The 144,179-nt window shown below is 44.1% G+C and overlaps 1 non-coding gene and 1 pseudogene across 1 annotated transcript; one reads left to right on the top strand and one right to left on the bottom strand.

Moving 5' to 3' along the window:
- Positions 1-29,853: 29,853 nt before the first annotated feature.
- Positions 29,854-92,652, top strand: LOC129553012 (ribose-phosphate pyrophosphokinase 1-like; annotated as a pseudogene).
- Positions 32,063-32,135, bottom strand: TRNAE-CUC (transfer RNA glutamic acid (anticodon CUC)). The gene has a single exon. It is a non-coding gene; the product is annotated as a tRNA-Glu (tRNA).
- Positions 92,653-144,179: the final 51,527 nt, after the last annotated feature.

Raw genomic sequence — 144,179 nt, forward strand, 5'->3', positions numbered from 1 at the left:
GATCAAATTGCCAACATCCGCTGGATCATGGAGAAAGCAAGAGAGTTCCAGAAAACCATCTATTTCTGCTTCATTGACTATGCCAAAGCCTTTGACTGTGTGGGTCACAATAAACTGTGGAAAATTCTGAAAGAGATGGGAATCCCAGACCACCTGACCTGCCTCTTGAGAAACCTGTATGCAGGTCAGGAAGCAACAGTTAGAACTGGACATGGAACAACAGATTGGTTCCAAATAGGTAAAAGAGTACGTCAAGGCTGTATATTGTCACCTTGCTTATTTAACTTCTATGCAGAGTACATCATGAGGAACGCTGGGCTGGAAGAAGCACAAGCTGGAATCAAGTTGCCGGGAGACATATCAGTAACCTCAGATATGCAGATGACCCCACCCTTATGGCAGAAAGTGAAGAGGAACTCAAAGGCCTCTTGATGAAAGTAAAAGAGGAGAGTGAAAAGGTTGGCTTAAAGCTCAACATTCAGAAAACAAAGATCATGGCATCTGGTCCCATCACTTCATGGGAAATAGATGGAAAAACAGTGGAAACAGTGTCAGACTTTATTTTTTTGGGCTCCAAAATCACTGCAGATGCTGCTTGCAGCCATGAAATTAAAAGACGCTTACTCCTTGGAAGGAAAGTTATGACCAACCTAGATAGTATATTAAAAAGCAGAGACATTACTTTGCCAACAAAGGTCTGTCTAGTCAAGGCTATGGTTTTTCCCGTGGTCATGTATGGATGTGAGAGTTGGACTGTGAAGAAAGCTGATCGCCGAAGAATTGATGCTTTTGAACTGTGGTGTTGGAGAAGACTCTTGAGTGTCCCTTGGACTGCAAGGAGATCCAACCAGTCCATTCTAAAGGAGATCAATCCTGGGTGTTCATTGGAAGGACTGATGCTAAAGCTGAAACTGCAATACTTTGGCCACCTCATGCGACGAGTTGACTCACTGGAAAAGACTCTGATGCTGGGAGGGATTGGGGGTGGGAGGAGACGGGGACAACAGAGAATGAGGTGGCTGGATGGCATCACCGACTCAATGGCCATGAGTTTGAGTGTACTCCGGGAGTTGGTGATGGACAGGGAGGCCTGGCGTGCTGTAATTCATGGGGTCGCAAAGAGTCGGACACGACTGAGTAACTGAACTGAACTGAGCAATGGCAATCTTACTGAATGACATTGTCTAGAAGATGTCTGCTGGTCAAGCTCAATGGTGAGAACCTTACTCACTTGCTTACTTGCAATGACTTTGGGCAATTGCATTACTTTAGGTTATTTACTGACCAAACAAGGTAGCTTTTTGCACTGGCTAACACCTCTTGTGGTATTTGGAGTAAAGTTTCAGAATAAGTCAGGTGGTTCCTATATAAAATTCAAGAACAAGGAATTCCTTCTCCAAAGTGGGATGAACTGACCAATGGAATCTCTCCCCAGGACTAGTCTACTTAAGGGCCTGATTAAGGGGCATTTTAGTGTTAATTATACTTACTGTTAATTGTAGCTGTTGTCAAGTGTATTGTTAACAAGGTCTTAAATGCTGTTGCACAGCTACCTTCTTGTTGGTTCATACATCAGATGATTCTATTTCCAAGGAGACTTAAGTAAGTGACATATATAAGCACAATGGGGTCTGTGACAATGGCACTGCAACAAGACCGCGGTGTGGTCCTGAACACCTGACACGCATCTGTGTCTTATGCTCTCCTTCATCACTCTGAGGAGAAGGAGAACCAATCTGTGGGGAATTTCCAATTACAGTACCATTTGTCTGCTGCTGTTGCTAAGTCACTTCAGACATGTGCAACTCTGTGCGACCCCATAGATGGCAGCCCACCAGGCTCCTCCGTCCAGGTAAGAGTTCTGGAGTGGGGTGCCATTGCCTTCTCCAACCATTTGTCTAGGCGATAACAAAACTGAATGTTTGTCATTACAATGGCTGTAAACAGTTAAAGCGGATGAATTTTGAATAGCTTGAACCTCAGATTCTCAGACGACATCACTGAAGATGTTCCTGACCAATAACAGCAGGACTTGCTTTAACCAGCTGTGTTCAGACCTGTGGCCTAGGTCTGTTCTGTCCAGAGGACCAGCCTTCGATGCTAAGTTAGACCAACCACCAGGAGCTCCCCTCTTCCAGGACTGAGATTTTTCTGCCACACAGAACTGCTCAGCGAATTTCTCCACTGGTGCATGATCCTTGTCTGGCAGGGATATGTGCATAGTTTTGTAACTTTCTTCTCTACCTCTGCTATTTCTGCCTTCTTTTTGACCCAGTAGTAACACATATAGTTTCTGAATTGAACAGATCAATCTGGTTGCAGATTCTGCTTCCTCACAAAAAAGAAAAAAAAAATTTAAAGACAGGTTAACCTTGGGACAATTAAGGTTAAAATTTCCCCAAACTTATATACCTGGGTAACCAAGGTTGAAGTGGGAAAGTTTCATCTTCATTTATCCATGTTGAACTCAAGTGTTTTGCTTAGTAATAACAGTGCTAGGCAGTGTTTAAAAGATTGTTATTTTTAATATAATATTTATGACTTTTGCCATATTTATTTCAGATTTTTTTCTTTAAATTAACTCATTTCTCCTCATAAATAGATAGGAATATCACAGCATAAATATAAAGATAAAAACAAAGTACTTTTTAAAATAAAGATTTTCTTTGTGCTGTCTTCGCTGTTGTTTAGTCACTAAGTCACGTCCAACTCTTTTGTGACCCGTGGACTATAGCCTGCCAGACTCCTCTGTTCATGGGATTTCTTAGGCAAGAAAACTGGAGTGGGTTGCCATTTCCTCCTCCAGGGCATCTTCTCAACCCAGGGATAGAACCTGGGTCTCCTGCATTGGTAGGCAGATTCTTTGCCAACTGAGCCACCAGGGAAGCCCTTTATACCACCAGTGGTGTGGTTATCATAATTTGTAGATAACCATTGTGATCTAATAGGCAAGGCCTTAGGACTGCTTTAAACCATACCAACCCATTGCAACCCCATAAGATCAGAAGTCAATAAAAACCAAGCATCCGGCAATCCAGACTACTTCCTCTTTCCTAAAGTCTCTTTCTCCACCAGCACTTGCTTTTTACATCTTTACGAATTTGAACCCTCTGCCTTGTCCCTCTCTCTTTGACCTGTGACCCCCACGGTCTTGAGTTTAGAATCTGATTTCCCAGTTTTAATCTTTCATACTCAGTATATTCACTGTAACAGTTAAGATCCTGTGATGGCAAGCAACAGAAATCCAATTCTGGCTATTTAAACGACAAAAAAGAGAGTTAGCAGAAGGATTGGGGAAGTTTGTGAAAGTGAATGAGAAGCTGAAAAAATAAATTCAGTGTAAGGAGAGAACCAGGGTACTTCTGAAGAGCAAGGACACAGCAATTAGTGGGCAATCTGTTTAGGAGATACTAACTCTCTCACTCTTTGACCCTTCTTTTGTTTGGGGTCAACATCAAGGCAGATTCATCTTTGGTGTCTGGAACACCATGCCCAGCTCTTCTGGTGGGAATATTGCAGAATTCCAGCCTCAGCATTCAAGGACTTGAGTCACTTTGGGCAACTCTCTTCACCTCTTTTAGTCTCAGTTTCCTCATATGTGAAATGGGAGACCACATAGGATTTGGGGAAAACAGCTGTGAAATGCAAAAGCGTTATAATGCAGTGAATACAAGCAAAGCCAATAAAGCTACACAAATCTGGGTTAAAATCCTAATTAAAATGTAAACACTAGCTATGTGTCTGTGCACAATTTATTATACTTCCATTCCTCATCCGTGAAGTGGGAACAATAATAATATTTACTTTATTGTAACCAACCTTGTATCTAGCATATAATAGATGCACAGTAATGTAAGCCATACAAGGAAAAGAGGCAGTAGATGTGATAATAACGTCGTGAAGTTATTATCAATCATTCCTTTTTGAAGGTGAGTGGTGAAACCATACCTCCTCCCACATATTATTAATTGAACAGTTATGAGAAATTTCTGTCTTACAGTAAGCTTTTCACATAGGAGAATGGAAGCCCATGGAAAGAAGGATGGTACTAGATTTGCCTCTGTGTAATCAACAAGGATTTGCCTGCTCCAGTCTCATGTCTCTTCTGGAGCCTGAGGTGTTCTTGGCACATCTTTTATAAAAGTCAGCCTTGCTTTCTTCCTGTTGCAAATTGCATGCACATTTCTGCTCCCTGTGACCAGTCTCCATTTCTCAACCATCCTTCTCCAGTCTCCCCTCCCCCTTTCCTAATGAGAACGAGTTGACTTATAATTAAGGTCATATTTTATCTGCAGGGAAAAGCAGTGACTGGCGTGGCTGGGGCTCCACAGCTCCACTCAGCGTTCCTCTAGTGGATTACTCGTGGGTCGATGACCATCAGTTGTTTCAGGCTAGAGATAGAAGAATAGTTTTGATGGCTTGAAATTAACATCTGGGTTTATAGCTTGTAAAAGGTCCTTGTGGCGAGATTTTCCTTCTCTTCTCTAATCTCCTCTTCCCATTTAGACCTTATTTAGGAACCCCATGCCAGGAGCATGCAGACTCTTTCCAGCATTCCAAGTAGCTTCTGCTGAGAAGTCCATAGGGACTTCCATGGCTCTTTGCACCAAATCTCCCCTTCTGGGATGGGAACAGTCCCACTGTCCACTGCAGCCTACCTGCCCAGGTCCCCTGAAGATTGTGATCACTCACCTCTCATTCTTTCTCTTCTTGGCTCAGAGCGAGAGAATTTCTGATCCCTTCCTATTATTTTTAACTTATCTCTTAACATAATGGTTCCTGCAAAAAGACAGGCAGTTTTCCCAGATACCCTGGCTGTTATGGTGATGGAGGAGCTGGTTTGGAAAAATGTGAATTTCATCCAAACCGCTAAAGTCAATCTAGTGCCGCTTGAGGGATACTGAGAAGCCTGGCTGGCTTTGCCTGTTTGCAAGTTGCACTTGCTTCTCTGGCTCAGACAGCTCTGCAATGAGAACTAAGCAGAAGTTGCTGGAGAGATCCCCTCTGGGAAAGGAAGTTTCACATTAGAAGCGAAAGAAAGAACAATCCACGTCCAGACAGCTTTCTGGTCCACTGGTTCTGAGACTGGCGGATGGGCCAGTGCTCATAAGCAAACTGGACCAACTTGGACAGGAGGGACCCAGAGCTGGCTTTGTCCGAGTCACACAGCTGCAGTGCAGTTGGCGGAGTGACTCACCCCTAAACAGAGGTCCCAAGAGTCAAGCATGGGGGACATTTAGTCCCTGCTTACTCGTTATCATTGGGAACATAAGAGTCCCCCACCTCCTGCCCTCCCCCCAACCCCAATGTCAAACCAGAATGTTTTAGATTAACATCAGGGCTTTAAATGTGAACAGCATGTCAGCAAGCCCCCTAGACAACATTATTTAGTCTCCCGACGTCAGACGTTTGTAGTGACTGTACATTGTACCAGCACCTTCTTCAGAGTGACATTGACATCACTCTGCTCGAATAAGTTAATTTTCCCATCATGGACTGATTCATTGGGCAGAAACCGCAAGTTCACATGCCGACGCATGGGCTGAACTCCATGACCCCTCTACTGCAAAACTGAAAGTATATCATTGTGTTTTCATGTAAGCAAGCACTGGGAAGCAGTTCTCTTTTACTTAGTTAGATTTTTATTTATCCTTTTCGTGGCAACATGACCTTTCATGAAAGTTAGCTCTTTTTGCAGCATTCTCATGTTGGAATTTGCCAATTACAGCCAGTATTTATCGAGCTCATTAACCTGTTGGATTGTGCTGGGCAACTTCTAAATGCTATTTTATGTCGTTGTTAGATAGACTTATCAGAATGGGTGGCATGGTCCTCTTTGAACCAAAGAAGAAATGGATGTTCAGAGAGATTAGAGAACTGTCAAACTCATGGATGAGCTCAAAAACTATGGCTATAAATGTCAAACTCTAGCAAATCATTTGATCAATACAGGTGAATCAAATGTTGTTACTATGCTTCTATTTCTACTCTTCTCCCCTGCATCAAGGTCCCACTTCATTTCCCTTCTGGAAAAATCTCTGAGCAGAGTGCTCAGGAGAAAGTACCCCAAAGCTTGAGATATCCAGACAGAACAGAGGCCACACTGATTCTTCAGGGTAGATTCTGCCAGCTGCGACTCAGGCTTCAACCCAGCAGGCTTGCTACTAGCCCTTTATCTTTTGACTTTAGTTCAAAAGAAAGAGATGGTTAAGTGTACCCGACACCAGGGAGGAATGAACTAGCTTCAGCAAACGTGAGCCCACCCACCAGGCCCTCCCCTGATTGTTTAAGCCCGGCCCAAACCCAATGCTGCTCTTTGAAGCCTGCAAACTTTTCCTCATTACTCATCCCTTCTGATTCCCAGCCAACTTTCCACCATGGAAGTGCCGAAGGCCCAGAAGAAAAGTGCCTTCTTATCCTCGGGGAGGAAGTATCCTGGAGAGCTGTGAAAGCGCCTCTCAGGAGATTCCCCCTGCTGGCTTTTCAGATCCACCAGCTTGAATCCTTGGGGAAACATCCAAAAATTCTAGGCTCTCCTCCAAATGGAAACTGAATCCTGAATCTTTGCAACTGTGTCCATAAGCATTTCAGACCACTCACTGTGAACTCAGTTGTACCGTGGTGTGAAGTTTTGGTCTGATGGCCCATCATAATACTTTGGTAAAATATGAAATTTCATGCTTTCTGATTACAGTTTCCACATAGCTTCTACTCCCAGATGCCCCTGTCTTTCGACAAGTGTTTTTTAAAATTGTTCCGCAGAATCAGCAAAATTAGATTACTGGTTCAACTGTCTGATTCCATTATGTACTTCTGTGTCCAAATCCCACTCAAAAATGGCTTTAAAAACAAAGAGGGATTATTGGTTCAGGAAGGTGAAAGGTTCAGAAGTAGCTGTCATCAGGTGAAGCTTGGTCAAGGTGCTCAGAGAGTATCATCAAGGCTCAGTTTAGCTTCATTTCTTTCCTCTGTCTTTCAAGATGTCAGCTTCATCTTTAAGTCCCACATGCTAGCTTCCAGCAGTTGCAGGCTCTTGACAGCTACAACTCCTAATGCAGGAGGGGAGTTACATACCACACCATTCAAGAGAAAAAGGAGAGATTCTTCTATCAGTTCCCATGGAAGAGAGGACCTCTTATCCTGGAAGTTCAAGGCCAGTGTCTCCTCTCACCTCCTTTGACTGTGTTTGTGACCATCATCAAACCATTTCTCACCATCAAAGGGAGGATATGTATTCGCTGGCTGAGAATAAGGGACCTCTAGGAAGTTCCTGCACGGTCTGCCCCTCTAGTCACCAGCCATGATGACCTTCCCAGTTCCTTGAATTTGCCAGTCTCCTGCCTGTCACCTGAACTTCCCATGGACTGTTTCCTCTGTCTTCTCACTCTTCCTCAAGAATTCTTGCTCAGCTCTCATCCCCAAGGCCTTGTCCCTAAGGCCTACTAACCAACGCAGCATCCTCTTGTGTTCTTAGCTTTCCCTCCCCTTTTACTTCACCAGTTAAGTAGGTGCCCCCCACTGGGGAGTCCATTCATTTGTTTTTTCTAGTGGATGTTAAGTGAGCACCTCCTGGTTGTCAGGTCTCATCCTGGGTGCTTGGGGATGGCGCTATCAATAGGAAAGACTTTATGGAGCAGATCCCTCATTACCCAGCTCCAACAGGGAAGCATGGATAACAAGAGCACCTTAAATCACAGGCACTAGACAATGACTGATGGACAATTACATTTCAACCCTCTGATAGAGATTCTGGGTGCCATTACTAGCCTTAGAAGCTGTCTTATTCTGGGCTTGTATTAAAAATGCACAATCCTGAAGTCAGGCCTTCTGTGTAGTAGGAAAATTAAATTCCTGAATTCATTTCTGTGGGTCCAGCCTGTGCTGAAGCCTCCCCCGCTCTTTCCTGTGAATTTGGAATGGTCTTGGAGATCCTGGAGAGCAGGAGCTTAGTCCCCTTCACCTCAGAGTCCCAGCATGTCTTCTGCCTCATAAGTATCAGTTCTATCAGTCAGCAGCCTGCCTGCCTCCATCTCCTTCTGCATCTGGTCTAGTCCCCCACCTGGTCTTCGAGTGATCTTGTTCTCATGGATGGGGCCACCTGGCCAAGGAGGTGTTACTGCCCATTTGACAGTAAAGGGAACTCAGACTCCAGGAAACGAGGCTAAGTTCACAGATGTAAAATCATGCCAAGGAAGGGCCAGGACATGATTGTGTCTGTCTGGGGTCACATCCAGTCTCTTTTCTTATGACACGCATTGGCCTATAGCGTGTCATAAACCGGGCAGGGGGCTCCTCCATGGAGTGTCAGAAACCCAGTGAACATTCAAGATTCTGTGCCAAATATGGGCATGTGAGCACATGTCTGCAGAAGGATCACAGCTTTCATCAGATTTTCAAAGCTTTCCGGAACTCAAAACCATTAAGAGTAACTGGCTTGGGGATATTTTCTTTCCTGCTTTTCCTTTTGACTGAGACAGATGCTGGTACATCACTGCGTCACACCAAATTGTCTTAATGGTGGGTTTCACACGAAGCTGGGGTCCCTCTCTTCCTGGGCACCACTTGGCTGACCGCCATGGACATCTCTGTCAGTCCAAACAGTGTTGACTGCCTCTGTCCCATTCCTGAAGACTCTAAATATTAGAAGGAATGGAGGATACAATGAGGTAAATTTCCAGACAAGATAAATACAGACAGTAATATAATCCTGACTTGAAGAATAAGGCTACTGTTGGAATTGCCTTGCTAAGAAAATGTACCAAATTACAGAGGCACACCCAGTTGGAATTTTGGTTTTCACAGTCTCTTTGCTTGTCAAACTTAATATCAAGGAAAATAAGCTAATTTGATTTGGCAAAGGCTCATGCAATATGGAATTGATATCTGTGGCAGCGACCTTTGATGTTTTGTATAAACAGGGTTTTCCCTGCTGGGGAAGTGAGAGTTGAATAATAAACAGTGTCCTTCCCACTCAAGGCCTTCCTTCCCATCAGTACCAAAAGAAAAAAGAAGAAGAAGAAGAAAGAAAGAAAATAAGAAAATAAGTCTTTTCTGTGGCTCACAGAACTCCAAGAACAAGATGGTATCAGTTCAGTTCAGTTCAGTTCAGTCACTCAGTCGTGTCCGACTCTTTGCGACCCCATGAATCACAGCACACCAGGCCTCCCTGTCCATCACCAACTCCCGGAGTTCACTCAAATTCATGTCCATAGAGTCAGTGATGCCATCCAGCCATCTCATTCTCCGTTGTCCCCTTCTCCTCCTGCCCCCAACATTTCCCAGCATCAGAGTCTTTTCCAGTGAGTCAACCCATCGCATGAGGTGGCCAAAGTACTGGAGTTTCAGCTTTAGCATCAGTCCTTCCAATGAACACCCAGGATTGATCTCCTTTAGAATGGACTGGTTGGATCTCCTTGCAGTCCAAGGGACTCTCAAGAGTCTTCTACAGCACCACAGTTCAAAAGCATCAATTCTTCAGCGATCAGCTTTCTGGTATAGCCATCATCAATTAGACAATAATGTTGGCTAATTTCTCAACCTGATATTTGGGATCAGATAGTTCTTCCCTGGCAAGTGATGGGTGCTATGTTTACATTGTAGGGTGTTTAGCGGCACATCTGGCTTCTACCCACTGGGTGTCAGCCACACTACCTTCCTCCTCCAGTTGGGACAACCAGAATGTCTCCAGACATTGACAAATGTCTGTGCTCCCACCCCCACCAAGTTGAGAACCACTGGCATACAGGTGTGTGTGTGCTTAGTCGCTCAGTCACGTCCAACTATTTGTGACCCTATGGACTGTAGCCCGCCAGGCTCTTCTGTCCATGGGGATTCTCCAGGCAAGAATATTGGAGTGGATTGCCATGCCCTCCTCTAAGGGGATCTTCCCAACCCAAGGATCAAACCCAGGTCTCCCACATTGCAGGCAGATTTTTTTACCATCTGAGCTACCAGGGCATACAGGTAGGAAAGAAGATTAGTAAAGAAAACTTATTCTTTTCTCTCAGTTTCAGGCACCGGTTTCCTTAATCAAGCCTTCTACCTGAAGTCTCTGGAGGCCCAGCGACACAGCAGTTCCTTAAGAGCACCCAGTTTTTCTTCAGTGTGACTTCCCCACCCCCACCCCCTGCCGTGCTCCCAGAGGCTTCAGGTCTGAGTGTCACCTATCTGCCTGGAAAGGGGCAGCTCTCATTCTCTCTTGCTGCTTAACTACTTAGTGCATCTGAGCTTGGTAGGGATGCTTTTCCTCAGCAGATTTCCAAAGTTTGAGAATTGCATGGTTGCTGGGGCACACACTTTATGTCCCTTCTCTGTGTAACTCTAGGGAAGCGTGGTACAGAGTGCTTACCCTGGAGACGGGCAAGTTCAAGTCCATGATGTTCTGGAGTTGGCTAGCACCAGCTCATGAGAGCTGATTGCTAAATCTTCAGGAAATCTGTGAACTGCGTGCAGTCATTTTTGTAGCTTGACGTGACCCATTATGGAAGGATTTACACCACAGAAATTGGCAAATGCTACGCATCAGAGCTCTCCTGTCCCCTCATGTATGCCTCCAACCAGTTAAATGTTTGCTCGTTCACCACCAGTTCACGTTCAGGCTTCAAAGTAAGCTAGCAGATGGGCTCACTGCTGACCCAAAACCCCTTCTGTCCTTTGTTTCTTATTTCAGGAATTCTAGTTTTGTTTAGCCTGGCAATGAGTGCATTTATATAACTGCATTTCCTGCCTCTCTTGCGGTTAAGAATACTCAAATGACATAACTCTAGGCAATGGCATGTGGATGGAGTTTATGGTTGGGCTATCTACAAACTCTTGAAAAGGGGGCAGACTAACTGGCCTGTGTCTTTCACTCTCTGCTCTTTCCCTACTCCCCGTTTAGACTGCAGATGCTGGACCAGATGTGGATCCAAAATCTCACAACCACAAGGTGACTACCTGAAGGACGAAGTTCACACTCTGAGAGTGGCTGAGAGGAAAGACAGGAGGCACCTGGTCCCTGATGGCTTCCAGGTGGCAGTGCTCCAGCCCTGGACTCCCTGCCACAGGCTGCTTGTTGAGGGGCTTCAGTAATATACCACTGGGTGCAATCCCCGACTAGGACATTATACAAGTCAGCGTAGCTCCCTTATCTATGAAAGAGAAATAGGAAGAACTGAATTCATGGGATTGCTCTGAGGGTTGAGTGATATTATGCATGTGAAGAGCCCAGCGCAGTCCTAGCACGGGGAAAGTGCTTCGTGGGTGCAGGCTGTCGTTCCTACTATTCCTCGGGTGCACTCGTCACCCTGGCAGTTATGTGCTGGGGGTTTGCCTCTCCCTGCAGGCTTTGTCTCTTCAAGCGTGATGGCCCTGTCTCATTCACTCTCTGTTCTTACAGCTTCCAGCCTTGGTCCTGGAGGCACAAACTGAGTTCAGTTGTTACTACAGGGCAGGCTAGAGATAGGAGCTATACTCAAACAAAGGATAACTAATTTTTTATTGTTTGAGTGTAACCCATACGTCTAGGCTACCCTTTAGCACCGATTGAATTCGAGTCATGCTTATTGAACACAGACTGTATTATTAAAACAATGAACAACACAAAAAAATAAATGAAGCTTTGCTATCTCTGTCCCACTCTAAGGAACTTGGTACTCGAGTTGGAAACATAAGAAGGCCCCCTATGTAAATGTGATGCACAGGAGCATAAGGGTTCTCAGACAAAGATGAAGCCAAGTGCTGCATGTAACCAATGGAAATGATGAGGGGGAAAGAGACAGCTACATGGAGGAGGAGGAGGAGGAGGAGGCCTTTATAAACAGGCTTTGGGGGATGGTGTGCTGAGGTGTCCATGAAGAAGGCACCATGGATATCACAGATCATTAAAGATAAAAGTAGTGTGGCAGGAAACCCTGGCTCTTGTCTTTGTGAATGGGGTAGGTGGAAGGCTGGTTTGGAGGCTTCTCATGGAAGATTTGATTGCCAGGCTGAGGCATTTACATTTCTGCTCACTCTCTGGGCAGTGGGGAGCCCCCGAGGCTTTGAAAGCTGGGAGTGACATCAGAATTGGGATGTAGTTAGATTAATCCAGTGGTCACGTGGAGACTAGTTGGAAAGGAAGACAGAGGTAGGAATGAGTAGTCTGTCAAATGGATGAAAGAGGCATATACTCTACCAGCTCTGTGAGCTATTCCTTCACAGTCCATGAAATAGTTCTAACTATGTATTTCTTTAGGTAATCCTTTGATTAATGTCTGCCTTCACTTCTAGATCAGAAATCCATGATAGAAGGGCCTTGGTCTGTGAATCTCAGCACCTAGATGGCAGGTGCTCCATGAATAGCTGTTGAATGATAAGATCAGAGGGGACTGGAGGGAGACTTGTGTCTTCCAAAGCACTGAGAGTAGTCTATTAACCTTGGGACATGTAGCCAGATACCACCAAGAAGGCTAGTGGGTGTCCTGTCCTGGAGGGATGGTGGAGAACATCCAGTTGGAGCCAGGAACTGAACCCAAAGTGCCAACTTCACTGCAACTTGCTGCAAGACCCTGGGAAGTCCCTTAACCCTATCTAGGAACCTCAATAAAATGCAGAAGTGGAGACCACGAACTTCAAAGTCTCCTCTAGCCCTGTTCAGTGTGAAGGGAGGGGGGAATTGATTGAATACATGCTGCAGAGCAAGGCACTGAGCCCTGGACTTTCTCTCGTTGAATCTTCAGAAGATCCTTGAGATTGATAAGCATATTGGCTGACTCAAAAGACAACCAGGTTCTCCTGCCTCCTGTGTTCTGAGTCACTCAGGCCAAGGGAACAGTTTAGGTTCCACATTTTCATGTCTGTGTATTCTTGGGAAAATTAGTTAGCCTTTCCGTGCTTCAGTTTCCTCATTTCTAAAACAGATCCCCCAGAGTATCATGTATCTCACAAAGGAATTGGAAAAACTTCATGAAATAATGCATTTAATTTATATCTGGTCCTTCTGGTTGGTCCTTGGAGATGAGTAATGTCAGTCCTTCATATAATAATAGACCCAGTGGAGAATCCAAAGCCATTTCCAAGAGTTGCATGAGTCGGTAGGGGACTCAACATCTCATGATCCTCTCCCTGTAACTAGGTGTTATGATTGCCTCACTATAATTTAAAAAATCACTTCACTTTTAAAAAGACAGCTAAATCTACTCCAAAAGCCTAAAGATGGCTACTCAATGGGCATGCAGTGACACTTGGGATATGAACAAGGTAATTAGAAAAATAAATACCACAAACCAAAGTCACTTAGTCATGTCCAACTCTTTGCAACCCCATGAACCTGCCAGGTTCGTCTATCCATGTAATTCTCCAGGCAAGAATACTGGAGTGGGTAGCCATTCCCTTCTCCAGGGGATCTTCCTGACCCAGGGGTTGAGCCTGGGTCTCCTGCATTGCAGGCAGATTCCTTACCATCTGAACCACCCAGGAAGCTCACAAAGATGATATAAAAGTCTGACATTCCAACTGGCTCTGGCTGCCTGCAGAAGGCTGTGAACTTGTGTCCTCTTGTCAATGAGCAACAGCTGCAGGGTCAAGAAAGTGGTCAAGGGCAGTAGCACCGCCAGACTGAGACAGAACTGAGAAAGGACCATGTTTCCATTTGGTGTTCCTGAGTCACGGAATCAGTCCCACCTGAAATCACCCACCATCACCCGACCCTTGCAGTCTGGAAAACGCTACACCATGCTTTCCTGCTTGTGGCAGCTTCTCAGATATAAGGCCATTTCCCCAGGTGGTATTTACAGCTGCTTGCAGCCAAGCAAAATACCCATGGCACACTTCTTTCCTCTGCTCCTCTTCTCTTTTATTTAATCTGGAGCATTATTGTGGTTGCAAGCAAAGTAGTATATTTCTTTTATCTGTTGCATCATGGAGGAAATTTTTTTAATCCTATAGTTTTCTTTTCATCTCTATTACCAGTATTAGCTGCTTAATTTGTCAGGTTCCTGCTAGCTGCCTATTGATAATTGATAGATTGTTCCTTCCTTCCCAATTTCCTCTATTAGTCAGCCCAGGAAGTTTATTTGTGCTTTGCATGTAACCCAATAGGATGAGAGCGCCTGGCCTGTTTGTGGGCCTGTGTAAATTAATACTGTCCAGCCCTCTGACCAGGAAGCTCTCCGGTTGCACCCTGGCAGGTTCCTCTTCATTGAAACGACCTGTAGCAAAAACAGAAGGACTGCCCTCGCTCTAATGGCTTTGAGTCGGCCATCGGCCATCTGGGGAGATCACTGATGCCAGGCCTGATCCTCCCTCTAAACCTCAGCCCCAGTACCTCAAACCTGGGGGTTTTACAAGGTGGGGGTGGGGAGGTCCTGCTAAGAACATGATGTTCAAAAGAACTCAGTTTCTCAGCCTTCTCCAGTTCCTCCTGTTTTTTTTTTTTTTTTCCCTGTTAGTTTTTTTCCTTTTTCCCTCTGAGTTTATTCAGGCAAGAAGCATTAACTGCAAAGAAGTTTCTTTGAGTGGAACTTTGATTTGGGGGTGAAAGTTGCAAGTGATTGTCTATAGGCTATTGTGGTCTGGCTCTTTAAAACGGCTGTGCAGTGAGAGTCTGGAGGTTGGATTGGAGCCAAAGATTTGGAAAATTTTTGCAAATTTTTGGCTTCTGTTAAGAAATTGGAAGAGACATGGTCCACATTTCTACAGGAAAAGAAATAAAGTAGCTGAGAAAGGGAGTTTCATGTCAACCGGGATCCACTCTCCTGCTGAGCACAGCCTCCAAAAATGGGCAGTATAGGACCATGATCTTGTACCTGAAACAAGTTGCATGTGCGTATGACTTTCTGGGGCCCCGTAAGTGACTTGAGTTTCAGACCCCTAGTCTATGCAGCCCAAACCAGAGGCTTCACTCCTTCAGGGAACTTTGGATTTGGTCAGACAGTTGTCAGATTTCTACTTCTGTTCATTTCATTCTCTATTAACATAACTGTAGCCCCCTCCCCTGTAGTCCTCTCCTGAGAGAAAAATTCCTGACCGTCTCATTCATTCACTTTATGGACTTAACAAGGAACCACTTGTCATCAGGGCCTCTGCTAGAGTTTGGGGATCTGAAGATGAGTTACTTTTGCCTGTCTTCCCCGTGGAACGAGGGCTGTGAGGACAGGATGAGCGCTAGTCTGCAAAGAACCACCGCAAACCCGAGCATCGAGCGCATGCCCGGCTCCTCAAAGAACGAAGAGAGGGAAGAACAAGAAGGTGAATGAAGGGCATGACCTCTGCCCTCAGGGAGCTCACTGTCCATAAACACATCACCTTAACACCCTGCATGCAATAAAGACTATGTAAAGGGAAGAACAAGGGACTCTGGACATTAAGCGAAGTGTTACCAGTTGGTGGGGGAGACGTCAGAAGCGGCTTTGAGGAGGAAACAGTGATAAATGAGCATGTGCTTGAAGGGTGAGTATAGTTCCGCCAAAAACAAGGGGAGGTGGAGGGTACCATATGTACATATGGAAGAACAGCACCTTCATGCAGCTCAAATATGAACTCCCTCACTTGCCTGTGGGCTGTGGGTTCCATTTTGTGCACCCCGTATCCCCAGAATCTAGAGATTGGCACAGAGTAGACCTGGAGTAACTGTCTGTTAATTGAATTCATGAAGTAATGACACTTTACCCATAACTGAGATGTGGCGTTGAATCAAGCTTGAATGCGTTTGCACGCTGAAGCTGAGGACAGAGAAGAACAGATGGTTCTAAGGGTGGTTTGGAATTTCAGTGATAGTAAAGAATTGTTGCATTTGAACTGTGGTGTTTTAGAAGACTCTTGAGAGTCCCTTGGACTGCAAGGAGATCAAACCAGTCAATCCTAAAGGAAATCAGTCTTGAATATTCATTGAAAGGATGCTGGAGCTGAAACTCCAATACTTTGACTATCTGATGTGAAGAACTGACTCATTGGAAAAGACCCTGATCCTGGGAAAGATTGAAGGCAGGAGGAGAAGGGGATGACAGAGGATAAGATGGTTGGATGGCATCAACGAAATGATGGACATGAGTTTGAGCAAGCTCCAGGAGTTGGTGATGGACAGGGAAGTCTGGTGTGCTGCAGTCCATGAGGTCACAAAGAGCTGGACACTACTGAGTGACTGAACTGAACTGAAAGATGGGTTGGCTGAATGAGCACATTCATAGACTCATCATGAGGATCCCAAAGGCTCCCAGACCCAGAACTTGGGATCTTCCAGATCAATCTCAGAAATACCCCACCTCCTGAGGCATTTTGTAGTTGGGCAATAGATTCTGGGCCGTAGTCAAAAGTCTGATTTCAGACTTTCCCTGACTGGAGCCCATCAGCCCAACTTTAGGTGTTGGAGGCAAAAGAGGTCAGTTAGCATCTGTTAATATTACGTTATTTTGTCCAACTTAATGGTAATGTTTTAACGATTCTGCTCAATACTTAAGATTAAGATGGGAAGGGGAGGGGAAGGAAACACTGTTTCCTTCACTGAAATTCCTGAATGCCCCTTCCATTTACCCAGTGAGTTCTATGGGGCAGTGTTCATCCTTGTCACGTTTATCGCATCTCTGTGAGGCGAGTGCCCTGTGCACTCTTCACTCCAAGAACTGAGATCTGAGCCTGGAGTCTGCCTCCACCCTTGGTGATGACCCTCCTGGACTGCACTCACCTTGTCACCATCCATAGGGCCCCTACTACTTCTGTGCCCTATCTGGGGCAGAGAGAAGAGGTTTTTCCCGAGAAGCAAACTTACCTTCGCCCATGACTGAGAAACTTTGTCTTAGGTTGGTGCCTTCGAAGCAGAGCTGGAGAGGGGGCTCCTTGCGCAGGTGATGGACTGAGGATGTGATCTCTCCCGAAACCTGGGCAGGAGCAAGGGCAGCAGGATGGGTGGGGAAAGATCAGCAAAGATGTGACTTCCAGAAAAGTCTAGTTGGGTCCAATGAAGAAGACTGGAATGTGAATTACAGCGCGGAGGTTACCCTGCTCAAAGGCAAAGGGACAGGGCTGTAAGTCCCAGCCACGGGCAGAAACAGGCCCACGGGGGAGAGGGAGGGTGAGCCTCTGAGGCAGTTCTGAACAGCACCGGGTGCATTTGGCTGGGACACTGACAGTATCTGCTGCACACGTTCCAATCAATGGAGACAAATATCTTCAAGGTTACATATCAGCAAACGTGTGCTGTGCGCGCCAAGTTACTTCAGTCACGTCCAACTCTGCGACTCTATGGACTGTAGCGTGCCAGATTCCTCTGCCCATTGGATTCTTCAGGCAAGAATGTTGGGGTGGGTTGCCATGCCCTTCTCCATGGGATCTTCCTGACTCAGCGATTGAACCCAGCCAGGTTTTTAACCTAGCCAGTTTTCGAACCCAGTCAGGTTTCTTACATTTCCTGCATTGGGAGGTGAGTTTTTAAAAAAATAATTTTATTTATTGATTGATTTTGGCTGTGCTGGGTCCTTGTTGCTGCATGGGCTCTTCTCTGGTTGCAGCAAGCAGGGGCTACTCTTCATTGCATTGCGCAGGCTTCTTATTGCAGTGGCTTCTTTTGTTGCAGAGCACAGGGTCAAGGGCACCAAGTTTCAATAACTGTTGCGTGTGGGATCAATAGTTGTGGTTCCCGGGCTCTAGAGCACAGGCTCAACAGTTGTGGCAATGGGCTGAATTACTCTAACGTGCGTGGGATCTTCCTGGATCAGGGATCACATTCCTGCAATGGTGGGCGGATTCTTTACCACTGAGCCGCCAGGGAAGCCCATCAGCAAATGGACCCAGCTTTAAAATCCAGCTTCTCCACACACAGTAGGGGACTTCAGACAGGTCACTTCAATTCACAGAGCTTTGTTTTCTCCTCTGCAAGACATTGATAATCCTTGATTTCATCTTCTAGGATCATTGTAAGACTTAACAACACAGTGCAAGTAAAAGGGCTCAGCAGAACGCCTGCTCATAAGTCCTCACATTGGCTCTTATTACAGTTACTGCTATTCATAGGCCCAAAGTTAGAAAATGTTCTGCCCAATTGGCGCTCTTATCTTTTGGTGAAGAATTGCTTATTCCTCTGAAGCACAGAGGGATGTTTCCTTACAGGGAACACTGAGAGATACAGAAGTCTAAGGACAGTGTGCATCTTCCAACCCCCCCAACTTATTTATTTTTAATTGAAGGAAAATTGCTTCACAATGTTGTGTTGGCCTCTAATATGCATCAGCATGAGTCAGTCACAGGTACACATGTATCCCTTCTCTCTTTAACCTCCCTCCCACCTCCCACCCTTTCCCACCCCTCTAGGTTGTCAGTGAGTACTTTTATAAGGGGAACCTAGTTACAAATCCAGTGGGCACATGGCAGAGTGTGACTCATCTTTGGGGTCTGAAGGCTCCTGAGAAGTGCTTGGAAAGGACTGAGTTCAAACAGCCTTCTCCAAGGAAGTGTGTCAACCATCAATACCTTATTTTTTCCCTGTGAGCATCATGCAAATATACAGTCTTAAATTGCCTGCAAATTACTCTGCTGCCAGTTGCCAGAGTAATTTTAGGATAAGCCTCCCTCCCTAAATTCTTAGTGAGCTTTTGAAATGAGAAGCAAGGGTGATTATTGTTAAATTAAAAATGGACCTAGGAAAGGCCCATTCTAGAAGTGTCGATTCCACTTCATCTTTATTAGACATTCATCTATATGGAGCACCTTCTTTCATTCCTTCAAGTCAATCTGTGTGTTAGCTAGTTGCTCAGTAGTGTCCGACTCTTTGCAACCCCATGGACTATGGCCCGTTAGGCTCCTCTGTCCATGATATTCTCCAGGCAAGAATACTGGAATGGGTTGCCATTCCCTTCTCCAGGGGATTTTCCTGACCGAGGGAGTGAACCTGGGTCTCCTGCATTGTGGGCAGATTCTTTACTGTCTGAGTGACCAACCTAGGATTTGAAAATAAATCAAACTCAGAATTTTCTAAGTAACTGTGGTGCCCTTTTGGACAAAGGAGAGTTCATTGAGTCCAGTGTCTGGCTTAACTTCTTGGGTCCCTATTTTCTGAGGGATTACTTGCTCACAGAAATCAGTACAATTCCCTTGGCTGGCCCTCTCCGTCCCCCCACTCCCCTTCCTCTGCATACTGGGCTTCAGTACCCTCAGGAGAAGCCAGTGGGTTACCTTATTATTGCCCAAAGAAGGAATACTTCAGGCTACCCTTGCTGCTTTCTACCACACTTTAATTTTTTTGGCAATTATAGGACAGAAAGAGAAGTTCTATAAAATACTAACTAAAAAATTGCAATAAAAGTGCAAACTAATATATGGTGGCAAAAAGCAGAGCAGTGATTGTGTGTGGAGGAGGAAGGGAAGGGATGGATTAAAAAAGAATATGAAGAAATTTCGGGGGAGGTGGATGTATTCATTATCTTGATATTTGCAGTTTCACAGATGCATACCTGTGTCAAAACTTGTCACGCTGTACTTTTAAAATATGTAGTTTATTAGCTATCAGTTACACCTCAGTAAAATTGTAAAAACAAAGTGAATTGCTTCCTTTGTTTTTTAATAGTATATATATATTTTTACAATGAATTAGTTATAGTGTTTCCAGCTTAAAGGATAAGAGAAAGATTTTCAGCCAAGAAGCCAGTTAGACATGTAGTTAAAACCTATGTGCCTCTGAAAGCAACTGAGATATCCCTGAGTAGGTGAGTAGGGAAATAAACTGTGGCATATCCAGACAAAAGAATATTGTTCAACACTAAAAACAAATGAGCTATCAATCTATGAAAAGGTCTGGAGGATCCCTGGATGCAAATTACTAAGCAAAATAACAAAAAACAAAAAACCAGCCAATCTGAAAAAAGCTACATACCATAGGGTTCCAGCTATGTGACATTCTGGAAAAGGCAAAACCATGGAGGCAGTAAAAAAGATCAGGGATTGCCAGGGGTTTAGAGGATGGAAAGAGGGATGAATAGGTGAAGCACAGAGAAATTTGGGGCAGTGAAACTACTCTGTATGGCAATATAATGATGGATATGTGTCATTGTACATTTGTCAAAGCCCATAAGATGTACAACAGCAAGAGTGAACCCTAAGGCAAATGCTGGACTTAGGATGATAACAGCATATCCATGTAGGTTCATTGATTTAAACAAATACATTGCCCTAATAGGGGATGTTGATGACAGGGGGATTGTGCAGGAGGCATGTGAGACTTCTCTGAACTTGCCTCTCAGTTTTTCTATGAAACTAAACTTGTCTAGAAAGTAAAGTCTTCAAACAATCAATCAATTAACCAAACAAAAGTTCTTATATGCTTAAACATAAGCCCAAGGGTTATCTGTCTGCCCATCCCTGGACAGTGGGTAGGTGAACTACGTTCTGGGAAGTTGGTAACTTTCCAACCTAGCCTGAGTTGAAGGGAAGCATCTTGAGGTTCTCCCAAAACCTACTCAACTCTCATTAGGTGGTTGGTCAGAGGAACTGGATTAGATGTGGATTCCAAAATGCAGGACTTGGATGCAATTTCAAAAATGACAGAATGATCTCTGTTCTTTTGCAAGGCAAACCATTCAATATCACAGTAACCCAAGTCTATGCCTCAACCAGTAATGCTGAAGAAGCTGAAGTTGAACGGTTCTATGAAGAACTACAAGACCTTCTAGAACTAACACCCAAAAGAGATGTCATTTTCATTATAGGGGACTGGAATGCAAAAGTAGGAAGTCAAGAAACACCTGGAGTAACAGGCAAATTTGGCCTTGGAGCACGAAATGAAGCAGGACAAAGGCTAATAGAGTTTTGCCAAGAGAACGCACTGGTCATAGTAAGCACCCTCTTCCAACAACACAAGAGAAGACTCTATACATGGACATCACCAGATGGTCAATACCAAAATCAGACTGATTATATTCTCTGCAGTCAAAGATGGAGAAACTCTATATAGTCAGCAAAAACAAGACTGGGAGCTGACTGTGGCTCAGATCATGAACTCCTTATTGCCAAATTCAGACTGAAATTGAAGAAAGTAGGGAAAACTACTAGACCATTCAGATATGACCTAAATCAAATCCCTTATGATTATACAGTGGAAGTGAGAAATAGATTTAAGGGACTAGATCTGATAGATAGAGTGCCTGATGAGCTATGGACGGAGGTTCGTGACATTGTACGGGAGACAGGGACCAAGACCATCCCCATGGAAAAGAAATGCAAAAAAGCAAAATGGCTGTCTGAGGAGGCCTTACAAATAGCTGTGAAAAGAAGAGAAGCGAAAAGCAAAGGAGACAAGGAAAGATATAAGCATCTGAATGCAGAGTTCCAAAGAATAGCAAGGAGAGATAAGAAAGCCTTCCTCAGTGATCAATGCAAAGAAATAGAGGAAAACAACAGAATAGGAAAAACAAGAGATCTTTTCAAGAAAATTAGAGATATCAAGGGAACATTTCATGCAAAGATGGACTTGATAAAGGACAGAAATGGTATGGACCTAACAGAAGCAGAAGATATTAAGAAGAGGTGGCAAGAATACACAGAAAAACTGTACAAAAAAAATCTTCACAATGAAGATAATCATGATGGCGTGATCACTCACCTGGAACCAGACATCTTGGAATGTGAAGTCAAGTGGGCCTTAGAGAGCATCACTATGAACAAAGCTAGTGGAGGTGATGGAATTCCAGTTGAGCTATTTCAAATCCTGAAAGATGATGCTGTGAAAGTGCTGCACTCATTATGCCAGCAAATTTGGAAAACTCAGCAGTGGCAACAGGACTGGAAAAGGTCAGTCTTCATTCCAATCCCAAAGAAAGGCAATGCCAAAGAATGTTCAAACTACCGCACAATTGCACTCATCTGACAAGCTAGTAAAGTTATGCTCAAAATTCTCCAAGCCAGGCTTCAACAATATGTGAACCGTGAACTTCTAGATGTTCAAGCAGGTTTTAGAAAAGGCAGAGGCACCAGAGATCAAATTGCCAACATCTGCTGGATCATGGAGAAAGCTAGAGAGTTCCAGAAAACCATCTATTTCTGCTTCATTGACTATGCCAAAGCCTTTGACTGTGTGGATCACAATAAACTGTGGAAAATTCTGAAAGAGATGGGAATCCCAGACCACCTGACCTGCCTCTTGAGAAACCTGTATGCAGGTCAGGAAGCAACAGTTAGAACTGGACATGGAACAGACTGGTTCCAAATAGGAAAAGGAGTACATCAAGGTTGTATATTGTCACCCTGCTTATTTAACTTATATGCAGAGTACATCATGAGGAACGCTGGGCTGGATGAAGCACAAGCTGGAATCAAGATTGCCAGGAGAAATATCAATAACCTCAGGTATGCAGATGACACCACCCTTATGGCAGAAAGTGAAGAGGAACTCAAAGGCCTCTTGATGAAAGTGAAAGAGGAGAGTGAAAAGTTTGGCTTGAAGCTCAACATTCAGAAAACGAAGATCATGGCATCTGGTCCCATCACTTCATGGGAAATAGATGGGGAAACAGTGTCAGACTTTATTTTTTGGGGGGCTCCAAAATCACTGCAGATGCTGATTGCAGCCATGAAATTAAAAGACGCTTACTCCTTGGAAGGAAAGTTATGACCAACCTAGATAGCATATTAAAAAGCAGAGACATTACTTTGCCAACCAAGGTCCGTCTAGTCAAGGCAATGGTTTTTCCAGTGGTCATGTATGGATGTGAGAGTTGGACTGTGAAGAAAGCTGATCGCCGAAGAACTGATGCTTTTGAACTGTGGTGCTGGAGAAGACTCTTGAGAGTCCCTTGGCCTGAAAGGAGATCCAACCAGTCCATTCTAACGGAGATCAATCCTGGGTGTTCATTGGAAGGACTGATGCTGAAGCTGAAGCTCCAGTACTTTGGCCACCTCATGTGACGAGTTGACTCACTGGAAAAGAGTCTGATGCTGGGCGGGATTGGGGGTGGAAGGAGACAGGGACGACGGAGAATGAGATGGCTGGATGGCATCACTGACTTGATGGACATGAGCTTGGGTGAACTCCGGGAGTTGGTGATGGACAGGGAGGCCTGGCGTGCTGTGATTCATGGGGTCACAAAGTGTCGGACACGTCTGAGCGACTGAACTGAACTGAACTGAGGGAAAACCAGTAGACCATTCAGGTATGACCTAAATCAAAGCCCTCATGATTATACAGTGGAAGTGACAACTAGATTAAAGGGATTAGATCTGATAGAGTGCCTGAAGAACTATGGACGAAGGTTTGTGACATTGTACAGGAGGCAGGGATCAAGACCATCCCCAAGAAAACCAAAAGTAAAAAAGGTAAAATGTTTGTCAGAGGAGTCCTTGCAAATAGCTGAGAAAAGAAGAGAAGTGAAAAGCAAAGGAGAAAAGGAAAGATATACCCATTTGAATGCAAAGTTCCAAAGAATAGCAAGAAGAGATAAGAAAGCCTTCCTCGGTGATCAATTTAAAAAAACAGAGGAAAAAATAGAATGGGGAAGACTAGAAATCTCTTCAAGAAAATTAGAGATACCAAGGGAAATTTTCATGCAAAGATGAGCACCATAAAGGACAGAAATGATATGGACCTAACAGAAGCAGAAGATTTTAACAGGTGGCAAGAATACATAGAAGACAATACAAAAAAGATCTTCACGACCCAGATAATCACGATGCTGTGATCACTCACCTAGAGCCTGACATTCTGGAATGTGGAGTTAAGTGGGCCTTAGGAAGCATCACTACGAACAAAGCTAGTGGAGGTGATGGAATTTCAGTTGAACTATTTCAAATCCTAAAAGATAATACTGTGAAAGTGCTGCACTCAATATGCCAGCAAATTTAGAAAACTCAGCAGTGGCCACAAGACTGGAAAAGGTCAGTTTTCATTCCAATCCCAAAGAAAGGTAATGCCATGGAATGTTCAAACTACCACACAATTGCACTCATCTCACATGCTAGCCAAGTAATGCTCAAAATCCTCCAAGCCAGGCTTCAACAGTACGTAAACTGTGAACTTTCAGATGTTCAAACTGGATTTATTATTATTATTTTTAATATATTGCTTATTTATTATGTATTTAAAAAAATTCATTTATTTATTTTAATTGGAGGCTAATTACTTTACAATATTGTAGTGGTTTTTGCCATACATTGACATGAATCAGCCATGGGTGTATATGTGTCCCCCATCCTGAACCCCCCTCCCACCTCCCTCCCCATCCCATCCCTCAGGGTCATCCCAATGCACCAGCCCTGAGCACCCTGTCTCATGCATAGAACCTGGACTGGCAATCTATTTTACATATGATAATACACATGTTTCAGAGATAATATACATGTTTTTGAGATAATATACATAATTCTCTCAAATCATCCCACCCTCACCTTCTCCAAAAGTCTGTTCTTTATATCTGTGTCTCTTTTGCTATCTCGTACATAGGATCATCAGTACCATCTTTCTAAATTCCATATATATGCATTAATAAACTGTATTGGTGTTTTTCTTTCTGACTTTCTTCACTCTGTATAATAGGCTCCAGTTTCATCCTCTTCATTAGAACTGATTCAAATGCATTCTTTTTAATAGCTGAGTAATATTCCATTGTGTATATAAACCACAGCTTTCTTATCCATTCATCTGCTGATGGGCATCTAGGTTGTCAAGCTGGATTTAGAAAAGGCAGAGTACCCAGAAGTCAAATTGCCAACATCTGCTGGATCATTGAAAAAGCAAGAGAGTTCCAGAAAAACATCTACTTCTGCTTTATTGACTATGCCAAGCCTTTGACTGTGTGGATCACAACAAACTGTGGAAAATTCTTAAAGAGATGGAAATACCAGACCACCTGACCTGCCTCCTGAGAAATCTGTATGCAGGTCAAGAAGCAACAGTTAGAACTGGACATGGAACACCAGACTCATTCCAAATTGGGAAAGGAGTACGTTAAGGCTGTATATTGTCACCCTACTTATTTAACTTATATGCAGAATATATCATGAGAAATGCTGGGCTGGATGAAGCACAAGCTGGAATCAAGACTGCTGGGAGAAATATCAATAACCTCAGATATGCAAATGACACCACATGAAATTAAAAGACACTTGAAGACCCCACCACCCTTATGGCAGAAAGAGAAGAAGAACTAAAGAGCCTCTTGATGAAAGTGAAAGAGGACGGTGAAAAAGTTGGCTTAAAACTCAACATTCATGAGATCAAAGCATCTGGTCCCATCACTTCAGGGCAAATAGATGGGGAAACAATGGAAACAGTGGCAGATTTTATTTTTGGGGCTCCAAAATCACTGCAGATAGTGATTGCAGCCATGAAATTAAAAGACCCTTGCTCCTTGGAAGTAAAGTTATGACTAACTTAGACAACATATTAAAAAGCAGAGACATTACTTTGCCAACAAAGGTCCGTCTAGTCAAGGCTATGGTTTTTCCAGTGGTCATGTATGGATGTGAGAATTGGACTATAAAGAAAGCTGAGCACCGAAGAATTGATGCTTTTGAACTGTGGTGCTGGAGAAGACTCTTGAAAGTCCCTTGGACAGCAAGGAGATCCAACCAGTAAATCCTAAAGTAAATCAGTCCTGAATATTCATTGGAAGGACTGATGCTGAAGCTGAATCTCCAATACTTTGGCCACTGATAGGAAGAACTGACTCACTTGAAAAGACCCTGATGCTGGGAAAGATTGAAGGTGGGAGGAGAAGGGGATGACAGAGGATTAGATAGTTAGATAGCATCACCAACTCAATGGACATGAGTTTGAGTAAACTCCAGGAGTTGGTGATGGACAGGGAGGCCTGGCATGCTGTAGTCCATGGGGTCGCATAGTCAGACTTGATTGAGCAACTGAACTGAACTGAACTGATCTCAATGCAGACAGGTTCCAAGCCAAACCCAGACATTAAGGTATCCTCTAAACTTACGCCTTCTCCCCACTCCTAATGGTGTTACCATTCCCACGTTCTGGGATTCCTGTATGTCTTCTGATTTAAGTTTATGCTACAAACATGTCACACACACAGACTCATTGATACATATGCACAACTATGAAGTTTTATTAAAAGCAACATCCGTTTATCCAAGAATTCTGCTGATCACCTATTCAAGCTAAAGTGCAAGGGACTGGGTGGGTGATCAAAACAGACACAGTGCCTACCCACAGGGACCTTACATTCTAGAGGGTAATTTAGACACAGTAATTGAATAACCAAAACTCTTGAGAGTCCCTTGGATTGCAAGGAGATCCAACCAGTTCATTCTAAAGGAGATCGATCCTGGGTGTTCATTGGAACGACTGATGCTAAAGCTGAAAATCCAATACTTTGGCCACCTCAAGCGAAGAGTGGACTCACTGGAAAAGACTCTGATGCTGGGAAGGATTGGGGACAGGAGGAGAAGGGGATGACAGAGAATGAGATGGCTGGATGGCATCACCGACTCGATGGCCATGAGTTTGAGTGAACTCCGGAAGTTGGTGATGGACAGGGAGGCCTGGCGTGCTGTGATTCATGGGGTTGCAAAGAGTCAGTCATGACTGCGTGACTGAACTAAATGAACTAAACTGAACTGAAAGGTAAAATGGCAACAGGGGTAAGTGCTAAAAAGCAAAGGTAAGTGGCTGTAGGGAAAAATAGCAAGAAGGTCTGCCGTATTCACAGAGACAGGGAAGGAAGGCTTTCCTGGAGAAATGACAAGTGAGGTGATCTGAAAGAAGTTTAGGAGCTAACCAGGTAAAGAAGGTGGATGGGAATATTTAAGACAAAAACAGTGGTCAGTGCAAAGGCCCTGTGGTCAGAGGAAGCATGGTAGGATCAAAGAACTGACCGAGGGCCTCTGTGGCTGAAGTTCAAAAAGCAATGGAGAAAAAAGCCAACTAGAGGTTAGAAGGCATAGGACTTTACATTCCCTGGAAAAGCCACCACAAAATCCCCAAATGAACCAGAAAGCACGTTGATCAAGCAAAGCTAAGTTTACTAGACCTACCGCAATAAATGACAACACAACCTTGACGAGAGCTTTAGTGATACCCCAGAAGGTGGAGGTTTGGGCAGGCTGTTTATAGCGTTTTAGGGCCTGCGTTTGATGGTTTTAGGGCTGATTTTACCAGGCAAAGAGTTAGTTGGGATTAAGCAGAGTTTACAATGTAGACTTGTTTACGTCTTGAATTTGTGAACACCCTGGAAAGAGGGTCTTATAGTGAGTCTTGTTGTTCGTCTTCCTATCTAAGTTATTTCAATTGGTTCACAAATTTCTCTTCCATCAGCAAGTCTTTTTTTAGAGCACATAGCTAAGTTATCTTTGCTGATGCTCGGTATTGCTTAACCGTGGACAGGAATGTCTAACCAAACTTAGTATTTTTTAATACAGGAACAGCGAATTATGTTGCTTTCAATTCTGAGGTCTGATTTCACTGTGAGTGCAGTGGGAACTCATGAGTGGATTTTATACTCCCTCTGTCCTGCCGAATTTGCTGTGGGGTGATGGGTCACCATCACTATATCACCTGGCTGAGTCACTCTCTCCTTGTGGAATTCAGTGTTCTTATCTGTCCAGTGGGAGCAACAGGAAAAGATGACTCAGAAGGCTGTTGCAAAGTTGCTTTTTTCTTGGGCACATGTCTTTCTGTGCTAGAAGTGGTTGAGAGTGGACGCTCGAGCAAACCAGACCTGTCATTCTTGCCCAGCTCAGCTGCTTATCATTTCTGCCCGTCTCCTCTCAGCAGTTCCCTCAACTGAAAAGTGAGGATAATAACTTTATTAGGCTAATTCTGGGGATTAAACAAGATGGGCAAGTACATTCTTAGTATTGCCTGGCACGTGACCAGCATTAATTACGCTAGGGTTAATCACTATTGTTGCTTTCAAATTTAACCACAGAGTCGAGGTCTTCAGAAGCCCCTGTGTTCACTCCTGACCCTCTAAAGGGTCAATAATGTACAGAGGATTCTTGTCCCAAGTCACCACTCTCAGTCTGCTCTTATATCTCTATTATTAATTTGATGTTTGGCCTATAGCAATGCCTTCTGTTTCCCATATCCAGGATTCGAATTATCCGTATTTTCCTCTGGGTCAAGGCTGCCAGCAACCGGAGTGCAGAGAACAGGCTTGCTGTCATTTCTTTCCCAACCCAGTAAGAGCTTAAGAACTCAGATCACTCCAATGGCAAGCTCTAAGTGCCAGGCCTAGGCCCAGGTTAGCTGCTGCAAGCACAGGAATGAAGCAGACACAGATATCTTAGGGGGTCCTGGGTTTGGAGGAAAAGAGCCCAGATATTACTCTTGGTTGGGATAAAGTTTGTTCTGTCGCTCAGTCATGTCCGACTCTTTGCGACCCCGTGGACTGTAGCCTAACCAGGCTTCTCCATCCATGGGATTCTCCAGGCAAGAACACTGGAGTGGGTTACCGTTTCCTTCTCCAGGGGATCTTCCCGACCCAGGGATCGAACCCAGGTCTCCCGCATTGGAGGCAGACGCATTAACCTCTGAGCCACCAGGGAAGCAATAAATAGATGTATAAGGTTCAGACTGAGAAGTGATTCATTCTACCCTGGGGCATTAAAGCAAGCTTGTCAGAGAAGCTGATGCATGTACAAGTTTTATCAGATCTCACTCGTGCATTATTATTATTTTTTATATAAAAAAAACATGTAAACAGAAAAAAAACAAAAAAAACAAATTCCAAAATTGTTTAGAGTAAAAAGTAAGTCTTCTTACTAATCCCTGAGTTTCCCTTTCAGAGGCCCCAGTTTTGTAGGGTCTAGAGTGGGTAGCTGTTTCCTTCTCTGGGGGATCTTCCTAACCCAGGGATTGAACCCGTGTCTTCTACGTTGTAGGCTGATTCTTTACCAGCCGAGCCACCAGGGAAGCCGTTGGTAGGGTCTACCTGCGAATATCAGTACAGGTGTCACATAATAAACATCCCCACAACATATTATACTGGTTTACTTAGGTGTGTAGTTTGAGGACCATGTTATATCAGGATGTGTTGATCTCCTTTATTGCTATGATTAATTGCTTATATATAATCAGCTGCCTATTGACAGAATGGTTATCCCCCTTTTAATTTATTTATATTTTGCTTTTTGCTGCTATAACAAATAACTCAATGAATATCTTTGAGCACTTATGTGAGGAGTGCATAGGCAGTACGGAACAATTTCCAGAAGTAGACTCTAAGTATACATGCATGTTAATTTTGCAAGTTGCCTTTCCAAGAGGATATAGCCACATGCGAGTCTTACCAAAGGGCCAGTGGGAGTTGAGCAGAACTTGGGGGATGGGCTCATTTAGAAGGTTTTCAGGTAGCACAGGGGGAGGGGGAAGGACGGGAGGGATGAGGACCCCAGGGAGGAAGGGCCTGGAGGCTGGGGGAGCTGGGTAGGTGGATGGAACAGAGAGGAGTGCGATGAGTTTTCAGGGCAAGAAGGCAGGAGTAGGACAAGAGGGCCGAGGGGACTGGGCCGGGCCAGGAGAACCCTGAGCGTGGTGCAGCGCTGTTGGGGTGTTCCTCGGAGACAACTGGGAAACTGATGGAGAGTTTGGCAGAAGTAATGTGATCATATTTACTTTTAAGAAAGAGAACTTCAGCAGAGCAGAGTAAGACCCAGACAGTCAATCGGGTGAGGGGATGTCATCATGATGCTGATGGAAAATGGTGAGACTTGAACTAAGGAAGAGATTTTGAGAGTCCAGAAGAGGGAATGTTTCTGAGAGGTGTTTAGGAAGCAGATTGGACAGTCTTAATTTGTCTAACACCAGGACAGTTTAGAGTTGCACACAGGGCAGGAATGGAAGATGACAGAGTAGCAACTTAAAGTGCCTAGTACTGAGTCTCTGGGCCAACTCGATTTGGGTTTTGGCAGCAGGAGCGATCACTAAGCAAAGAGGGCCTAGGGCAGTTGGCCAAGATGCCGAATATCAAAATCTTCAGCAGTTCCCACCTGTACCTACCCCAAGAAGACTGCTGCCCCCTTGGGCCTGGGGCTGCCAAGGCAGTGACTATGAAATTCAGCAATCAGACTTGTGTGGAAATCGGTGAAAGAGTGCATGGAAAGGATGTCTACATTGTTCAGAGTGGCTGTGGTGAAATCAAGTTACTTGAATGCAACTTTTGATTATGAATAATGCCTGCAAAGATTGCTTCAGCCAGTTGGGTTACTGCAGTCAGCCTGTCCTTCCCACTTATGTCTGGAAGAATAAGAAGGATACCAATCTTAGCCAAGCTTGTGGCAAAATGATCTCTGTAGTAGACAAGGGTCGTAGTATCGCCAGGGACCTGCATGCTCCTCAATTTTTTTATGTTCCAGTGGAAAATTTATTTGCAGAGTCAGCTGTCCTCAAGTGGATAAGGGAGAAGATGTCAAAGTGGAGGAACTCCATGGCTGTCTCACCTGATGCTGGAGGAGCTAACAGAGTGACTTTTGTCTCAGACTGGTTGAATGCGGACTTTGCTTTGATTCACAGAGAATGCAGGAAGGCTGCTGAAGTGGACTGCATGGTTCTGGTGGGTGCTATGAAGGCCTGGGTGGCTCTTCTAGTGGATGACATGGCTGACACCTGTTGTACAATCTGCCACGCAGCTGACAAACTTCTCTCCCCTGGAGTTGTGTTTATGCTGTGTTGACTCATGGGATCTTTCCTGTTCCAGCCATTTCTCATATTAACAATGCATGCTTCGAAGCAGTAGTAGTCACCAATACCATACCTCAGGAGGATAAGATGAAGCATTGCTTCAAAATACAGGTGATCCCTATCTCCATGATCCTTGCAGAAGCCATCAGGAGAATTCACAATGGGGAATCTGTCTCCTATCTGTTCAGCCATATCCCTTTACAAAAGAATAACTTCAGAGGATTTAAAAAAATAAATAAAGTGAACCCTGCTCCTGTTTTCCTTTGGTATCTGATGAAAAATCGAACAGAAGACCCAGCTTGTTTCAGCGTAGCTTTCTACATCCCACATCAGTTATATAAGTGTTTCTCCTATTGGGTTGACCAAAAATTTTGTTTGGGTTTTTCCATAACATCTTATGGGAAAACTTGAATGAACTCTTTGGCCAATCCATTACGTTGGAGAAAGCTACATTGAGATTAGTTTCTGGGATTTCTTACTTGCTTTGTCTCTTCCTGGCTTCTTTGATCCTGTGAGCCTTGCAGCTTTAACTGCAGCTCAGCTGCTACAAGATGTGAGACTTTGGAAGCTTGTTGTAGGGTGTGTAAATGTGTTTGGGGAAGCTCAGACTACTTTGCATGTGAATGCTTCAGCCCCCACACCCCAACATGAGACAAGTTCTCTAAAGTCTGTACTAAATTACAGCAAGAGCCTGGGGCAGCCTAAACCCAACTCTGGCTGCTAAATCCCTGTAAGGCTGGAGCAGCCCTATTTGGTCTGACCTTCTTTTCCTGGCCAAATATCTACTTGTTCCCAAGTGACCGCTGTGCCATAGTCTTCTGGAAAGCAAACTCAGTTTCTGCTCTATAATCTGGAACACTAACATGAAATTATTTCAGTGTAGCTTAATCTTCCTTAGCTTACTACCACCATGGAGGTAGGTTTTAGGTGGTGCTGCAGTGCCTTTTGATTATTTAACTGTCTAATTATCATCTTCCTTCCTTGGATCTATTTGGCCTCTCAAATGATCTGAGGTTTCTGTTTAAAAATTTAGTGTTACTGTCTTGTAGAAGAAACTAATAAAGTTATCTGTCTGATTGTGAAGAAAAAAAGGTCTAGTACAATGAGATTCATTAACTCATCTGATTTTTAAGAAAACCTCTGAAATATTAAAAAAATTATTTTAATGTTTTATATAAATCTGGTAACATTTTTTCACTAATAGTTAATTTGCCTAATCAGCCCAGAGTATGATGGGAGCAGACCAAGAAGGAGTGAAGTTGGTAGTGGTCTCTGGAGTCTTGAGTGTGGCAATTCAGAAATAATATCTAGTTCTTTTGGGGTGAGTAAAGGCCATTAGGATGCCAGGATGGGGCTGAAGGCTAAGCCATCACAATTCTCTTGAGGGTTCACCAAAATTCCCCTCCCTCATGAGAAAGAAGAATCATCAAATAACTTTTCTGCAAGCCTTTCTCTGGCCACAACACGCAACTTGTAGAATCTTAGTTCCCTGACCAGGGATTGAACCTGGGTCCTCAGCAGTGAGAACATGGAGTCTTAACCACTGGACCACCAGGGAATTACCTCTGTAAGTCTTTCAAAACACTTCACACCATTGATAATGATGTGAAGTGCCTAGAGATCACAAAGAATAGTTTGTAATTATGTGCAGGCTTCTAGAGTCACTTTATAAGAAGAGGTTTAAAGAGACAAAGTGACTATAGACTCAGGAATCGAGACTAGTTCAATAAACCATAAACAAGCACTTGGGAGATCTTGGAGACTTGGGAGATGAAGTGGGGTCTCTGTCCAGGAAGTTCTCAACCAAGATCCTTTGGAGCCAGTTGAAAGAGCTCTCATTAATCTGTTCCCAAAAGTCTCTTGGCAATAACAAGAATGTCTGGGGGAAAGCCATCAACCCCCAGATGATCTAAGCAGGAGGTTCTGCTTTCAGAAATCACCATCCTGCAAGCATGTTTTCAGAAGATATTGGGCCCTTAGGGCTGTGTTGAGTGGTATCTGATTCTTGTACAACAATCATCTGACATTAATTCTCCAAATGAATGTCAGTGGGCATAAGGGTAGTGGGGCAATTCTAGGAATGACCTGGGGAGATTCTTTAAAGAAATGTAAAGAAGAGAGTCAGTTGTTGTGAGCTGGTGTCCATGACCTCTCTTTTGAACAACACCCCAGTGTGAATGAATCTGATGCAAATCGTTTGAGGATCCCACCGTGAGGAACACTGCTATACTTGAAAGTCCGAGTAATTGGAGCCCAGCTAAATACCAGATAGAACCTAGAGTCAAGATAGGTGAAACCAACAAGGAAGCCGCCTCACAGCTGGTATTTATGGAGTCAAATCTGGGGAGTCAGACAGTCAGCTAATGGCTTAGCCACGTGCAAGAGTTGGATAGGTTTTTCCTGGCAAAGTGTTGACTTGGTCTGGGGAAGGGAGTGAGACATTAGAAGGAGGGTCACTGATTATGGAGACCAAGAAGGTCTTCATTTCAGATCACGCAGAACACCTAGTCTTTGCTGCAGCTAGTCCTGGATGCTGGGGACACAGTATGAATCTGACGTTGCTTCCAGGAGTTGGTAGTTGCTCGAAACAAGGGAAAGGAAGAGTGCTTTCTTGGCAAGGTTCTTATTTGTGAGCTCCATCTCTCTAGAGTGGTGCAGCAGATGAATGATGCTCTACCCTATTTTAAGTTTCAAAGGAAAGACATTGATACTTGATATCTGTAGGGTACCCTGCAAACTAATAGCTCAAGGTAGATCCCAGTTGCAACCTTAGACTGTGCTATATCTCTTTTGACAAAGTCATAACTTTGATTTTCAGCAGTTACTGTAATAAAAGACAAGGCAGCATGAAAATCAATGTGAAATAGGATATGAGGGTGGTGGTGTTTCATGTACTTTTCAAGGTTTGAGAAGATATGTGGTACCCAAAGGCTTCCCACGTGGCTCAGTAGGTAGAGAATCCACCTGCAATGCCGGAGACCCGGGTTTGAACCCTGGATTGAGAAGATCCCCTGGAGGAGGCCATGGCAACCCATTGCAGTACTCTTGCCTGAAGAATCCCATGGACAGAAGAGCCTGGCGGGCTCCAGTCCATGGGGTCGAAAGAGTCAGAAATAACTGAAGAGACTGAGCATGAATGCACGTGGTACTCAAGCATATCCCTTTGGAAGTAATTTTGACTCTTTAAGAATAAATCCAAAAATATTAGTTTTCTTTTGATTTATGTATACTATTTTTTAATGAATGTTAAATTGTTAGGACATAGATACTTATTAAATTTGTAGCTGGAACTAACTGCTTAATTAATAAATGGAACTATTAGGTGTTTCCTTTCATTAGGGCACTGTGAAAAAATTACCATGAACAGAGTAAGATGCTCAGACACCATGAACAGAGTAAGTCTAGGAGCTTTTGGATTACCCTGTTCTTGCAGAATTTCATTCCTTTTAATCTAATTCTTGCCATAATGGTATTTGTTAGGTATTATTACTCATTTCCACTTACTTTAGAGAAAACTGAAGATCAGTGAAGATTAGTATCTCACAGCTAGTTAGTGCCAGAGGAGGAAAGAAATCTGAATCAGTCTGACAGAGTGTCCCTGTTCTTAGCCACTATACTTAGCACTCACATACTTAGGATGTCTAATTAGCCAGTGCACCCTAAGCATTAGGAAAGCTTAGTTTTACCGGATTACTAACAAGGCCACATTATTCTTTCATCCTATTAAATCATAGCAGTGTCTCATCCTCCAGTTTGAAATCCCTTAATGTCTGGGCGGTGCAGCCCCATGAGTCAGACCACTGGCTCCACTGCTGTGATCATGGACAGGAGCAGGGCCCTGAGGACCCATGAGGGAATACAGCTCTAAATATGGTCCTGACCAGGCCCTTTTCCAGGCATCAGGAGGTATTCTTCCTGAGGAATAAGGAACACTTGGAGAGAGTTCAGAAAGAAGCAGCCTCTCTGATCACAGGGCGGGAATCAAAGAAAATTACAATGTTCAGAACCAGTTCATCATCCCCTCATGACGCCAAGGAGAAGACAGGCCCAGGAGGGTTAAGACACTTACCTAAGGCCGCGCAGTGCATTGGTGGCAGACCCAACACTCTTGCATAAGCCATCACTCTAATTTTATTGAACCATAACTGATTTACAATGTCATGTTAACTTTTGTTGTACACTAAAGTGACTCAGTTATATGTATATGTATATATACTTTTTCATATTCTTTTCCATTAAGGTTTATGACAGGACAGTCCCTGTGCTATATTGTAAGACCTTGCTGTTTATCCATCTTATATATGACAGTTTGCATCTGCTAATCACAAATTCTCAAGTCCTCCCTCCGCCTTGACAACCACAAGTCTGTTCTCTATGTCTGTGAGTCTGTTTCTATTTTGCAAATAAGTTCATTTGTATCATATTTTAGATTCCACGTATAAATGATATGTTAAATTTGTCTTTGTCTGACTTCACCTAGTATGATAATTTCTAGGTCCACCATGCTGCTACAAACGGCATTATTTCATTCTTTTTTTATGTTGAGTAATATTCTATTGTGTATGTATCACATCTTTTTTTTATCCATTCTTCTGTCAATGGGCATTTAGGTTGTTTCCACATCTTGGCTATTGTAGATAGTGATAAGCCATCACTTTTTTCCCCCTGGGTATAATTCTTTCATTTCTCCCATTCAGATCCCCACACTTGGACCCCCGTGACCCTCACAGAGGGCTCCCCTGCCAGGAAGGAAGCTGCCTTTTGAGGCCCCACCTCCTTGAAAGAGGCTGAAATGCAGGTGGAGTGCCTGCCAACCCACCATCAAGGCATCCAAGGCCGTCATCACAGAAAAGGCTTCACTCTTGACATTAGCCATTGGGCAAAAATAACAGCCAAGAAGAAAATCTCAGAAGCCTCAACTAACTACTGAGGCTTTATATGCCCACCTCCAGGTTAGCTGGAGATGGACATATCAACCTCCAAACTCCACGGTGGCCCCAAAGGTTTCCTTTTAAGAGTTAACATGGATTGGGCCAGACCCTCTGTGCTGCGTCTCACGTCTACTACCCTCACCGTCACACTTAGTAGCCACATTTTAAAGACCAAGCCACTGAGATTCAAAACGAAGAACATTTGAAAGTTAGGGGGTCAGTGAGATGGGAGGTCAGACTAGCTTTCCATGTCTCGTGTTGCCTTTCATGAAGCTCTTCCAATGTTCTCGGAGGATGGGAGAACATAGAAAACCATTAGCTGCTATCACCAATACTGTCGTCTTAGCATTTTCCGCTCCCCTTTGGACTTCAATTCTGAATACACAGACCTCTTCACTGCCAGCTTCCAGTTGGGAGAGCACCTCGGGTTCTCAGATGGAAGAAGGTAGCCCTCACCTGTTTAGTTCAGGAGTTGGCCAAGGTTTTCTGGAAAGGGCCAAATAGTAAATATTCCAGGCTTTGCAGGCGCCTGTTGTCACCATTCAACTTTTCTGTTGCAGTAGGAAGGCCGCGATGGGCAATATATAAATAAACAGACGTAGCTGTGCTCCAATACAAGTTTATTTGCAAAAAGAGGCGACACGCTGTAGTTTGCTGCCTCCTGGCATAGTTCGTCCCATATCTAGTGAACAGACTTTTTCTGATTTAGCTTTGATGTAGTCCTCCTCTTTGCCTGAAACTCATCTCGGCACTGAAGGATTTGTCTTAGTACTCTTTCGTTTCGGGGGGAGGGTGAAGGAGGCTGTCCCAGAGCCCAGTGAGATCCCCTAAACCTTCTTCTATGGAAAATGCAAGTGTATGCAATTCTGCATGCAATTTCAGTGGGACTTGTAGAACAGATTCTCTTTATACTTGAGAGATCAGTGAATGCATCTTGGCTTTCTGGAAACTGCAGCATTGGGGACAGCTGGTTGGCATGAGAACATCAGTCTAAGAATGCTGTAGTCTGAGGAAGATTTAGTGGTGTGCCAATGTGCTGGTTCTTGTGGAATTTTATCTCAAAACAATCCCCCCAGGCTAATGAGTATATGTCCCAGCCCTCCTGGTGGCTAAGTCTAGCCATGTGATCTTGTTCATACCATTGGATGAGAGCAGAAGTGATGGGTACCACTGCCAGCCCTGGCCCTTTAAGACTGACTATGTGCTTCCCAGGCTACTTTCTCCTTCTCACTGATTGAAGGCAGGTGAGAATGACACAGTCTCTTTGGATCCAAAGGGATTGGAAAGCCACACCCTGAAGATGGAAAAATCATACTACTGTCTGAACAACCTACCTCTGGGATGCTATGTCAGAGAGAATTAAATCTGTCTTATTTTAAGTCACTGGATTTCTGGATCTCTTTGTTACAGCAGCGAAACTGTTCTTAGCACTGGCTACATAATTTGCAGGACTCAGTGAAAATGAATATGTGGGATCCTTGTTCCAAAACTGTGAAGAATTTCAAGACAGAGCATTAAATCACAATCAGGGCTCTTCTAAGTGTGGGAACCTATGTGATGGGCCAGGCTGCATGCCCATGAAGACCATACTTGGATATAGGTGGGAGTTCATGAGGCACAGGGGTTGAATCCTCAGTGCTGGATCATTTCTAGTGACTGGAGGGTACCACGATTCTGACAATTTTCTGAGATACCACACCCACCATGGTCAGGAAGGAACAAACCAGGGACTTAGACTGAGGCTCCCTCTCATGTTAGGGGCCCTGGGGCTTATGCCCTCATGGGAAATTTTCAGATTTCACTCTTTTCCATACTTGGGACACATCAAGAGAATGCACCTACCTGGAGGGCAAATCAGAGGTGACAAATGCCGCAGGTCTCAGTGGTTGCCATGGACAGACCTTGGGCCAATCCTTGGTGTGGTTGGATCATCAGATGTCGTTATAACAAGGTCTGGACAAGGATTGATTTGGTGGCTCCCTGAGATCTTCCTTCACAACCCAGCAGCTACTATTTCTTTCTTCTCAGGAAGGTACTATTATTATTGCAGTTTGCAAACTAGGAAACTGAGGGCCTTCTGAATCAATAGTGAACCTAGATTTGAGCCCTCAGGAGTTTAGGCTCTTAACCACTACCCTAAGCTTGACCCAAAAGAAGCTACTTATTTTGCAGGCATTACTGCCCTTTTTCCACCCCCCTGAGGGAGTTGGCTTATTCCTCCCACTGTCCGACACCTATAAGGGGAGGGCCTTTGAGTCAAGAGGTTACTGGGGCAGGTTCTGGAAGGCAGCTGCCAAGGTTCAACTTTCAGCTCCATTACCTACTTACCAGCTCTTGACCTTGGGCCAACCTCAGTTTCCTCATCTGTAAAATGGCAATAATCATAAAAGTCCCTGCCTCATTAGTTTGGTATGAGGATGAAATAGAGATCATGCAGGCAAAGGACTTGCAATTTAGGGAGTCCTTAATAGATGCTCATTCTGATTACTGATGTAAAACATGCAATATGTTACTTTCAAATGTTTTCAGACATTTATCTGCATCTGCTGTGCTCTCCCCGGGCCGCTCTTTCTCCTGCCCTTGACTTTGAATCCTTCCTTCTACCCCCTTCTCTTCTTTTGCTGTCATATTAAACTAGGCAGGTGTTTTTTGTTTTGTTTTTGAAGCACCGCAAAATGGTTATATTTAACTGAGTCTAATTTATTTAAATAATTGTCTTAATGAATACTAATTATTAAATATCCACTTAGTTGTGTGCTTCCCTTTGCTGCTACATGTACTTCATATGAGTCATTATGAAACAAGACAGGCAGCACACTGTGTAATTACAGACAAAGCATTTCAGACACAAACCAATAAAAATCAAAAGTAGGAGAAAAATGCTTTGAAGAGACGTGACGACTAGTTGGGACTTCCTGTGTCCTGCCAGGAACCCGGGCAGGGGGCAGGGGTGGGGCTGGGCATTGGGTGATGGCCCCGGAATCTGGTGCCAGCCCTCTCCACCCAGAAAGAGAGGAAATGAGAAGCTGTTTATAGGAAAGACCAGAGTGGCCATGTACATCTTTTAACAAAAGAGATGAAACTCTGTTCCGACACAGCCCTCCTCTCAGGGAGAGTCTATGAAAACACAGCACGATAAGTCAGGTTTTGGGATGGATTCTTGCTTCCTCCATGTTAACAGTTTGCTGGGTGACTGTCATGGGTTGAACTTTGTCCACCAAATTCACATGATGAAGACCTAACCCCGTCCCTCCCTACCTCAGAGTGAGACCTTGTGTGAAGATAGGGTCTTGGGGAGGTAATGACCTAAAACTGACAACATTAAGCTGGGCCCTAGTCCAATAGGACTATTCTCTTTACATAAAGTACCACAAACGAACACAACACTGAAAATCAATTATAAATTATTTTTTTTTAAAGTACCGCAAACTAGGTGGCTTAAACAATGGAAACGTATTGTCTCACAGTCCTGGAGGGCAGACGTCCAGTATCAGGTGTCCATCGGGTGGGTTCCCTGTGTGTCCTGGGAGGGATGTGTGTCACAGGCACTGCCCCGGCTCCTGGCGGTTTTCTGCCGGTCTTCGGCTTATAGAAGCATCACTTCAATCTCTGCCTTCATCTTCACAGGGCTTTCTACCTGTGTGCCTGTCTGTGTTCAAATTTCCCCCTTTTGTAAGGACACCGGTCCTATTGGATTAGATCTCACCTTGATGTCCTCAATTTAACTCAATTACCCAGTTTTCAGCTAAGGTCACCTTCTGAGATCCTGAGAGTTAGAACTCTAGCATGTGAATTGAAACAGTGGGGTATGGCGGACGGCAGGGGTGAACCACAATTCAGCACATCACAGTGACCTTGGGCAAGTGTCCTCCTACCTCTGAGCTCAGTTTACCTAACTGCAAGATGGTGTGTGACCATATAACCTCTATGGACTTCTAAGCTCTCGGGTTCCATGCAGGTCAATCCAATCTCTGGAGAAGGAAATGTCAACCCACTCCAGTATTCTTGCCTAGAGAATCCCGTGGACAGCAGAGCCTGGTAGGCTGCCGTCTATGGGGTCACACAGAGTTGGACACAACTGAAGCGACTTAGCAGCAGCAGCAAATAAATGTAGTCCCCAGGCCCAGTCTTGCCCCAAAGGCTGTGGAAGTAGATGCAGAGATGTCAACTCACCACCAGGCTTATGGGGTTGGAAACTGCCTTCCAGAGAGAACTATGCAAGGGTGTACTTCCTCAGGAGTCTTCCTGATTTGCTTAGGGTGGGGTGAGGAACAACTAACTCCCCAAGTCTCTGTGTCTGAGTGCTGGGCTGAGTTGGGCAGAGAGGCCCCAGACCTGGACCTGGTCACTTGAGACCAGTTACCACTGTGATCCAAGGTTGGGCAAGAATCTCAGGGGCAACAGAATTAGGTCACCAACCCTTTTCACTTAGGTCATCAAAAAGCAATGGGCCGGGCAATAGATGTAATCACCTGCACCCAGCTGCACCCAGTTCAAGCCAGAGGCCACAGAGGAGGGGTTGCGGGGGGTGGGGGGGGGTGGGTGGTGAGGATAAAGGCTCCTTTTTCACAATCCTCTCTGCACATTCCGTTCCCACTATCAGTTCAGTTCAGTTCAGTCGTTCAGTCGTGTCCGACTCTCTGCGACCCCATGAATCACAGCACGCCAGGCCTCCCTGTCCATCACCAACTCCCGGAGTTCACTCAAACTCATGCCCACAGAGTCGGTGATGCCATCCAGCAATCTCATTCTCGGTCGTCCCCTTCTCCTCCCGCCCCCGACTTTTCCCAGCATCAGAGTCTTTTCCAGTGAGTCAACTCGTCGCATGAGGTGGCCAAAGTATTGCAGTTTCAGCTTTAGCATCAGTCCTTCCAATGAACACCCAGGATCGATCTCCCTTAGAATGAACTGGTTGGATCTCCTTGCGGTACAAGGGACTCTCAAGAGTCTTCTCCAACACCACAGTTCAAAAGCATCAATTCTTCGGCGATCAGCTTTCTTCACAGTCCAACTCTCACATCCATACATGACCACGGGAAAAACCATAGCCTTGACTAGATGGACCTTTGTTGGCAAAGTAATGTCTCTGCTTTTTAATATATTATCAAGGTTGGTCATAACCCACTATATTGTCCTGGAAATGACCCGATTTTATCTCAGGTCCCCTGAATACTGACCATGACAATGGGTGAGAGGGTTCTAGGACCACAGGTATGGGATGATGCAGGGGAGGTTTACACATCAAACTTGCATTTGCACATGGAAATGGATCAGCTCTAATGCAGAGAGATAAACTTTGCTGTTTTGTCTAAGACTGAGAGGCAAGATATATAGGTAAAAAGAGGGTGCATTTTCAAACCTGAGGAATCTGGGATGTTTCATTTTGAAGATGGGCAGTGTGGAAATGTTTGCGTACCACAGAGGCTGTGACTGCCCGAGCCACTAGCCTCAGTCAAAGTCCTCCCCAGACCATTTCCACCTCAATCTGCCTGTCCTGCTTCTTTTTCCTGTCTCATCTATACCATCTGCACCTACCCTACGGTGAACAACTTTCTCAGTTGTATCCCTAAAACTACACCCCTCTCAAAATCTGCCCTGGTCCCCAGCAAAGTGGGACAGCTGGTCACCTGGTCTCTTGGACTGGCTCCCCCCTCCACACACATGCACACATGACAAATTTGGAAACACCAAATTTCTGAAACAGCCTGATTTCCTCCCTGAACACTCCCCTGCTGTTTGAGATGAGTTTTCACTCTTCCCTCCAAGCTGTCTCCCAATCCTGTGCTCTCGGAGCCCGTCCTGGCACGTGAGCTGCTCAGCCCACCTCGCTGTAACTGTCTCCGCCTCACTTTGTCTATCTCACCGGACAGATTAGAAGCTCCTCCTGGGCAGGGGTCTGGAGAAGACTGGGCACCAGCAATTGCCTCATGGAAGAAAGAAGGAAGAGGGTTGGACATCGAGACTAAAGCAACATTCCACTCTGCAGCTGTCTGTGGAAGTGGCCTGCCACCTGTCCAGAGAGGGCAAGCACTAACGCCAAGGGGTGTGTTGTCCTGAAATGAATAAAGTGTGTACCAACGTTACACAAGCAGTTTCCTGTCTACTTATCACTCCCACAGCTCTTTCTTGGACACAAGCACGATGAAGCTCTTTCCTGTGTATCCTTCTAGAGATATGCTGTGCAAAAGCCAACATGTCTTTAAAACACACACACACACACTAGAAAGAAACTCACAGACATAGAAAAAGAATTTATGGTTACCTCTGATGCTGGGAAGGATTGGGGGCGGGAGGAGAAGGGGACGACAGAGAATGAGATGGCTGGATGGCATCACCGACTCGATGGACATGAGTTTGAGTGAACTCCGGGAGTTGGTGATGGACAGGGCGGCCTGGCGTGCTGTGATTCATGGGGTTGCAAAGAGTCAGACACGAATGAGCGACTGAATTGAACTGAAACTGAAGCGGAAAGGCTGGGGAAGGGATAAATCAGGAAGCTGGGATCAGAGCTAGGGTTTGGGTTGAAATATACACATTACTGTATACAAAATTGGTAATTAACAAAGACCTACTGTATAGTACTGCTGTTGCTGCTGCTGCTGAGTCACTTCAGCTGTGTCCGACTCTGTGCGACCCCATATATGGCAGCCCGCCAGGCTCTGCCATCTCTGGGATTCTCCAGGCAAGAACACTGGAGTGGGCTGCCATTCCCTTCTCCAGTGCATGAAAGTGAAAAGTGAAAGTGAAGTTGCTCAGTCGTATTTGACTCTTCGCGACCCATGGACTACAGCCTACCAGGCTCCTCCACCCATGGGATTTTCCAGGCAAGAGTACTGGAGTGGGTTGCCATTGCCTTCTCCCACTGTATAGTACTAGAAACTTTATTCAACACTGTGCCAACATCCGCTGGATCATGGAGAAAGCAACAGAGTTCCAGAAAAACATCTATTTCTGCTTCATTGACTATGTCAAAGCCTTTGACTGTGTGGATCACAATCAACTGTGGAAAATTCTGAAAGAGATGGGAATACCAGACCACCTGACCTGCCTCTTGAGAAACCTGTATGCAGGTCAGGAAGCAACAGTCAGAACTGTACATGGAACAACCAACTGGTTCCAAATAGGAAAAGGAGTACGTCAAGGCTGTATATTGTCATCTTGCTTATTTAACTTATATGCAGAGGACATCATGAGGAACGCTGGGCTGGATGAAGCACAAGCTGGAATCAAGATTGCCAGGAGAAATATCAATAACCTCAGATATACAGATGACACTACCCTTATGGCAGAAAGTGAAGAGGAACTCAAAAGCCTCTTGATGAAAGTGAAAGAGGAGAGTGAAAAGGTTGGCTTGAAGCTCAACATTCAGAAAACGAAGATCATGGCATCTGGTCCCATCACTTCATGGGAAATAGATGGAAAAACAGTGGAAACAGTGTCAGACTTTATTTTTTTGGGCTCCAAAATCACTGCAGATGCTGATTGCAGCCATGAAATTAAAAGACGCTTACTCCTTGGAAGGAAAGTTATGACCAACCTTGATAGTATATTTAAAAGCAGAGACATTACTTTGCCAACAAACGTCCGTCTAGTCAAGGCTATGGTTTTTCCCGTGGTCATGTATAGATGTGAAAGTTGGACTGTGAAGAAAGCTGATCGCTGAAGAATCGATGCTTTTGAACTGTGGTGCTGGAGAAGACTCTTGAGAGTCCCTTGGACGGCAAGGAGATCCAACCAGTCCATTCTAAGGGAGATCGATCCTGGGTGTTCATTGGAAGGACTGATGCTAAAGCTGAAACTGCAATACTTTGGCCACCTCATGCGACGAGTTGACTCACTGGAAAAGACTCTGATGCTGGGAAAGGTTGGGTGGGAGGAGAAGGGGACGACCGAGAATGAGATGGCTGGATGGCATCACCGACTCTGTGGACGTGAGTTTGAGTGAACTCCGGGAGTCGGTGATGGATAGGGAGGCCTGGCGTGCTGTGATTCATGGTGTCGCGGAGAGTCGGACACGACTGAGTGACTGAATTGAACTGAACTGAACTGAACAATCTATATGGGAAACAACTTTAAAAAATAATAGATGTATAGTTGAATCATTTTGATGTATAATTGAATTGCTTTTCTGTATACCTCAAACTAACAACATTGTAAATCAACTATTTTGTGCTGAGCGTAGTTGCTCAGTCGTGTTTGACTCTTTGCAACATGGACTGTAGTCCACCTGGCTCCTCTGTCCATGAGGATTCTCCAGGCAAGAATACTGGAGTGGGTTGCCATGCCCTCTTCCAGGGGTTCTTCCCAACCCAGGGTTTGAACCCAGGTGTCCCACATTGCAGGCAAATTCTTTACCATCTGAGCCAAAGGGAAGGCCAAGAATACTGAAGTGGGTAGCTTATCCCTTCTGCAGGGGATCTTCCTGACTCAGGAATTGAACTGGGGTCTTCTGTACTGCAGGCAGGTTCTTTACTAGATGAGCTACCAGGGAACCCCAAATCAACTATACTCCAATATAAAATAAAAAATTTTAAAAAGATGCACACACTAATAGGAATATAGTGCCCGTGTCCTCTGCTCTTTGTTTTTCATCTTTGTTGACCATATTTGGTATCAGAACACACAGCTCTGCATTTTTCTTTGTAATGACTCTCATTCAGTAGATTTCAGCTTGGGCTGGCAGATTTGCCCTTCTAACAAGTTCTTGGGTGATGCTGATGCTGTTGCTCCAGGAGCCCCACTTTGAGAATCACTGACTAGACTGTGAGTTGTCTTAGATTGCACGGGAGGCAAAGAGGCGGTTTTAGTCACTAAACTATCCTCCGTGCCTGGCACATATAAGGCAGACAGTTGATACATATTGTTAGGTGAAACATGAATAAGGGCTTTTGCACACAGGCTATAAACACTTTGTGTGCATTGGTGTATGTGTGTATGTGTGTGTGCATGCTCAGTTGTGTCAGATTCTTTGCGACCCCATGGTCTGTAGCCTTCCAGTCTCCTCTGTCCATGGAACTTTCCAGGCAAGAATACTGGAGTGACTTGCCATTTCCTACTCCAGGGGATCTTCCCAACCTAATGATCAAACCCATGTCTCCCGCACTGGCAGGCAGATTCTTTACTACTGAGCCACCTGTGCACTGGTCTGGGATGAAGCTTAGGCTGTCTTGATAGAGGGCATTTGACAAAGTTGCAGCGTAAATCAGAGATGTGGCCTCGGACTCATCTGGTCAGACAGGTTGGCCCACTCCATCCTCTCCTTGCTCCCAGGGTCTAACCTTTGATGCCACCAACTCTTCTTCATACCTGGATCATTTTCTTCCAGACATGGGGTTTCCAACATGCCCCCCTTCTCTCTCCCTCATTGTCCTGATCAGCAAACTGGAGATTTTGGGAGGTAAAGTGGTTTGTTAGGTTCAAAGGGCATTTTTGAAGTTGCCCAGCTAGCCAGAGATTGGCAGTGCTGAGACAATCCATGCCACAGATAAAGCTAGAATGACTTCTTTTTCTGATGAAACTTTTCAATCTTGCATGAAATTAATGTTCATCATTCATTCATTCAAGAAAGATTTATTGGAAACCTACATGCCATGTCAGAGACTGGATATTGAGGATGCAGTGATAAAATAGCAGTTTCTACCTCCATAGAGTTTCCATTTGGGGAGAGGGTGCAAATGAAAACAAGTAAATAATTTCAGATTATGATGATTGAATGCAAAGAAGAAAGGGAAACAGTCCAAAGTCTGAGGGCCCATTCACTGACTAAGGCCAACTTGTGGTGGGCAGACCAGAAGTGTTTTTGATGTGGTGAGCAGGTTTGCTGGCTTTTGGAAGATTCCTAAGTAGAGGTACTTTAAGCCATGGAGTCTAATAGGGCAGAAGACCAACCAGGCAAGGCCATGAGGAAGGAGCTTCCTCTTCACCAGGTACCTTCCATCAGGTTTTGTATTGGGTTGGCCAAAACATTTATTCTTGTTTTTCCATAACTTATGGAAATACCCAAATAAACATTTTGTCCAACTCAATATGAAGAGTAATGCCTTTGCAACCTAAATGTCCACTGACAGATGAATAGACAGAAAAGGTGTGGACTACTACTTGGAATATACACAGTGGAATACTACTCAGCCATGAAAAGGAAATACTGTCATTTACAGTAACATGGATGGACCTAGAGATTAGCATACTAAGTAAAGCACATCAGACAGACAAAGACAAATATATGATATGACATACAACATATGTGGAATTAAAAAACTGGTACAAAGAACTTATTTTTAAAAATTTTTAAATATTTATTTGCTTTTAAATTGAAGGATAATTGCCTTATAGCATTTTGTTGTTTTCTGTCACAGAAATAGACTCACAAACAGAAAACAAACTTACTAAAGGAGAAGGAGTGGGAGGGATAAATTGAGAATTTGGGATTAGCAGATACACAAGCCTATGTATAAAATAGATAAACAAGGTCTTACTGCATAATGCGGAGAACTACATTCAGTATCTTTAATAACCTATAACAGAAAAGAATCCGAAAAAGAATGTGTATGTGCATGCATATTGTGTTTGTATAACTGAAATCATTTTTCTGTACATCTGAAACATTGTGAATCAGTTCAGTTCAGTTCAGTTCAGTCGCTCAGTTGTGTCCGACTCTTTGCGACCCCATGAATCACAGCACGCCAGGCCTCCCTGTCCATCACCAACTCCCAGAGTTCACTCAAACTCATGTCCATCGAGTCGGTGATGCCATCCAGCCATCTCATTCTCTGTCGTCCCCTTCTCCTCCCGCCTCCAACCTATCTCAATTTAAAAATAAAATGCAGAAAAAAGGAGCAATGCCTTCAGAGCCAGAGACTTCTGGGCTTAAATCCTATCTCAGTCACCTTTTAGCTGCATGATCTGGAGCCAGTCAGTTTGCCTTGGGATCCTCAGCTTTTCTGTCTGTGAAATGGGGCACAATAGCAAGAACTACTGCTTAAAGTCAGAAGAGAAGGGATTGAGTCCCAGTTCTGCTAGATCCAAATAGTGAGGCTTGGGCAAATGACTTGACTTGTCTGAGCCTCAGAAAACATGTTCATCCATCCACTCTTTCAAACAAGAAGAACAGATTTATTTATTTTTCTGAGTCTCAAACAATTTATTCATTCATTCAAACAAGAAAAAAAAAATGATCTTAAAAATAGGCATGATCATTTACATTTCACTGGGATGTCGTGAAGTTTACACAAATCCATATATGGAAAGTTCATCCAGGAAATGACTGTTCCTGTGTTATGTATTCCCAAAAGGAAGACACAGCCTTTCTCCTCCATTTCATCCCACAAAGCTTTCCAATGCCTTTTACTCCTTTACATGTTCCAGTTTTGGCCTCTCTTTAAGCCACCTAGGCAGCAGACCTCCAGAATCTAAGTAAGTTAAGTAAGACTTGAAAGCAAGTAGGAAGGTGCCTGAGTGAATTAGACGAGGACAGGGTGTCTCAGTACCCAAATCTGAGATAGTGGGAATATCATCCCGGACTTGGAGTCAGACACACCTGGAGGTGACTGTGTGACCTTAGAAAAGACATGTCACTCCTTTGAGTTTCTATTGCCCTCATTTGGAAAAGAGAAAAGCCCATTCCTGAAGCCAGGTTAGCATTATTATTGTACTGATTCTAAGAAATAACAAAGGTGATAGTGATAATAGTGATGATAACCAATAATGATAATTCTTATTGCTATTATTCACACATTCATTGACTGCTAGCTCTGTACCAGGCACTGTTCTGTGTGATTTATGTGCTTTATGCTATTTAATCCTCATAATTACCTTAGTAACTACTATACGTCCATTTTACAGGCAAGGAAAGAGAAAAGAGTGTCCAAAAACCCTGCCAGAGCTGCTCAGCTAGAAGTGGCAGAGCCTGAATTCCTGTCTGGTTACCAGCGCTAGTGCCCATACTTGGAACCACTACACTGTATTACTTCCTACAGTGCAGTGGACTTGCAGCCCTGGATGTCTGAGTTGCTCAGAACTGGGTGGCTAAGCTTACCATTATCATTATCATATCATCAGCTCACAGGTGATGTCACCAGGTGCCTTCTTGCTGCTGCTGTCGAGAGGGACCTGGGACTGATGCTGGCCTAGTGGCCAGCAGTGCCTTTGGCTCTATTTGTCAGGCCTTAGTGGGTAGCCTCATTCTAATTTTGGAACCTAGATTTATAAGGCCAAGTCTCTGAGTAACAGGATTCTCTTTGGAATGTAGATTACAGTATTTAACTAGCTTTCTTAAATATGGAACTTCATCCTGGAAGTCAAGAAGACATTTATTTTTCGTATAATTGTAAATTCTCAGATGTTTCTAATCTCTGGAAGGATGGAGTGAATTGGTTTAAATGCTTCAGTTGTCTGTGACTGACATTAATATCCCTTACAGTTTCTAAATTGTTTGAATCAAATAGAATGGTTTTAACACACACACAAACACACACACACACAGAATACAACCAAGTATTCTTATTTCTATTTTTTAAATACATATTTACCAGGAAAATACTTCAGCTTCCTGCAAGTCCAGGAACCATGAATCCCCCTTGGGCAGAGCTGCCCATGTTGAAAATGTTGAAATGTAGTATGGTCTCCGTCAACTGTTTTCCTTACCCAGAAAGACGTTTTGGGAAGAATTTCAATGGTATAAAAAGGAAACTTTGCAGTTAGACACCCTTCAGACATCACTCACTTGTTCTCTTCTCGTTCTTACTGTTTGCTTATTCTCCTTCCATTTCAATGTCCTTTATAATTTCATAGTTTTTCTAGGTCACGAATGTGGGCAGAGTACAGCTGGGCCCCAGCTCAGAGTCTGTCACAGGCTGTGATCAATGTGTTGGTCAGGGCTATAGTCATCTCAGGGTTCAACTGGAGAAGAATTTGCTTCCAAGCTTACCTATGTGGTCATTGGCAGGATTCAGTTTCTTGCAGGATATTAAACTGAGGGCCCTAGTTTCTTGCTGGCTGTTGGCTGGAGGCCATCCTTAATGACTTGCCACATGGGCATTTTCAACATGGCAGCAAGTTCTCTCAGGACAAGCAGGAGAGTAAGATGGAAATTACAGTCTTTTACAAACTGTATCTCAGAAATGACATCCCATCATTTTCATTTGGTTTTGTTATTGTAGTTTCTGTGAATTTCTTTTTATTTTGTTGTCGTTTTTTTGTATTTAAATTTAAAAAAACTAAATTTTGGTAACCTATGCACAGAGTTGGAAAAAACTGAGCATCTGAGCACAAAATACACATTACATAAAATTTGTCCTCTTAAAAAATTTTTTTGCCCTCTTAACCAACTGAACTGAACCATTTTAAACCAAACAAAGCTGCCAAGTATGCTTTGGTAGTGTTAACTACTTTCACATTGTTGTGTAAGCCATTTTTAGAGTTCTTTTTATCTTATAAAACTAAAACTATACCTGTGACACAGTAACTCTTCATTCTCCCCTCCCACAGCCCCTGGAAACTGTCATTTTACTTCTGTATTTATAAAGTTTTCTATTCTAGATACTTCATGCAAGTGGAATCATACAGTGTATGCCCTTTCATAAATGGTTTAATTCACTCACCACAAGGTCCTCAAGGTTCATTCATGTTATATAACATGCATCAGATTTCTTTCCTTTCTGGCTACTATTCCATTGCATGTATATAGTACATTTTGTACATTTATTAATCAGTGGATTCTTGGTTGATTCTACATCTTGACTTGTGAATAATACTACTGTGAAAAAGGATGTACAAATATCTTTTCAAGAACCTGCTTTCAATTCTTTTGGGTATACTCAGAAGTGGATTTGATAAGCAGAGACATTACTTTGCCAACCAAGGTCCGTCTAGTCAAGGCAATGGTTTTTCCCGTGGTCATGTATGGATGTGAGAGTTGGACTGTGAAGAAAGCTGATTGCCGAAGATTCGATGCTTTTGAACTGTGGTGTTGGAGAAGACTCTTGAGAGTCCCTTGGACTTCAAGGAGATCCAACCAGTCCATTCTAAAGGAGATCAATCCTGGGTGTTCATTGGAAGGACTGATGCTAAAGCTGAAACTGCAATACTTTGGCCACCTCATGTGACGAGTTGACTCACTGGAAAAGACTCTGATGCTGGGAAAGGTTGGGGGCGGGAGGAGAAGGGGACGACCGAGAATGAGATTGCTGGATGGCATCACCGACTCTGTGGGCATGTGTTTGAGTGAACTCCGGGAGTTGGTGATGGACAGGGAGGCCTGGCGTGCTGTGATTCATGGGGTCGCGGAGAGTCGGACACGACTGAGCGACCAAACTGAACTGAACTGATGATAACTTCAGAAGCATCACCACGAACAAGGCTAGTGGAGGTGATGGAATTCCAGTTGAGCTATTTCAAATCCTAAAAGATGATGCTGTGAAAGTGCTACATTCAATATGCCAGCAAATTTGGAAAACTCAGCAGTGGCCACAGTACTGGAAAAGGTCAGTTTTCATTCCCATCCCAAAGAAAGGCAATGCCAAAGAATGCTCAAACTACTGCACAGTTGCACTCATCTCACATGCTAGTAAAGTAATGCTTAAAATTCTTCAAGCCAGGCTTCAACAATACATGAACTGTGAACATCCAGATGTTCAAGCTGGTTTTAGAAAAGGCTGAGGAACAAGAGATCAAATTGCCAACATCTGCTGGATCATCGAAAAAGCAAGAGAGTTCCAGAAAAACATCTACTTCTGCTTTATTGACTATGCCAAAGCCTTTGACTGTTTGGATTACAACAAACTGTGGAAAATTAATTCTGAAAGAGATGAGAATACCAGACCACCTGACCTGCTTCTTGAGAAATCTGTATGCAGGTCAGGAAGCAACAGTAAGAACTGGACATAGAACAACAGACTGGTTCCAAATAGGAAAAGGAGTACTTCAAGGCTGGATATTGTCACCCTGCTTGTTTAACCTTATCATGCAAAATTCCAGGCTGGATGAAGCACAAGCTGGAATCAAGATTGCTGGGAGAAATGTCAATAACCTCAGATATGCAGATGACACCACCCTTAGGGCAGAAAGTGAAGAGGAACTAAAGAATCTCTTGATGAAAGTGAAAGAGGAGAGTGAAAAAGTTGGCTTAAAGCTCAACATTCAGAAAACAAAGATCATGGCATCTGGTCCCATCACTTCATGGCAAATAGATGGGGAAACAGTGTCAGACTGTATTTTTTGGGGCTCCAAAATCACTGCAGATGGTGACTGCAGCCATGAAATTAAAAGACACTTACTCCTTGAAAGAAAAGTTATGACCAACCTAGACAGCATATTTAAAAGCAGAGACATTACTTTGCCACCAAAGATCCATCTAGTCAAAGCTATGGTTTTTCCCGTAGTTATGTATGGATGTGAGAGTTGGACTATAAAGAAAGCTGAGCACCAAAGAATTGATGTTTTGAACTGTGACAGTCCCTTGGACTGCAAGGATATCCAACCAGTTCATCCTAAAGGAAATCAATCCTGACTGTTCATTGGAAGGACTGATGCTGAAACTGAAACTCCAGTGCTTCGGCCACCTGATGCAAAGAGCTGACTCATTGAAAAGATCCTGACACTGGGAAAGATTGAAGGTGAGAGGAGCAGGGGACAACAGAGAATGAGATGGCTGGATGGCATCATCAACTCAATCAACATGAGTTTGAGTAAACTCCAGGAGTTGGTGATGGACAGGGAGGCCTGGCGTGCTGTAGTCCATGGGGTTGCAAACAGTCAGACACCACTGAGTGACTGAACTGAACTGAACTAATGATAACTTTATTTTAAATTTTTTGAGGAATTATTTTCCTGTTTCCCACAGAAGTTGCACTATTTTACATTCTTATCAACAGAGCATAGGTCTTCCATTTTTCCACATCTTTGTTAAAAATACTTGCTATTTTCGTTTTTTCCTTTTTAAAAAATAGAACATCCATTCTAATGGGTATTTAGTGATATCTCACTACGGTTTTTGCATTCATTTCCCTAGTGATTAATGATGGTGAACATCTTTTCATGTGTTTGCTGGCCATTTGTTTATCTTCTTTAGGGAGATGTTTATTCAGGTTTTTTGCCTGTGTTTAAAGTTGAGTTGCTTCCTCTTTTTGTTGATGAGTTGTAGGAATTCTTTATATATTCTGGATATTAACCTCTTACCAGATATATAATTTTCAAATATTTTATCTTATTCCATAAGTCATCTTTTCATTTTCTTGGTTTTATCTTTTTATGCACATAAGTTTAAAATTTTTATATAGTCCAATTTATTTTTATTTTTGTCTTCTGTGATTTTGGTGCCATATCCAATAAATCATTGCCAAGGAAAATATTTCAGAATTTTCCCCTGTGTTTTTTTCTAAGAGTTTTATAGTTTTAGATCTTATGTTTAGTTTTTGATCCATTTTGAGTTAATATTTGTATGTGATACAAGGGAAGGATCCAAATTTCTTCTTTTGCCTATGGATATCCAGTTCTTTCAGCCACATTTGTTGAAAAGACTTTTCTCATTGAATGATCTTGGCATCCTTGAAAAAATTATTTAGCTAAATAAGTGAGTTTATATTTCTGGGCTACCTGTTCTAGTCCATTCATCTGAATGTTTGTTTTATGTTGGTACCACACCATTTTAATTACTGTAGCTTTGTAATATGTTTTGAAGTCAGGAAGTGTGCGATTTTTTTTGTTCTTCTTTTCAAGATGGTTTTGGCTCTTTGGGGCTTTTTGAGTTTCCATATAACTTTTAGGATGGGGTTTTATATTTCTGCAATTGGAATTTTGATAGAGATTGCATTTAATCTGTGGGTCACTATGGGTGGTACTGACATCTTAACAATACTGTCTTCCAATCCGTGAACATAGGAAATCTTTCCATTTATTGTTGTAATCTTAAGTTTCCTTCAGCAATGCTTTAGTTTTTGGTGCCTTTTTCAGTCTTTCATTTTTTGGTTAAACTTATTCCTAATTATTTCATTTTTTTCAATGCTATTGTGAGTGGCACTGTTTTCTTAATTTCCTTTTTGAATTGTCCATTGCTAGTGTATATAAACAAAACTGATTTTTGTATTGATTTTGTATACAGCAACTATGTGAATTCATGCATTAGTTCTAATAGGTCTCTTGTGGAATCCTTAGGGTTTTCTGTATATCATGTTATCTCTGAACAGAGATAATTTCCCTTTTTCCTTTTCAATTTGAATGTTTCTTGTCCCTCTTTCTTGTGTACTTCATCTAGGACTTTCTGTACTATGTGGAATGGAAGTGGCAAAGTGAGCAGTCTTGCCTTAATACTAACCTCAGAAGAAAAACTTTTAGTTTTTTACCAATATGTAACATGTTAGCTATGAAGCTTTTAGCTATGAGGCTTTCATCTATGACTTTTACTATGTTAAAGAGATTTCCTTGTATTCTTAGTTTGTTGAACTATTTTTTTCCATGAAAGAGTGTAGAATATTACTTTTTGCATCAACTGTGATGATCTTGTGTTTTTCTTTTCATTGGTTAATATGTTTGATTTTTTAATATTAAACCATCCTTGCATTCTAGGAAAATATCCTACTAAGTCATGGTACGTAATCCTTGCAATCTGTGTTGAATTCTATTTCTGGTATTTGTTGAGAATTTTTGCTTTACTATTCATCAGAGATATTAGCCTGTAGTTTCCTTTCCTTGTAGTGTTTTTTTCTGTCATTGGTACCATCACTAGCTTTATAGAATGAGTTTGGGAATTACCTCCTTTTCACTTTTTTTTGGAGAGTTTGAGGAAGATTGGCATTAATTAAAAAAAAAAAAAAAGTTCGGTAGAATTCACCGGTGAAGTCATCTGGTCCTTGGCTTTTCTTTGTTGGAAGGTTTTTGACTATTGATTCAATCCATGGGCATCCCACTGCATTTGTCAGAATCTATTTGTTAGAAGCAAGTCACTAAGTATAGTCCACATTTAAGGGGAGGGTAATACCATGATTTGTACCATGTTAGAAAACTATCTATCATAGTCATCTATAAAATGCAGCTATTCTGAAATCAGCTGATTAAAGTGGATGGCGTGTAGAGAACTTCCACACCGTGCTTGCTGTCCCAGAATTACTCAGTGAATGGTGATTTGCCCTCCCATTTGACTGATGACTTTTTACATCTTTGTATAAAATCCGCACTTTGACAAAAGTTCCTATTTCCCTAAAATCAATGCAATTTCAAGGAACTTTTGTTTATGTTTTCAATATCAAGCAATTACTAGGATAAGCATCTTAATCATGATTTCATAATTTTAATTCATATACCACATCTCATCCCTGACCCCTTAAACCTGGGTGCAACTCTTCCTGTATGATCCTAGACACTCTGGGTTTCTTTTCACATGGTTTTTGTCCAGGTATTGTATTTATTTCAAGTGTTTCTCTTTTCATAGATGATGAACTAAGACCAGAAATAATGTCTTTTTTCCTCTCTGTATTCCTAGCCATTCTGGATACAAAACAGGTCGTCAGTAGAAACTCGTTACTTGAAAGAATACATATAAATAAATAAGTAGGTAACTATTGCCATTCTTTTGCTAGCCTTGAAGGCTTTGACTCAGTCTGCACACCCAGCATCTGACCGGCATAAAACTCAATAAATGTCATGGGTTAAAGAAGAGAACGACAGCTTAGCATCTCTTGCCAACTGCTGTAACCACTGGACAAAGTTGGAAAGATAATTTTTATCTGTTCAAGGAGCCATATACTTGAGATGTCATTGCTCTAGTCTCCTTATCATAGGAGCAAGAGTCTCAAGGCCAGAGACTCCCTAAATCATTTTAGCACAATAAAAAAGAACGCTTTTACAGTTGGACTCCCCCAGAAGCTGACCCTGAGACAGGGATTTGAGTTCAAGCAGTGTATTTGGAAAAGGATCCCAAGGAAGCATGGTGGGGGGAAGACAAGACAGTTAGGGAAAGGACAGGATTCAGCGCAGGTTGCGTGAATGAATAGGCGACTTCACTGGGCACCTGAAATACCTCCTCATAGTGGATGCCTTTGGGATTTTGTGGGACACACTTCAGAGCTGTTGCTTTGAATTGCATGGGAGCTGTGATAGTTACATAAACTCCTGATCTCGTTGTCTTGACACTTCTGGTCTGGCCTCTGTGCAGAGGAGCATGCTTTTGCAGTCAAAGAGAGTCCTTAGGTGAGGGTCCCCAGTGACTGTAGGAAGAAGCCACCTGGATGCTGAGTGCAGAAGGGGATTGGAAGGGAGATGGACAGCACCACCCACAAAGATTCAGAACTGGACTTACAAACTTGGACCTGAGACCTGATTTTGTCCCTATCAAGCAAGTCAAGTCCCTTCCAGCTCCCTAGTTCTCAGTATGCCCATCTGTAAAGTTCTGTTCTGCTGGGAAAGTGCCAGGATTTTACTCTCCCATGAAGAGGTATGACTTGGGACGAAGGCCTCCCTTGTCGGAGCTCAGGTCGTGTTTCTGTGCAGTCAGGCTTCCTGGCACTGCTCTGTGCTCCACACCAGTGTTCGGAGCTGAGGTTGAGCGGTATCTGATTGCTCTTTGCAGCCGATCTGTGCATGTCTAACCGCTGCATGATTCACATTTCACTGTAACTGTGGTGTTTATATTACTTGATACTCTGATTACTTTGTTCAAAGTGATCTCACTTGTTTGTGAGCACGTGTGAAATCCCCAGCCCCCTTGAAATCTCTGCTCTCCTGTCTCCTGGGCAACTCACCCTGCAGTCAGAGTTAAGACCTCTGCTGCTGGAATAACCCAAGGGAGGGCTAAAACAGCCTCATCAATGAGTCACTGTCTTGTAAATTTTTAATCAGACCAGAGTGAGAGAAAGAAACAAAACAAAAGCAGCACAGTTGGGTCCAGTTCTATTGGTACTGATACCACGGATCCAGATTTAGATGTTGGCAATTCCCCATCACAGTGTGTCTCTTCCTTTCCTTGCTGTCATCTCTTGCCCTTCCACCCACATCTTCATCGCCACTCTTTTAAGACTAGATAACTGCCTTCTATTAATAAATATTCCATGGGCGGTGAATAAGTACCAGGATAAAAAAGAAAAAAAAAGTTTCCAGAATCATAAGTTTGAGGAAGGCTGGAACCAACAAAATAGAAAGGTGTTTTTATTTCTGGACTTCTTAGAGCCTTGAATCTGCTAATGTGCACTGGACTGTTAGTGGGGATAGGGTGAGCAGCATTTCCAGAATGAACGTGACCACAGGGTACTTTCTGTTAACTGAAGAAATGCTCTGCAGAAAGAAGCTTTGGAGGACTTCCCTGGTGGTACAGTGGATAAGAATCTGCCTGCCAATACAGAGGACCTGGGTTTGAGCCCTGGTCCAGGAAGATTCCACATGCTGCAGGCAACTAAAGCCTGTGAGCCACAACCAATGAGCCACTGAGCCACCACTACTGAAGCCCATGCACCCTAAAGCCTGTGCTCCATAACAGGAGAAGCCCACACACTGCAACAAAGAGTAGCCCTCGCTCACAGCAACTAGAGAAAGCCTGCGTGTGGCAACAAAGATCCAGCACAACCAATAAATAAATAAAGGTTTGGAAATGCCTTCCTGGATCACGCACTTGCCATGGAGCTAAAGAAACACTGTGAATTCACAAAGCTTCAGGAGTCTGCAAGTGTTTAGAGGATGCACCAAAGTGCTGCCATAGCCCCTGCACACGCTGACTCTCTCATTTATTGAGCATCTACTATGTGCTGAGTGCTTTACTCTAGGAAAACAGCTTTGGGAAAATGGAAATGAAGCTTGTCTCAAGGAAAAGGCTTCCTGGCAAGGTATTTGGAAGAATCATGGAGGACTGGTGAGAGTTTGGGGGTAACTTCATGGAGGCTGGGTGGGACTCCCTCCCCAAACCTGCCCTTAGCACTGGGACCAGTTACCGGTGCATGATGAAAGCGTGGGACCCCTTGTTCAAAAATGACCAAGAATTCCAAGATGACAGAAGAGAGTTAAAGTAAGCAGGGGCCCTTCTACCGACAGCACATTTCATCCTGACACGCACAGCTTGTACCTGTGGCAAGAATGGCAGCCCTGGCCCTCTAGGGAGCCAATCAGATCATGCCTACCTTCACCTCCTCCTCCCCACTTCCCCTCAGGTGCTGATGGGAGACTGCCTTTCTCCCCTCCTGCTTGGCAGGAAGCTCGTTCTGCCAGCTCTTCATGAGCCAGCTACTGATTAAGCGCTGTGTCTGGAGATGACTCAGAGGCAACAAGAAATGGGGCAAGAGATTGGGGGTTCAGATCCTGGCTTCTTGCCTCTCCCCTCTCAATGATGGTGAGCGATTTTATGCCTCTTTCCTGTCCCTCTTAGAATACTCCTCTGGAAAAAGACAGGAATGGCTGTCCTAGAGAAAGGATGGTGTTTGGGCCAATGAGGGTGTAAAGTTTTGTGTGTCTCCCCTCGGAGACTCTTGGTCACTCCTCTCAATTCCTTACTTATTCATTCATTCAGGCAGAATTTGGGAGGTGGATAGGAGCAAAGTTGGTAAAGAAGGACAAAGGCACTCCAGGAGGGAAATCACCTTTGCAGAAATCCCACGGCCGGAGGAGTCTGGAGCACAGGGAGGAAGAGTTGGGGTCCAGACAGGTCCAGACAGCTTCCCACCACCCTCATTGCCTCTGAGCCTGGAGAAACTCCACTGAGGCTAATGGTAAACGAGGCCCATTGGGTCCTCTGTGGATTTTCATCATCTTCACATCCCCAAAGGCACAGTAGCCCAAATAATTGATTGCTGGCCACCAACCAGCTTTAAGAGTCTCCAACCTCCCGGGGCCGTCAAACATCTCCAGCAATTAGGCTCAGCATGACAGTTGTTTCTGAAACGAGGAGCCAAATGAATAGAATTAATCTCCCTGATTGAAATCCATTAGTGCCTGTGATCTACTGGTTCAGGCATTTAAGAGCCACTTCACCTCACCCGGTCATGCCCATAGGGTCACAGGCTGAGTCACAGTTAATAGTGGGGAAGGCTTTAATGGAGGGGGAGGCTTTGAAGAAGGGCAGGGTGTGTTCCGAAGCTTGACGGTTTAATGCATTTTTAATTAAATGTGCTTTAATAGGATTCAGCACCAACTATCATGTCACTGCAGATAGACTCATTATATTTGTTCAGTTAATTACGCATGTGTTACTGCCCAAGTGTCAACTCTGATGACCTGGAAAGAAGCTTGACTTCGAGGGACACCCAAGAGTTCTGCTGGCCCTTTGAGGAGGGGATTAAACTCTTCCCCACCGTTCAGCCTCCATATTTACTCTTGTGCATCCCACACCCACACCCAGACATGGGCACATGTGCATACACTCCAGCAGACACCCAGACACATGTGTGTATTCTCCCCACCAGCCCCCTTCAAAGAGGAAGGGATAGTAGAAGGCATTGAAGTCAGGGAGAAAGTGTTTCCAGATTGGGTTCCATCCTGTTATCAGCTGCATTAAAAAAAAAAAAAGGTTTTTTGGTTGCGTCAGACAACATGAGGCCTCTTAGTTCCCCAGCTGGGGATCAAACCCCAGTATCTTGCTTTGGAAGCTTGGACTTCCCTTAGCCACCAGGGAAGTCCCCTCAGCTGTACGTTTTCACACAAGACGTTGGATGGTTCTGAGCCTCAGTGCTGCTCCTCTCTAAACTGTCGTGGTAGCAGTATTAATAATCGTACCTGCTAGCACTGCTGTCAGCTTCCAGGAGATAACACTGGCAGAGCATTTGACTGTGTCAGATGCCCGAGACCTGCACATGCTCTTTGTAGCTAGGAGGTGTAACCGATCTGACAAGAAGGCATCCAGTTAGGACTCTGCTGTCTGCACTCAGGGCATGGGATGCTTGCTTTATCCCGAGTTTACATGCCAAACTGTGGCTTTGCTTACTCACTCAACAGACATGCACTGAACACCTCAGTTATGACTTTCTGAGTATCCACTAAGTGTCCGGCTCAGGGTCCCAGACTTCCACGTGTTTCTCATACCTGCCTGTATCTCTATTAACAACCAGAGGAGTATTTATAGGTTACAGATGGGAAGCTGAAGCTTAGATAATGGATTTATTCAGTTCTGTTTATTGGCTCTTTATCATGTGCCAGGCATTATGCATCAGGGGTTGGAGATAAATTGGGGGGAGGGGAAGGAAAGAGAGGGGCTCTTGCTTTTGTGAGCTGATCTTCTCACAGGAAGTTTTTAGGGTTCACAAGAAAGTGATTCTGGGCTTTTGGTTTTCTCCCGGGTCAAATCACAGCGTGTAAAACCTTGTGTCTCATGTGTAGCTTGGCTACCTGAGCCCCTCACTGCCTCCTCCCACAATGTTGGTTCCAAGTTCAGGACACAACCGAGCTGGACGGAGCTTGGGAAGGGGGCCTACTCATTCAGAGGAGGCTCTCAGAGATAAATTCAAAGGCGCTACCTCTCAGATCATCATGTACTTCTAAGCTCCCAGGGAGCTTGTTAAAATGCAAATTCTCCCCCAAACCCTCCTCTCATCCAGGCTGGCACATAACATTGAGCAGACTTTCATGTGCTTTACAATAAGTCCTTGTTGGTTATCCATTTTAAATATAGCAGTGTGTACATGACCTTCCCAAAGTTCCTAACTGTCCCTTCCCCCAGCAACCATGAGTTCGTTTTCTAAGTCTGTGAATCTCTTTCTGTTTTGTAAGTCAGTCCATGGGGGAGAAGGAACACACGTAGATGCATGACTGACTCCTGTCGCTGTTTGTAAACTACCACGACGTTGTTGATCGGGTATACCCCCATACAAAATAAAAAGTTTAAAGTTTGGGAAAAAGTTTAAAAATGCAGATGCTGATTCAGTAGGGTTGGGGGTGGGAGAGTGTGATGTCTGATTTCATGTCTCCACTTGGCTAGGCCATGCTGCACAGTTGTTTGGTGAAACATCAGTCTAGATGTCTCTGTGAAGGTCTTTGTTAAATGTGATTAACATTGAAACCAGTGGACTTTGAATAAAGCAGAGTACCCTCCATAATCTGAGTGGGCCTCATCCAATCAACTGAGGGCTTTGAGAAGAAACACTGAGGTTCTTTGAGGAAGAAGAAATTCTGGCTCCAGACCGCCTTTGGACTTGAGCTGCAACATTGGTTCTTCCGTGGGTTGCCAGTCTGCCAAACTGCCTTGGAGACTTTGGACTTGCCAGCCTTCACAATCACATGAGCCAATTCCTGAAAATCTCTCCCACTTTCTCTCTGTAGTTAGATAGATAGATAGGTTGATGATCTATAGGTAACATATATAAGGAGATCAATCCTGGGTGTTCATTGGAAGAACTGATGCTAAAGCTGAAACTCCAATACTTTGGCCACCTCATGTGACGCGTTGACTCACTGGAAAAGACTCTGATGCTGGGAGGGATTGCAGGCAGGAGGAGAAGGGGACGACAGAGAATGAGACGACTGGATGGCATCACCGACTCGATGAACGTGAGTTTGAGTGAACTCCGGGAATTGGTGATGGACAGGGAGGCCTGGCGTGCTGTGATTGTCGCAAAGAGTTGGACACAACTGAGCGACTGAACTGAACTGAATATAAATTCTAATAATATATTTGAATGTTATGTACTTAATATATGTTATATTTAATAATATATTATTAAATATATTTAATAGCATATTTTAATTTATAATGTTAATAACATATAATAAATAGTAAATTAATTTTAATAATATATTTTACTTAACAGAAAACCCCTATTACTATTTCTATTATTAATAGAAATATATCCTATTAATATACCTTATGAAAATGGCAACCCACTCCAGTATTCTTGCTTGGAGAATCCCATGGACGGAGGAGCCTGGTAGGCTACAGTCCACGGGGTCACAAAGAGTCGGACACGACTGAATGACTTCACACACACACACACACCCCGATTCTCTGCAACCCCATGAACTATACAGTTCATGGAATTTTCCAGGCCAGAATACTAGAGTGGGTAGACTATCCCTTCTCCAGGGGATCTTCACAACCCAGGAATCGAACCAGGGTCTGCATTGCAGGCGGATTCTTTACCAACTGAGTTATCAGGGAAGCCCATTTTATATTTAATAATATATTACTAAATATATTTAATAATAAATTTTAATTTTAATTTATAATTTTAAAGATACAATAAATAGAAAATTAATTTAAATAATATATTTTATTTAACAGAAAATACCCTATCATTATTTCTACGTGTCATCTATATGCTGTTGCTGCTGCTGCTAAGTCACTTCAGTCGTGCCCGACTCTGTGTGACCCCATAGACGGAAGCCCATCAGGCTCCCCCATCCCTGGGATTCTCCAGGCAAGAACACTGGAGTGGGTTGCCATTTCCTTCTCCAATGTGTGAAAGTGAAAAGTGAAAGTGAAGTCACTCAGTCGTGTCCGACCCTTAGCGACCCCACAGACTACAGCCTACCAGGCTCCTCCATCCATGGATTTTCTAGGCAAGAGTACTGGAGTGGCTTGCCATTGCCTTCTCTGACATGTCATCTATATAAACACATATTAATGAGATACAGATATATATGCATAGGTAATATGTATAGAAAGATATCTTGTATATATATATAGATATCTTGTATATGTATATACTGGTTCTGTTTCTCTGGAGCTTGCATGCTTGCTCAGTCGCTTCAGTCACGTTTGACTCTTTGCTACCCTGTAGACTATAGCCCGCCAAGCTCTTCTGTTCATGGGATTCTCCAGGCAAGAATATTGGAGTGGGTTGCCATGCCCTCCTCCAGGGGATCTTCCCAACCCAGGGTTCAGGCCTGCATCTCCTGTGTCACCTGCATTGCAGGTAGGTTCTTTACCCACTGAACCACCTGGGAAGACGGTTTCCCTGGGGAACCCTGACTAATACAGGGGATGGGAGATTCTACATTTCCTACAAGTTCCTGGGAAATGCCACCCAGACTCCAGGTAAAGTCACAGACAATGATGTGTCTGCAGATAGGAGCTCCATCACATGAAAAGCCAGGGCAAATCTTAAATAGGCTTCGAGAGGCTAGGTTCGGCTGGATGCCTGATTTTCTGAATCCAATAATTTATTCAAGCCAGTGAGCCACTGAAGTCTCCAAGAACGTATCCTGCCTACTTTCAGTCTTGGGGTTTGCAGTTGTATAAACAGAGCTTTTCCCACACATTTTCAAGTCAAGCAGAGGCAGCAGTCCCCGCTGCCAAACAGCTGGATGGAAGCTGCAAAAAGAAATCAGAGTTGGTGCAAAAGTTTTCCAGCAGCCCAGATGTCTGGCATCCCACAAACACCAACACAGGCCTCCGCAACCCCCTGCCTTCCCTGACACCTCTTGAATGCCAGCACAAGCTGGCCGTCAGTAGGAGGGCTAGACCAAAATAATGAGAGAGAATTTGCAGCTATTGCAAATGCAAATGGAGCAAACAACAGTTGGTCTAAAGTATGCAGAAGACAGGGCAGCACACTCGTAGACAAGGAGGAGGCTGGCGGGGAAGAGGAGAGTCTTTCTCTCTGAGAGTCTGCCTGTGTGAAGGTGGTGGCGGCCAAGTCTGGTGGAAGGTGCTGCTGCTAAGTCAGCTCCAGACCTCGCTCTGCTTGGGCACAGAGCACAGAATCTGGGGCCAGCCAGCACTGTCCAGTAAAAACACAAGTCAAATAGGTTCTTTTCAAGTTTCTAGTAGTCACATTAAAAAAGTCAAAAGAAATGGGTAAATTAATTTTAATGATAAACTTTAATTGAACAGAAAACGCTCTAAATATTGCTATTTCAACATTTCAGCAGGTCATCAATGTGAAGACAGGTGAAAGATATTTTATGTTTAAAAGGCAGACCTCTTTTTATTGAGCTTCCATTTATTGTGCTTTGTAGATCCTGGGTTTTCTACAAACTGAAGTTTTGTGGCAATCCTGTCTAGTCTATGAACACCATTTTCTCAATAGCATCTGCTCATGTCTCTGTCCCGTTTTGGTAATTCTTGCAATATTTCAAAGTTTTCCATTATTTTTATATTTCTTGTGGTGATCTATGATCAGGGATCTTTATTGTTACTGCCCCCACTCACTGAAGGCTTACAATGATGGTTAGCATTTTTTAGTAATAAGGAATTTTTAAATTAAAGCATGTATCTTGCTTTTTTCAGGCATAATGCTATTGCTCACCTAATAGACAACAGTATTGTGAAAACATAACATTTTTTGTTTTGGTTACTAAGGATTCGTTTATTTATTTATTTTTTATTGACATATAGTTGATTGACAATGTGCTAGTTCCTGGTACACAGCAAAGTGATTCAGTTACATAAAAATATTCTTTTTCATATTCTTTTACATTATGGTTTATTACAAGACATTTAGTATAGATTTAATATAGATCCCGGTTCTGTACGGTTCAGTTCAGTTCAGTTCAGTTCAGTCGCTCAGTCGTGTCCGACTCTCCGCGACCCCATGAATCACAGCACGCCAGGCCTCCCTGTCCATCACCAACTCCCGGAGTACACTCAAACTCATGTCCACAGAGTCGGTGATGCCATCCAGCCATCTCATTCTCCGTCGTCCCCTTCTCCTCCCGCCCCCAACCTTTCCCAGCATCAGAGTCTTTTCCAGTGAGTCAACTCGTCTCATGAGGTGGCCAAAGTATTGGAGTTTCAGCTTTAGCATCAGTCCCTCCAATGAACATCCAGGATTGATCTCCTTTAGAATGGACTGGTTGGATCTCCTTGCAGTATAAGGGACTCTCAAGAGTCTTCTCCAACACCACAGTTCAAAAGCATCGATTCTTCGGCGATCAGCTTTCTTCACAGTCCAACTCTCACATCCATACATGACCACGGGAAAAACCATTGCCTTGACTGCGGAAGGTCCTTGTTATTTATCTATTTTATATGTAGTCGTGTGTATCTGGTCTTCCCTGGTAGTTCAGTTGGTAAAAGAATCCGCCTGCAATTCAGGAGACCTGGGTTCAATCCTTGGATTGGGAAGATCTCCTGGAAGAGGGCATGACAGCCCACTCCAGTAATCTTGCCTGGAAAATCCCATGGACAAAATGGCCTAGTGGGCTGCAGTCCATGGGATGGCACAGAGTCGGACACAACTGAGCAGCCAAGCCCAGCACAGCACAGTGTGCATCTGCTAATCCCAAACTCCTGACTTATCTCTTCCCTACTCTTGCCTAGAAAATCCCATGGATGGAGGAGCCTGGTGGGCTGCAGTCTGTGGGGTCTCTAAGGGTCGGACACGACTGAGCGACTTCACTTTCACTTTTCACTTTCACACATTGGAGAAGGAAATGGCAACCCACTCCAGTGTTCTTGCCTGGAGAATCCCAGGGATGGGGGAGCCTGGTGGGCTTCTGTCTGTGGGGTCGCACAGAGTCGGACACGACTGGAGTGACTTAGCAGCAGCAGCAGCAGCAGCTACAATCTAACTGTAAGTTTGCTTTCCATGTCTGTGAGTCTGTTTTTGTTTCATAAACAAGTTCATCTGTATCTGTGTTTCAGATTCCACATATAAGTGATATCATATGTTTGTCTTTCTCTGTCCTACTTACTTCACTGAGTATGATAATCTTAACGTTCATCCACGTTGCCACAAATGGTATTGTTTTGTTCTTTTTTATGGCTGAGTAGTATTCCATTGTATACCACATCTTCATTACCCTTTCATCTGTTAATGGACACTTAGGTTGCTTCCATGTTTTGGTCATTATAAATAGTGCTGCTATGAATGTTGGAGTACCATGTATCTTTTTGAATTAGACTTTTCTCTGGGTATATGTCCATGAGTGAGATTGCTAGATAATATGATAACTCTTATTTCTAGTTTTTTAAAGAACCTCTATACCTAAACATAACTTTTACATGTGTTCAGTTCAGTTCAGTTCAGTCACTCAGTCGTGTCTGACTCTTTGTGACCCCATGAATCACCGCATGCCAGGCCTCCCTGTCCATCACCAACTCCCGGAGTTCACTCAAACTCATGTCCATCGAGTCGGTGATGCCATCCAGCCATCTTATTCTCTGTCTTCCCCTTCTCCTCCTGCCCGCAATCCCTCCCAGCATCAGAGCCTTTTCCAGTGAGCCAACTCTTTGCATGAGGTGGCAAGTGTTGGAGCTGTGTTGGGAAACCAGAAAATTTGTGTGACTCACTTTATTGCAATGATCTGGAACCAAAGGGACAATATCTCCTGGGTATGCCTGTACACTTTTTTGCACTAGCTTTTGGAAATCTGGTATACTGATAGTGCATCTCAATGGGGACCATCCACAGTTCAAGTGCTCCTTGAGCATATGCGGCTGGGGGCTACCATGTTGGACAGTGTGGTCTGGATTCTCAATAACCAGCACCAGGTTGGAGCAGAAGTTCAAGCTGGTTTTTGCCTCCTGTCCTGCACCTTCCCCCCAACATAGAAAAACAAAAAATAATCAGAAAAAAAATCTCTGGTCAATTAAAGATGCCAGACAAATCGTGTCAGGTTAACGCTCACAGAAAAGTGAATAATAACAGTGGTTCCACTCAAGCAAGCACCAAATAAGCAAACATTCTTTAAATAAACAGAAATTGAGTATATTTCAGGAATGAATTTACTCTGTGGGTCACAGAGGAGGTTAAACAAAAATTTGTTTTAAAAACGTCTCCCAAAGGACACCCTGTGCTGTGTTCCCAACACATGTTGTTAGGAGAAGGGGAGGGTCTTGGGGGTGGGAGCCCTGTGGGCTGATGGACTGAGAAATTGAGTTTGGGTGGATAGCAGGGCCTCCAGACACCTCTGTCTGCCATTGCCATTGCCAGCTCTTGGAATCAAATGCCAACATCACATGCAGATCTGCAGGAAAAGTGAAACTCCCACTTGCGAAAAACTTGAAAAGTGAAAGTCACTCAGCCGTGTCTGATTCTTTGTGACCTCATGGACTGTAGCCCACCAGGCTCCTCTGTCTATGGGATTTTCCCAGCAAGAATACTAGAGTGGGTGGCCATTTCCTTCTCCAGGGGATCTTCCTGACCCAGGGTTGGAACCTGCATCTCCCACATCTCCTGCATTGCAGGCAGATTCTTTACCATCTACCTGAGTCACCAGGGAAGGGAGGCATTTTCTGGCAGACACTTTCAGCAGCTGTTATGCAAATCTGATTGGAAGGAGGCTGAATCCCACACACTGGAGTTGATTCACTTCTATCTTTCTCCCTCTCCTTCTCACATTGTCTCAGGTTGGATTCCCTGCTGAGCAGAGGGGCGGTTCATGAGAGTATAACTTACGACCATCATCTCAGGAGGGAAGGGGCGAAGGCGGACAGGCGGCCGTGAGGCAGTCTAGTGGAGTCCTCAGTCGTCCCCAAGAAAGCTCTGAAGCTGGGATGAGCTTTGTGAGCTCTCCTAAGTCGGGTGAAGAGGGCCCGGTCTTCATACCCCCAGGCTGACCAGTTGTCAGATGTGGGCTGCCCTGGAAAGGGAGTATGATGAAGGGAAGGTGGCTTTCTGCTGAGAACCAGTGTCTGGAGTGAAAGGTCCTCAGTCCTGAAGGGCCATGTGGATGGTGGTCACAGTACCCACCCCACACCCCGCACCTCGGTCACTCATTCACGCCCACGCGTCTGAGTTTCCCTTCACGACTCACTCATTCATGCACCCATTCAGTCTTTTTGTCACTCATTTATGTAATGTATGCATGCTTCTTCTCTGCTTAGAACCTTCCAGTAGCTTCCCTTGGCACTTCAAGGCCTTCCTGATCTGAGTCCTTGTCTCTCTGAGCCCTGGTTGGGTATGACCTTCACTCTGTCTCACTCTGCTGTAGCCAAGCTTTTTGAACACCAACCTCTTTCCTGGTTTAGCTACCACTGCCTGTATTTTTTTCTCTGCCTTAGATCCTGCTCCCTGGGATGTTTGTAGCCTGGCTCCTTTGCATCATCTGGATCTCAGCTTGGAGCTGCCATCTTCAGAGGAGCATTTGCAAAAAACTGTAGACAAAACCTTGTCTACAGTTAACCCCCAACCTCTCCTGTCTCCCTCCAGCCCTCTTTCCTGTTATTTTTTTACACTGCCTATTATTATTTGAAATTATCTTATTCATTTATTATTTGCTTATTCTTTCTCCCTTCTCCTCTGGAATGTAAGTTTCATGAGGGTGGGTTCATGTCTGACTATCTATCCTTTCTGAGTGAGAGTGAAGTCGCTTAGTCATGTCTGACTCTTTGCAACCCCATGGACTGTAGCCTGCCAGGCTCCTCCATTGAAGAGATTTTTTAGAGTGGGTTGCCATTTCCTAGGGGATCTTCCCAACCCAGGGATCGAACCCAGGTCTCTCGCATTGCGGGCAGGCTCTTTACCTTCTGAGCCACCAGGGAATCCCATTTATCCATTTTAGTTTCTTAAATATTTATAAATATTTGTAGAAGCAACAAGTGAATGACTCAGAAATTTGCTTACTAATGAAATTATTTCACTGTATATATATTGACTTTCTTATTCATGTATTAATTTGTCAATTCAGTCACTTACCAGTATTTTTATACCTATAAATACGTATTATATATACACATAGAATTTTATTTGTGGAAATATTTAAGATATTTAAATAAATATAAAATATGCATATAATATATAGGCTTCCCATGTGGCGCTAGTGGTAAAGAACCTGCCTGCCAATGCAGGAGTTGTAAGAGATGTGGGTTCGATCCCTGTGTTGGGAAGATCCCCTGGATGAGAGCATGACAACCACTCCAGTATTAGAATCTCATGGGCGGAGGAGCCTGGTGGACTCCAGAGTTGCAAAGAGTCAGAAACAACTGAGATGACTTAGCAGGCACGCATGTATGTAATGTACATATCATACACACATATATACTATTAAGACGTGCGTTATATATAAACATGCAATGTATACACTTATGTAAGTATCCATCACATTTACTATGAATGCAATAAAGGTAATCTTAGTAACTTTATTGAAGGCAACAAAGACAAAATTATATGAAAAAGCAAATAAACTAGAGTCACCTTGAGTTTGCCTAACACTAGGGAATGGCTTAGGAAATTGCGGGGCATCCTGATAGACCCCTTTGTTATAACTTCATGACAGTGTAACCTGAACATGGCAAATAGGTCCATGAGAAGTAGTGAAAAAGCAAGTTTGATTGAAAGGCACATACAGTATGAGGGCAGCCACATCAAATGTATCTGTTTTCTGGGGAAGACGAGAAGGATGACAAGAACTAGAATTGCTCTCAGGTAGTGCGATGTGGGGGGCTTTTTTTCAAGTACTTCTTTGAGAGTGCATCACATTTCTCAATGTGGGAAAGATGTTTCACAATTGTATGGTCCTCAGGCAAGACACAAGGATATCCTGAGACCTGGTGAGAAGTACAGTCAGCTCTCTGTATCTGGGGGTTCTTCATCCAGAACCAACTGTGGATGGAAAATATTAAAAAAAAAAATCCAGACTGTTTCAAAAACTTGAATTGTCTGATTGGCAACTATTTACATAGAATTCATGTTAGCCTTACAATTATTTACATAGTATTCATATTGTATTAGATATTATGATAACCGAGAGATGATTTAAAGGACATAGGAGGTAATATCTCGTGCATGTATGTGTGTGTGCGTATGTGTCCTAGAATAATGGCTCCAGAGTTGTGAGTCTGTCACCTTATATGAAGGGACTATGCCAATGTGATTAACTTAAGGTTCTTGAAATGGATTTGTTACCCTGGATCATTGGGCTGGTCCAATATAATCACAAAGGTCCTTATAAATGGAGGCAGGAGGGTCAATTTTAAAGATGAGAATTGGACCAGAAAGGAGGCTGAGTGCCAAAGAATTGATGCTTTTGAACTCTGGTGTTGGAGGAGACTCTTGAGAGTCCCTTGGACTGCAAGGAGATCCAACCAGTCCATCTTAAAGGAGATCAACCTTGAATATTCATTGGAAGGACTGATGTTGAAGCTGAAGCTCCAATACTTTGGCCACCTGATGCGAAGAGTAGACTCATTGGGAAAGACCCTGATGCTGGGAAAGACTGAGGGCAAGAGAAGGGGGCAACAGAGGATGAGATGGTAGAATAGCATCACTGACTCAGTGGACATGAGTTTGAGCAAACTCTGGGAGATAGTGAAGGACAGGGAAGCCTGGTGTGCTGCAGTTCATGGGGTTGCAAAGAGTTGGATACGACTTAGCAACTGAACTACGACAACGACAGAAGCAGAGGTTGGAGAGAAGCAGGGCTACCAACCACGGAATGCAGGCAGCTTCTAAAAGGCAAGAGAATGGATTCTACCCTAGAACCTCTAGAAGGACTCCAACCCTTTTAGATTTCTGATTTTCAGAACCGCAAGTGAATAAATGTGTGTTGCTTTAAGACTCTAAGTTTGGGGTAATTTTTTTCAGTGATGATAGAAAACTAACACAGTGGATAAACTGAAGCTGAGGAAGATTTAAACAAACAACAACTTGTCCAGGTCAGTAGCGTAGTTACAATTGACTCAGTGATCGTAAAATTTTGCCTGTTGCTCCCTACAGCTACCTGTCTATGGAGCATAATTGAAGTTGGAATTCTTTGCTATGAATTATCCACAATGTTCTAGATATATGGTGGTGCCTGGGTGCTGCCTTAAATTTTGGGGTTTCTCAGGATTCAGTTCAGTTCGGTCACTTAGTCGTGTCCGACTCTTTGCAACCGCATGAACCACAGCACGCCAGGCCTCCCTGTCCATCACCAACTCCTGGAGTTTACCGAAACTCATGTCCACTAAGTCGGTGATGCCATCTCATCCTCTGTCGTCCTCTTCTCCTCTTGCGTTCAATTTTTCCCAGCATCAGGGTCTTTACAAATGAGTCAGTTCTTCTCATCAGGTGGCCAAAGTATTGGAGTTTCAGCTTCAACATCAGCCCTTCCAAGGGTAGGCATCCACATATAAATTTCCCTCCTCCTTCTCCTTTTTCTTCTCTCTCTCTCTTTCCTTCCTTTCCTCTCCCTTGTATTTACTGAGCACCTGTGCCAAGCTCTGTCCCAGACTCTGAGAATACACCAGAAATGTGATAAACTGTCCTTGGGGACATCATGCTGAAATTTGCCAAGATTCTGCAAATATCTAGAATTTGATGGTTAATTTGTGCTACAGAAGTCCATCTGCTGCTTTAGTCCCATACAGACATGGGGAGGAAATAAAGGGTTGAAATTATGGTTTCTTCTTCAACCAAGTCCTACCCCTCCAGGAGGTTGTCAGAAAATAATGAAACTATTCTGGAAGGCCATGGGAGGGAAAAGATCTGGATTTTCCCCTTCTGAGCCCCGCTGCCTCCCAGTGTCTTCAGGGAAGTTTTTGTCTCCTTGGAGTTTAGGGAGGATCCCAGGCTCCTTTGCTCAAGAATGTCTGAAGGGACCCAAACCAGGAAGGAACATAAGCAGGACTTGCATGTCAGGAGGTGAAACAAACAAATGCAGAATAGCATGGGGGAATCAACATTGCACTGGGAGTTTGGAGGCATTTGAGTTCCCCTCTACCTCTCACTCTCCCCCTATGTGACCTTGGGTTGGTCCGTGCATCACCTTGGACCTCAGTCTCCTTATCTGGTCAATGGGGATAATGCTGTTACTTAAATCTCTGTTCCAGGGTTGGAGTACAAATGAGAAAGTATGTGTAAGGGAAGCTGATGCAGTGAGAGACAAATGCTTGTGCAGTCTTGGATAAAAAGTGAAGAAACACATGGAAACATTTTTAGCCTGCTACAGCTGTACTGATGATGTGGGTACAGATCATGCTGTACCATAAAGAGCTATAGATTCTGATATGTGGAGCCCTGGTTCTTCAGCAAATAGTGTCCAACTGCACACACACACACACACACCCTTACACCTACAGATACACAGTATGGTGCAGTAGAAAAAAATAATACAGTACAAGGAAGCATAAGATTCAAGTTCAGGTTCAAATTCTTCTCTCTGGAGCCCAGTATTTCCATCAATAAAACAGTAAGTGGTCACAATCAGGGCTATGTGCCCTTCTGACTGCAGATGAGTTCTGTGGGTCAGAGTGTTGAAAAAAGTTTTAAATGGTTGTCTACGTTTTTTTTACAAAGTAGAGATTGTGCCTTACGAAAATGATCTGGATTCTCTTGAGACTCCTGAGGCTTGGCGGGAGCCTGGAGCTCTTGGGCCTCTTTCACTCATAGCCATACCTGACTGGTGCTGAGTGGCAGCTGCCTCCTTCACTCCAGAGTGTTCTTGCTGTGAACCGCAGACCTCACCACTCCTGTATGTCCATATCCCTCCAGCTGCTCTGCTTTTCCAGCAGCCACCTGCCTGTCTTTGCAGTGACTGTGCCAGGCCCCAGGTTAAGAATGTTTTGTTTCCCAGCAGTAGGCTTTGGGCACAGGGCAAACAGATCTACTGAGAGAGATAAAAATGGTCAAATTATAGATTAAAAGTAGCAAGTAACACCAGAAAAATTCAATGTTCTTCTATGACCAGGATAAATATCTCGCAGAAGCCAGATCTTTCTTGGGCAACTCCTTTCCTTCATTTGGGCACCAGTTTCCCATCTGTAAAAGAAGGTGCTGGAACTACATCTCCAAGGCTTTTCCAATTCTTTTGCTGTTTGGTGCATTTTCTCTCCACCCTCCCTCATACATATATATATATCACCAAACACAAGTTCCTGTGCCGGAAGCACAGCGAGGCCAAACAAACAAAAATGTCACAGTTCAGAGCAGAGAAACCTTTCTTGTAGGGTCATGCAAGGAGACAGGTGGCTCATGCCCCCAAACTCTGAACTCCCCAGGGGTTTCAGAAAAGTATTTTTAAAGGCAAGGTGAGGGTGGAATGTGGTTGGTTGTTGCAAACCTCTTGGTGTCAGAATCCTTTGCACTTACAGCTGTCCATGTAGGTCAGGTCATGATGTTCTTGCAAACCTCCAACAAGGCAAATGTCTTTCTCTGTTCTGCAACTCTTTATCTCTGTATGAATGGAAAAGTATTATACCCTTAGAGGTCAGAGTCTTTCAGAATGGGCTATCCTGTATATTTCAGGCTATAGGCAACATTCTTACCTCAGAGCAAAAATAACAGAATGCAAACTTTAAAGTAAAAGAAACAAATCCAATATGGAGTCAGATTTGTTTTTGCCTATTACATATGCATGAGAGTGCACACAGTATGTTGTATTCTTGCACACAGACACATTTACACATCTTAACGAACATGTTTTTCCATCTACCCATAGAACTGCGCTCCTGATAACAGTCCTGCAGGTCTCCATCAGGACTAAATCCAGCCATTAAGCTTCAATGAGTTACCTGCTGGCACTGTGTAAGGGCATGGAGCAGGATTAGTCACCTAATCTCTTCTCTTATCGGTGTTCTCTTCCAGCAGCAGACAACAACACAGACTGTTCCGCAGGTACCCAGGGCTCAGCTGGAGAGGGCTCAGATCCCGCCCACTGATAGCAGAAGGAGGGCAGCAACCCGAGCTTTGTTCTCATCTCCCGCAGAGCTCAAGGAACTGCACGAAAGAGATCTCAGGGATCCTTGAAATGGTTACAGCAAGGTCAGGTTCTAATCCTGGCCCCTTGTGGGGCTCCTGAGCTAGGACAAGCCCTTTCCATTAGGGGGTCACTCACCTCCTCTAAACAATGCCAGCTCATCTCCAACTCAAAATACGCCAGAACTCTTCATAAAGAACAGAAGTTGGCATTCCAAATTCATATTCTGCTTTGCCATTCTCTTTTTGGGTCTCTTGAAACTGGAGTGATTTTTGTGTATGTATGTGTGTGTGTGTGTGTGTGTGTGTGAGCGTCTGGGCATTATGAAAAAAGGCAGAAATGACAAATCAGAGTTACAAGCACTGTGACATTAATTTGCATTGAATAATTCATGCTATTAACCAAAAATGTGACAATGGAATATAATTATGTTATTCACAAAACAATGAATAGTTTGTTTTAAAAATATTAGATGAGGTCCCAAAATGAGGCACAAATTTAAAGCTGTAAAGTGAACCTTTTTTTTTTTTTTAATAGCAATGTGATAGACATATTGCGTTGCTTACTGGTAAGTCTGAATTGAAGCCTTCAGTGAATGAGCTACCTAGCTGTAAAGGTCACCTTAACCTGGTCTGAGACAGACCAGGATTTCACTATCTTGACCTGGGAGCTGATTTGAGGAAAGTCCTTGTGAAATGGCTTCCGGGTGACAATGACCTTCATTTTGAAGTGGTTTCATTCAGATTCAGCATGGCAGTGTCAGGGCAGGACCCATCTGCTTATGCTGAGGTCAGGCTGCTCCTCTCATTCTTTATTAAAATCCAAGTCCTCCTGGGAAGGGCTGCAGAAAATCAGTCACCTTCTACTGTGGACTAGTTCATCAGCCTTATTGAAATGTGGCTGTCACTTGAGAGAGATTCTTCATGAAACAAACCCAGAGCACAAGACATTGGACAGTGAGGCTTGGCTCCATTGAGTGGGGAGAAAAACCCCATAGACTCAGGGGCCAAGATCTGGATTTTCATTCTTCCTGACTAACTGTTAGCTCTGGCATGGTGATCAGACCATTTTCCCTCTCTTTCTTCATGGGTGAAAGTAGATATAATAGGATGGCAAGCCAATGAACCATTCCAGGTGTGACGTTTACAATAGAAATAGGCCTGCGCCCTCACAGTTAGAATAGGGAGGCAGATGAATGAGAGGTGAATTATTTACACTAAATGGTGCCACTTGCTATAAAGATACTAAAATCGCGTATTTGGATATGACTAGAAGGAGAGAAGCAACCTAACCCAGCATCAAGGAAATTTCTCTTTGAAGAAAGGATACTTGAGCCAAAGGAGAGAAGAAAGGGCCTTCCTATAAATATATATGGAATGAATGTTCTAGCAGAAAGAGCCACATGTGCAAAGGCTCTGAGTGGGTATGTATGTGGCTGGCATGAGAAAATGCAAGGTGGCTGGGGTGGCTGGAGCAACATGAGTGAGGGGCAGATCTGGCTGGAGACCGGGGTGCAGCTGGCATCCTATGGGGCCTCATCTGCCATGCTAAGGAACTTGTATTTTATTCTAAGTGACTGGGAAGCTGCTGGCATGTTTCTAATATACATAAAAGCATGTTTAATATAAAGAAAGTGTTTTGTAAACTTTCAAGTACAAAGGCAAAGTATTATTAGTATCATATGTGTGAATAACAACTTTCCATTGTAGTTAAAACTATTACATTGGCAGCTTGATCCTTTGGTTCCCTTAGGGAGAACTGGTAGTGCCAGGATCCTGAGACACTAGGTGTGCAAGGGCTCCAGGGTCACCTCTTTGGCCGCTCCCGTCTAGGTCATTGGGCTGCTCAGAGAGCGTGGTCTGCACAGAGCTTGGAGACCAGCTCCAGGCAGGACACGGCCCTTCCTGCTGCCCTGGTTTCCTCGCCTGGGGCTGGGGAGGGGCAGAGATGTGCATCTGCTGGTCCTCACGCCACACAGGAACACTGCTGGCTTCAGTGAACACCTAGAAAGTTCTCTGAGCTCCTGGTCATCACACTTGTGTTACCTCAGAAGGACAACTTGAATCTCCTCTGGGAGTTTTTGCTCATGCTTTCTTTTTTTGTGATTCCCCTCAACTATCTTCAGCTCCTTACAGGTATATTCTGAACTCACCATACATTTATCACAGTTTGTGAGTCTCCATTTTTTCTTTTAATGGACTGAGGAATGCCTGACTTCCCCACGTCACTGCCAGTTCCTTGAGTCAAGGACGGTGCTTGAGCATGCTTCCTTTTGTAGTCCACCAGTATAGGCTGGATTAGGATGCAATAAAAAACAACTCCTGATTTCAGTGATTTAAACTAATAAAAGTTTATTTCTTGCTCAAGCGGCCCATCCACTACAGGTGGGCAGCAGCTCTGCTCAGCATAGTCGTTAGGCACCTAGGCTGAAGGATGAGTCTTCATTTTAGGGTGATTCTCAGCTCAGGCTTCAGGGTTCCCAGCAGCAGGGGTGAAGTCTTGAGACCAGGAATAACTGCTGTGGACTGGAAGCCTGCTCACGTCTTACCAGCCAGGATCACTCACACGTCCATGCCAATCTTCAAAGGGTGGTGATGGGTAATGTCTCCCACACCCTGATATCCAGTGCCCATGTATGGTCAGGCCACTCAAGATGGTTGTTCTCTTGACATCTGTACATCTGCTCCACCAGATGACCAACAAGTCCTTTTTATTAATTAGTCCCTGGTCACTGATGAGCCTACCTGACGTCAGTCCCCCCATAAACAATATATTAGCCCTGTTCCTTTCCCTCAAGACAGCTGCCATCTCCTGCCCACCATCTGCTGCACATGGTGGGGTGTCTCTTCAGGACCCTTTGTCTAAGGTCCCCCCGTTCAATAAACCACTGATGTCTCTGTCACTGTCTCTGAGCTCTTTCTTTGGTCTTGAGGCTGGGCAACTACAAGACTTGCCAGCCTTCAGGGTGCAGCCCAACAGTCCAGCACCCAGGTGCTCAGTGAATAATCTTGAAACTGTTGGAAAATGGTCTAAGTCAATCTGACTGATTGTGAATTTCTTTCAGGGGGCAGGTCAGGGAACTGGGAGCTGTGGACTCCCTACGTCCTACCTCACAGCTTCACTACTGGATTGCACAATATAATGAAAACAAGTCTCTGGCTGAATTTTGCTACATGAACATCATTTCTTAGTAAATAAGAAAAAAAAAAAGTCACCTAACACAGACAAATATGAGAATCAGTTCCTATAACAAAAGAAGTGAGGTCTTGATTCTTTGTCCTTAGTGTCCCAACAGGTACATTTCAGGACCAGCTCATTCCATTCTGGGAACTACACACCACCCAGGACATTCAGTTGAGTTTCCAGGGGAAACAGAAACCATACTTAAAAAGGAAGCACTGGGCAGAGAGGACCTGTGCCTGTAAGAAACCATGTTTCTTGAGTAATGCTCACTTCACTAAAGGAAAGTGATCGCTAATATCCTATTTTCTATACAACCAACCATTTGGTGCAGATTTAGACCAGAATATTTGAGGTGCCTGTGGAGCATTGATTCTTGATGAGCATCCTTTGAATGTTAACTATCTTCCCCTGAGTATAGATACAGTTAACTCAGATATAAATAATAGACAAAAGTGCAATACATCCATACCATGGAATGCTATTCTGGAATCAAAAGAAATAAATCTCAAAAACATCATTCTCAGTGAAAACAGGTCAGACATAAGAGACCACTCCATTAATACGGGAGGTCCAGAAAAAAAAACTTGCTTTCTAGCAAGATAGGAAGCAAACTAGGTGTTACCTGGACCGGGGGTGGGGGGGAGGAGAGTTGGGGGTAGGTGGGCATGAGAGACTAGCAAGTATGCATGAGAGATAATAATGGAGTGATGAAATGTTCTAAAACTGGTTTATGGTGATGGGGTACACCTTTGGAGATGTACTAGAACTTCATTGGATTGTGTACTTGGAATGAATAAATTACAAGATATGTAAAACGCCTCAGTAAAGTTATTTAAAAAGTAAAAATGATCACCTCACATATATATTCCTCACACTGCTTCAGTTCGGTTCAGTTCAGTCGCTCAGTCATGTCTGACTCTTTGCGACCCCATGAATCACAGCACGCCAGGCCTCCCTGTCCATCACCAACTCCCGGAGTTCACTTAAACTCATGTCCATCGAGTCGGTGATGCCATCCAGCCATCTCATTCTCGGTTGTCCCCTTCTCCTCCTGCCCCCAATCCTTCCCAGCATCAGAGTCTTTTCCAGTGAGTTAACTTGTCGCATGAGGTGGCCAAAGTATTGGAGTTTCAGCTTTAGCATCAGTCCTTCCAATGAACACCCAGGATTGATCTCCTTTAGAATGGACTGGTTGGATCTCCTTGCAGTCCAAGGGACTCTCAAGAGTCTTCTCCAGCACCACAGTTCAAAAGCATCAATTCTTTGGCGCTTAGCTTTCTTCACAGTCCAACTCTCACATCCATACATGACCACTGGAAAAACCATAGCCTTGACTAGACGGACCTTGGTTGGCAAAGTAATGTCTCTGCTTTTTAGTATACTATCTAGGTTGGTCATAACTTTCCTTCCAAGGAGTAAGCGTCTTTTAATTTCCTGGCTGCAATCAGCATCTGCAGTGATTTTGGAGCCCCCCAAAAAATAAAGTCTGACACTGTTTCCACTGTTTTTCCATCTATTTCCCATGAAGTGATGGGACCAGATGCCACGATCTTTGTTTTCTGAATGTTGAGCTTCAAGCCAACCTTTTCACTCTCCTCTTTCACTTTCATCAAGAGGCTTTTGAGTTCCTCTTCACTTTCTGCCATAAGGGTGGTATCATCTGCATATTTGAGGTTATTGATATTTCTCCCAGCAATCTTGATTCCAGCTTGTGCTTCTTCCAGCCCAGCGTTCCTCATGATGTACTCTGCATATAAGTTAAATAAGCAGTGTGACAATATACAACCTTGACGTACTCCTTTTCCTATTTGGAACCAGTCTGTTGTTCCATGTCCAGTTCTGACTGTTGCTTCCTGACCAGTATACAGGTTTCTCACAGTGCATTTAAAATCAAGGTTTAAATGATGTAACATAAAGAAATGAGGTTTTTTTTTCTAAGGAGTCATCAATACCTCCATCTACCTGTTTGTGCCTTTGAAAAAACAAATTCATTTCATTTGACATGGGCTGGGAATTCTCCTCAAAGGGGAATGGGATTCTCCTCAAAAAGCCTCCAGACACATTGGCTGGAAAACACAGTAATTTACAATGATAATTCACATGAAGCATTCCCTCCTCCTAAACATTCATGCAATAGGGAAGGGGGTTAGGAAACAAAAACAAAAGAACTCTTGAAAGATCTTGGATTTGAAGTTTCCAATAACTTCTTTAGCCCCAGTTCACTCATCTGTGAAATGGGAATAATCTGAGCTCCTTGCAGGTCATGGAATCTAGACTGTAGCTGCTCACGGCAGAGGTTGTTATGACCCAGTAGCAGCAAACAGTATTGTTTCTCTACAATGATGGAATCTGATCTTCAGCACATACTCTGGGCTACACAGAAGAGATACCACATGCTCCTCAAACTGGAGAAGACTGTGCTAAAATGCAGTCTGATCCCAGACATCCCCAATGATGCTGTGGGGAAATGGCCACACCTAAAATTGCAAAAACTAGCCATCTTCACTTGGTGAGGACTTCAAATCTATCACTGCTGACTCCTCTCATAGCTGGTCAAACGTCAGAATTACTGGGGAAGCACAGACACCTCCCTTTGCCAAATAAGCCTCCCAAATCAGTTACCTCAGGGGTAGGGCCCTACCTCTGCATAGGGTAGGATGGAATCTCAGATTTCAAAGCTTCTGCTGGGCTGGAGAATCACTGGTTAACAGAAGAACCTTGCAGTGGAAACACGTTCAATTAGGAGGCAGGAAATCTGGCTTCTAATCCCTCCTCCACCACTGTGTGCATTTGGTGGGGTCATTTCCCCTTTCTGGGCCTCAGTTTCCCCATCTGGATAGAATAAGGTGATGGAAGGGTGGTTATGCCCCCCTCCCATGCTGCTTTTCTGTTCTCCAACTGCCTAAACACCAGCTTTCCTGGCCTGCGCCTCATTTCCAATTGGCCGTGGCATTTCTGTGACTCAGGGGGCAGGCCCGGCAGTCGGGGAGGAGGCGGGGGGCGGGGAGGGAGGGGCTGGTTGCCAGCTTTTCCGCCCTGATGCTGCCACTGGAGCCGGGCGCCCAGCTCGAGCTATTGTCCTCATGGGAGGTCTTAGCTGGGGAGGCCGCCAGCCCGACTGCTCAGGCGCCAGGGCTGTTTCATTATTTCATCAAAGTTCATTATGCTGGGGAGGAGACCAGTAATAAAACATGATTACAAGTGTCTCCAATGAGCACGTAAAAGCATAATTCGGGGTGTACATTCTGCTGCATCCCTGTTTGTGGTCACATAACGCACGGAGGCTTGCACCTCTGATATATGCCAGTCTTCGTGTTAACTGAAGGGAAAAAAACGCCCGGAGAACTTGATTCAATTTGTCTCGGGGACTGAGTTGGTGGTTTCCTATGGAGGCAAGATGTAAAAATACACAGTTCATTGCATGTGTAAAAGGCAGGTACGGTGACACAGTTGACACAGAGGGACTGAGCCAAGTCTATCAGATGTTACTGATACACAGTTGCAGCCAAGTGTATTAGCAAAAGGCTTTTGGAGAAGTGGTCTTTCTTCCTTCTTCCTTCCTTTCCTTTCATTGCTGCCCCCCCACCCCCATCTCTCTTCATCGTGAAACAGCGGCTGGTGCTGAGTGCTGGGAAGGTAGCAGATGATACTTGCTGTGCCAGAGCTACTAAATAAAGGAGCGTGTGCCCTGCCCCCTGTCTTCTGGGTCAGCCTCTTCATCTGAGGATCAGATCAAGATTGACAGGTGGGTGTGCCCCGTGGTTCAGAATGTGGATTGGAGACCAAGAAAGCAGAAAAGAGCCAGGAGGTGCCCTTGTGTATGTTGGGTAGAATTCTCCTGGGCTGTGGCTGTGATGGCCCAGACATGTCACATCTCTCCCTGGGTCTCACTCTTAGCCCCTGAGGGCTGCCCCTGACCAGGAATGCTCTGCCTTCACCCCTGACTCCCTGGGTGACCTAAGGCCAGGACATTCTCTGTGGGCCACCGTTGCCAGTCCCTGTAAAATGGAAAGGTTGGGGGACTTACCTGGCAGTCCAGTGACCTTTCAAAGCAGGGGATGCGAGTTCAATCCTTGGTGGGGGACCTAAGTTCCCATATGCCTCTCAGCCAAAAAACAAAACATAAAACAGAAGCAATATTATAAAATTCAATAAAGGCTTTAAAAAAATCTTAATTAAAATAAGAATTGGAAAGGTTGGGCTAGGCAGTGCCATCTGTATGGAGATTCCTTAAAAAACTAGGAATAGAACTACCATATGACCCAACAATCTCACTACTGGATATATAGCTAGCTAAGTCACTTCAGTAGTGTACGATTCTTTGTGACCCTATAGACCATGGACCACCAGTCTCCTCTGTCCATGGGATTCTCCAGGCAAGAATACTGGAGTGGGTTGCCATTTGGATTGAACCCACATCTCTGACATCTCCTACATTGTCAGGCGGGTTCTTTACCATTAGCACCACCTGAGAAACCCACTGGGTATAAACCCTGAGAAAATCATAATTGAAAGAGATGCATGTACCCCAAAGTTCACTGCAGCACTTTTTACAATCACTAGGACATGGAAGCAACCTAGAGGCACATTGACAGATGAATGGATACAGAAATTGTGGCGCATACATACAACGGAATATTACTCAGCTATAAAAAAGAATACATTTGAGTCAGTCCTAATGAGGTGGATGAACCTAGAGCCTATTATACAGAGTTAGTAAATCAGAAGGAGAAAGACAAATATTGTATATTAACGCATGCATATGGAGTCTAAAAAGATGGAACTGATGAACCTATTTGCCGGGCAGCAATGGAAATGCAGACAAAGAGAACAGACTTGTGGACACAGTGGGGGATGGAGAGCGTGGGGCAAATTGCGAGGACAGCATGGAAACATAAGCATCACCATATGTAATACAGAGAGCCAGTGGGAATTTGCTGTGTGACTCAGGGAGCTCGATCCAGGGAGAGGGGATCTAGGAGAAGGGTTCGGGGGGAGGGGACACATGTGTACCTGTGGCTGATTCATGTGGATGTATGGCAGAAACCAACACAATATTATAAAGCAACTATCCTCCAATGGAGGGAAAAAAAAAAGAAGAATCATCTGAGAAACTTGTTACAAACGAATTTCCTCAATCTTACACACAGGATATAGGATCAGAATCTCCCCTGCAGAGGCCAGGGAATCAGTATTCAGTAAAATTTCCTGGCAATCTGGGACAATTTTAAAAATGTTTTACATTTATTTTGTTGGTCTGTTTTTGGCTGTGCTGCGTCTTCATTGCTTTGCGTGGGCTTTCTCTAGTTGTGGCGAGCGGGAACTACTCCTCATTGCAGCACACAGGCTTCTCATTGTAGCGGCCCCTCCTGCTGTGGAGCACAGGCTCCAGGCATGCAGGGGCAGACTCAGTAGCTGTGGTGCATGGGCTTGGTTGCTCTGCAGCGTATGGAATCTTCCCAGACCAGAGACCAAACCCGTGTCCCCTGCATTGGCAGGAGGAGTCTTACCTACTGCACCACCGGGGAAGTCCCCTGAGGTATGCTTAACGCAAATGTTTTGGGTATGTAAGACACATCATTGAATCGCCAATAATTGACATAGTATAAATGGGTGTTAATAAAGAGTTTCTATCCACTGTGCGCCCTGGTCACTTGGTTCCTGCTCCTAGTCCCAACCAAAGTCAATGGTTCCCTGTGTGTGTACATGTATGCATTCTTCCGGAGAAACCTGTGATGTACAAGCCAGTTTGTGTATCTGTTACATTCTTTATCATGTCCCCTCTCTTTTTATATATTTATGATCATCTACTATATATGCTGTTCCACATTTTCTTTTTTTTTTTTTACATTTAATACATCTTGGAGATCTTTTCATATCAGTTAATAAAGGTGGTGATGTGCTAAAGTCAACAGGAATGGCTCTCTTCTCAAGCCCAATTTCAGAAACCGCTTGTTAGCAGAAGCTTGAAATTGGCCATGGTGGTATTCACCCCGAGGGCAAATGCTACGATCTGGCTGCCCACCCCGGCTCCACTCTAAGTTGGAGAACTGGTTGTTACACATTTACCAGCACACACTGGATAAGGTCCTCCCTCTTTTTTTTTTTTTAATGGCTGCATAGTAATCTACTATATAGATGAACTACAGTGTATTTAATCAATTCCCTGTTGATGGTTGATTGTTCGGTTGCTTCCGACCTGCCAATGCAACCAATGCTGAAAGAAATAGTATACACATCCTCTCACACATATGCATGATTTGACATTTGTAGTCAAAAGTCTGTACTTTCGTCATTCGGGTAGGCATTGTCACATCGCTTCTGAGAGGCGGTAGCAATGTGCACACCGCCAACCGTAGGTGAGAACGCTTTCCTCATACCTTCCACCTAATCACCTTTACGTGTCTCCATCTCAGGTTCAAGCACACTTCTTCAGGATGAATGAAGGCTGAGCATCTGCTCAATATTTTAAAGGAGCTGTTTGTGGCTCCTTTTTCATGCCCCTTTGAGCATTTTGATCAGGGAAATTTGGAAAGACCAGCCTAGTCTAATCTTTTCTCATACATGGGGACCTGAAGGCACAGAGTTGACCAAGATCCCAGAGTGAGCACTGGCAACACAGAGATTAAAATGAGGAGCCATGGCCACTGGTGGTCTAACAGGGCATACAGAGTAAATGAGCCAGCATTCCAGTGGACATGCATGTGATTACAAACCGTGTCAGGTTCATGAAACAACCAGAGGTGCCTGCTGCTGGCCCACAGGCCACACCTGACCTACTGACACTACCTATTTTGACTTGCACAGTTTTGTCACTGTTGTTTCAATTAGAACTTAAAATAGTTGTCAGACTTCAAAACAGAAAGATCTGGCATAGGAATTCTTGTTCACGGTTTCTCTTGGGGAAAAGAAAGCAGCCAGAAGCTCTAGCACCACTGGACTGAATACTGTGGTGACAGCAACCACCTGGACAGGCTGTGGGTGGCATCTGCCTCTCCGCTACGGGCACACAGTTCATCACAGTCCTTACTGCTGGTCAGGGTTCCCTGTGCTGCACCACATGTCATCTGTTACGTATGATCACACCCGTGCTCTCTTTTGCTTATAATGAAGGAGGAAGCGAAATAGTTCTTATATACATATCCCTGTCAACATAAGCCCTCTGCAGAGGGCTGCAGATTAAAGATAAATCTGAAGAGCATCTTTTAAAGCAAAGAACATGTTGAAAGGAACAAGCGAATGAATGAATGGAACGAGCCTCTATAAGGATCATATGGAGAAAGTGAATAAACTAGGGTAAAAAAGAAGGGAAGTGAAAGGCAAAGGAGACCAGGAAAGATAAACCCATCTAAATGCAGAGTTCGAAGAATAGCAAGGAGAGATTAGAAGGCCTTCCTAAGTGATCAATGCAAAGAAATAGAGGAAAACAATCCCATGGGAAAGACTAGAGATCTCTTCGAGAAAATTAGAGATATCAAGGGGGTCCATGGGGTCGCAGAGTCGGACACAACTGAGCGACAGCATGGGGTTGTTAGAAGATGGAGAAGAAAGTGGGGAGGATGAGGACCCCTCCAAGCATGGCTGGCCACATTTCCTCACACTGAGTAGGCAGATGGCACGGCCCACTGTGGCTGTGGGAGCTCAGCACTGCTTTAGCCTTCCCAGAAAGCCAGGGACAGTGGTAGCCACCATTCATTCAGTAACCAGTGGATGCCAGATACTACGCTAAGTTTCACTTCAGCCTACTGATCTAGGCTTTATTTTTAGCCCTGTTTTCTAGATAAAGACAAAGAGGCTCTGGGAGGTGAGGTGCCTGCCCAAGGCCTCACTGCTGGGGATGTGTGCTGGGCGGGATGGAACACAGCTGGGGCGTGAAGCACACACTCCCAATCATCTGTTTCTTGGCAGAAGTAACGCAATCATGGTCCTCATGCCAAATCATTTATTTGCTTGATAATTTACTATGAATTGTTTCCTGACACTTAAAAATCGGAAGACTTCACATAAAAATGGGAGGACCTGGCATCACTGAACCTATAATCTTGTGTGGCAGTAACAACCAAGTGAGAGAAACCCACACCCCCTGGGGACTACAGGCCCCGCTATGTGTTTCTGTCTTATCCCCTGCTTCCTAATTCACTTTTCTACCCAACATGATGAAAACTTTCAGCAATACAGAAAAGTTCTAAAAAAGCAGGGTGAACACCCGATACCTCGATTCCACCATAACATTTCACTTGCTTGATCACTTTTCTTCCCATCTGCCCATCTGTGAATCCATTTTCTTCTTCTTTTTAATGTATTTATTTAGTTTTGGCTATGCTGGGTCTTCGTGGCTTTGTGGGTTTTTCTCTAGTTTCCATGGACAGAGGAGCCTAGTAGGCTACAATCCATGGGGTCGCAAGAAGAGCGGGGCTCTTCTCTAGTTGTGGCGTGTGGCCTTGTCACGGTGGTGGCTTCTCTTGTTGCAGGGTGTGGGCTCTAGGGCACGCAGGCTTCAGTAGTTGTGGCTCATGGACTCTAGAGCACAGGCTTGATGGTTGGGGTGCACAAGCTTAGTTATTCCGCGGCATACGGGAATCTTCCAGATCAGGGATCAAACCAGTGTCTCCTGCATTGGCAGGCGAATTCTTTACCAGGGAATCACCAGGGAAGCCCCACTTCCTTTTTGATACATTTCAAAGTCAGCTGCAGACATCAGTACACTTCAGCTCTAAAGGCTTCACTGTGTATATCATCAATTAGAGTTAATGTTTGTTTATGGTTCCTTTTGTTGAGATAAGGTTTATGTATAGAGTGAAGTGCACAGATCTTAAGTGTACTCTGCTATGTGTTGAAAAATGCCTGTAGCCATGAGCTCAAACCCCTACAAGAAACAGAAGACCTATCTCCCTTCATGGCCCTTCCCAGCCAATCCCATCATCACCTCCCACTTCATTTTTGAATATTACCAGTGTTGTTGGCTCAGTTGTATCCGACTCTTTGTGACCCCAAAGACTGTAGCTCACCAGGCTCCATGTAATTCTCCAGACAAGAATACTGGAGTGGGTTGCCATGTCCTTCTCCAAGTGTTCTTCCTGACCCAGGGGTCGAACCTGGGTCTTCTGCGTTGCAGGTGGATTCTTTGCCATCTGAGCCCACTAGTAACAAATCTGACACCTCTAAGCCTGAGAAGTTGTGTCTGACAAGATGTGTTGTGTGCCAGTAGAACAGAATATCACCAGCCTGCACGCAATTCAGTTTGGAGATCACAGCAAATGGAAATGGAAAACAGCCTCAGGGCTGAGCTGGGTCGACTGAGTCCAGCCAACCTCCCTTGCCTCCTGGACCGAACCTCCCTAAGCAGAGCCCACCTCTGCTGCTCCCTGACACTACAGACACCATCACGCCTCTTTATGTGACACCTTTGCACACACCCTGTCTTCTGCCTGGATGCCCCTCAACCTGGCCAACTCCCACCCTTTCAAAAGTTAATTTGAATGACATCCTGACACAGCGAAAGCAAGAGAAGAGTAAATCTGACCTGCAGATGACACACAATCAATGTTTATTTTTTAATGAATTAATGGATAATCAGATAGAGCTGCTTTATGTCCCAACCCTTAACTCAGTGCTTGGCACACAGTGGATACTTGATAAATGTGTGTTGGATAGATATTTAGCCATGACCCTCTATTAACATTGGAGAAGGAAATGGCAACCCACTCCAGTACTCTTGCCTGGAAAATCCCATGGACAGAGGAGTCTAGTAGACTACAATCCATGGAGTCGCAAAGAGTCGGACACGACTGAGTGACTTCACTTCACTTCTTCTGTTAACATAATTGTGGCAGAGTTATCAAAGCTAAAGAATTCCGTAACATATCCATCTTTTTTTTTTTCTTTGCTGTCAAATCCTTGATTTCTAGAATCATATAAAGGATGTAGACTTGAACTGGTATTCCAAAGAGCTGGCTTTGAGTCCCAGGTCTGACTCCCTTGCTCTCTGCGAGCTTGGGCAAGCCACTTAACCTTTCTGAGACCTCAGCTTTTTCATCTGCAAAATGGGGACAATTGTGATGACCAGCAAAGAGGAGAATAAAAAGACTGATGAAATCACTTTCCCAAGATATAATTTCCCTCCTTCATAGACAGATCACTCAAAGAGGTACGTACCTCTTTGCCACAGCAGTCACTGCCTAGTTTCATGAACCTCAGATGGGAATAAGATGATGTGGGCCTGAAATCCTGACTCAGCTCTGAACTCTCGGGCTCTACCCTAGGAGCCTTGACATCCTTGTTAGCAAATAAGGTTCAGTGATCCTTTCTTAACAGAGTTAACACAAAAATGAAATAATTTTTTTTGATAGCACAGTGTAAATTGGCGTATAAGTTGCCGTAGGGGGTCATTATAATAGCTGAGTCCCCTGCACAACTCTGCCCTAGTTCAAGCTGTCATTGTCTCCTCTGGATTCCTGACCATTTCTCTACACCCCCTTGACTCCCACCACTTTGTCCCCTTCCAATCCAACCTCCCCATCTCAGCCCACAGGATCCGATTGTGTCACCTCCAGCTTAAAATCCTTCAGAAGCTTCTGTGGGCTTCGGGAAAGAATCTAAATCCACACTGTGTCTTAAAAGGCTGCCATGGTTCTTACTGACCTGCCTCCCCACCTGCCCAGTTCTTACTAAGCCTCCTTGCACACCAGCTCCCCACTTGGCCCTATGGAAGGGCTTCCCCTCAGTTGCCTCTGAGCGTTTGCACATGGCCTTCTGTGTGTCTCCAATACTCTCTCTCCCTCCCTGAGCATAGGGACTGTGTCTTGTGACTGCTATCTCCCCCAGAAACTGAGTCTGGAGTGTAGGACAGTCAATAGACTCCATTCAGGGCATGAACCTCTCATTTAGCACTCACAGGGTGTCAGGCACAGTGTGTAGGGAGTTCATACACACTATTTCAATGCACAGATATCCCCGCTGTCCTCTCTCAGCGTGATTCACTGCGTTACAGTGTGTGTGTGCGAGTGTAAGTTGCTTCAGTCGTGTCTGACTCAACTGAGCAGCTAACACTTTGCTTTCATTTTGGGTCCTAGAAAACACAGCCTTTTGCATTTCATTTTACAGAAGGTCTGCTGCTGCTGCTGTTTAGTCACTAAGTTGTGTCTGACTCTTTGCGACCCCATGGAATGTAGCCTGCCAGGCTCCTCTGTCCATGGGATTTCCCAGGGGTAAAAAAAAAAATACTAAAGTGGGTTACCATTTTCTCTTCCAGGGGATCTTCTCGAATCAGAGATTGAAACTGCATCTCCTGCAGTGGAAGGTGGATTCTTTACCACTTGAGAAATTCTTCACCACTTGGGAAACCCGAGAAACCCCTAGGCATAAATACATGCACCTTCTTTTTTTCTTCTCTTTGGGAGCAGGACTGCAACTCAGATTGAAGGTATCGCCACCCATCCCATGTCACATGACTAGCAGCAACCTATCAGTAAAGCCTCTGATCAGGAGGAGAGCCTCTAAACCCTGCTGACTGATTCAATGAAGGCAGCTCCCAGTCTCATGACTTTCCTCCCTTGCCAGGTAATGTATAAGCTATCTGTACCTAATACGTGAATATATACGTATATACATGAATTACGTTCATCATGTCAGTGTTTTAGTGGGTCAATGAGCATAATTTTAAAAATATTTCTTTTTCTTCCTTAGAGAGGGTTGATCATCCCACAGCACTGATCCAAGCCACCTGGGGAAGGGAGGGTTGGTAACCTGAGAATGGAAACCAACATCAGACATGCACTGAAACTCCAGTTCTACCATTTACTGCCCATGTGATCTTGAGCAAGTTATTTTACCTCTCTGAGCTTCAGTTTCCTTATCTACAAAACAGGGTGAATCTTGACCTCAGGGGTTGTGTGGATGGTGGATGGAACGAAGATGCCAAGTGTCTGACACAGCCAGGAGTAGCTACCAGGCACCATGGCGGCACCTGATGACTTCTGGCAGGGGTGATTGTTTTTTGCAAGGACCAAGTCTGATGGGTCACTGTGGCTGCTGGGAGCATTCTGTTTAATCTTCCTGGAACACATTTGGACTCAGAAGGAAGGAGGGCTGTGATCGCTCTGACAAGGGGGAGGGGGAGGATGAGCAAAATGCTAAGTTCGTATTGTCCCAGATAAGGTATTTGCTGGTGGATGCTCATGCACGGGTTTTGGGTGGCTTGGCAGGAATCTCACGGCTGCTGCCTCCTTTAGCACTGGTATTCTGTGTCCCATCCCAGGCGCAGGGGTTGGGGGGCACTGCTTCGCAGGCACTCTTGGAGTTGAAGAGATGAACAACATTTTGAGGAAGAGGGTGAAGAAATATAGGTCAGCTAAACATCTTTCATAACTGTCTTCCCACCTTGAGTTCAGCAAATTTTGAGTGCTTTTTCTCCTATTCTCCCCTATTTTCCACTACCATTATGAACACCAATTCAGAGATGGCATCTCAATGTTTCTGATTCATTTATAGTTGGGTCAACAAAACGTTCCTTGGCCTGGGGGGGGGGAGGGTAGGGGGGAGACCTCCCAGGAAGTTATATAAGCTTCCTCATGGAACTGAGAATCCTTGTTCCGGCCAAGTTTAACTAAATCAGCTGGAGCTGTGCTTTGATTCTAAAGATAGAGCAAGGAGGGGGTGGGGGATTCCCTTCCCGCCCCCAGTCATCCTTTCTGGTCTTAATTACACAAATCCCACCCTCCCGGAGACAGAAATCTTAATGAATAGTAACCTAAGGAGGACTGTGATCTATATACCAATGTGTCTTATCTCAGTAATTTCAGAAGGGAAGTGAAAAAAAAAAGATGGATCCTTGAACAACTATTTGTCTAATAAACAGCCTCCTCCCAGCCCCCTTCATTTCCTGCAAAGAAAGCTCTGTTGTAGCTAATCCATCTTGGCTCCACTCAGAGTATATTATCATTTTTATCGGCCTCATAAATCGCCTTTCCAGATTACACAAAAATATACATTGCCCCACTATAATTATCCCAGACCCCCGCCTTCTCCTTTTTCATTTTGATCCCAGGTAAACCCCATCATTACCCGAATCAGTGTGGCTTCCCCAAACGTCAAGATTAAAACGGACCGTGGAGACTTATGCAAGACTGAGTCAGCCAAGCAATTTGAACCAATAAATATCAAAGTCGTGTCTAAGCAGAGAACAATTCATTTGATACCACATCTGTCAACAGGCCTGTGGAGGATTTTCCTTCCCAGGGCTCCACCCTGGCGGCCCTGCTAGCTCTTCTTCCTGATTTGATGAAGAGGCTGCATTTGGCCTCACAGGAGGATGGGCGCTCCTCCTCCCTGCCCAGGAAAGCACATGGTGCCTGGGTGGGCGGGGCGTGGGGGGAGGCGTTCAGCAGCGGAGCCGCCCGCCCACTATCTAAACGGCCTGCTCTAATGCCTTCGCTGGGCAAGCGCACTCTGCAATTAGCAATTCCTTTTTATTGGTTGATGTGGGCCTCTAGCCAAGAGGAGTCGGGATTGAATCAATATTCCTTTTATTATGTCATGGTAGGCAAATGAATTATGAAAACAAAAGCTCAATATGAAGCTGCCAATGCTAATTACTGGGTAGGATGCGAAGGCACAATAAACAAAGACTGCTCTGTCCAGGCGGGAGTTTGGGAGCTGCCCTGCTGCTGGGTCTGGGGTCTGCAGGGCCCAACTGTCCCTCTCCCCGCAAGCCCAGAGCTCCCAGAGAGAAGTTGGAAGGATCTAACCCAGTCCCCCTAACTCAGCCATCTTGGATGCCAGTTTAAAACCAACCCAGTACAATTCAATTCATTTATTGAGCACCTACTGGGTACCAGGCCCTGTGCTCTTCACATACCACCATGTCTCCCTTCAGTGCTGTCTCTGGAGTCCGGTGGTGAAGAGGGTGTGTCTTTAGAATCAGACACCGCCGCTGCCGCCGCTAAGTCACTTCAGTCGTGTCTGACTCTGTGTGACCCCATAGACGGAAGTCCACCAGGCTCCCCCGTCCCTGGGATTCTCCAGGCAAGAACACTGGAGTGGGTTGCCATTTCCTTCTCCAATGTGTGAAAGTGAAAAGTGAAAGTGAAGTCGCTCAGTCATGTCCGACCCTTAGCGACCCCACGGACTGCAGCCTACCAGGCTTCTCCATCCGTGGGATTTTTCTAGGCAAGAGTACTGGAGTGGCTTGCCATTGCCTTCTCCGAGAATCAGACACACCTGGCTTTAAACCGCAAGTCAGATGCTATTTACTGTGGAAATTTGGCTTCTCTGATCCTTGGTTTTCTCATCTGTAAAATGAAGACAATGAGTGTTGCAGAGTGTTGCAGACAATGAGTGTTCCTCATCTGTAAAATGAAGACAATGAGTGTTGCATGAAGTAGGCAGTAAATCGGAGAAGGCAATGGCACCCCACTCCAGTACTCTTGCCTGGAAAATCCCATGGGCGGAGGAGCCTGGTAGGCTGCAGTCCATGGGGTTGCTAAGAGTCGGACACGACTGAACGACTTCACTTTCACTTTTCACTTTCATGCATTGGAGAAGGAAATGGAAACCCACTCCAGTGTTCTTGCCTGGAGAATCCCAGGGACGGGGGAGCCTGGTGGGCTGCCGTCTATGGGGTCGCACAGAGTCGGACACGACTGAAGTGACTTAGCAGCAGCAGGCGATAAATGTGAACCATAAACTGATCCGTAGCTGTCAGCTCTTCTCCCCCTCCTCTTCCGCCCCATCTTCTTCTCCCACTCTACCTCTTCTGTCTTTATCTTATTATGATTACACGCATCACCACCATCACCATCCCTTGAGCATCCCTAGCATCCAGAGCAGGACTCACAGAAGCACTGTTAGTCAATTGCATGATGAGGGAATGGGAAACAAGAAGGAAGGAAACAGGTCTTGGAATATGGAAGGGATAAAGGAAAATTCACATCCACGTCTTAAACTCCACAGCTGACAGCGTAACAGGGAAACAGACTTACATCAAGTTAATTCTAATAGAAAATGGAGAGAAGGGCAACCGCATTGTCATGGAGAACACCACCTCCACCTGCCTCCCTGCGTCTGTTTTTGAGAACCAAGTGGGAAGAATCAAATTCCTTGCTTTGTGAGAAAGTCCTTGCCTTCTCCTGGCATGGAGGATGAGTTGACATCTGCAAGGCCAACCTGTGCAGGTGGTTGGAGGCAGGGTCATCAGGGAGGGACGGCATGGGCTGGGAATAAACAGCTGCAGACCTGCCCTGTGCAAAGACCGGTACACACACGTCCTCGCCTGACCTTCTCAATAGTTTCTGCAGGCTTTTCTCTGTCACATGTTACAGAGAGGTAAAGCAATACCTGAGTCCTGTGAGCTCTCACTTGGTCATGTGAAGCTTCAGCTTCCTGTCTAGATGATGGGAGTGGCACGTGTGCGCAATCATGAATCTGATGTTGCTGTTGTTTAGTTGCTAAGTTGTGTCCTATTTGTGACACCATGGACTGCATGCAGCATGCCAGGCTCTGTTCTCTGCTATCTCTTGGAGTTTGCTCAGATCCATCTCCTTTGAGTTGGTGATGCTCTCCTACCATCTCATCCTTTGCTGCCCCTACTCCTCTTAGTCTTTCTCAGCATCAGGGTCTTTTCCAATGAGCTGGCTCTTCAAATCAGGTGGCCAAAGTATTGGCCTTTGGCCAAAGTATTGTCTTCTAAGCATTGACCCAGGTTTAATTCCTGGCCAATGCAGCGGGCCCACCTTTAGGGGCTTCCCTGATAGCTCAGCTGGTAAAGAATCTGCCTGCAATGTGGGAGACCTGGGTTGGGAGACCTGGTCTTCCCTTGGTTGGGAAAATCCCCTGGAGAAGGGAAAGTTTAACTTCTCCAGTATTCTGACCTGGAGAATTCCATGGACTGTATAGTCCATGGGGTCACAAACAGTCGGAGTGACTTTCACTTTCAAAGTATTGGAGCTTCAATAACAGACCTTCCAATGAATATTCAGGGTTGATTTCATTTACGATTGACTGGTTTGATCTCTTTGGAGTCCAAGGGATCATTTGGGATAATGAAGAAGTTTTTGAAATGGAGAGTGGAGAAGACTATACAACATTGTGAATGTACTCAATGCCACTGAATCATACACTTAAAGTGGCTAATACACACACACACACACACACACTATATAACTGAATATATAGTGGCACTAGTTGTAACCCACCTGCCAATGTAGGAGACACAGGTTTAATCCCTGGTCAGGAACATCCCTTGGAGGAGGGCATGGCAAGCCACTCCAGTATTCTTGTCTGGAAAATCCCACGGACAGAGAAGCCTGGCAGGCTACAGTCCATAAGGTCACAAAGAGTCAGACACAACTGAAATGACTTAGCACACACACGTATGTGTAAACAGAATCATTTTTGTTGTATACCTGAATCTAACACAACATTGTAAGTCAACTATACTTCAATAAATAGTTGTTTATTTTTTTAAAAATGTGCTATGCATTTTACCACAATAAAAAAAATAATGGCCATCTCTTAACTGCCCTGAGCCTCAGTCTTCTCGCCTATGAAATGGGAATCAGAACATGTGCCCTGTCTTTTGTGAGGTTCAGTGAGATGGTGTTGGGGGAGAACCCTGGACATATTAGTGGGTATGAACAGGCAGGCACTGATGTCTTGCTTCGGCCCAGCAGGGCATTCCAGCTCCACTCAAGGCCATGTCTTTGCCAAGTGAGAACCAGCTGCTGATTTAGACACCTGAGAATAGCATGGGTACGTTCTGTTGGATCTTGTATTTCTCATTTCCTAGAAGAGCTTTTCTGAAACGGTTTACCCTGAAACACTTATCAGAGCAAGTTGCTCTTGTTAAAATAGTATACTGGGTTTGGGGAATCATTAGCATTTAAAGGCTCTGAGAAATCTTGTAATTTACAAAGCACATGTACTGGAGCTAAACTGAAGATTTTCAAAATGTCTTTGAGCGTGAGTGCCTTTTTTCTAGGTAAATTCACATACTACTTTTAGGAAAATGCTTGTCTGACTCCTTCAAAGGCAAAACATCTAGCAGGCCTAATAGTAAGGACACACGGCCACGATTCTGTGACTTCTTGCCTTTCATCCACTGCATCGATCTAAGTTCACTTAAGTTCCCCTTAGGCAACTCATGTATTCCCTCTCTTCATTCCCCCATGCGTTCAGCAGAACTTCACTGCATAGCCACCTGCACAGTGTAGATACCAGGAAACAGGGATGAGCCCCCAGGACCCAGCCATCAGGGCACTCACAGCCCAGGAGAGCAGAGAGAGAGCAGGCCCACTCTGCTCTGAATTTCAGGATAAAAGCACCTACTTTCGAGCCTGGCAAACCTGGGACTGTGAGGGCCCAGAGAAGAGAGTACCTGAAATGAGCACCAAGATTCCTTCCCCTCACTCCACCACGAGCCAGAGCAGAGACATCCGTGGAGAGATGGAGCTGTGTCTTCACTTTCCCAGGGCCCTCGGATACGGGGCCTCCGGATGGATTTTCTAGGTGTTTAAGAGCAGAGCCTTCAATCTGGTCGCTCTCTGTTCAGTTTGTTTAACTTACACAGAATCTTTAAGAAATGAGCAAAAAAAGAGGGGATATGTGTACATGTTGGAGAAGGGAATGGCGACCCACTCCAGTACTCTAGCCTGGAGAACTCCACAGACAGGGGAGCCTGGGGGGCTACAGTCCATGGGGTCGCTGAGAGTCGGGCACGACTGAGCAGCTAACACACACACAAAGGTATAATGGATTCAGTTTGTGGTAGAGTAGAAACTTACACCACGCTGTAAAGCAGCTATACGCCAATAAAATAAATTTTAAAAAAAGAGATGAGCCACCAATACGAAAAGGGCCCCATGTTAAATTTTGGACTTGGCTTTTTGAATGACTGGGCCATCTGATGTCTCTGGGCACACCCCCAGCTCTCGCAGTTGTCTGGGGTCTGCCAGTACCCCTCAGTGGTCCTAGTTCGTATCGGTCTGCTTAACTGATTTGTGTTTCATTAGTACATTTCTCTCTGGATCTTATAAACATGTGTTTATAATCCCTAATAAAGACACTGTATGGTCCCCTTTCCCTCCCCCGTATTAATATTTGATATTGATTTAAAATATAAACCATATATATATGTATATCCTTGTTGTTTTTGTTTTTTCTGTTAAATTACAAAATGTAATACACATTTATGATGAACGTGTAGAGATTCATTCATCCCAATTTCTGTGGTTTTTCTTGACTAATGTTATCCTTTTTTTTCCCTATATATTTCTCCTGACTTCTTTTTCCCTGGCCTACAACATGGCCAATTATTTTAAAAACAACCAGTTACTGTTACCAAATGCTTTTGGAAAACTGGTGATAACATTTACCAGAAGTTTTCTGTGGGTGACACACCTCTCCTGCTTTCTAACCAATCAGCTATAACTGGGAACCAGAAATTTTCAAAATAGCTGTTTCACTGACTTTGTCCTTGCTTTTTCACTTGTTGGTGTTTGTAGATCTTCCAACAGCTGGAGATGTAGCTGGGGTTGTTTCTGCTGTGTCTGGCAAGACTGAGGTGGCGGGGGAGAGAAAAAAAGAAGACGGGGACAGTCTGTGCCCCACCTACTATGTGTCAGGCACAGGGCAGTCATTCTGGCTGCCCTGAGGGCCTCCCACTTTTTCTGAGCCCCCGTTTCCTCATCCCAACTGTGGGGATCGAAAGGATCGTAACACGGCCTGTTGGTCTCTGAGAGAGCGTCTTGTCTAACTGGCATTATACTGGATTGTCCAACTGGAAACTGTGGCACAGAGAGGTTATGAGACTTCTCCAAGGTCACACAGCAATGGAACAGGACCTAAGAATCTGTTCACCTAATCCCTCCAGGCAGTGTTCCTTCCCTCACACTGGTGTTTCCCAGACATTGGTTATTCAAGTATCAATTTCATTATGCTGTATGATCATTTATCAAATTATATACTTGATCATTTTAAAAATCGCTTTGCTATTTTTACAAATTTGTGTCATTATCATAGGTGGAAATCCTAATCTTTTGACATTAACAGAAGGCAATTGCACAAATAGATACATTAAAACACAGAAAACTTCTTAGCAAATTCTAGTTTTCTACTGCTGCCTGCCAGACTTCTGTTAAAAAAGAGTGTTGGCAATTGCTAGGAGATGAATTAAAGACAGACTTTGCTGTTGTTTAATCACTAAGTTGTGTCCGACTCTTTTGCAAACTCATGGACTGTAGCCCACCAGGCTCCTCTTTCCATGGCATTCTCCAGGCAAGAATACTGGAGTGGGCAGCCATTCCCTTTCCGACCCAGGGTTCAAACTCACATCTCCTGCATTGGCAAGCAGATTCTTTACCACTGAGTCACCATGGAAGCCCCCAGACTAGCACCTCACTGAACTCTTTCTCTTGATCTAATTCTAAGAATCGGAGGAAAAATTGAAGCAGGAATAGCTTCCCCTTAGTTCAGTTCAGTTCATTTCAGTCGCTCTTTGTGACCCCATGAATCGCAGCATGCGATGTCCATCACCAACTCCCGGAGTTCACTTAAACTCATGTCCATTGAATCAGTGATGCCATCCAGCCATCTCATTCTCTGTCGTCCCCTTCTCCTCCCGCCCCCAATCCCTCCAGCATCAGGGTCTTTTCCAATGAGTCAACTCTTCACATGAGGTGGCCACAGTATTGGAGTTTCAGCTTTAGCATCAGTCCTTCCAATGAACACCCAGGACTGATCTCCTTTAGGATGGACTAGTTGGATCTCCTTGCAGTCCAAGGGACTCTCAAGAGTCTTCTCCAACACCATAATTCTAAAGCATCAATTCTTCGGAGCTCAGCCTTCTTTATTAATCCAACTCTCACATCCATACATGACTACTGGAAAAACCAAAGCTTTGACTAGATGGACCTTTGTTGGCAAAGTAATGTCTGTGCTTTTTAATATGCTATCTAGGCTGGTCATAACTTTCCTTCCAAGGAGTAAGCATCTTTTAATTTCATGGCTGCAGTCAGCATCTGCAGTGATTTTGGAGCCCAAAAATATAAAGTCTGACACTGTTTCCACTGTTTCCCCATCTATTTCCCATGAAGTGATGGGACCAGATGCCATGATCTTAGTTTTCTGAATGTTGAGCTTTAAGCTAACTTTTTCACTCACTTCCCCTGAGTAAGCCTATATTCTTGAATGTCACTTGCCAGCACTGCGGCACACACAAAAGCACCTCTTCCAATCAGGGTGAGCCCGCTGCTTCCATGTGTCTCCAGGCTGGCCCTGTGGACTGCGTGAGACCACACCCCCCAGTGCATGGCAAAGAGCAGAGGTTCTCTGCCAATGGGGCGCACCATCATCACCACATCAGTGCGCAAAGCAGTAGCTCTGGGCTGCGTCAGTCACTGCTCCCCACGGGCCCTCAGTGCCCTCCGTATCGAGTCCACCGACTTGTCCAGCCCTGTGAAGGCTTAGATCAGAAAGAACTTTAGAAGCCCAAACCCCAAACAACAACAACACATGAAATCCTCCCTCATGATCCAGCCTCTGCATTTGAGGTGAAATCAGAGCCTCTCCCCGGAATCTGGAGGTGGGCCTGCGAAGCCACAGTCTTGTCTAGAGATACCTGTGGTCCGAGGTGGTCAGCACCCTCGTGCTGCTGAGATCGGTCTTCCCTCCTTCCTTGTGGCCTGTCTACTCGGTAATTAGTCCTGGCAGCCTCAGATTGGCTCTTTTGTTTTCATAATTCATTTACTTTTGATGATATCATAAAGAGTGTATGAATTTCATCCTCCTCCCCTAACATCCTGGCCCCATGCCCACATCCACTAATACAAAGATACTAATTGCTCCTCGATCTAGTGCCAGGCACTTTGAAAACATCTTTTCCTAATGGATGGAATTAACCTTGTTTAATGTACAAATCAGCAGCCTAATTTGCCATGAATCCCGATTCTGTGGCTCCACGTACCCTGTCTGAGAGGAAACGGCTTCCCACTGTGCCCTTGTCACAGTGGGAAAGAAAACAGGTGACACTGGCATTAGTCACACCTCCCTCTGGGCTCCCCTCTCCTCCTCCCAGGATGGAAGGAAGTGACATCTGAGCTGAGATCAATGTCATCATTGGGGGAACCCCTTGATGAAATGGTAACCCCTACGTATGTCGCCAGGCAGGTTTTCCCAGAGACCACCAAACAGAAAGAATCAGAGACCAAGTGGAGATGTGTGAAGCACATGGTTTGTTAAATCCACTTAATAAACAGGAAAGAGCTGGGGTTGGCTAATGAATCTAGGAGAGGAAGCAGTGCACTGCCAGAGTGTACCATCTGAATTATGGGCTGCAGGATGCTTCTGCGGTCTGTCTCTCTGCCTTGTCAGCCTACCTGGCTGACGGTGAGGTTATAAAGACCAGAGATGAGGGTGAGCAAGGGAATCAGCGGATGGAAGATGCCTGGAGCCAGCACACATGTGTTCCGCTAGAGAGTGGCAGGGCCAGTCCCCTAGCCCAGGCCATGCTTCAGCATGAGGACTTCTGGGCATCGTGGTTTCTACCCGAGGGTCTTTGTCCCCGTGGGTGTCACTGATGGTGGACGATCTAAGCCCTCGCGAACACTGAGAGCCATGGACATTCACTGCCTGATGCTTTCTGGCCCCTTCGCTCCATCCTATCCCCGTTCACACACAGATGCTTGACTCTCTTCATCTGTGTCCAGTGTAGCTCACAAGGTGCTTACTAATCTTAGTTTCACCCAGCTGCCTTATTTCTTTGTTTCTCCTGTTCTCAATAAAGGAGAATCAAATGTTCTTAAATAACCCAGGGAACACAGAAAACAGATCTGAACACTGAGTGGGAGCTGGCCATGGAATATCTGGAGAGAGGGTTCCAGAAGAAAGGATGCTCGCTATCTGACCCAGCCTTGCTGTGCCTGGTCCACAGCCCATCAAGGGTCAAGTCTTCAGCAGCTCTTACCAGTATAGAATGGTGGTGGTACCCGGCAAGGTTGGGGGCTCAGATATACCTGGGTTAGAATCCTGGTTCTATTGCTTCTCAGCTGTGTGACCTGAAGCAGATGACTTGGGCTCTCTGAGCTTCTGTTTCTGCAGCAGTAAAAGGAAAATGAGAATCAGTATGGCGGGATTTGAGAAAATGCATGTAAAACAGTCCTCATATTACATAACTATCTTTGGCACCTCCATCTAGAATATTTGGTTTTGGATCCTGGCTCTGTGTGCCTTTAAGTCATCTAATTAGTCCATTCATTTGCAGATCAAAGGTTTACTGAGCTCCACATGTCAAGCTCTGTTCTTGGCACTAAGGGTGCACCCCTGATCAAAGCGAAGCCCTGGCCCCTAGAGCTTCCATTCCGGGGGGTGGCATGTGGGGGTTGCTGAGTCATTTCAGTCATGTCCAACTCTGCTATCCTATGGCCTGTAGCCTGCCAGATTCCTCTGTCCATGGCGTTCTCCAGGCAAGAGTACTGGAGTGGGTTGCCATGCTCTCCCCCAGGGCATCTTCCTGACCCAGGGATTGAACCTGCGTCTCTGCGTCTCTTACATCTCCTGTATTGGCAGGCAGGTTCTTTACCACTAGTGCCACCTGGGAAGCACCCCCTTCAGGGGGTGGAAGGAGATGCAAATCTGAGGAACAAGTTAATCTATAATATGTTGTATGGTGATAAGGTTACAGTAAAGCCCATAAGAGGAAGGGGAAGATCATTCCCTAGGCTGGGGTGCTATGTTTTTCCTTTTTATTTATTTTGCTGGGGTGCTATTTGATCTGGGAAAGTTCACACTGAAAATATACTATGAGACTTGGTAAAATCACAGGGTACCTGACTTGGGAAGAAAATTTCAGACAGAAGCAACAGCATGTGTGAAGTTCTTGAGTGAGTGGGGAGAAGCTTGGCAGGGTCTGAGTGTCAGCAAAGAGGCCAGTGTGTCTGGGGTGGAGGCAGGGGGAGAGTTAGATCCTTGAAGTTTCCTGGAGGGCTATGATTTGATCAGTTCAGGAGGATTCTGTGGCTGCTGTGGGGAGAATGGGCATGAGAAAGAAAAGCAGGGGGGAGGCTACAGAGAAGCTCAGGGGCAGGTAGCTCTGAGCAGAGTGGCAGCCCTGAGCTCAGTTACACTAGCTCCTTAGGCTCTTGGGAAGATCAAGAGGAACATCTGTGTAAGAGGCGTGTGACCCTGGGTGAACACAAAAGCTGTCTGTTAAGCATAGTCATGACCCTGCCATCTTTCCTTTCCTTTTTTAAATTGTAGTTGATTTACAATATTATGTTACTTTCAGGTGTTAGGCAAAGTAATCCAGTTATTTTTTTCAGATTCTTTTCCATTACAGTTATTACAAGATATTGAGTGTAATTCCCTCTGCTATATAGTAAATCTTTGCTGCTTATTTATTTTATATGTAGTAGTTTGTATCTAATAATCCCAACTCCTTGTTTGTTCCTCCACCCCTTCCTTCTCACTTTGTTAACCATAGATTTGGTTTCTGTGTCTCTGAGTCTGCTTCTGTTTTATATAGAGATTCATTTGTATTATTTATGATTCTATATGTAAGTGATATGATGTAGTATTTGTCTTTCTCCGACTTCACTAAGCATAATATTCTCTAGGTCCATCCATGCTACTGCACATGGAAGTATTTCATTCTTTTTATGGCTGAATAATATTCTGTCATATGTATATACAATATGCTCTTAAGTCAAACATCTGCTAATGGGCACTTGTGTTTTTTTTCATGTCTTAAGGCTGTGCTGTGAATCTTGGGGTGTGTGTATCTTTTCCAAATAGAGTTTTCATTCTTCCAGATATATACATACCCAGGAGTGGGATTGCTGGTCATACAATAACTCTATTTTTTTTTCTTTATGAATCCTCCATACTATTCTCCCTAGTGGCTGCACCAATTTACATTCCCAGCAAAAGTGTAGGGTGTTCCTTTTCCCCACATCTTCTCCAGTATTTACTGTTTGTAGACCCTTTGACAATAGGCATTCTGACCAGTGTGAGACGATACCTCATTGTGGCAACCACGCCATCTTCATACAACAGAAGTAAAATCTCCTGACTGCCCATCACACAGCTGCTTCTGGAAAAAGAATCTTAAATATGTGTCCTACTGATTGAAGGATGGGGCAGCCTTGTGTTTTGTTTCCATGTAAAAGGATAATGTGAATCAAATGCTGACGTCCTAAATTGTCCTTTGTTGAATAGACTTACAGGTGCATCAGTTAGTGGAACCAGCCACTTTCCATATGTATAGGACCTTCAGGGGTCCTCTCCTTTCACTCTTCTGCTGAGAATGACCCTGCTGCATCCTTACCCCTGCCTGATCATCCCCAGGTTCCCCTTGGCTGCCTCTTTCTCTACATCAAGGCAGAAATAGGTTGACTGTGTCAGGATCCGATCATTTAGGCTTCAGACCTTGAACACAAATCAAAGGTATGTGCCACACATCTGCTATTTCTGGTCTGACATCACCTTCTTTTGAGGATGAAGTGAAACAAAATAGCACAGGAGAAAGCGTACCAGACAGGTCCTTGTTCGTGATCACTGCTTGACCAATGGCAGCTGTCATCCATTTAAGACTCAGATTTAACACGCCCTGTCACAGAGACCCCATACCTGTTTTGACTGTGACATTCTATAGGATTAGAAATGGAGAAGAAAGATAGACTTCTCTGGGGGCACAGTGGATAAGAACCCACCTGCCAATGCAGGGGACACAGGTTCAATCCCTGGTTCAGAAAGATGCTACATGCTTCAGAGCAACTAAGCTCATGCACTGCAATTACTGAACTGGAGCTCTAAGACCTGGGAGCCTCAGCTACTGACCCTGTGTGCCACAGCTACTGAAGTCCACATGCTCTAGCGCCTATGCTCTGCAACAGGAGAAGCCACCGCAATGAGAAGCCCGTGCACTGCAACGAAGAGTAGCCCTCTCTTGCCACAACTAGAGAAAGCCCAAACAAAGCAACAAAGACCTAGTTCCAAAAATAAATAATAAATAAATAATTATATATAAAAAAAAAGAAATGGAGGAGGAAGATGGGAAAGGTCATTTGCCAAAATGGAAAGTTCTGGAAAGACATTTGCAATGAGATGATCTTGCCGCCGTGCTCACATTTAGGCCAGCCTCCAGATGCTGTGGGGTTGTTTGAGTCCTGGTGGTCACCCCTTTCATAATATTGATGCTGCTGTATAGCTGAGGGATAGCATTCAACAACTTGGGACTTTGGAACTGCAGCCCAAAGTGACATGGAAAGCAGCTTCTGGGGCATGTCCCCCTGCGTCCTGGGGTATACTCACTCAATAGCCTCTTAATCCCAGGACTCACTGTCCACCCATTTAGGCCTGATAGGGACATGGCTTGCTGGCCCCTGGTACCCCTGAGCTCCTGAGACTACAGGGCGACCCTGACATGCTCAAGACACATGGAAGGTGTTTGGTAACTATTCATGGACTAGATCAATGAAGGAGTTCAAATAGCTTGTGGATAAGTGGGCTTAGCTTATGGAGCATCGAAAAAGCAAGAGAGTTCCAGAAAAACATCTACTTATGCTTTATTGATTATGCCAAGACTTTGACTGTGTGGATTACAACAAACTGTGGAAAATTCTCAAAGAGATGGGAATTCCAGACCACCTGACCTGCCTCCTGAGAAATCTGTATGCAGGTCAAGAAGCAACAATTAGAACTGGACATGGAACAACAGACTGCTTCCAAATCAGGAAAGGAGTACGTCAAGGTTGTATATTGTCATTCTGCTTATTTAACTTATACGCAGAGTACATCATGAGAAATGCTGGGCTGGATGAAGCACAAGCTGGAATCAAGATTGCCTGGAGAAATATCAATAACCTCAGACATTCAGAAGACACTACCCTTATGGCAGAAAGTGAAGAAGAACTAAAGAGCCTCTTGATGAAAGTGAAAGAGGAGAGTGAAAAACTTGGCTAAAAACTCAACATTCAGAAAACTAAGATCATGGCATCCAGTCCCATCACTTCATGACAAATAGATGGGGAAACAGTGGGAACAGTGTCAAACTTTATCTTTTTGGGCTCCAAAATCACTGCAGAGGGTGACTGCAGCCATGAAATTAAAAGAAACTTGCTCCTTGGAAGAAAAGTTATGACCAACCTAGATAGCATATTAAAAAACAGAGACATTACTTTGCCAACAAAGGTCCATCTAGTCAAAGCTATGGTTTTTCCCATAGTCATGTATGGATGTGAGAGTTGGACTATAAAGAAAGCTGAGCACCGAAGAATTGATGCTTTTGAATTGTGGTGTTGGAGAAGACTCTTGAGAGTCCCTTGGACTGCAAGGAGATCCAACCAGTCCATCGTAAAGGAAATCAGTCCTGAATATTCATTGGAAGGACTGATGCTGAAGCTGAAGCTCCAATACTTTGGCCACATGATTCAAAGAACTGACTCATTGGAAAAGACCTTGATGCTGGGAAAGATTGAAGACAGGAGGAGAAGGGTGCGACAGAAGATGAGATGGTTGGATGGCATCACTGACTCAATGGACATGGGTTTGAGTAAACTCTGGGAGTTGGTGATAGACAGGGAGGCCTGGTGTGCTGTGGTCCATGAGGTTACAAAGAGTCGGACACGACTGAGTGACTGAACTGAACTGAACTAGCTTATGAAAGCAGATGAAAAGTGAAAGTGAAAGTTTCTGACTCTTTGCAACCCCGTGAGCTATAGCCCGCCAGGCTTCTCTGTCCATTGGACTCTTGAGGCACAAATACTGGAGCGGATTGCTATTTCCTTCTCCAGGGGGTCTACCTGACTCAGGTATTGAACCCAGCTCTCCTGCATTGCAGGCAGATTCTTTACTGTCTAAGCTATCAAGGAAGCCTACTCAAGGAAGCAGATGGGGAAGCATCACAGTGTAGGTTCCTGTCATTGATCATATATGATATAGAAAGTTTCTGAATCTAAAATTGCGACACAGCCATCTTGCCAGTGGCTGTGCTGATCACTCTGTGTATTTCACACGGGGTAGAGGCAGCAGAGGGCTTTCTTAACCACTGTGCTGCACTTAGTCGCTCAGTCGTGTCAGCAAGAATACTGGAGTGGGTTGCCATGCGCTCCTCCAGGGGATCTTCCCATTCCAGGAATCGAACCCAGGTCGTCTGCATTGCAGGAAGATTCTTTACCATCTGAGCCACCAGGGAAGCCCTCTTCAACCACTACCCCGAGCTTTAAGCACCTTTATCCATGAACACTGCCCTATAATACTGGCCCAAGGCCCTTCTGTCCCCTCCTCCTTCCCACCTCCACACCCCCCAGCGAGGGTTCACAGTTGACTTAGGACAGCAAGGGGGTAAACAGTGGCTCCAGGGTGACTTTGCAGCACACGCAGGAGTCTGGGAGCTGCCTGGGAAATGGTGACCCAGCCTGGGAACCAGCAAGAAAGTGGTGGACTGGGAAAGGAAGGAGAGCCAGTTCCAATCCTGAAGCTGGAGGCAGCTTGAAAGTGATTTGCAAGGCTGGCTGGACGGGCTGAGGAAGGCCAGGGAGCATATGTGTGTGTGTGTGTGTGTGTGAGTGTGTGTAAGTGAGAGAGAGAGAGAGAGAGAGGAGTCCTGCCTGTACTAATCTGGTAGCCAGCCAGGCTGGTGTGCCCTGCCAGGGAGGAAGAGAAAGAATGTAGAATCAGCAGCTTCTGTGGCTGAGTTTCCATCCCATCCCTGCCCCTTGCCAGGTGTAATCTGCTGTCTCTCTCAGACCTCAGTTTTCTCATCTGAATACTAGGGTTCAAGTCTCTGCCTTGACATCATGGGGATGACATATCTATTTTAGACACTGACTCCTTGGCAGCCTTCCTGAGTCTGAAGTTGCCACTGCCTTTATTATTTTTAAAAACTTTTTTAATGAAAGAAGCTTTTTAGAGTACATTTAGATTAACAGAACAGGTGCGAAGGCAATAGAGTGTTCTCTTATGCTCCATACCCGGTTTCATATCCCTCATTTCCTTTCCTTGATTAACTCTCGCAGTTAAGATAAATTCAGAAATCCTAATGTATTGTTTAGAGTGTTTCTTAATCTGTGCATTTATCACTGCTAAAGAACCAACGTTAACCACATGATTATTAACCAAAGCCGACACTTTATTCAGATTTTCTTAGTGTTTACCTAATGCCCTTTTTCTATGCCGGGATCTCATCCGGGACCCAGTGTTAGATTTGGTCATCATATCTCCTTAGGCTCCTCTTCGTGTTGACAGTCTCTCCAGCTTTTCTTATTTATGTGATCTTGATAGTTTGAGGAACACTGGATAGGCATTTTGTAGAATGTCTTTCAGTTGAGATTTATTGGACACTTTTTCTCACAGTTACATTGGAATTATGGGCTTTAGGGAGGAAGACCACAGAGGTAAAAGCATCAGTCTCAACACATCCTACCAAAGGTACCTACTATCAACATGACTTATCACTGCTGATGTTGACCTTGATCATCTGGCTGAGGCAGTGACTGTCAGGTTCCTCCACTATGGAGAGGGGGCACATCTACAGGCTCCTCCTCTGTTGCTGTACCATCCTAGTTGGAAGGTAGTCACCGTACACATTTTACACATGATGGGTGGGGAGTCATGTCCCACCTCTGAGAGGGTAGAGTAGCTATGTAAATTATTTGGAATCCTTTTTATGGGTGTGTTGTCTCCTTTCCTCATGATTTTTATTATTTGATGCTTTATTTATGTCAGTATTAATTCATTATAGTTTGGATTATAAAACTACACTGTTTTATTTTATCCCTTGAATTATTTCAACTTTGGCTATTGGAAGCTCTTTCCTTTAACAGATCATTATTTCTCCCCCCACAATTTCTTAATTTTTGACACTGCAAAATTTTCCAGGCTTCCTAGGTGGTGCTAATGGTAAAGAACTCACCTGCCAGTGCAGGAGACATAAGAGATGTGGGTTCGATCCCTGGGTTGAGAAGATCCCTTGGAGGAGGGCTTGGCAACCCACTCCAGTATTCCTGCTTGGAGAATCCCAAGGATAGAGGAGCCTGGCAGGCTGCAGTCCATGGGGTTGCAAGGAGTCAGACGCGACTGAAGCAACTTAGAACACATGCACATATCCTGTATATGTCTTGTATGTGTCCTGCCCCAGGCCCAAATCAGTCATTTCTCCAAAGAGCTCTCATTCTCTTTAATGAAGAATGGTGTTAGAAACCAAAATCTGGATGTTAACTGTGTTCATTGCTACTGAGGGCTCATTTCTTCCAGGTCTTCTCAGATGACAGAGTACTCTGTGCCAAGTCGCTTCAGTCGTGCTTGTGCGACACTATGGCCTGTAGCCTGCCAGGCTTTCTGTCCATGGGATTCTCCAGGCAAGAATGCTGGAGCAGATGCCATGCCCTCCTCCAGGGGATCTTCCTGATCCAGGGACAGAACCTATGGCCATCATATCTCCTGCACTGGCGGGCAGGTTCTTTACCACTAGTGCCACCTGGGAAGCCAGATGACGAGAAAGGAAATATATGGGTGAACACTAACCCATGGCTTCCCAGGTGGTTCAGATGATCAAGAATCCTCCTGTAATGCAGGAAACTGGGTTTGATCCCTGGGTTGGGAAGATCCCCTAGAGAAGGGAATGGCAAACCATTCCAGTATTCTTGCCTGGAGAATCCCATGGACAGAGGAGCCTGTGAGGTACAGTCCATGGGGGTCACAAAGAGTTGGACACAAGTGAGAGACTAACACACACACACATACTGACTGACACATATTTACATCTATACATATTTCTACCGATTGGTACAACCATCTGTATCTATATTAAGCTAAACGTAAGTTCTTACTGATCTTTCCAGCTCTAATCCTTTATTCCATGTATTATTCTAGCCTTTCCCCCCAGCTTGTCTGTAATCTTCCACTCTAACAATGAAAAACATGGCTAGTATCACCCCAAATCCATTTACTTAACTGTTAAATTTAAGTTTACAAATACAGTGGTTTCAGAATCCTTAACCTTTACCCACATAGGACAAATTTATTGACTAGCAGACAGTGCTTATATGTAGTTCTTTTTGTCTTTAGTGTAATAGACCCCACTCATTTCCACAGATACTAAGGTCAGGACCTTTCTCTCTCACCCACTTCTGTGAGGTCATTTCAGACAATAATAGTACAGTTAGATTATTTAGTCACAATCTGCATTCCAGCCTAGGATCCCCAAATCCCTAAACATTTTTTTCTTCTTTTTTAATTTGCATGTGTTATGGTTCACTGTTTCTGTTATAAAGTTCAACAGATTTTGACAAGCAAATTGTATCATATATTATTAATCCTTTAAATTAAAAGACGCTTACTCCTTGGAAGAAAAGTTATGACCAACCTTGATAATATATTAAAAAGCAGAGACATTACTTTGCCAACAAAGGTCCGTCTAGTCAAGGCTATGGTTTTTCCCGTGGTCATGTATGGATGTGAGAGTTGGACTATGAAGAAAACTGATCGCCGAAGAATTGATGCTTTTGAACTGTGGTGTTGGAGAAGACTCTTGAGAGTCCCTTGTACCGCAAGGAGATCCAACCAGTCCATTCTAAAGGAGATCAGTCCTGGGTGTTCATTGGAAGGACTGATGCTAAAGCTGAAACTCCAATACTTTGGCCACCTCATGCGACGAGTTGACTCACTGGAAAAGACTCTGATGCTGGGAAAGGTTGGGGGCGGGAGGAGAAGGGGACGACAGAGAATGAGATGGCTGGATGGCATCACCGACTCTGTGGGCATGAGTTTGAGTGAACTCCAGGAGTTGGTGATGGACAGGGAGGCCTGGCGTGCTGTGATTCATGGGGTCGCGGAGAGTCGGACACGACTGAGAGACTGAACTGAACTGAACTGAAGTGTTATACAGAATAGTCTCACTACCTTAAAAATATCCCTGGGGCTTCATCTTCTAGTTCTCCCCCAAGCTCTGGCACCCCTGGGAACCACTGATCTGTTCATTGTTTATATAGCTTGCGTCTAGAATGTTAGATAAATGGAATCATACAATATATAGTCTTTCTAGACTAGTTTCATTCACAAAGCAATATGTATTTGGATTCATCTATATCTTGGCATGACTTAATAGCTATATTCAATTGTATGGATGTACCACAGCTTGTTTATACATTTACCTATTGAAGGATATTTTATCTGCTTCCAGCTTTTGAAGTCAGATGCCCTTGCCTAGGACTTTGACTTTTAAGGAAGTGGCCCAAAGATACCAGATCAATTGAGATAAATTCTGATGACACCATCAGCACCATCCAGTGGCCACCAGGTATCTTTTTGTTGTTTAGTCAATAAGTTGTGTCTGACTCTTTGAGACCCCTTGGACGGTAGCCCACCAGACTTCTCTGTCCATGGGATTTCTCAGGCAAGAATACTGGAGTGGGTTGCCATTTCCTCCTCAAGGGTATCTTCCCAACCCGGAGATTGAAGCCATGTCTCTTGCACTGGCAGGTTGGATTCTTTACAACTCAACCAGAAGTCCGGTGGTATCTTAAGTATTTCTATAGAATCCTTGATTCCAGCCACCACTACTTTCCTTGGCTCACTCACTTTCCATGCCATGGTTTTCCAGTCTTACCATTGATGGTGTGGAGTTCCAAGAGATCTTTATTTTTCTGTGTGTTTGAGTTCACAGGTACAGCTTCTCTCTACCCTCTTCCCATTGGTAACCACTAGTTTGTTTGCTTTATCGGTGAGTCTACTTCTTTTTTGTTATATTCACCATTTTGTTGCATTTTTTAGATTCCACATATAAATGATGACACACAGTATTTGTCTTCTCTTGCGGAGTTATTTCACTTAGCATAATACCTTCCAAGTCCATTCATATTGTAAATGGTAAAATTTTGTCTTTTTTTATGGCTAAGCAGCATTCCATTTTGTGTGTGTGTGTGTGTCAGATATCACGTCTTCTTTATCCATTCATCTGTTGATGGACACAGCTTTCTTCCATATCTCAGAAATTTTGGATAATGCTGCTATGAACATTGGGGTGCATGTATGTTTTCAAATTAGTGTTTTTGTTTTCTTCAAGTATCCACAGCCAGGAGTGGAATTGCGGGGTCATACAGTAGTTCTCCTCTTGGTTTTTTTGAGAAATCCCCATACTGCTTTCTATAGTGACTGTACCAATTTACAGTCCCACGAACAGTGTATAAGTGCTCCCTTTTCTCCTTTTCCTTGCCAACATTTGCTGTTTGTATTTTTTGATAATAACCATTTTGACAGGTTAGGATGCAAACCAGTCAATCCTAAAGGACGTCAATGCTGAATACTCATTGCAAAGACTGATGCTGAAGCTCTAGTACTTTGACCACCTGATGCAAAGAGGTGACTCATTGGAAAACACCCTGCCGCTGGGAAAGACTGAAGGCAAAAGGAGAAGGGGGTGGCAGAGGATAAGATGGTTAGATAGCATCACTGACTCAATGGACATGAATTTGAGCAATCTCCGGGAGACAGTGAAGAACAGGAAAGCCTGGAGTACTGCAGTCCATGGGGTTGCAAAGAGTTGGACATGACTTACTGACTGAACGGGGCTTCCCTCATAGCTCAGTTGGCAAAGAATCCACCTGCAATGCAGGAGACCCTGGTTCAATTCCTGGGCCAGGAAGATCCAATGGAGAAGGGATAGGCTACCCAATCCAGTATTCTTGGGCTTCCCTTGTGGCTCAACTGGTAAAGAATCTGCCTGCAGTGTGGGAGACCTGAGTTGGGAAGATTCCCTGGAGAAGGGAAAGGCTACCCACTCCAGTATTCTGGCCTGGAAAATTCCGTGGACTGTATAGCATGGGGTCACAAAGAGTAGGACACGATTGAGCGACTTTCACTTAGTGACTGAACAGCAACAACAAATTATGACAGGGGTGAAGGGATATCTCATTGTGATTTTGATTTGCTTTTCCCTAATGGTTAGTGATGTTGAGCATCTTTTCATGTGTGTAGTCATCTGCAGTTCCTCTTTGGAAAAATGTCCATTCACTTCTTCTGCCTATTTTTTAACCCAATTGCTTGATTTTTTGATGTTGAGTTGTTTGAGTGTTTATATATGTTGGATATTCATCCTTTGTCAGTCATATCATCCATAAATATTCTCTCCCATTAATAGATTTTCTTTTTTGTTTTATCCATGGTTTTCTTTGATGTATGATGTATAACCAGTTGCTTAGGTTTTTAAAGCCTCAGTTTCCCCCTCTGTAAGACTGCTGATCTCCACCTCAAAGGGCATTTGAGGAGATTCAGTGAGATAACAGAGGCAGGGAACCCGGGAGACTGCTTGGCACAAAGCCTGTACTGAGAAAATGTCAGCTGCCCAGGCCCTTTCCATTGCAGTGCAACAGGGAGGGAATCTCATGAGAGGCCAGGCCATGGTCTGTCCAGTCCACAGCTGGGGCCTGGCAATTGTAGAGAAGCTCAGTCCACTCTTTGACAGACCTCAACCCACAGCTTGGCCTTTCTCTTTGGAGGAACCACACCCAAGAGCAGGGGAGTAATGGGGTCACCATGACCCAGGACAGAGCACATTATAAAGTCAACATGAGCTGTGTGCCCTCCCTGCCAGGCACAGAGTTACACTGACAAAGCCAACAGTCTTTTGAGCAGGATCTAACCAAGAACCAGGAAAGGGGACCTCAAGAGGTCTAGAGGTGATCAACATTCTGATGTGCTCTCTCTGAACTCTCTGGGGGCTCTTCTCCCATTTGGAGGAAGCAGATTGCAGATTGTATCAGAGGAAAAAGCATGGGGCAGACCTGTGTTAGAATCCTGGCCTTTCTAACTACTAATTATGTTGTCTTGAACTTCTTTACTTTTCTGAGCCTCAGTCTTCTCATCTGTAAAATGGATATATGAATCTCTACCTCCCAAGATGCCATGAAGATCAAATGGGTTAGTGCAAGAATAGATGCACTATTCTTATTAAATATTAATTACCTTCATTGTGCATAACTCTTCCCCGAAGTCCAGGGCTAGCTTGCCTACAGAGCACCCGTCCCCCTCCCCGGCCCCAAGACTGCAGCTCATTCCAGCAGCAAGTGCAATGTCCACTGGAAAGGGTGGCCTTGTCCTGGGCAGGCAGAATACTGTCCCAGGAGATAGTCTGGGTTCCAAGAGCTTCATTCCCAACTCTCTCTGTAGACCCAGTATGGGAAGGCAGTCAGGCAGGCCCTGGTCAACCTGGTCTCCAACAAAGAAAATGTAAACTGCATCTTTGAAGGAAAAAATGCCATCATTAGGCAAAATCTCCCTTTCTATTTTGGTGTCAACAAGTTAGGAGCAGCAGGCTCTTGGCCCAAGAAAACTATGCTTGTGCTGCTGCTCCTTTATCGCAATTCATCTTTCAGCAAATAATTACTCTCCCTCCAGGCACCATCATCTCAACCTTCTAATTATACTATTGTTGGGTTTGATGTCAACTGAACAATAAATCAAATGTGGAGCAGAATGTATGATGGAAAAACACACTGGGAAGTAAGTTGCAGGGAGCACAGGGCATAAGGGACGGGCACAGAGTGGGGGCTTGTTCTCTCTTTTTCTAAGTTTTGCTTCAGAACAAGTTTCCCTTTTCTCTGTTAATTCTGTTAACTTTAGGATCCTGATCTGGGCTATGGGGGTAACTGCATTTGTAATCATTTCCCTCCAAGGGGCCTTGAGAGAATTTAATTAATCAATGACCTTAAAATACTAGCAAATATATGGCTAACCAGCAATTTCTCATAAACTTTTTCCTTCATGGCAATTGGCTGCTTTCTCGGTTAGAATTTTTGTTGCATTCAAAAGCCAAGGTCCCCATTAGAGAAAGAAAGAGGGCAGTGTTTATTTTAGCATTTTATTTTATTTCATTCCATTCTGTTTTTATTTTATTTTATGTTACCTAGGGAGGGGAGGTGGGTGGTTCTGGAAGGATGAGGGCAGGGCCTGAATTCTCCCGGCATGGAGGGCAGCCCTCATCTCAGTGCCATCCAGTACGTTCATTTCCATGTCCCGCTATCCTGGCCACGGCACTCACCTCCTAGCACTCGTGCTGACCTGTCACACCACCACAGTCCATGGCAGAAGCCTTGGGAGGTGCAGACGGTATGCAGATTGCAGAGTGACCAGCTCTGCATATCTCGCAGTGTGTTTTCTCTGACTAAATTTTTCTAAATCCAAGTCTGTATGTGCACTGGACCAAAGTCCAATATGAGTCAGTATTCTCAATTTAGTTTAAAAAATATGACTTGACACCTACTGGGTGCCATGCCCTGTCCTAGGTGCAGGGGATGAACACAGACGAAGACCTAGCCCTGGCCTCAAGGAATCCCCCTGAAAAGGGAGAGACAGCTATGAGAATAGGTGACCACGATGTAAGTGGACGAGTGCTGTGTCTGGGCACGTAAAGGGTACTTAGCAGGAGCAGGAACGGACTGAGAATCAGTCAAGGGCACCAAACTGACCCTCCCCTCTTTTGCCCCAGAAAACAAGGCGTCTCACACACCAGCAATAGCACTTCCCCTTTTTAAACCTATAGTCTGCTGAGCTATCATTATGGACTAGACACTGTGCCGATCACTCTTCTGTTGGCTTATTTAATCCTTCCAAAAACCCCATGGGGTAATAAAAAATAAGAAAATGACTCAATGTCATGTCATTAGGGGATTGCAAATTACAATAACAATCTCACGACACGCTTATTAGAAGAGCCAAACTCCAGGATGCTGACAACATCAAATGCTAATGAGGATATGGAGCAATAGGAACTCTTATTCATTGCTGGTGGGAATGAAAAACGGGACAGTCACTTTGAACGTCAATTTGGTGATTTTTCTTTTTACAAGGGTGAACATGCTCTTACTATAAAATCCAGCAATTGCACTTCTTGATATTTACTCAAATGAGTTGAAAACTTATGTCCTGACAAAAATCTACACATGGTGGTTTATCACAGCTTTCTTCATAATTGCCCAAACCTGAAAGGGACCAAGATGCCCTTCAGTAGGTGAATGGACAAATGAATGGTGGTACATTCAGACGATGGAATATTATTCAGTACTAAAAAGAGATGAGTTATCAAGCCATGAAAAGACACGAGGATCTTAAAATTTTCTTTTTATAAAATGAAAGATGCTAATCTGAAAAGGCTACATACTGTAGGATTCCAACATTATAACCTTCTGGAAAAGGCAAAACTATGAAAACAGTAAAAAGATTCGTGGTTGTTGGCAGGGACTGGGGGAAGAGGAATAAGCAGAGCACAGAAGGTTTTTAGGGCAGTGAAACTACTCTGTGTGACACCGTAATCGTGGACACATTATTTGACCAGACACGTAGAATGCACGGCGCCAAGAGTGAAGCATAAGGTGATCCGTGGACTGTTAGTGGTGACGATGTATCGGTGGAGGTTCATGGAATGTCCCTCTGTGGTGCGGGAATGTCCCCTGTTGGGAAGGGCACTGCTTGTGGAGAGGCAGGAGGCGTACATACAGAAAACCTCTGTATTTTCTATTCAGGTTTGCTCTGAACCTAAAACTGCTCTAAAAAAATAGAAAGTTTATTACAAACAGGAAAATGGTTGCCATTCATGTGTGCTGAGCTGACTATGTCCTGGGCAGTGGGTTATGGGCTTTGGACTTGCTCTAGGGCCGGTGGTCACCGTCTCCTTACACTAGAGAGCAGTTAGTGCTCTCAAGGACTAAGGAAGGAATTGGTCCAAGTTCTCCAGGAAGAGCCAAACCCAGTCTTCTGACCCAGACCCTAGGCCATTTAACCCCGTGCTGGACACTTATTTTGAAGTCCAGACATGGCCGTAATCGCATGTCTGGTACAGTCTGTGGCCGGTCCATATGCCACTGGCAGAACTACATTTAGTTTCACGCGTTCATTCACTCATTCAGTCATCGCTTTGGAGGACAGGTGTCTGCCTCCCCTCATCGGGGGCCTGACATTGTACATTATTACGTTCCTTTTCACTGTCCTGAGAAGGAGGAAGACTGACATACCTGTTCTGCTCCCCCTGGCTTTGGCCTCAAGGGTTAGACGTGAAGCACTGCCATTGTAACCAGCCAGTACAATGACTGACCCCTTCCTTACACAGGCCTTATTGGATCATTTGAATGTGTGGCAAAGTCCCCTTAATGAAATGGCCTGCTGCCAAAGAATACCAGGAAATTAATATATATATATAACGTATGAAGCAGTGCCTGGCACAGTTGCAAACCAATGAACCATCAATTCTAAATGAAGTTGCACATTTGCCCGGAAGGCCTGGTCTCAGGCTGAGCCAAGACGAGGTTGGGGGAGGAAGCAGGGTACAGGAAATTCTTCGCCTCTCCCCCAGTAGCCAATCTTTTGGTCAGAATTTGCCAGATCGAGGCTTTAATTCTCTCTTCATTTTGGCTGCAACCACACAAATGGCACTCGACCTGTGTACATAAAATCAGTGTCGCCTGCGCAGACACTTGAACGTAGAATAAGGCCAAGAAGTCAGCTTTGAAGCCCACGTGGGGCCTCATATGCCCTGGATAATTGTTTACAGTCCTTCAGAGTGTTATCGTCTCTCCCTCTCTCCTTATTATGGAGTGTTCGCTTCCCAGCATCAATACACCCAGACAGCTCAGGCTCAAATCGGCTCCCTCACCTCCTAGCTGTGTGACCTGGGGAAAATGACTTAACCTCTCTGGGCCTCCATCTCCTCATTTGTAAAAATGCAAGAGTAATGATCCTCCTAGGGTCATGGTATGAATTCAATAGAGTAATAAGGTGGCTAAATTATTGTCATTACTGTTCTACTGGGAAGAAACAGATGAAGTGCCTACATTTTTGCTCCTGAGGGCCCCAGAAGAGAAGATGGAAGGCCATACTTGCAGTAGCTGCTTGGGTGGGAGCCATGACATAGCCTGGTGTCCTGGTCATAGATCTGGGTTAACTTGGAGCACATTGGAAAGAATTCACAGTGTCTGGATTTAATGGTGTTTTACATGCAACTCTAATGAGTTCCAGAAGGAAGGACCATGGCTGTTTATCTTCCTTTCTCCAAATCTTAGTTCAGGTTCCTATGCAGTGCAGAAGCTCAGTAGATACCTGCAATCAAATGGAATTCAGGTTTAGACTTTAGTTTCCGTGTGACGTGGACCACGTCAGGTCCATCATTATTACCTTGTAGGGCTTAGCACCCAGCAGAGACCAGCATATGCTTGCTTGCTTATTGAGTGAATGAATGAATCAGTCAATATTGCTCACCTTCTGTGAGATGGATGTCATGACCTTCAGGGACACAGTGGGTATAAGAATGCAAGTTAATAGCACACTGAACCCTAGAGAGAAATCGTTTATGTTGGTATTTAACTCATTTGTTATTGTTGCTTAGTCGCTAAGTTGTTTCTGACCCTATGGACTGTAGCCCACCAGGCTCCTCTGTCCAAGGGATTTCCCAGGCAAGCATACTGGAGTGGGTTACCATTTCCTTCTCCAGGGGATCCCACTGACCCGAGGATTGAGCCCACCTCTCCTTCATGGCAGGCAGATTCTTCACCACTGAGCCTATTTCCAATAATCAGGTGGTGTTCTATCTAATAGCAGAAAGAAGAGGGAGTGGAGTTGAGTCATTGAACATGTGTGGGTCTACCTTTAGGCTCTTCACTTCACAGGATCCCTAACTTTGAAGTGACTCGGTTTCCGCACCTGCAAAGCAGGGATAATAATAGTTATTTCAGAGGATTTATCTGAGAATTAAATAAGGTTTAATTTAAATAATTTAAATTTAATTTAAATAATTAATAATTAAATTTAATCTTAGGGCACACAAAGCATTTTTATATGCCAGGTGCATTTACTAAGAGTTCCTGGGCTGGTGCTGGGGCACAAAGATGGCCAAACACTGGCCACTGCCCAGAAACTCAACGTGTGGGGAGGAAGGCTGAGGAAAGACTAATTCTCACACCAGCCAAGATGAAGGGTTGTCTGTGTCCCATTCTTGACCCTGGAACTCGATAGTAATATTTTATGAAAAATTTTATGGAAAATATATTACTATAGGAAAAGGAGTACGTCAAGGTTGTGTATTGTCACCCTGCTTATTTAACTTATATGCAGAGTACATCATGAGGAAGGCTGGGCTGGAAGAAGCACAAGCTGGAATCAAGATTGCCGGGAGAAATATCAATAACTTCAGATATGCAGATGACACCACCCTTATGGTAGAAAGTGAAGAGGAACTCAAAAGCCTCTTGATGAAAGTGAAAGAGGAGAGTGAAAAAGTTGGCTTGAAGCTCAACATTCAGAAAACAAAGATCATGGCATCTGGTCCCATCACTTCATGGGAAATAGATGGGGAAACAGTGTCAGACTTTACTTTTTTGGGCTCCAAAATCACTGCAGATGCTGATTGCAGTCAGGAAATTAAAAGATGCTTACTCCTTGGAAGGAAAGTTATGACCAACTTAGATAGCATATTAAAAAAAGCAGAGACATTACTTTGCCAACCAAGGTCCGTCTGGTCAAGGCTATGGTTTTTCCCGTGGTCATGTATGGATGTGAGAATTGGACTGTGAAGAAAGCTGATCGCCGAAGAATTGATGCTTTTGAACTGTGGTGTTGGAGAAGACTCTTGAGAGTCCCTTGGATTGCAAGGAGATCCAACCAGTCCATTCTAAAGGAGATCAGTCCTGAGTATTCATTGGAAGGACTGATGCTAAAGCTGAAGCTCCAATACTTTGGCCACCTCATGTGATGAGCTGACTCACTGGAAAAACTCTGATGCTGGGAAGGATTGGGGGCGGGAGGAGAAGGGGACGACAGAGAATGAGATGGCTGGATGCCATCACTGACTCGATGGACGTGAGTTTGAGTGAACTCTGGGAGTTGGTGTTGGACAGGAAGGCCTGGCGTTCTGTGATTCATGGGGTCGCAAAGAGTCAGACACGACTGAGCGACTGAACTGAACTGAACTGAACTGATACTTATTTTCTGATATCAGAGAAGATAAAAAATAAGGAAAACATTTCTCTAAGCAAAAACAAAAAATGGTTATATATTTGCAAAAGATTCATACAGGACTGGGAAAATAAAAAATACTAGCAACCTTGAGATTGGGACATCGTATGTAAACAGGACGTCTGCAACAGGCTTTGCAGGGTGGCTTGGAAATGAACAGGTGGAGAAGGGGGCAGTGGGGCTGGAGGGAGGGGACAGCACGAATCTCGGGCTGGGAAGGGAGAGCTGTCAAGAAATGCAGGGAGGGGACTGTGGGTCGTCGGTGGAGAATGTTCTGTGTACCTATGGCCACATAGCTGCCAAGCCCTCTGGAAAGAGCCAGAAATACCTGGGTTTAGATCCTGATTCTGCCACTCACAAGCAAGGCGGGATGGGCCATTTCACACTCTCTGAACTACTGTCTTTCTGTGTACCCGAGGAACAGAAGTACCTCCTGTTGTGAGAGGGAAGAAAGAAAAACATGGAAAATGTGTGACTGTATCCAGGACAGGGTCTGACAGGCAGCAAGTGGGAACTTGTGTTGGAACCCATTTCTCGTTTTGTTTTTGGCCTCTCTCTGCCCTGAGTCCTCAATAAGCAGAAATCTTCAAAATTCCTGTGCAGCTGACTGAGCTGTGGAAAATGGAGGGAGACACCAGGCAGGTGGTCTGGAGGGCTCATTTTACCCTTCGCCATACACTGGGCATGAAGACCAGGGCTCTTGGATGAGGGTCATATGTAAGGAGCCACGTGGGCTCATACTTTCTAGAAGGTCTCCCTCACTTCCACACCCTGGCACGAGACAGGTGGTGTTCCCAGTCCGTGGAACAAAGGGAAGCCATTGGCATCAAGGTTTCTATGCCCCATGGATCCTTCATTTTCAGGATTCGCATGGTCCTCTCCCTCCCCCCATTCATCTCTTAGATCCTAGGCACCTCTCCACCCTGCCTCCCCTTGCCAAAACCTTCAGACATCACTGTCATGTGAACTAGGCAGACCGCCAGCCGGTCAGCACTTACACAATCCGTGGCGCCTACTTAAAGTGTCTGAGAGACTCACCACTCTGTCAGGACCTGGGGGCAGAGAGTCATTATCTTGCTCTCTTTCATTCTTGTCTTTTTCTTTTTTGGTCTTGTAAAGATAAATAAAGAATTGATATTTCCCCCTGAGTTCCCTTCTCCTCGTTCTTTAAAGGGAGAAATAGGGGGCTTCCCTGGAGGTCCAGTGGTTAAGACTGTGCTTCTAATGCAGGGGGCGTGCATTCGATCCCCGGCCAGGGAACTAAGATGCTGAGTGGCCAAAAGTAAAAAAGGAGGATAAATGAATCAAAAAGTTTCATACCATTCAGACCTTAGTAGAGTCCTAATGTGACAAATGGGCCCCTTGGAAAAGATCCATCCAAGGGGGCTCCAAGGAGGCTAAGTGTTGGGTTGTATTACCTGAACGAGTCCTGAATCATATATTCCGTGTAACTGGCTGGTTATGTAGTCAAAGATTCTTGGCAACCCTGAGTCCACCCAGGTTACAAACAGACTCTTTTCCAGACTAATATTTATTCCACCCCATATTGTCTTTGAACAGGACACTACTTGCCCTTGAAGCATTTAGATTCTAGTAACTTCTAAGAATATACTTTCCTGAGCTCCGCAAACATGCATGAGTCTGCAAGGGGAGGAGGAGAGAGCGGAGTCAAGTAGGGGAGGGGATGGGGAGTCAAGTAGGGGAGGGGATGGGGAGTCAAGTAGGGGAGGGGATGGGGAGTCAAGTAGGGGAGGGGATGGGGAGTCAAGTAGGGGAGGGGGTGGGGAGTCAAGTAGGGGAGGGGATGGGGAGTCAAGTAGGGGAGGGGATGGGGAGTCAAGTAGGGGAGGGGGTGGGGCTATTTTGGAAGCTCCTCTCACTCAGGTTCCTCAGGGTGCTGAACATGAAATGATCTGCGAGTGTGGGAAAGACCCACGCATCATTCAGAATCTAAAAGGTTAGAACATAGTTTCCGTTTTTTGAATGATGGTGACATGTGGTAGGGAAAGTGAACATCACATTTTTCCATAGATTTCTTAGTGTAGTTGACTTCTTGTGAAACTAGGACACATTGAGCGTGAAAGCGGGTAATATTAATAAATGTGTTGGGACAGTAAGTATAAACCTGGGCTGTGCCAGGCAAGTGAGGACACACGATTACCCTGCTGATCTGGCATCTTCCTACAGCTGGAGTAAGGAATAGTCTTGCCTGACGTTGGACCAGCTACCGCAAACCTCATGCTCTAAAGCGTCATCCTTGCAGGTGAGCTCTCAGTGCCTTCTCATACACAGCTTACTTGTTCTTCATCTTCTCCAGCAGCAAATCGGGAAGATGATGAAAGTTGTTGTACCCAAGCAGCCAGTAGTGACAAGCGGCAGCCTGAGGGTGTTTGCCCCCAAAAGCAAAATCTAGAGAGAAATTTTAGTGCTAAGCTCCATTCAGCTCAATAGCTCCTTATATTTCAAACGATGACTTTGCATCGTCAAGAAAATATAAATTTACTCACCAGCCAATTGTGATCATCTTCATTGGGCTAGAAATGGGAAGTAAAGATGAATAAAATACAGTATTTGACTTTAAGGAGCTTATAGCCTAGAGCAAGAAACGGATGTGAGAAAAGCAAATAACAACGCAGTGAAATTGCTATTGAAAGCAATTTCGTGTGCCCAGCGTACAGTGAGGCCAAACAAATGACAGCTTCAGGGTTTGGAACAGTAAAAGGTTTCTTACAGGGACACAGAAGGGTGGCTCATGCTCCCCCAACCCCCACCAAATCCTAAACTCCCTGAAGGGTTTTAGCAAAGTCCTTTTAAAGATCAGGTGAGGGAGCGGGATCACAGAGTCTGTGAGCAGCTTATGCACAACTCTCTAGTTGGTTGGTGTTGACCTAACAGGGCAATGACACAGCGTGAAGCTTGTCAGTCTCTAGGCTCCAGGAGGCCTGTGGGCTATGTGTTCCTGGTCATCAGGTAGTTAGCATCTTCCATTTGCTGGGGAGTTTCCACGTGTATAAAACAACTCAGGAAAAGTGCATCAGATATTATCTAGGTACTTCAGAGAGGACCCACAGCAGAGGATATGAGGGAAAGATTTGCCCGGAGAAGGCCCAGTAGGGTAATGTTTGGTTAGAAAATATGTGTAGTCAGAGAGGTGTGGGTGGTGGGCACAGCAATGCAGGAAATGGAAAGGGGCTCATTTATTCTGCCTGACATGACGGAGGGCTTCTCAGAAGAAGTGACAGTGAAGCTGGACTTTGAGGTATAGTTAGGCATTCAGGAGACAGAGAATGGACAGAAAGGCTTCCTGACCAGGATGAACAGCAAGGAGACCAAGGTGCTTGGGAAGCACAGCAGGGCACTCGAGGTGGACCCACCAACGGAAGGTCCTGTTTTGGAGACAAATGGATGGCACTTTATCGTGTGTCTGAAGGCTTAAAAATAATCAAGCTAAACACCTATTTCAAATCTTGAAAGATGATGCTGTGAAAGTGCTGCACTCAATATGCCAGCAAATTTGGAAAACTCAGCAATGGCCACAGGACTGGAAAAGGTCAGTTTTCATTCCAATCCCAAAGAAAGGCAATGCCAAAGAATGCTCAAACTACTGCACAATTGCACTCATCTCACACGCTAGTAAAGTCAGGCTCAAAATTCTCCAAGCCAGGCTTCAGCAATATGTGAACCATGAACTCCCAGATGTTCAAGCAGGTTTTAGAAAAGGCAGAGGCACCAGAGATTCAATTGCCAACATCCGCTGGATCATGGAGAAAGCAAGAGAGTTCTAGAAAACCATCTATTTCTGCTTCATTGACTATGCCAAAGCCTTTGACTGTGTGGATCACAATAAACTGTGGAACATTCTGAAAGAGATGGGAATACCAGACCACCTGACCTGTCTCTTGAGAAACCTGTATGCAGGTCAGGAAGCAACAGTCAGAACTGTATGTAGAACAACAGACTGGTTGCAAATAGGTAAAGGAGTACGTCAAGGTTGTATACTGTCACCCTGCTTTTTTAACTTATATGCAGAGTACATCATGAGGAACGCTGGGCTGGAAGAAGCACAAGCTGGAATCAAGATTGCTGGGAGAAATATCAATAACCTCAGATATGCAGATGACACCACCCTTATGGCAGAAAGTGAAGAGGAACTCAAAAGCCTCTTGATGAAAGTGAAAGAGGAGAGTGAAAAGGTTGGCTTGAAGCTCAACATTCAGAAAACAAAGATCATGGCATCTGGTCCCATCACTTCATGGGAAATAGATGGGAAAACAGTGGAAACAGTGTCAGACTTTATTTTTTGGGGCTCCAAAATCACTGAGGATGCTGATTGCAGCCATGAAATTAAAAGACGCTTACTCCTTGGAAGGAAAGTTATGACCAACCTAGATAGCATATTAAAAAGCAGAGACATCACTTTGCAAACAAAGGTCTGTCTAGTCAAGGCTATGGTTTTTCCCGTGGTCATGTATGGATGTGAGAGTTGGACTGTGAAGAAAGCTGATCGCCGAAGAATTGATGCTTTTGAACTGTGGTGTTGGAGAAGACTCTTGAGAGTCCCTTGGACTGCAAGGAGATCCAACCAGTCCATTCTAAAGGAGATCAGTCCTGGGTGTTCATTGGAAGGACTGATGCTAAAGCTGAAACTCCAATACTTTGGCCACCTCATGTGACGAGTTGACTCACTGGAAAAGACCCTGATGCTGGGAAGGATTGGGGGCGGGAGGAGAAGGGGACGACAGAGAATGAGATGGCTGGATGGCATTACCAACCCTATGGACATGAGTTTGAGTGAACTCCGGGAGTTGGTGATGGACAGGGAGGCCTGGCGTGCTGTGATTCATGGGGTCGCAAAGAGTCGGACATGACTGAGCAACTGAACTGAACTGAACTGAACCACCTATTAAAAATATTTCAATTCAAAATATACAAAATGTGAATATATTTGATCAGAAATGTAGAGAAAATGGGGAAAGTTAAGCAATAAGAATTATTTTCCTCTCTTTATATTTTATGATTTAAATTTTCTTCTAAAAATTCAGTTATCCAAGTTAAAAAAGGAAAAATATAAATTATAGCTGATAAAATAAAAATTATTTTTAAAGCAGATTAAAATGATTTATTTAAGTTTATGCAAGTTTAAAAAGTTTTTTTAATGTTATTGAAGAATAGTTGATTTACAATGCTGTATACACAAGTTTTGGAGAAGGAAATGGCAACCCAGTCCAGTGTTCTTTCCTGGAGAATCCCAGGGATGGCGGAGCCTGGTGGGCTGCCGTCTATGGGGTTGCACAGAGTCGGACACTACTGAAATGACTTACCAGCAGCAGCAGCATACACAAGTTTTAAAGGCTTCAGTAATACTCACATGACATAAAATTCACCATGTGACCTGTTTTTAAGGTTACAGTTCAGTGGCATTAAGTACATTCACATTGTATAGCCACTACCACCATCCAGCCCCATACCCTTCTTCACCTTGCACAATAGAAACTCTGTCCTCATTAAGCAGTGACTCCTCCTCTGTCCCCTTCTTCAGCCCCTGGCAACCACCTTTCTACTCTCTGTCTCTGTGAATCTGACTACCTTACAGGGGCTTCCTGGGTAACTCAAAGGGTAAAGAATCTGCCTGCAGTGCAGGAGACCTGGGTTCAATCCCTGGGTTGGTTAGATTCCTTGGAGAAGGGCATGGCAACCCACTCCAGTATTCTTGCCTGGAGAATTCCATGGACAGGGGAGCCTGTGGGCTATAGTCCATGGGGTCACAAAGAGATGAACGTGACTAACACACACACAGGGGCCTCATATAAGTGAAATCATACAGTATTTGTCCCTTTGTGAGCGACATTTCAGTTAGCAAAACATCCAAGTGCGTCATGCTATATAGTTTGGGTCAGAATTTCCTTCCTTAAAAGGCACATGTTCTAAATATTTTAAACATTTTTTCAGAAATGTTTCAGTGCTCATCCAGCTACTAAAACAGTCAGTAGCAAGCTCCAAACATGTTACACTGAGACCCCATCTGTACAAATTCGAGTGTCAAATCCACTGATTAATATTGCAAAATCCTCAGACTCGAAGTGCTGCTGATGCAAACTCGAAAAGTGAGGGAAGTCAGAAAAGGAGAAACCTGGCATTTTGTGAAACCATCCATTCATACTCTTCGAGGAGAAAGACGGAGTCAGTGAGTGAACTTGTGTCTTCTCTTCCTCGAGCTCGCCTGTGGCTCACACACTCTGCTCTCTGAGGCAGCAGCAGCTCCACTGCTGACCCTGATAAAAAATGCAATCCTTCCCAGCATTCAAATGCACCTGCCTGGTGTTGCAAGGACAGAAGGCAGAAGTGGAAGCATTTCCCAGGGGCCTGAATGGTGTTAGCAATGAAGTGACTGTTTAGATGCATGGGTTGTGCTGTGCTCCCAGTCCACAGGGACTGAAACACCTGGGTGATATTTAGTTAAGCCATTTCTGCGTGTGATTCTGACATATTGCAACCTCTGAAGGAGAAGGCAATAGCAACCTGTTCCAATACTCTTGCCTGGAAAATCCCATGGATGGAGGAGCCTGGTGGGCTGCAGTCCATGGGGTCGCTAAGAGTCGGATATGACTGAGTGTCTTCACTTTCACTTTTCACTTTTCACTTTCATGCATTGGAGAAGGAAATGGCAACCCACTTCAGTGTTCTTGCCTGGAGAATCCCAGGGATGGGGGAGCCTGGTGGGCTGCCGTCTATGGGGTCGCACAGAGTCGGACACGACTGAAGCAAATTAGCAGCAGCAGCAGCAGCATCCTCTGAAGTGCAGGGCCCAGAGCAGGTCGCACCCTAGCCTGGGTCTGAGGGCATCAGTGTCCAGAAGAAACAAACTCTATCTTGGCAGAATTAGTAGATGATTCCCCTCCTTCCTTCATCAGCTCCCCGTCAGCAACACAGAGAAGCTTACAATCTAAGGAAAATTCCTAGACCATGTGGGGATAATGAAATGTCTTGAGGACAGGCAACCTAGAAGTCAGCTGGGTCTTGCTCTCTAAAAGCCAGATTTGCGTCTCCATTCCTTCCCTGCAAATAGGTTCATCTATACCGTTTTTTGTACATTCCATATACACGTGTTGGTGTATTATATTTGTTTTTCTCTTTCTAACTTACTTCGCTCTGTATAACAGACCCAGAGAACAGACTTGAGGCCACAGTGGGGGAAGGAAAGAGTGAGAGGAATGGAGGAAGCAGCGTCGATAAATGTACCGCACCGTGTGTAAAACAGCCGGAGGGGATTTGTTACACAGCACAGGGGGCCCCGCCTGGTGCTCTGTGACGACCTGGAGGCGGGAGATGAGAGCAGGGGAGGAGGCTCGAGAGGCAGGTGATGTATGGAGAACTATGGCTGATTTGAGGCGGAAACCAACATGACATTGTCAAGCAATTTTCTTCTAATAATAAATATATAAATAAATAAAAGCCAGATCAGTTTTGCTCCAATTTCTTCCTCCCAGGGCCTATAGAGGTTCAAAGCTTCCTCTCCAAGGACTAAATGTTTACGTCTCCACCTTCACCTCCTGGGCATTCATTTCCTTGGGTTTTTACCTCTCTGGGTGCTGTTCCCATTTGGCATTATGTCCTTCCCAGCCAAAACTTTTGAGTTTCTCCAAAAACCAAAAATAGTGCAAACTTTTTATTTCTTTTTGACTCTTCACAGACTTTTTCAAAACTCGTGAAACACTGAAATGTATGAAAAAATTTGTTTGTTTATGGAGCAGGGAGAGCCAGCAGAGGAAATGCTAATATCATTAAAGTGCAAACAGCTCTAAATGCAACCGTAGATTTCACAACTCTTAAGATGCCCTTCAGCGGGTTGAGTTATTTAGACATTGAGGGTGGTTCCGTGACCAGTGACCAGGACCCAGGGAGGCCCCGGTGTCCTCAGTGTGACCCACTTGGAGTAGTCCTTCCCATTTCTTTCTTCTCGTATCCCTTCGCCTCCCCCACTGGTACAACACATTCTTTCCTTGTCTTATGTATAACAACTTCCTTCCTTTCCACCCTTCCCACACCAACATACACACAAATACGCACACACACCCCTGTGGAACTTTGAGTCAGCTAACATTCGGACTCTCAACGTTTCAACTTCCCATAAACAACTTGCCAGTGTGTTTCTTCCAAAGGCAGCTCCCTCTCTTAGAAGAATCATTAAGATAATGTCAATGTTAAGAATATAATATTTTAAATTGAAGCAGAGTTGATTTACAAGGTTTCAGATGTAAGGCAAAGTGATTCTGCTATACACATATATATATGTATTCTTTTTCATTGTCTTTTCTATTATAGGTTATTGCAAGATACTGAATGTAGTCCCCTGTGCTCTACAGCATGTCTCCGTCATTTTTCTGTTTTATATGTAGTAGTGTATATCCCGAATTCCCGATTTATCCCCCCACTTTCCCCTTCAGTAACTATAAGTTTGTTTTCTATGGCTGTAAGTCTATGTTTGTATTCTATTTCTGTTTGTAAATAAGTTCATTTGTATCATATTTTAGTTCCCACATTTAAGTGACATTATATGATATTTGTCTTTCTCTGTCTGACTTACTTCACTTAGTGTGATAATCTCTAGGTCTATTCATGTTGTTGCAAATGGCATTATTTCATTCTTTTTCATGGCTGAGTAATAGTCCGCTGTATACCTTTTCCGCATCTTTGTCCACTCATCTGTTGATGACCATTTAGGTTGCTTGCATATCTTGGCTATTGTGAATAGTGCTGCTATCCACATCAGGGTGCATGTATTCTTCACATTAGAGTTTTTTTCTGGATATAAACTCATGCATGGGGTTGGAGGCTCCTATGGTGCTCTAGTTTTGTGGAGAACTTCCACACTGTTCTCCATAGCAGCTGTACCAATTCATAAGGAATATAACATTTTTTTTCCTATCACATCACAAAAAAGGATGGACAGAGATTTGTTTATTGCCTGAATGCTAGTGCTGGAGAATACAATGATTATATGGTGCTGGCTAAGAACTGCAAGCTTTGCTGACTGTTCACTGCTGCCACTGCCTTCCTTGTACCTGAAGTGGGACAGATCAGCATGAACGAAACAAGAATCCCATTGGAGATGTCTCTACTCCTCCAAGCATGCAGGTTCCCAATTTAGACACACAAGAAATGATTGAGAATCAAATACACTTAGCTTTTGTCATTTATTTGGAATTACTTGAGAGTTGGAAATGAGTATTGCAAGAGAATACAAATAACAAATTACCACGAACCTATCCTCAGGGGATCCTCCGCCTCTCCTAATGGAACCAGGTGCTAATTTGCTGACTGTCAGAGTTGGAAGGGAGCAGAGGCATTATCTAGTCTAGTGACTGATTGTCAAAATTATTTGGCAAAAGAACTCTGTTTTTCAAAAAGACTCATTTAGGTACCTGATATGTTATTCGGATGAAAATGGAAATTCTCTGCTGAAGCAGGAGTTGGAGACCTGAGGCCTCAGGCTTCTGAACATGACCCCGAACTTGGTCCTCATCTTCCACCCTGACCCTCCCATGACCACAAGCCCCTCAGCAAAGTCTAAGCGCACACAGAAGAAAAACTTACAGGACACTGTGTGCCAGGCTCTGGGAACCCTAGAGCAACGAATAGGCAGCAGGGCTTCCGTGGTACTCCAGTGGATGAGAATCTGTCCGACAGTGCAGGGCACACAGGTTTGATCCCTGGTCCGGGAAGATTTCACACTCTGCTGGGCAGCTAAGTCCCATGTGCCACAACTGTTGAACCCACACACCCTACAGCCTGTGCTCCACAACAAGAGGAGCCACTGCAATGAGACGTCTAAGCGCTGCAGCAAAGAGCACCCCTGCTCACCGTGACGAGAGAATGCTCATGAGCTGCAACAAAGAAACACACCAGAAAGAAATAGCCAACTAAAGAAATGAAGATCAAACAGGCAGCAAATAAAGCAAATGCAGCCCTAGCTTTCATTGAGCAATCAATCCAGTGCCAAAAGCCGTTTCCCACCTCCTCTCCAACATCTGCAAGGTCAGTTTTGTTTTTTCTTTTTTAATTGAAGTATAGTTAATTTATAATATTGTGTTAATTTCTGCTGTACAGCAAAGTGACTCCGTCATACATATTCTTTTTTATATTCTTTTCCATTATAGTCTATCCCAGGACATCGAATAAGGTCCCCTGTGCTATACAGCAGGACCTTGTTGTTTAGCCATATTTATAATAGTTTGCATCTGCTAATCCCAAACTCCCAGTCCATCTCTCCCCCACCCTCCTCCTTCTTTCTTGACAAACACAAGTCTGTTCTCTATGCCTGAGTCTAATTTCTTCTTCCTAGATAAGTTCATTTTCATTTGTATCATATTTTAGATTCCACATGTAAGTGATATCATATGGCATTTGTCTTTTTCTTCCTTCACTTCCCTTTGCACGATAATCTCTGGTTGATCCATCTTGCTATAAATGATATTATTTCTTTCTTTTTTATGACTGAGTAGTATTCCATTGTATGTATGTACTGCATCTTCTTTATAGCCAAGACATGGAAACAATCTAAATGTCTATCAACACATGCAAGGTCTTTTGTAACAAATCTAGAGTACACTTTGTCTAGGCTCAGGAAACCCAAGAGATTCTAGAGCAATTTTGCTTATCTTGTGAGGAAAGTTATAGAACTTGTAATGGCAGAGTCATTTGGGAGTGTGAGTTTACCATTTCAGAGTTGGGTCTTGGCACATGCAGATAAGAGTAGGTTTATTTAAGAGTCTAGGGTCACTTACGAAGTCTCTTACCCTGTCACTTTAGCATCCAGGAAAGGAGGGCAAGCAAAAAATAGGTCTGCTGCTGCTGCTGCTGCTAAGTCGCTTCAGTCGTGTCCGACTCTGTGCGAACCCACAGACGGCAGCCCACCAGGCTGCCCCTTCCCTGGGATTCTCCAGATAGGTCTACCTGTCTACTAATTTTGCTCATTTATTTATTCATTCATTCAGTCAATATTTCCTGAGTGATGACCTGGTCCCTGGGCTAGGGGCTTAATCTGATAGGGACAGAAAACTAAAATGATTGCAATATATCTTGTGTAATCAAGGCTTTAATAGAGTGACAAACATTGTATCATGGGGACACTTTAGAGAAATGAACAAATGACTGGCGGGGTAAAGGTGGATGCCAAAAAAGATGCTATCTGAGTTTAGGTGTGTACATGCAAGCTAAGTCACTTCAGTCATTTCTGACTCTTTGTGACCCTAGGGACTGCAGACTGCCAGGATCCTCTGTCCATGGGATTCTCCAGACAAGAATACTGGAGTGGGTTGCCATGCCCTCCTCCAGGGGATCTTCCCGACCCAGGGATCAAACCCGCGTCTCCTACGTCTCCTGCATTGGAGTGGGTCCTTTACCACTAAAGGCACCTGGGAAGCTTAGATGCCAAAAGCTTCTGTCACTTATCTGGTTCCTCCCAGGGAAAATGACATCAGCCTGCACCTAACCTGGCTCAGATCTTCAGTCCCCTGCTGCTTCCAGAGTCCCTGTGCTCTGTGCTTTGCATCTTGCTTCATTAGCAAAACCCTTGAGGTCAGTTACCTGGCAATGTCTTATGTGTTAGTCATGCTGCCTTCAAGGGCCGGCTATTTATAAGATTCCTGGAGAATGACTTGGATCAGATCATGCTGACCCTGCACTGGACAGGAGGAGGTTGAGGAGGAGATGAAGAAGCATCAAAGGGTCTTGGATGTGACTCATTCCAGATCACACGGGAGGGGCCTTGGCTCAGATACGAGTGTGGGTCATTATGTCCATGGGCCTGAAGGCACAGTGACCAGGCTCTCTGCCTCTTGTCAGCTGAGTTGTCCTGGGCCGGCCTCTTCACCTCTCTGTCTCAGATTTGCGTCTGCGTCTCCTACCTCTCCCTATACCCCATGTCTTAAGATATTTTTAGCTTAAAAAATTCATTGAATTTATTACTGAATAATTAATCCCCTCTAAATTTTATTCAGCATAGATTTGTATACCTGATGGAAAAAATAAAATAACTAGAGTAATCCCCCTGAGTTACATTCAGCACAGAATGATGATTCTTGATGATTTCATGACTACAAGGACATGTACAGCTTTCTTTGAAATATGCAACTAAACTTTCCATCTGTACTTTCAAAGACCCTAAAAGATGTGGGGTAGTCTGGGCTGCCGTCTATGGGGTCGCACAGAGTCGGACACGACTGAAGTGACTTAGCAGCAACAGCAGCAGTCTCACTTAGAAAAAACAACAGTGACCCCAGACTTCATGTTCTAGAGGAGAAAACTCTCTGATCTAGAGGGCTGACAGAAAAGTTAGGACTTGGGTAGAAATTTCAAGTCCAGACCAGAGATCTTTGCTCTACAGCTTACAGTCTTCTCTCCTCCCTCTTCAGGCTATATCCTAGAAAGGCAGGTTTCCTACAGGAGGATCTGTTGAAAGGGAGCCAGAATCTACTTGTTTGTCCAATCAAATGCTATACTTTTTAAATGCCGAATAATGTAGGAACTTGAACTTCTTCAGCTCTGAACATTTCCACCAAAGTATTTACTCAAACTGAGAGGGATGGCGATTGATAAAAGCAACATCTGTACTCTGCACCCCTAACATATTTCCAATACAAGGAGGTGAGCATTTATTCTTTGACCTGACCAGTCCCGTCCTCTCTTCAGGGGTAAGCACAGCCTGAAAATTCACAGCTTGACTACAGCCACTACACCTGGTGAAGGCAACCAATGAAATTCTCTGTTGCCTCCTGGTGCAAGGAGGACCCTGGCCCAAGCCTGACCAATAAGACTCTTTCCTGGGAGTCTTTTTTAATGAAAGCCAAGGGGAAAAGGGTGGTGCAGTCTTACAAAAATGTGAGTCTGAAGCTGCAGGAAACTTCGAAGCCTCACTTGGCTGAGAAAGTCTGCGGAGAGAAATAATGCCATCTGCACTGAGAGAGCCTGAGAAAGAGTTTCTGAAGGCATTGGAATTTCTGGTTTTATTTTAAAAAACATCCTGTCTTTTCGAGAGCAATTTTAGGTTCACAGCAAAACTGAGAGGAAGGTACAGAGATTTCTCCTACTCCCCCTGCCTCTACACCTGCCTTTACACCTCCATTATCAGTATCCCTCATCAGTTTGGTACCTGTGCTGCAACTGACGAACTTACACTGACACATCATAGTTACCCGAAGTCCATAGTTTACATTATGATTCACTCTGGGTGTTGTACATTCTGTGCATTTGGACAAATGTATAAGGACCTGTGTCCATGGTTAGAAGATACAGGGTATCTTCATGGCCTTAAAATTCCCTTGTGTTCTGGCTGTTCGTTCCTCCTCCACAACCAGCCTCTGGTAGCCACCGATCTTCTTATTGTCTCCATACTTTTGCTTTTTCCAGAATGTTATATTATCAGAATCATACATATGACCTTTACAAATCGGATTCTTTTCCTTAGTATTATGCACTGAAATTTTTTCTATGCCTTTTATGGCTTGATAGCTCATTTCTTTTTAGAGCTGAATAGTATTCCATTGCCTGTGTGTATTGCAGTGTGTTTATGCATCCACTTACTGAAAGACATCTTGGTTGCTTCTAAGTTTCGGCGATTATGGATAAAGGCACTGTAAACATCTGTGTGCAGGTTTTTGTGTGGGTATAACTTTTGAACTCATTTGAGTAAATACCAAGAAGTGTGATTGCTAAAGCATATGGTAAAAGTATGTTTAGTTTTGTAAGAAAATGACAAAATGTCTTCCAGAGTGGGTGTACCATTTTGCAATCTCACCAGCAATGAACAAGAGTTCCCATCGCTCCACATGCTTGTCAGCATTTGGTGCTGTCAATGTTCTGGATTTTGGCTGTACTAGTGGGAATGTAGTGGTATCTCACTGCATCTTTGTGTGCATTTCCTGGATGACATAAGATGCGGAGCATCTTTCCATATGTGTATTTGCCATCTGCATTTGTCTTCTTGGATGATGTGTCTGTGAAGATTCTCAGACCATTCTTTAATTAATTTGTTTTCTTATTTTTGCATATTAAGAGGTTTTTTTTGGGGGGGAGGGGTATGTTTTGGAAAACAGTTCTTTTTCAGGTGTGTCTTTTCCAGGTATTTTCTCTCAGTCTGTGGATTGTCTTCTCATTCTCTTGACACTATCTTTTGCAGACCAAACGTTTTTAATTTTAATAATTCTAGCTTATCAATTATTTCTTTCATGGATTGTGACCTTAGTATTGTATCTAAAAAGTCATTGTCATATCCAAGGTCATCTGGCTTTTCTCCTATGTCATCTTCCAGGAGTTTTATATTTTTGCATTTTATATTTGGATCTATGGTCCATATTGAATGAACTTTCATGAAGGTTGTGAGGTCTGTATCTAGATTCCTTTTTTTAACATGTGATATCCAACCATTCCAACATCATTTGTTGAAAAGACTGTCATATTGCCTTTGTGCCTCTGTCAGAGATCTGTTGACTATAGCACGTGGGTCTATTTCTGGGCCTTCTATTCTGTTCCACTGATCTTTTTTGTGTAATCTTTTAATAGACAAAATACCATACTCTCTTGATTACTGTAGCTCTATAGTAAATCTTGAAATCAAGTAGTGTAGTCCTGATTTTCTAATTCTCCTTTAATATTGTATTGACTATTCTAGATTTTTTGCCTGTCAATAGAACTTTAGAATCAGTTTGTCAATATTCACAAAACTATTGCTGGGGTTTTGAAAGAAACTGTGACGAATATATAGATCAAGTTGGGAAGAACTGCCATCTCGACAGTATTGATTCTTCCTATTCATAAACATAGAATATATTCCCATTTGTTCTTTGACTTTATTCATCAGAGTTTTATAATTTTCCTTATATGGATCTTGTGTATATTTTATTAGATTTATATCTAAGTATTTTTTGGTGCTAATAGAAATATTATTGTGCTTTAAATTTCAATTCCACTTGTTCCTGATGGTATATAGGAAAGTGATTAACTCTTATATGTTAGCCTTGTATTCTGCAACCTTGCTGTAATTGTGTATTAGTCTTTCTGTTGATTCTTTCAGATTTTCCACAAAGACGATTATGTCATCTGTAAAGAAAGGTATCTTTAGTTTTTTCTTTCCCGATCTGTATATTTTTCTTTCCTTTCCTTGTACTACTGCATTCACCGGAACTCCCAGTGCAGTGTTGAGAAGCAGTGTTGAGAAGGGACATTCTTGTCTTGTTCCTAATCCTAGCAGGTTAGGGTCTAGTTTCTCACCATTAGGTATGTTAAATATAGGGGTTTTATAGTTGTTTTAAAATCAAGTTGAAGAAGTTTTCCTCTATTCATAGTTTACTTGATTTTGTTTTCTCTGGGGCTCTATTGTAAGCCTGATCATCTATAATTATAGGAAACTTCCAATAAATTCTCAACCCACCTGTGGCTCCATCCTTGGCAAAAAAGGTATCCTGACTAGCGCACATTCCAGTAAATGCTAATGCTACCTCTTTCTCCTTTCAACGACATGTGTTGAGCACCCATGATACACCAGGCATAGCACTGGACATTTTCTCATGTGGAATTTTCTCTTAGAAATAGCTTTGCGAGGTTTGAATTATTTATTTGTCATCTGCAGGGAGGAACAGAGGTTCCAAACATTTATGTACTTCTCACTCTCACTGCATTAGCATCCTCTGGCTGCTATAACAATTACCACAAGTTAGTGGCTATAAAACAGCAGACATTTGCTCTGTCACAGTTCTGGAGGGCAGATGTCTGAAATCAAGACATTAGCAGGGCAGCTACTGAGCCTGCATGCTCTGGACGCTGCGTGCCACAACTAGAGAGTCCACGTGCCCCAGCGAAAGATCCCGCATGATACAGCAAAGATCCCACTTGCTGCGGCTGAGACCCTATGAAGGCAAATAAACACATAAATATATTTATTTTTAAAAGATCATCTCCTTAAAACATGACACTGGCAGGGCCATACTCCCTGTGGAGATCCTATGGGAGAGTCTTTTCCTTGCCCAAATTCCTTGACTTGAGGACTTGAGGCCATGTCACTCCAGTCTCTGCCTCCTCATTTCTGTCTGTGTCAAACCTCTTTCTGCTTCTCTTTTATAAAGACCCTCCAGATACATCTCTTTTGTTGTTGGCGGGGAGAACACTGTTCAACCAACTACACTCATGGTTACCTGAGTCACCTGTGTTAGTAGTTAGCAGAGCAGACACTGAACCCACGCTACTCAGTTCCCTGGCCAAAACCCTTTCCAGCTAATCATCACAGATTCCAGCAGGAAGAGGGGCTTAGAATCACAGAATTAAGGGGTTACTTAGACCTCTTTTTAGAATCTCTTCTCCTTTAATTTACAGCTTGAGAAACTGAGACCTAGACACAGTGAATCATTTGCACTAAGTCTCATGGTTCATTTTTTGCCAGAACCTTCTGCAATCTCAGAATGCCATCTGAAAAAAAATCAACAGAACTTCCAGAAGTTTTTGAACTCTCTTTCTTCAAGGGGGTGACCTGGAGCTAGCTTATTAGCTCTCCTAGAGGCTCCCAGGGGCTCATCATTATTATTTATTTTGGGTGGAAAGAGAAGACTCCTTGTTCAGAGAACCACAGTGAAGTACGCAGCTCTGTGCTTGATGGATTGCTGACTACACTTTATTAAAGGCCATTACAATTTCCAGCATTTGTCATAAGAAAATATCTTCTAACAAACACCAGCTCATTAGAGACTGACTGTGAGGAATATGAGTTGGTCTTGTTTTGCTCCTACCTCGTCAACTCCAACCCTAGCACCCAATCAAACTATGGCAATCCAAACCCCATACAAGTTCCTAATAGATTTGAAACAGGTGGGGACAGCACGGTCCACTGCAGTAGCACCCAGAGTACATGAAATATATCAAAACCCACTCCCACAGCGAGACTTGCTTCTCCACTTAGAAAACCGGACAAGAAACAGAGCTCAATGAACCATCCCTTTCTGTGCAAACCATTACCAGCTAAATGATTTTTTTTAAAATGTGTGTTGAGATCATACAATAATAAAAAGCAGTCTGGTTGAAGTGTTGGTGGTTATACAGGGCCTGGTGCAGAAATCTTGATCAAAGCCTCTTGGCATCTGAAGTCATCAGTAATTCGACAGTCTATTTGGGTGAAAAGAGCTCCTTTCTGGCTGTCTGACTTCAGGCCCACCCTGGAGAGGGGCACGACACAAGCAAACAAGGCTGCTGGCAAATCAAGACACCTCTTCTGAAGAGGTGCTACAGAACATGCCTTGGTGGTGGCAGCTGGGTGGCACGATCGGGTTTCACTGGTGGAGTTATATGTACATTACACATGCTATTTGCATACGGCATCTGTTCTGACCAGGCTTACACATCCTTTACAGAACCCTGTGCAGTGGCCTTTAACTGGGATGAAACTGCAAAACATATCTCACAAGGACCCATTGCCCCTGCAGGGAAGGAGGGGTGAGAGCTTAAGCAATGGAAGAGTCTGAGGCTGAAGGTCAAGATCACAATTTCATAAAATATTTCCCGATACCCACTTGTGCCAGACCTAGGCTGGTTCCTGGAGCCGGAAAGGTGAATGTTCACAACCTAGCCTTTTAAGGGTTCACGGGCTAGTTGAAAAGATGGAATATCAAAGTACAATTACATTCAGTATAGACAGGATTTTGAAGGAAAGACCGAGGGCTATGGGGACTCTGAGGGCCCTAACTTAGTATTGGGAAGATAGAGAAAACCGTCAGGAAACTGAGAATATCCAAAGCAGAAGCATGGCTGGGAAAGCAGGGTGGTGAAAATTAAAGCACTTGCTCTTCCTAAGCATAGACTCCAAAGTATCCTCTTTTATAATGTTTAAAGGTAGTGTTTATGGATATTATTATCAAGACTGTTATGAAAAGATACTAGCAGAAGAAAAGTGTAACATGTGATTGATATTCCAGGGGTCAAACTGTGATATGCACATAAAAGGAGGATGAAACATTATTTTTATGGTTACTTTTTCATCAATCAATGGTACAACCATACCCTCTCCAGCCCTGTCTCCAGAAATGCACCCTCTGAATTCAGAATCTGGTCATGCATTTGTTTCCCAAATGAAGATGTCAGTAGGTGAAGAGGAGTGGAGGCAGGGGATTAAAGAGAAGAGAACAGATTGGGCTGAGAGAATGGCATGCGCAAAGATACTAGGGTGGGAACGCAGAAGACCGGCTTCGTGAATTCTTAACACATTGGTTTGAATGGAATGAAGATTCTGTTTAAGGAAATCCTGAGAGGGTGGGGGATGTTTGAGAGATTGGTGTCACTGGTAGTAGTCCTTCGTTATCAAGCCAAGAATTTAGGTTGCAGTTTCTTTAGTAAGAAATGAGAAACCAGGCATCTGAACAAGGGGGTGATGGATTTCAAGTTTCACTTTATGAACTTGAAAGTGAATTCAACCCTGTTCTAGGTTCTGGGAGGGGCACAAAATTTAAACTCATGATTGTATCCCTGGAGGAGATAACAACCCTGCTTGGGAGTGATAAAACGTATATTTAGCAGCAACTAGAGAGTGACTATAAGTTTGTATTAATTAGCACGTCCTAGTCTGTCTTGTGGAGAAGGCAATGGCACCCCACTCCAGTACTCCTGCCTGAAAAATCCCATGGATGGAGGAGCCTGGTGGGCTGCCGTCTAAGGGTTGCACTGAGTCTGACATGACTGAAGCGACTTGGTAGCAGCAGCAGCAGTCTGTCTTGTACTAGCAGTTGGTCCCGAGCCTTCAACTTGTTTTCCCCTCCTGGGTTTCAGTTCCTAGGTTTTTTAAATGGGGTGTTATCTTCCCTAACTCATGGAGTCATTGTAGAAAATGCGAAGGATAACGCATGTAGATGGACCTGATACTGGGCTGCGCTTGGTCACTCAGATGTGTTCTATTCTTTGCAACCCCATGGACTGTAGTCCAAGGGGATTCTCCAGTCAAGAATATTGGATCGGGTTGCCATGCCATCTTCCAGAGGATCTTCCCAACCCAGGGATTGAACCCTGATCCCCTGCATTGCAGGTGGATTCTTTACTGTCTGCACCAGAGGAGACCAAAAGTGTTTGATAGTGCCTGCCAAATTGTAGATTCAGAAAGAATGGAGCTTCTGTACTAGAAGGAAATTTATCATCTTTGATGAGTCAAACAATTATTTTCCAGGCATAGGATAAATACCATTTTTGTAAAATTTGGCCACACTGCACAGCATGTGGGATCTTAGTTTCTCAACCAGGGATCGAACCCACACCTCCTACTTTGGAAGCTAGAGACTTAACTGCTGGACTGCCTGGGAAGTACTCAGATATCTTATAAGAGTTTTTTTTGTGTGTGTGCTAGCTGTTCTGTCGTGTTTGACTCTTTGCAACACCTTTGACTGTAGCCCACCAGGCTCCTCTGTCCATGGAATTCTCCAGACAAGAGTACTGGAGTGGGTTGCCCTTCCCTTTTCCAAAGGATCTTTCCAACCCAGGGATTGAACCTGGGTCTCCTGCATCGTAGGCAGATTCTTTACCATCTGAGCCACAAGGGAAGTCCTTATGATAGTCTTAGATAAGGTTTTAGACAGATTTTTTTTCCTCCCAAATTTAAGATATTGGGGTTAAAAAAGAGAGGAAATATTGATACTATGTAAATTGAAGAATTTTGGAGATAAGGATGTCTCCTTCAACTCTCCTGGTACCAATGAACCTATTTGCAGGGCAGGAATAGAGACACAGACATAGAGATCAGACTTTGGTCACAGAGGGTAAGGAGAGGGTGAGACAAATTGAGAGAGTGGTGTCAGAAGAGATACACTAACGTATGTAAAATAGATAGTTAGTAGAAAGTTTCTGGATAAGCACAGGGAGCTCAACCAGGAGCTCTGTCACAACTTAGAGGGGTAGAATGGGGGTGTGGGGAGATTCAAGAGGAAGGGGATATATATGTATACTTATGCCTGATTTACACTGTTGTATGGCAGAAGCCAACACAATATTGTAAAGCAATCATTCCCCAATTAAAACTAAATTAGAAAAGAAATACCATAATGTTTTATGGGAGTGAATGTTATTTCTTATTGGACTCTTCCAGGAAATTCTGCAGGAATGGAGGGAATGCTTGACAGGCAATGCTATGCTGTGGAAACTGGCCAAGATGTGCCTGCAGTTGAGAGAGGACTTATGGGAATCTAGAGAAAACGAAGATCACGGCATCCAGTCCAGTCACTTCATGGCATCCGGTCCATCACTTCATGGCAAATAGATGGGGAAACAACGGAAACAGTGATAGACTTTATTTTCTTGGGCTCCAAAATCACTGCAGATGGTGACTGCAGGCACAAAATTAAAAGATGCTTGTTCCTTGGAAAAAAAGTTATGACAAACCTAGACAGTGTATTAAAAAGCAGACATTGCTTTGCTGACAAAGGTCTGTCTAGTCATAGCTATGGTTTTTCCAGTAGTCATGTATGGATGTGAGAGCTGGACCATAAAGAAGGCTGAATGTTGAAGAATTGACGCTTTTGAGCTCTGGTGTTGGAGAAGACTGTTAAGAGTCCCTTGGACTACAAGGAAATCAAACCAGTCAATCCTAAAGGAAATCAATCCTAAATATTCATTGGAAGGACTGATGCTGAAGCTGAAATTCCAATACTTTGGCCATGATGCGAAGAGCTCATTCATTAGAAAAGATGCTGATGCTGGAAAAGATTGAAGGTGGGAGGAGAAGGGGATGACAGAGGATGAGATGATTGGATGGCATCACCGACTCGATGGACATGAGTTTGAGCAAGCTCTGGGAGATGGCGAAGCCTGGAGTGCTGCAGTCCATGGGGTTGCAAAGAGTTGGACACAATTGAGCAACTGAACAAAGAAAGTTCAGAGAGACATGATAATGGGGATTTGACCCATTTGGACCTCGAGAGCTGCAGTGAGCTGGGCTGGCACCAGAGCTGCAGGTGTAAACGTGCATGATGTGAGCAGCAGAGAACGAAAGAGACGGAGTCCAACTGAGAAAGAGCACTTCCTCTTCAGGAGGCAAAATAAGCACCGATTATCCAAGTTTATCCTCCAGAATGCACTTGGCTCACCAATCCCAGGTTATATGAGCTCTTCCTGAAAATCTTTGCATTTGAGCATCCCAGGAGCAGAGTTCTTACTTAAGCTCACAATCGTCTAAACCTCAGAAATAATTTTAAAGAAATAACTAAGGATGCTCAAAATGTCAGCCATAAGGCTGTTTGCCCCAGTAGAGTTTGTAAGAAGAAAATGTTAGAAACAATGTGGACGACCAACAAAGGAGAATGGTTAAATTATGACACGTGCATAAAATGAAATATTCTGTGGTCATTGACAATCATAATGTGAGGCTATATTTATTGACATGGGAAAATGCCCACAATATAGTATTACAGAAAAAATAACCATTCAAAAATGTAACCATGCTTGCAGTTTTTGAATGGTTATTTTTTCTGTAATATTATATTGTGGGCATTTTCACATGTCAATAGATTTGTGCAAAAACAAATGTAGTGTATATACATTATCCTACATAGAGAAAGCCTGGGGAGGACCTCCATGGTGAAGTGAACAGTGATTATTTCAGGCTGGTGGGGTGGGGGTGGTTTCTTATGTTATCATTTTCTGCATCATCTACATAGTTTTGACAATGTATATTTATAACCATATAAATTCATAATGCTAAATCTACTCTAGGACCAAAAATCAAAGCAAAGCGTATGTATCATAATACTTTTTTTTGTTATATATTTAAAAGTCATATTTATATACATAGAAAGGCATATGGAGTAAAGCTGTAGGAGTTAAAAGCCGCTGTCTTGTAGTGAGTGGAATTATGGATGGTTTATAATTTATTATTTTGGCTTAACTCTATTTTGAAAATGTTCTACAAAGGAAAAGTGTTGTGTGGGATAAAACTAACAGTGGAATGATTCTCCTCCATAGTTATCCTGTGGGTTGTTCTCAATCCTCTCTCAGCCCTCCAACATTCAAGATTCTCTCAGGCAGAGAAATGGCATTGAAAAGTTAGCAAGTTCAGATTTAATGATGGGAAGAGAAGGGGAAGAAAATGAGTATTTAGAACAGAGGTTCTGCCTGGGTTTTGAATCTTGTTTCTGCCACTTTCTAGTTCTATGACTTTGGGCAAATTACTCTCTGTGCCTCAGTTGTCTCACCTGTAAAATGGGCACAGTGATCATTTCCACCTCAGAGCTGTGAGAGATTTGGGGAAGAATGAACCAGCACCAGTCTGTATTTTTTTAAATTAATATTTCATGGAGGAGGCTGTGAGTGCTAAGTGAGGCTAAGACACTTGCCCAATGTCACACAGCAATGGGTAACAGAGCTGAGATTCAAATGACTCTAAGAACAGTGCTCTTCACACATGGAACTATGGATGGAGGTTCGAGGCATTGCACAGGAGGCAGGGATCAAGACCATCCCCAAGAAAAACAAAAGTAAAAAGGCAAAATGGTTGTGTGAGGAGGCCTTGCAAATAGCTGTGAATAGAAGAGAAGCTAAAGGCAAAGGAGAAAAGGAAAGATATACCCATTTGAATGCAAAGTTCCAAAGAATAGCAAGGAGAGATAAGAAAGCCTTCCTCAGTGAACAATGCAAAGAAATAGAGAAAAACAATAGAATGGGAAAGACTAGAGATCTCTTGAGGAAATTAGAGATACCAAGGGAACATTTCATGCAAAGATGGGCACAATAAAGGACAGAAATGGTATGGACCTAACAGAAGCAGAAGATATTAAGAAGAGGTAGCAAGAATACACAGAAGAACTATACAAAAAAGATCTTCACGACCCAGACAATCACGATGGTGTGATCACTCACCTAGAGCCAGACATTCTGGAATTCGAAGTCAAGTGGGCCTTAGGAAGCATCACTATGAACAAAGCTAGTGGAGGTGATGGAATTCCAGTTGAGCTATTTCAAATTCTAATAAATGGTGCTGTGAAAGTGCTGCACTCAGTCTGCCAGCAAATTTGGAAAACTCATCAGCAGCCACAGGACTGGAAAAGGTCAGTTTTCATTCCAATCCCAAAAAAAGGCAATGCCAAAGAATGCTCAAACTACCGCATAATTACACTCATCTCACATGCTAGTAAAGTAATGCTCAAAATTCTCCAAACCAGGCTTTAACAGAATGTGAACCATGAACTTCCAGATGTTCAAGCTGGATTTAGAAAAGGCAGAGGAACCAGAGATCAAATTGCCAACATCCGTTGGATCATTGAAAAAGCAAGTGAGGGGCTTCCCTGGTGGTCCAGTGGTTAAGAATCCACCTGCCAATGCAAGGGACACTGGTTCGATCCCTGGTCTGGGAAGATCCCACATGCTGTGGGGAGACTGGGCGCGTGCGTCACGACTACTGAAGCCCACATGCTCTAGGACCGATGTGCAACTACTGAAGCCCTTGGGCAGCAAGGAAGACCCAGTGCAGCCATAAACAAATAAGTACATATATACATTTATAAAGACTAAGGTGGGGCGTCCCAGTGAGGGAGCTCCACGTTTAAACTATTAAAAAAAAAAAGAAAAAGAAAAAGCAAGTGAGTTCCAGAAAAATATCTACTTCTGCTTTATTGACTATGCCAAAGCCTTTGACTGTGTGGATCACAATAAACTGTGGAAAATTCTGAAGGAGATGGGAATACCAGACCACCTGACCTGCCTCTTGAGAAATCTCTATGCAACAGTAGAACTGGACATGAAACAACAGACTGGTTCCAAATAGGAAAAGGAGTACGTCAAGGCTGTATATTGTCACCCTACTTATTTAACTTATATGCAGAGTACATCATGAGAAACGCTGGGCTGGATGAAGCACAAGCTGGAATCAAGATTCCCCGGAGAGATATCAATAACCTCAGATATGTAGATGACACCACCCTTATGGCAGAAAGCAAAGAAAAAGTAAAGAGCCTCTTGATGAAAGTGAAAGAGGAGAGTGAAAAAGCTGGCTTAAAACTCAACATTCAGAAAACTAAGATCATGGCATCTGGTCCCATCACTTCATGGCAAATAGATGGGGAATCAGTGGAAACAGTGCCAGACTTTATTTTGTGTGGATCCGAAATCACTGCAGATAGTGACTACAGCCATGAAATTAAAAGATGCTTGCTCCTTGGAAGAAAAGTTATGACCAACCTAGACAGCATATTAGAAAGCAGAGACATTACTTTGCCAACAAAGGTCCATCTAGTCAAAGCTATGGTTTTTCCAGTGGTCATGTATGGATGTGAGAGTTGGACTATAAAGAAATCTGAGCACCAAAGAACTGATACTTTTGAATTGTGGTGTTAGAGAAGACTCTTGAGAGTTCCTTGGACTGCAAGGATATTCAACCGGTTCATCCTAACAGAAATCAGTCCTGAATATTCATTGGAAGGACTGATGCTGAAGATGAAACTCCAATACTTTGGCTACCTGATGCAAAGAACTGACTCATTTGAAAAGACCCTGATGCTGGGAAAGGCTGAAAGCAAGAGGAGAAGGGGACGACCGAGAATGAGATGGCTGGATGGCATCACTGACTCAATGGACGTGAGTTTGAGTAAACTCCGGGAATTGGTGATGGACATTGAGGCCTGGCGTGCTGCAGTCCATGGAGTCCATGCAGTCACAAAGAGTCGGACACTACTAAGCTGAATGATGTTCACATGGCTCCTTCTCCCCAGGCCTCCCTGGACACAGAGAAATTTGTCACTCACTCTTGGGACTGCATCTTCATGGGGGTGTGGGGGGTGGTGGTGGTGAAGGAACTTGAGGGAGAACAAAGGATAGTTTTCATTTTCACTCTAATTTTCTAGATTGAAATCTAGAAATGGATGAGAACTGGCTCACATGGACCCAGAAACAGTGGATAACCCTGAACCCGCACAGTGTTGGTGTCGGCAGTTGAATCTCCACTCAGTCGTGTCCGACTCTTTCTGGCCCCATGAACTGTAGCCCGCCAGGCTTCTCCGTCCATGGAATTCTCCAGGCAAGAATACTGGCATGGGTTGCCATTTCCTTCTCCAGGGGATCTTCCCGACCCAGGGATCGAACTCAGGTCTCCTGCATTGCAGAGGGATGCTTTACCCTCTGAGCTACTAGGGAAGCCCAGAATCTTAGCCTAAGGTGATGTTACCCCGACACTCGGAGGGTGAAAATCTCCATGCTAAGGGGGAGAAGATGGCAGTAGTAAAGGTAGTGGCAGATGGGAAGAACACAGTCCCTTACATACAAACCTGGCTGGTTGCAACCCCGACTCCGGCTCCCGGCACTGGGCCCTTTGCCAGGCGTGGTTAAGAGCTTGGATTCTGGAATGATACTAGGGCTGACTAGCTTGTTCCACCACTTAGCAGCTAAGATTTATCTAAGCTTCAGAATCTTCAGCTGTAAAATGAGGCTGATAATAATAGCAGCTCCTTCACCCCCTGCAGTGACTTGGGAATGGGTTCATGTAAGTAAAGTAACAGTATGGTCCTAGATTCTCAAAAATCATCATGGTTATCACTATTGATTTAACTTCTCTGCAGCTCATTTTTCTTATCTCTGAAAAGGCACTCATACTGATCACCCCTCAAGCTGTCCTAAGGCTTCAGCGAGACAACAGCCGTGCAGATGCTTTGTAAACACATTGCTCTTCTGTCGACCACACTTATCTCCAAGAATCTCTCACCAACAACTATGGGTGGTAGTCTGTGAAAGGCCCTGCCCCACAGTAGGTATTTCATTAAACAAACAGCAGTTAAGTTCTTGGCTTATGTCTGTTCAGGTCAGACAAGTGGCAGAGCTCTGAATAGCCTCCTATAAACAGGCATTTCATGCAGGATGAACAAGCAAGGGTCTCTGATTGTTTCCTCAGTAATAGCATTTAGGGCCAAAAATTTATCTAGAGGATCAACCTGACTCCCCGTGTGTACCTAGCAGAGGAAAAAAAGGTGGACCCAGGAGCATGTCTCTGGGCAGCTATGATGGGTGTCTTGGCATCATGCAGACCACAGCGTGAGCTGGCAGCCTCCTGAGAATCTGACAGCAGCTTCTGCGGGCAGTGGGGACATCATCTTCTGTGATCACTCTTTCAAAGGGACTCAAAGAGAGTCCCCTAGGTGTTGACCTCCTGTGCCCTCCAGATGGTCACCGGTAGAAAGCCACATCTGGCAGCAGGTAGATCCCTTCCAGAGGCCTTCCCAGTTCCACCTAAGGGCCATCTGACCTTTGTGCCAGAGCTTGTTGGGGGACAGGGGTTAGAATAGGAGGGTATCTCTGCTTGAGACAGTCCAGCATAAATAACAACCTTCATTCATCTCCTATCATTCTTAGGCACTGAGCAGGGCTCTCACAATAATAAAAAGTACATCATAAGACGCTTACTCCTTGGAAGGAAAGTTATGACCAACATAGATAGCATATTAAAAAGCAGAGACATTACTTTGCCAACGAATGTCCATCTAGTCAAAGCTATGGTTTTTCCAGTGGTCATGTATGGATGTGAGAGTTGGACTGTGAAGAAAGCTGATCGCCGAAGAATTGATGCTTTTGAACTGTGGTGCTGGAGAAGACTCTTGAGAGTCCCTTGGACGGCAAGGAGATCCAACCAGTCCATTCTAAAGGAGATCAAATGCATTCTTTTTAATGTCTGAGTAATACTCCATTGTGTATATGTACCTAAGCTTTCTGAAGGAGTGATGTTGAAGCTGAAACTGCAATACTTTGGCCACCTCATGCGAAGAGTTGACTCACTGGAAAAGACTCTGATGCTGGGAAGGATTAGGGGCAGGAGGAGAAGGAGACAACAGAGAATGAGATGGCTGGATGGCATCACCGACTTGATGATGAGTTTGAGTGAACTCTGGGAGTTGGTGATGGACAGGGAGGCCTGGCGTGCTGTGATTCATGGGGTCGCAAAGAGTCAGACACGACTGAGCGACTGAACTGAACTGAACTGAACTGAAGTGAAATGAAAGGACACCCACAGAATGGGAGAAAATATTTGCCAGTGATGTGATGTGACTAACAAGGGATTAGTCTCCAAAATTTACTCGCAGCTTATGTGGTTTATTGTCATTAGAACAAACATCCCAATCAAAAAATGGGCAGAAGACCTGAATGGACATTTCTTCAAAGAAAGCATACAGATGGGCAAGAGGCACATGAAAAGATGTTTAACATCTCTAATTATTTGACAAATACAAATCAAAACTACAATGAGATGTCACCTGACACCAGTCAGAATGGCCATCAAAAAAAATCCACAGACAATAAATGCTGGAGAGGGTGTGGAGAGAAGGGAATCCTCCTGCACTGTAGGTGGGAATGTAAATTGATACAGCCCCTTTGGAGAACGGTATGATGTTTCCTTAAAAAACTAAAAATAGAGCTGCTCACTCCTGGGCATATATCTGGATAAAAACATGACCCAAAAGGATGCATGCACCCCAGTGTTCATTGCAGCACTGTTTACAACAGCCAAGACATGGAAGTCACCGAAATGTCCATTGATAGAGGGATGGATAAAGAAGATGTGGTGCATATACACAATGGAATATCACCCAGCCATTAGAAAGAATGAAATCATGCCATTTGCAACAACATGGGTGAGTCTAGAAAATGTCATAAGGAGAGAAGTCAGACAGAGAAAGAGAAATATCATGTGATATGGCGTACATGCAGAATCTAAAAAGAAATTATACAAATGAACTTATTTACAAAACAGAAACAGACTCACAGCCTTAGAGAACTAACTTATGGTTACCGGGGGTAGGGGGAAGGGATAGTTACGGAGTTTGGGTCCGACATATACACACTGCTATATTTAAAGTAGATAACCAAGGAGGACCTACTGTATAGCACAGGCCATGCTGTTCAATACTATGTAACAACCTAAATGGAGAAATAGTTTGAAAAGGAATAGATACATATATATGTGTAACAAATCACTTTATTGTATCCCTGAAACTGACACAACATTGTTAATCAACCAGACCCCCATGTAAAATAAAATAAACAAAAATAATTTTTTAATAAAAGAATAATAAAAACAATGATAACTAAACCATTTTTGCTGTCTGCCAGGCTCTGCGCTGAGCATTTTACAAACGGTAGTCCTTTTAATTGCCATAATCGTCCTAAGTTATGGAATGGGATGAGTGAGCTCTATTTTAAACATGGGGAGACAAGCCCAGACAGACCTCCCCTAGAGCATAGGGACCCACCTCTATGATCAAGATGACGTTTCTGAGCACGACATTCAAGGCCCCTGCCTCTTCCAGCCTCATTTGTGCTTTGAAGGATGCTTGTCTACAGAACATGTGGCCATTTCCAGCAGCCCCTGGCTCTGTTTGTCTGCCTTTGTGCATCAGCTTCCCTGGTCTGTCTGGATTGCTCTCCACCCTCCCCCACCTCCCCTTGAGTTCCAACTTGTCTTTCAGTAAGAGTCAGCATCAGAGAGTGTCTCTAGAGGCCAGACACTTTATCCACAGAGCAGCCCTGAGAGTTAGGTATTATCATATCCACTTTAAGGAACCGGAAACTGAGGCATAGAATAGCCAAGCAACTAGCAACAAGGTCATAGAACCAGGAAGAAGCAGACCTAAGATTCAAATCCCTAGAGTTGGACTTTGGATGGAGCCCAATATCTTCTCCACCCTATGGGGCTTCTCGGACCAGCAATCTCCTTCTCTGGGAAGCCCTCCTTGACCTCTCCTGTTGGGTTAGGGCCAGGAATGTGCCGGAGCCTGTCCTTACCAGTCTGTGAAAGCCAATTATTAAATTGTCAGGAATTTTGCAAGCTGGTTGTTAAACATGGCAATTATTAAAGATTAAATTATAAACACTTATAATTAAGTAAATGATACTAAAAACAAAGGTCATAAATACTCAAAACTCATCACTTCCTAATTATTTTATTACATTTTACTATTATCTATGCTCTGAAGATTATTTATATCCAGTGCATCTGTGCGGTGGAGATGTTATATGGTGGGTATGGCTGTGTACCTTTCAGTGATAACACATTAGTG

The sequence above is a fragment of the Moschus berezovskii genome, chromosome 18, assembly GCF_049115385.1.
Source record: "Moschus berezovskii isolate FMDL1 chromosome 18, NW_MosBer_1.0, whole genome shotgun sequence".
Lineage (NCBI taxonomy): Eukaryota > Metazoa > Chordata > Mammalia > Artiodactyla > Moschidae > Moschus > Moschus berezovskii.